Raw genomic sequence first — 142,177 nt, 5'->3', positions numbered from 1 at the left:
TCCACCAGCCACAGCCTCAGGTCGGAAGGGCACTGTTCATACAGGTGCTCCAGTACAAACAGGTCAAGCAGGTCCTCTTTAGTTTGGGCCCCCGCTGTCCACTTGCGGGCATATCCCTGCATCCTGTTGACCAGTTGTAGGTAGGTGACCTCAGGCGTTTTACGCTGACTCCGGAACCTTCTCCGGTACATCTCGGGGGTCAGCCCAAACTCACGGAGCAGGGCCTGTTTGAACAGTTCATAGTCCCCTGCCTCTGCCCCTGTCATCCGGCTGTAGACCTCCACGGCTTTGGGGTCCAGTAAGGGGGTGAGGAACTGGAGCCTGTCTGCAGGGTCAACCCTGTGCAGCTCGCAGGCATTCTCAAAGGCCGTCAGGAAGCTATCTATGTCCTCCCGCTCCTTCCGCTGGGCCAGGAAGCACTTATCAAAGCTCCTTGCAGTCTTGGGTCCCCCCTCACTCACCGCAGCCGGGGCCCCACTGCTCCTCAGCCTGGCCAGCTCCAGTTCATGCTGTCTTTGTTTCTCCTTCTCCTGCTGCTCATGTTGACGTTCCCTCTCCTTCTCCTGACGCTCCCTCTCCTTCTCCTCCTGCTCATGTTGACGTTGTTTCTCCTCATGTTGACGTTGTTTTTCATGATCCTCCAGCTCCCTCATTTTCCTCTCCCTCTCCCATTCCAGCCGCATCCGCTCCAGGGATGGGGAGCTCCGCTGGGAGGATCCCCTGCTGGCTGCTGGGGTCAGGGGGCCCTCGGTATTCGCTGGGCTTCCCACAACCCCTCCCCCAGGCATAGGTAGGAAGGGTCTCGGGGTGTCCTGGGCAGCAGTCTGACCCCTCCCAGCCTGGTCAGGCCCCAGGGCCCACGCTGCGTCCGCCGGGCGGCTTCCCTCAGGGACAGGGATCGGGTCATCCAAGCGATCCCTCTCCTCCAGCTGGGCAATCAGCTGTTCCTTGGTGGACCTCCCGACGCGCAGCCCCCTCTGCCTGCACAGCTCCACCAGGTCGCTCTTAAGGCGTTTAGCGTACATCTCCCGGCTGGCCACTTGCAGGCCGGGCAGCTGTCCACGGTTTCCAGGAAAAGCCCCTAGTGTGCCAGTCCTCCTTGAGGTCACCACCTCTTTGCCAGGGTCGAGCTGCAGACTCCTCCGCCCCTGGGACCGCTCGCTGCAATCCCCCGGGGGACCCTGTTACTGCAAAAGTCCTTCTCTCTGGTCACACACTCCCAGGGGTTAACCGCCCCCTGAAACCGTCTCTCTCTGAATCTTCAGCACGCCTGGTCCCCGTCAATCCCCCTTCGTTTTACTGTTCCCCAGTCACTTACTGCAGGAAGCGCCGTTCACGGGGTGCAGTAGATCCCACCGCTGCCACCAGTTGTCACGGAGTGTGGGGGAGTCCAGGCCCTGCACCCCTCTTCCTGGGATTCACTGAGACTCTCAGCCAGCCAGTAAAACTGAAGGTTTATTGGACAACAGGAACACAGTCCAAAACAGAGCTTGTGGGGACACCCAGGACCCCTCAGTGAAGTCCTTCTGGGGGAGCAGGGAGCTTAGACCCCAGCCCTGGGGTTCCCTGTGTTCCTCCACCCAGCCCCAAACTGAAACTAAACCCACCCAGCAGGTTCCCTGCTGCAGCCTCCATCCACATTCCTGGGCAGAGGTGTCACCTCCCCCTCCCCCTCCTGGCTCAGGTGACAGGCTCTCAGGTCTCCGGTCCCCAGGGCACATTCCCAGGTCAACACTCCCCCCTCCCTGCTGCGTCACATCGTCACACCCCCCTCTCCCTGCGCCACGTTTCCCAGGCTGGGGTGGGCCCTGTGTCTCCTCTCTACCTTCCCCCCCTTTCCCGGGATGGGGGGGCCCTGTGTCCCCCTTCCCCCCCTTTCCCAGGCTGGGGGGGGGACCCGGTGTCCCCCCTCTCCCTTCCCCCCCTTTCCCGGGCTGGCGGTGGCCCTGTGTCCCCCTTTCCCTTTCCCCCCTTTCCCGAGCTGGGGGGGGGCCTGTGTCCCCCCTCTCCCTTCGCCGCCTTTCCCAGGCTGGGGCGGGCCCTGTGTCTCCTCTCTACCTTCCCCCCCTTTCCCGGGCTGGGGGAGCCCTCTGTCCCCCATCTCCCTTCCACCCCTTTCCCTGGCTGGGGGGGGCCCTGTGTCCCCCCTCTCCCTTCCCCCCGTTTCCCAGGCTGGGGGGGGGCCCTGTGTCCCCCTTCCACAGCTTTCAAGGCCTGGGGGGGGCCTCTGTCCACCATCTCCCTTCCCCCCGTTTCCCGGGCTGGGGGGGCCCTCTGTCCCCCCTTTCCCTTCCCCACTTTCCTGGCCTCGGGGGGGCCCTCTTTCCCCCCTCTCCCTTCCCCCCATTCCCGGGCTGGGGGGGGCCCTGTGTCTCTTTTCCCCCTCTTTCCCGGGCTGGGGGGCCCTGTGTCCCTCTTCCCCCCCTTTTCGGGCTGGGGGGGCCCTCTGTCCCCCCTTTCCCTTCCCCCCTTTCCTGCTCTGGGGGGGCCCTGTCCATCTTACCCCCTTTCCCAGGCTGGGGGGGCCCTCTGTCCCCCTTCCCCCTCTTTCTCTGGCTGGGGGGGCCCTCTGTCCCCCCTTTCCCTTCCCCCCCTTTCCCGGGCCGCTGGGGGCGCCCTGTGTCCCCCCTCTCCCTTTCCCGGCTTTCCTGGGCTGGGGGGGGGGCCTGTGTCTCAATTCTGCCCCTTTCCCGGGCTGGGGAGGGGCCCTGTGTCCCCCTTCCCCCCCTTTCCCAGGCAGGGGGGGCCCTGTGTCCTCCCCTCTCCCTTCCCCCCTTTATCAGGCTGGGGGGGGCCCTCTGTCCCCCTTCCCTCTTTCCCGGGCTGGGGGGGCCCTCTGTCCCCCCTCTCCCTTCCCCCCTTTCCCGGGCTGGGGGGGCCCTCTGTCCCCCCTCTCCCTTCCCTCCCTTTCCTGGGCTGGGGGGGCCCTCTGTCCCCCCTCTCCCTTCCCCCACTTTCCCCGGCTGGGGGGGGCCCTGTATCCCCCTTCATCCCCTTTCCCGTTCTGGGGGTCCCTGTCCCCCCCCTCTACCTTCCCCCCCTTTCCCGGGCTGGGGGGGCCCTGTGTTTCCCCTCTCCCTTCCCTCCCTTTCCCTTGCTGGGCGGGGCCCTGTGTCCCCTTCCCCTCCTTTCCCGGGCTGGGGCGGGCCCTCTGTCCCCCTTCTCCCCTCCCCTCGGACTGAGGCAGGCGGGGGGCCCCTCCATCCGCCTTCCCCCTCCTCCCCTCGGGCTGGGGAGCCCCTCCGTCCCCTTTCCCCCCCTCCCCTCCCCTCCCCTCCCTCCTCGGGCTGGGGGGCCCCTCCGTCCCCCCTCGTCCCTTCCCCCTTCCCCCCCTCCTCGGGCTGGGGGGGCGCCCCCCCGTCCCCCTCCTCGGGCTGGGCCTGTCTGGTGGCTCCCCCCGCCCGACCCCCGGTCTGCGTGCTAGGGATGGGGCACCTGTGTGGAGCATGGAGCTACCTGGGCCCTTCCCCTCCCATGGCCCCAAGCCAGCTGGGGGGGAGGTCATCAGCACACTGTTGCTCCCTGTACCCCCAACCTTGTACCCCTGGACCCCCAACCGTGGTTTTCCACGGGCATCCTCCCCCTGCCTGCGTTCCCAGTGAACAAGGGGGAAGGAAAGGGCCACTCCCACATTTTCCCCGCCCCTCCCCACCCCCCTGTGGGGGAAGTTTTGGACATGAAGTTTTAATGGTTCTGTCGCCCACTGGGTGGGCACTTGGCCTTAGAAAATTACTGAAGTGTAAATGGAAAAGTTGATTAAAATTGATCATTTCAATTGAGGCGTTGGACTTGGTGATTTAATTGCCTTGATGTTACTCAATCCATCCTGGTTCTCTCCCCCGCCCACCAGCTCCCCGCTCCTGTTAGGATTCTCGACTTGCTCTCGATTGCAGGAGGTATGTGTGGGGAGGGAGGGTTTTTTGCTCCTGTCAACCCCAGCTGGGTGCCTGTCACGCGGGGGTGGTGCGCGGCGGGTGGGGCCTGTGGCAGATCAGGTCTCTGAAGCCCTGGGGGGTGGAGGAGCCGATGGCGTTTAAGGGGGTTCAATCATCCTGGCACCGCCTCTGGCTGGGGGTTGGGCTGCTGGGCAGGGAACGAGAAACCACAAATCGCACCCCCACCCCCCCACAGACCTGTCCTGCTGGGTCCGTCTCGACTTTCAGATCGGCTGGAGAGTCCAGAGCAGGGTGTGCGGGGAGCCAGGGCCAGGACCCCGGCCCCAGCTCTGCTTCGCTGCTGCTGAATCGGACCCAGTGACAGAGAGGAGCCGACCCCAGCCCAGCGTCTCCAGCAGCGTGTGCGGCCCGAGTGTCGCTGAGAGAGACGATGGGGCCAGCAGCTGGACCTGCTGGGAGCGAAGAGCCGCTGTAGGAGTGGCCTGTTGAGGGCCAGGGACACCTGGAGACTGGAGGGGAGCCAGGTAATGGGGTGTCACTGCCTGGGAACAGGCTGGAGAGAGACACTGAGGCTGTCCCACATGGGGCCAGGCTCTCAGTGGCAGCAGCGAGTGCCCAGCAACCCCCCGTCTGTGGGCAGCAGGGACTGGATCACCCCCAGGGGCTCTCAGGGCACTGATCCCTGGCTCACAGCTGCTGTCTGGCGCACACAGCGGTGGCCGTGGGGCTGTGCAGGGCCCTCCTGGGCTGGGTGTGTCAGACCCCCTGTGACAGCCCTAGCCCATCTCTGCCTGGTTCGTTCTCCCCCCTTCTGCTGTGTATGGCCAGTGTGAGACCCCAGTGTGCGGGGACAGGGGCACTCGGCAGTGTGGGCCCAGCCAGCGCTCGGCAGGGGGCAGAATGGGGGTGGCGATGGTGGGGGGACAGTTGGAGCAACTGCCACCAGGACATGCGGGTCCTTATCCCTGTGCCCCTGAGCTCACCAGGCCTCCTGGCAGCCTGGCTGGGAGTGCCCAGGGGAGGGCACTGGGCTGAGGGGAAGGAGGGGCTGTTCTGCCAGCCCCAGCCTGCCTGACCCTCCGGGCTCCTCTCCCAGAGTGTCTGACGGAAGGAGCAATCGGCAGAACGGTGCATGTTCGAGTCCAGTGGTTCTCAGCCTTTCCAGACGACTGTCGCCCTGTCAGGAGGCTGATTTGTCTTGCACTCTGCTAAGTTTCATCTCACTTAAAAACCACTTGCTTCCAAAATCGGACATAAAAATACAAAAGTGTCACAGCCACTATTCCGGAAAAATTGCTGAGTCTCTCTGATTGTTGCGTATTTAATTATGAAATAGATCAATTGGACTATAAACGCTGTACCTTTCCGTGTATAGTCTATCGAGCAGTATAAACAAGCCATTGTCTGTATGAAATTTTAGCTTGTACTGACTTAGTGCTTTTTATGTGGCCTGTCGTAACACGAGGCAAATCTCTAGATGAGTTGATGTGCCCCGTGGAAGACCTCTGCTTACCCCCAGGGGTACACGAACCGGTGGGTGAGAACCACTGTTCTAAGGCAGCTCCAGCCCTGGTGCCGTGGGGGAGACATGTCCTCGCGGCCCTGCCTGACAGGTCTTTCTGTTTCAGATCCTTGTCCTAACAGCAGGAAATGTAACTACAAGAAATGTACAATTGTGCTCACAGTGGCCCTCGCAACCATGTTCTTAGTTCTCATCATTGTCCTGGCAGGTGAGTTCTCACCCGTCCCTTCCCCCTCTCTGCACATCCCATTCCCCCTGGAGCCACCACAGTCAGTCTCTCCTCCTGGCCTGTCTGGCTTCTGCCCCGGGACAGAGGATTCCTGGGGGATGTTCCTCCAAGACCCTCCTCCTGCTCCCTCTCAGACCCCGACCCCCCTCCTGCTCCCTCCCAGACCCCTGTACCTGGGCACTCTGTGTGTCGGGACTGACATTAGCTCCCCCCAGCCCATCTCTGAGCACTCTGGGTCCAAGTCACTGTTGCCGGGCCCCAGGCACGGTCACTGATAGCCGTGCAGAGTGGGGGTGATTGACGGTGCAGGGCAGCAATGAGCTGGGCCCTCTGCCTGCAGTGTGTCGCCCTGAGGTGCCAGCCTGGCCTTCCTGCATCCCCGGGTGGTGCCCAGTGCTGGGCAGGTGCTGGCGTGTCACTGAAATGAGCCGTGGAACGCAGTACCGACACCTCCCTTAACGCAGTGTGAAACCCACCCATTGGTGACCTCGGCAGGGCAGGGTCTCGTCGCGCTGTTGACATCCCCGCCTGCACAGACAGCGTGTGCGAGCGCAGATGGCAGCTGTTTGTGGTGACCGTGAACCTGGCTGGCTGCGCTGGACAGGCCGGGCAGCGGGCGTTCGGTCTCCTGAAGGGAAGGGAGTTTGTTCCCGTCTTCATCTCAACCTGCCTCTCCAGGGAAGCAAAGCGCAGAGCAGGGGGAGGGGGCAGCAGTCCAGGCTAGCAGAACTCCTTGGGGTACTAGACCTGGCAAATCATGTTGAAGTTAATCTCCTATCCATTAATTATTGCCCCCCTGCTGGCCCCCTGGTAACTGTCCCCTCCCTCTGCGGCTCTCTGCCCACCCCGTGTTGTAACCCTGAGCTTGGCCCCAGCTCTCTGTCCTGGGCTTCATGGCATGAGCTGCTTGTCAGCTGCATCCCTGTTCAATGTAAACCCAAGAGAGTGAGAGCAGAGTCAGATAACCCCCCTCTGGGGCTGGATTCCCACCGTCCTCCTGGCTCCCTCATGGCCTTTCAGTACCCACCCTGGTTCGAGGGGTCTCAGAAGCCTGGGGCGCAGGAGCTGATCTCCCCCGTTCTCCTCGTTGGCGGGTGGCGGGTCTCCCTCACACCACGTGTCGCTGTCTCATTCTCAGTGTGGAGACCTAAGCTTCCGTCAGCTGAACCGGGGCCCGTTGCTGGATCGGATACCTAGGGAAATGCTACTATTTCTCTGAGGCCGAAAGGAACTGGACCTACAGCCTGACCCACTGCTCTGCGCTCAGCGCCTCCCTGGCTGAGATCAACAGTGAGCAGGAAATGGTGAGAGATGCTCGAATTGCAACGTTCTGGTCTTGGCTCAGCAGCTGCTGCGGGAGAACCTGGGCTCGAGGAGCAGCTCTGAGTAAATGAGCTTCCAGTTGCTGAATGCCAGGCCTGGCTGGCTGGCCCGGGGCACCTCTAGTGTCCGTGTCTGACTGCGGGGATCACTCGCTCTCAGCCCTCTCAAAAGGAGACCGCCCCTCTCGAGGGCAAGGCTGGCTTGAGTGTCTTCTGGGTGGCATGGGGCCAAAGGGGTACTGAGATCCCAGATTGACTTGAAGAGCCCGTGCTCTTGGGTAGCCAGATGAGGATGGGGGGGCTCCTCTTAGCCCTGGCCCCTTCTGGCTGAGGAGTTGGTGGCTCTTCTCTCATCCCTGGCCCTTCCCAGCATCCCTTATTGAGATCAGCTGGGCTCTTTCCTTCCCCTTCCCCTGTGATGGGGAGGGGAGCTCAGCTGTTCTGTAAGGCGAGGTGAGGTTTGGGATAGGAAAGTTAATACTGAATTACCCAGAGCTGGGCAAGAGGGAGGCGAAAATCCCCAGCCGTTCCCTGAAAACAGAGCCCTTCAGTGTATCCCTGTGATTCTCTGGTGCACAGAGCCTGTGCTCTGAACCCACCTCTCCCTCTGCTGTTTTGAGGCTTTCGTGCTGTGCTATAAAGGCAGATTTAACCACTGGATTGGCCTCCAGAGGGACCCTGGGCAGCTCTGGAAATGGGCCAATGGCACCAAATTCAACAACCTGTAAGTCCTCTGTGAATTCCCAGGGCTTTGGGTCCCTGGTGTCTGAGATACCGAGTTCAGGCCGACGCACCAGTCAGTGCTATGTACTCCGTGTATTAGTGATGGGCGGAAACAAGTGTTGTCTGCTGGGAGACTGGCCAAAGCTTTCAGATCTGTCTGGCTTTAGTGGGGCCATCTGCGTTAAAGATGCCTGATAGTCACAAATGCTGAGTGCCTGGGGCTGCCATGAGAAGTGGGGTACAGTAGAGATGGCCCAGACGACATCCCAAGAGGGATTTCAGTGGGATCTGGGTGGGATCAAATAACCAAACCCCAGTTGAGCCGATAGCAGGGTTTGACCCTGGACCATCAGCACTGAAAGAACGGCAGATTAGGTCACGCTGGCGGGGGAGGGGCACCACGTGTCCAGGAAAGCATAGAGTAAAGAACAGTAAAAATCTTAAACGAACCCAACTGTATCCTGGCATCTCTAAGAACAGGAATTCCACACTTGAAGAATAAGAATCTAGCAGCAGGAATATACTACTGACCAGGATGGTGACTGTGAAATTCACCGAGATTAGAGAGGCTACAAAAGCAGAAAACCCAATAATAATGGGGGTTTTCAACTATCTCCATATGATTAGAGATATGGAACAGCTTCCATATGAGGGGAGACGACTAAGGGGGGGATATAGGAGGTCTATAAAATCATGAATGGGGTCGAGAAAGTGAAGAGGGAAGTGTTATTTATGCCTTCACGTAACGCAAGACCTAGCGGTCACACAATTAAATGAATAGGCAGCAGGTCTGACACAAACAAAAGGAAGTATTTCTTCACACAACACAGTCAACCTGTGGAGCTTGTTGCCAGGGGATGTTGTGAAGGCCAATAGTATAACTCTGTTTAAACAAGAAGTAGACAAGTTCACAGAGGATAGCTCGACCAGTTCCTATCAGCCAGGATGGTCAGGGATGCAACCCCATGCTCTGAGTGTCCATATACATCTGACTGCCAGAAGCTGGGAGTGAATGGGATGGATCACTCGATACTGACCCTGTTCTGTTCATTCCCTCGGAAGCACCTACCGCTGGCCAGTATCGGAGGACAGGACACTGGGCTAGATGGACCATTGGTCTGACCCATGTGGCCAGTCTTATGTACTTACAGCTGAATGGTGTTTTTAAAAAAGCCCTTTGCGATTGATGGGAAGCTCGAAAATGTGCCCAGAGGAGGCTTAGGAAACAAGTCAGTTGGTGACCTGTTGTTTGATCCCAGTCAGATATTTTCACATATTCCAGCAAGGATGCCCTGATGTCGGCAGCAGTCTGTCTTTGTGATTGCATCACGGGCCCATCTGTTAGCAGGCCTGTTTGGGGTCTGTCCACACCGCAGCTGGCACCATGCCATTGCAGAGAAACTAAATGAATTCTTTGCAGCAGTCTTCATGGCTGAGCATGTGAGGGAGATTCCCAAACCTGAGCCGTCCTTTTTAGGTGACAAGTCTGAGGGACTGTCCCAGATGGAGGTGTCATTAGAGTAGGTTTTGGAACAAATTGAGAAACTAAACAGTAACAAGTCACCAGGACCAGGAACTCAAAGGTGAAATTGCAGGACTACTAACTGTAGTCTGTAACCTATCATTGAAATCCGCTTCTGTGCCCGATGACTGGAGGATAGCTAATGTGATGCCAATTTACCGGAACTGGGTAAACAGGCATCTCAGTGGGGTGTTAACCCTGAAATCTGCCACCCTGCGGGTGCCCACCCCAGCAGAAGGCTCTGGGTGCATCATTGCCATCCCATCAGAGCTCTTCTGGGGTGATGCTGGTGGGGGAGCCACCCACAGCCATCTGCTCAGGTGGCTTTGGGCTGGGCTCTCCCTTCTCTGGGACAGGTCTCACCCCGAGCCAGAGGCTGGTGGCCTGAGGGCAGGGAGATCCCGGCCTGCCCAAAGAGTAGTGCTGGGCCTCCTCCCAGCCCAGCACATGACTACTGTGAGTAGCCAGGATGGGACCATGGGGGAGGATTTGCCTGTGAGCCTGGATCCCACCCTGTTCCCAGGTGGGAAGCGCTGGCCTCCAGCTCTCACGGGAAGCTCTGTGTGAGTGGCTGGGGTCACACCATGGCCGCCGGGTTTGTGCTGCTGGCATTTCACTCCAGCCGCCCCCTGCAATGCAGCCTGTCCTGACAGGCCTCTGGCCTGAGAGCTGATGTAAACTGTCCAGGGAGACCTGGACCCAGCTCCTCTTTGCGGCGTTACTGCTGCTCCTCGCCACACTGAGAGTCACCTGGAACCTGTGCCCGGGGCAGTTTGGGTGGGTTGGGCCTGCAGGGGCCCATCCAGACCCAGCTGGGTGTGTGTGGGGCGGAGAGTAGGATCTGGGTTAATACCCACCTGGCATAAATGCTCCATGGAGGTCAGTTGATCTTCGAACCTTTCCTGGCCTTGCTGCCCCAATGCCCCCTTTTTAGCTGGGGCCTGTGGCAGGTGCAGGAAGGGGAATCGTGAGGGGCTGTGAGTGCAGCAGCTCCCTGCACTGTGCGAGAGCATCTCTCCCTGCCTGTGACTGATGGGAAATGTCCAACTCCTGCCTGACACCAGCTCCCTGGCTTCTCTCTTGCAGGTTTCCAATAGGAGAAGGAGGAGACTGCGCGTATCTGACCGGTGTGAGTGCGGTCAGCAGCTTGCAATGCACCAGTGAGAGACACTGGATCTGCACCAAACCCGATGCATTTACACAGGCACAGGAGGCTGCCGTGGAAGGGGGCTGGTAACAAGAGTATTATAGAATCTAGCCCTGGGAAAGCCTGACTGTGATTTCTTGTGACCATCACATCTGAGCAATTCCAGAATATTGGGGAATGCTCTGCGCATCACTGGGTTACTTCCCTGTCTGGCCATCTGTGTATTGTGTGCCTGATGTTGGATGTCTCTTTGCACACTGAGCCAGGTGCAAAATTAGATTGCAAAATCCACAAAAAAGGAAATCTACAGGAAGAAACTTACAGCAGGGGGCTGTGTGTGTGTCCATCTGTGGTGTTTAAGCATAAAGACAAAGGATCGGTCTGATCTCTCTCGGTGTGCAGAGACCTACTGGATCCTTCCCCTCGGAGACAAACTGACCGTATGCATGTCTCATGAAAGAAGGGTCCGAGCCTGCCTGGCTGTAAAGTGCTGCAAGGATTTCGGGTGAGCTGTACTTGGTTAGACAGGAGAATACCTTGTTAGTTCAGTCTAGGCTCTAGAACGCATGTTATGACTTTGTTATATGTAACCATTTGTTTCCAACACTTCCACTCGACTCTTGGCTTTGTTGAACTGAGGCGTGATTTCGCTGTGAGCCTATGGCAGCGCTGTGTGTTAAGTGGAGCAGTGATCTGAGCTGGAGCTGGTAAGCTGGGGCAGAGGATGTTACTGTTCCTTTGGAAATAGTGAATCTGTGAATCCTGCCAGTGCCCAGGGGACTAGGGCCTGGACGCTCCAGACAGATGCTCAGAGGGCTGGAGGGCAGAGTGGACCTATTGCTACCCTGCCGTGACGGCAGGCCCAGCAGTGAGTGCGTGTGGCCAGTGGAGTTGGGGAGCTGACCCCTGGCAGGCACAGACAAGGCTCCCTCAGGCAAAGGGCAGGTGGTGGCGAGGTGCCTCCCAGCCCCGGGTACCCGGGTACATTGCAGGGTATTAACTTACTGCAGGTTTGGGGCAGTTAAAAATTACACCCCAAGGCCCCAGCCCAGTGAGGCGGACCGAGGAGAGGAACTGTGACTGCGAGGGGCACCTGAGTCCCAGCACCGCCCAGAGTTCTGCTCTGCCTAAAGCCCCAGTCCCGCCCCGTGAGTAGGGCTTTACCAAATTCATGACCATGAAAAATGCATCACAGACTGTGAAATCTGGTCTCCCCTGTGAAATCTGGCTCGGCGGGGGGATATGTCACAGAACTGCCACCCTTACGTCTACGCTGCGGGGGGTACTTCACATTACAGCTACACAAATGTGAATCCTCAGTTGCACTGTTTATATCACGGCCGCTTCTTTCTGGCAGATCCATTTGAGCTCCGCGGCACACGTCTCAGACAGAACCTGGCTGCCTTTTATCCACCCGCAGCTGTTCCCATCAGCAGAGCCTGAGAAGCTGCAGAGTGAGAGAGAGTTCGTGTCACTGTGGGTCCCTGTAACAAGGAAAGGCCGAGGGGTGAGTCTTTCCTCCCCCTCCCCCTAATGTGAAGCTGGGCTCTGGTGTTGTCCTTCATCTCTAACTTTCCTGCAGAGCATCAGTCGAGAAGATGTCCCAGGCTGTGAGATGAGTTAGGGCAGTGGCTCTCAACCTTTCCAGACCACTGCTCCCCTTTCAGGAGTCTGATTTGTCTTGAGTACCCCAAGTTTCACCTGACTTAAAAACGACTTGCTTAGAAAATCAGACCTAAAAATACAAATGTTGCCACAGCCACTATTACTGAAAAATGGCTGACTCTCATTTGTACCATACAATTATAAAATAAATCCATTGGAAATAAGTATTGTACTTACATATCCGTGTATAGCGTATAGAACAGTGTAAACAAGTCAGTGTCTGTCTGAAATTTTAGTTTGCACTGACTTCGCTAGTGCTTTTTATGTAGCTCATTGTAAAACTAGACCAATATCTAGATGAGTTGACCTACTCCTCGGAAGACCTCTGCGTACCCCAGGGATACATGTAGCCCTGCTTGAGACCCACAGAGTTAGGGGGTCTGGTGCAAGGACCATACGAGGCTGAATCTCATGGGGTTGGTGACCTGGTACTTGTTCATTGGAAGCGCCACCTTGATCTCCTACATCTCAGCTGATGGGATGAGAGGAAAGTCTGATGGGATGAGAGGAAGTCTGATGGGTGAGAGGAAACCTGCACCGTGCGACCTGGGTAACGGGACAGCTGCAGGGAGCTGAGGACTTGTCCCAATGAACGGTTAGGGCTGGATTCACAAAGAGACTTAAGAGGCTAATGGCCACTTCAGACACCTCCATCCCAGAACCGCATCCCCCTGGGATTCACCAAACCCCAGCTCAGTTGCCACCAAACCCTGGAAGTGACTGAACTTGCTCGGTGCCTCAATTTTCTGAGTCAAAGTTTACGAGGTGTCTGTGTGCACCCTGAGCACCTGTGCTGCTCCCTCCCTCTAGGCTGCTGGCTGCCTAAGCCCCAGTACGATCCAGGAGCCAGTCTCCGCCTGACTTGCCTTGGGGCCCCAAGCCAGTGGGCATGTTCAAAGGACCCGTACCAGCTTGGGCCTCACAGGTGAGCATCCACAGACTGGCAGCGAGGAGCATGCAGCCGATGAATGCATCCGATGAAGTGAGCTGTAGCTCACGAAAGCTTATGCTCAAATAAATTGGTTAGTCTCTAAGGTGCCACAAGTCCTCCTTTTCTTTTTGCGCATACAGACTAACACGGCTGCTACTCTGAAACCAGAGAGGAGCAAGCGCTTCCTGGTAACATTTAGCCCAGGGGTTCTGGCACTCACCTGGAAAGTAGGAGACCCCAACTCAAGTCCCCCTTGTAGCTGGGTAGGAGAAGGGATTTGAACAGGCGTCTCTCACCTCTTAGGAGTAGGCTCACGCCACTGAGCTAGTGGACAGTCTGAGGTGGTGGTGGTGGTGGGGGGGTCCCTTATTCTCTCCTGTTAACCCTGTTCCAGACTCGGGATGAAGAGTGATTGGAGCAGACAGACTAACTGTCACCTCGGGGCATGATGCAGAGAGATGATTTCTAGCCCCCACATTTCACTTCTAAAAGGGGAACCACAAAACCATGTGGATGCTTGTTGGATGGAAATTGCACAGAGCTGTCACCAGGGTCAAATGTCTCCTAGTATCACAGACACGACTTAAAAACAGCATGAGAGGCTCAGACGAGGGGCTTGTCTACACTCACAGCGCTGCAGTGAAGACGCTACCTACGCTGACCAGAGAGCTTCTCCCATCAGCAGAGCCAATCCCCCTCCCCAAGGGCCATAGCTATGGTGACAGGAGAAGCGCTCCCCTCAACGTAGCGCTGTCTACACTGGGGGTGAGGTCAGGATACCTGCATCGCTTGGGGGGTGGATTTTTCACACCCTTGAGCAGCATAGTTATACCGTCATAAGTCTGTAATGTAGACCGGGTCTAAGGGCAGGTCTACACTACCCGCCGGAAATGCAGGTAGCGATCTATCTATTGGGGGTCAATTTATAACGTCTAGTCTAGACGCGATAAATCGAACCCTGAGCGCTCTCCCGTCGACTCCGGCACTCCAGCGCCGCGAGAGGTGCAGGCGGAGTGGAGGGGGGAGTGCCGTGAAGATGCCAAGGTTAGTCGAGCTAGATACGTCCACTTCAGCTATGCTAGTCTCCTAGCTGAAGTTGCATATCTTAGGTCGATCCCCCCGCACACACACACACCCAGTGTAGACCAGGGCTAAGTGTGTACCCCAAATAAAAAAAGACAGGAGGAGGAGCAAAAAAATGCTATCCTGGCTAAACAGCAGAGTAATGGAGGCCATTAGAGGCAAAAAGCATCCTTGAAAAACTGGAAGTCTAAACCTAATGAGGAAACTAGGACGGAGCACAAACTCCAGCAAGTAAATTGTAAAGTATAAGGAGGCAGGCCAAGGAAGAGTTTGAGAAGCAACTTCCTAAAGATGCAAAACCTAAAAAAATTAAGTACATTAGAAGTAGGAAAATATAAGGTCCCTCACCAAAGGCTTTTAAGCAAAGGAAGCTGTCATGGGATAAGGGGGAAGGTCCTCTCATGGATCAGTAACTGGTTAAAAGATAGGAAACAACAGGAATAAATGCTCAGTTTTCACCATGGAAAGAGGAAAATAGCTGGGTCCCCTCAGGATAAGTACAGTTATATCCATATACAACTGCTTCTACCGCTATCGCTTATGCCAGCTCCCCGATCCCCCTAAGCTACACTGCTCTACACACAGAGCTATTGGTAGAACTGCCGTTACACCAGGGCCTTTGCTGGCACCCCTCTGTTAGGGAAATACCCTTAGCCCACGTAGTTACGCTGGGAAGACTTTTCAGTGTAGACCAGGCCTCAGACAGACGCTGGACATTTAACACGAGCAAGTTATACAATGGGAGCTTTCCCCAAACATCTCAAAGAGTAAACGTCAAGCAGCACTCACCGCACTGGATCTAATGGGGAACCGTCCACCCAGGTCCATTTCCCCCCTGGGGGTGTCACTTTAAGGCCAATCCAGATGTGGTTTGCATCTTGTACAACATCTTGTATGAAATCCTGTGATGGGCAAAGCAGAGGGGGTGGGGATGAGTATCCTGTAACATGCTAGAATTCCCTTAGTGATCCCATGAAGTGCCTGCTCTCTCCTTCAGTAGCTCTGCCCATAATGCCAGCAGGAGACCCCACCAGCCCCTGAGTTAGTTCACCCTCTCCCCTGGGTGGGCAGGGTCCCAGTGCAGGTAAACGTGGCTCTCTCTATGCAGACATGGTAACATCAGCACCAGTCCTTGGTGGCACAGGGTGAGCTGGCCCTTTAAGGGAGTCCTGGGTTGAGCCTCACCTGTGACTAGGTGCCCCTGGACTCAGAGGCAAAGGTGATGGAAGCAGGTGACCAGGAGCCAGGCCTGGTGGGGCTACAAGGGCAGCCAGTCTGGGCAGGGAGAGATTTGATGGGGTAGGAGGTTTGTGTGAGTAGCTCTATGCAGAAGGGCTCCGCTGAGCTCTCAGACAGAGGGCCTGGGAGTGAAACGCCTACAGGAGCCAGCTGGGCAGTCTGGGGTGGGAAAGCTGTAGGGTTCTTGTTCTGAACTGTATGTTAATAAGCCAGAGCCCCAGAAGGGGAGAAAACACCCCAGTGTGCAGTTTGATTGGGGTGGGGGTGGGGGGTAGAGTCAGGCTACACTGGGATTGTAACTAGTGACACACGTCTTTCTCCAGCTGGAGTTGGATGAGCCTGTATTTGATGTTACCTTCTCCTCCCGGTTCTGGGTCACGAGCATGCGAGAGCTCTTCCCCGAGCAGTCGTCACGGCTCCCAGTCCAGTCTTTACGCTCCTTAGACAGCCAGTAGCACTTGTCCCCGTGCAGCAGCCAGTCCCTGGAGCAGAGTTTGCACCCGGATCCCTCTGGAGGGAGAGATGAGAACTGAGGTGTCATTAATTCTGAACCTTCAAACTACAGCTGGATGAAAACTCTTGTTCAAAGTTGTTTTTTAATGGAAAATGCCATTTGGACCCAAATGAAAGTTTTTATTCTGATTGCCATTTTTCACTTTTTGATGGGGGAGTGGACTTAAAATGGAAATACTGGTTTTGAGGGTGGGAGGGAGGATTTCATTCATTTTTGGAGGGGAAATAAACATTTACTCTTAACAGTTCCCTCCATTTGAAAAGTGGGGGAGGACTTTCACTTTTCTGCTTCCTTCAAAGGACATCAAAGTGTCATTTCTTTTCACGTTTTTCATGAACTAGGCTTACACTGTATCCGCTCTAGTTCTAGACATTGCTGAAGTGTCCCCTACAGTTGTGTAAAAAGCAGGGCTGTCAATTAATCGCCGTTAACTCACGTGATTAACTCAAAAAATCAACTGTGATTAAAAAAATTAATCGTGATTAATCTCACTGTTAAACAATAGAATACCAATTGAAATTGATTAAATATTTTTGGATGTTTTTCTACATTTGCAAATATATTGATTGCTATTACAACACCGAACACAAAGGGCACAGTGCTCACTTTACATGATTATTTTTGATTCCAAATATTTGCACTGTAAAAATGATAAAAGAAATAGTATTTTTCAATTCACCTCATACAAGTCCTGTCGTGCAATCTCTTTATCATGAAAGTGTAACTTACAGATGTGGATTTTTTTCTTACATAACTGCACTCAAAAACGAAACAATGTAAAACTTTAGAGCCTACAAGTCCAGTCAGTCCTACTTCTTGTTCAGCCAATCGCTAAGACAAACAAGTTTTGTTTACATTGACAGGAGATACTGCTGCCCCCTTCTTATTTACAACGTCACCTGAAAGTGAGAACAGGCATTCGCATGGCACTTTTGTAGCCGGCATTGCAAGGTATTTATGTGCCAGATATGCTAAACATTCATCTCTCCCTTCATGCTTCGGCCACCATTCCAGAGGACATGCTTCCATGCTGATAATGCTCGTTAAAAAAAATAAATGCGTTAATTAAATTTGTGATTGAACTCCTTGGGGGAGAATTGTAGGTCTCCTGTTCTGTTTTACCCACATTCTGCCCTATAGTTCATGCTATAGCAGTCTCGGCTGATGACCCAACACATGTTCATTTAAAGAACACTTTCACAGCAGATTTGACAAAATGCAAAGAAGGTACCAGTGTGAGATTTCTAAAGATAGATTCAGCACTCAAGCCAAGGTTTAAGAATCTGAAGTCCCTTCCAAAATCTGATCGGGACGGGGTGTGGAGCATGCTGTCAGATGTCTTCAAAGAGCAACACTCTGATACGGAAACTACAGAACCCAAACCACCAAAAAAGAAAATCAGCCCTCTGCTGGTGGCATCTGACTCAGATGATGAAAATGAACATGCCTCGGTCTGCTCTGCCATGGATCGTTATTGAGCAGAACCCCTCATCAGCATGGACGCATGGCCTCCGGAATGGTGGTTTAAGCATGGAGGGACATATGAATCTTTAGCGCATCTGGCACATAAATATCTTGTGATGCCGGCTACAACAGTGCCATGCGAACGTCTGTTCCCACTTTCAGGTCATATTGTAAATAAGAAGTGGGCAACATTATCTCCTGCAAATTGTAAGCAAACTTGTTTGTCTGAGCGATTGGCTGAAGTAGGACTGAGTGGACTTGTAGGCTTGAAAGTTTTACATTGTTTTATTTTTGAATGCAGTTATTTTTTGCACATAATGCTACATTTGTAAGTTCAACTTTCATGATAAAGAGATTGCACTCCAGTACTTGTATTAGGTGAATTGAAATATTCTCTTTCTTTTGTTTTTTACAGTGCAAATATTGGTAACCAAAAATATAAAGTGAGCACCGTACACTTTGTATTCCGTTGGAATTGAAATCAATATATTTGAAAATGTAGAAACCATCCAAAAATATTTAAAGAAATGATATTCTCTTATGGTTTAACAGTGCGATTAAGCGCGATTATTTTTTTTAATCGCTTGCCAGCCCTAGTAAAAAGCCTTCAGGCTCAATGTAGTAGTGAGGGCTTTTCTCAGGGTCAGCACTCAAACAGCCGGGCACGCTGTAGGTCAGGAAAGCAAGGTGCTGGGAGGCCAGAGAGGAGAGAATTCACTCCAAGTCTTTACACGGAGTTGCTCTCTTACGAATGATCTGCTCTAACTCAGTCACAAGTTCTGGGCTCGATGTAGGAATTACTGGCTGGGAGATTGGGGGTTGGACTAGATGACCTTCTGGGGTCCCTTCCAACCCTGATATTCTATGATTCTATGATTCTATGAAATCTCTGGCTTGGTGCATTCAAATGTAATTCCTTGAGGTTTGACCGTGTGAGCTTATAAAAGCTGAACAGAGTCAGACCCAGGCTGTTTCCCAATGGGAAACCTCAAGGGAAACTCAGTGTTGTAACAAAGAAGACGGATGACACCCCTGACTAAGGCAGTACTGAACCCAGAGACTCAACCTGGCAGCTGCGGGCGCTGTACCTCTGCTGGTGTCAGGATTCAGCTGGGAGTTAAAAGCAAGGTCCCATTATGGTCATTACAAATCCTATGGCTCTTCTTTAATGGGGGAGATCTGAGTCGATTCAAATGACAGTTCGGGGGACTACAATTTGCCTCCCTCAAATGCCCTGTGAAATTCCAATAGGTGAGTGGATTCTGCTTCAACCATTCCCCTAAGACATCGTCTGCCCGTGTTGTGTGCTGCTGAACAGTTGTGGAGTTTCACTCCAGAGGTGGCTGCATGTCAGTAGTGGGGGGAAAGGATTCCCATGAGTACGACCTGGTTGGTAAAGCACTTTGGGATCCAACCTCTAGAGCAGTTGTATTCTTTATTACACTATTGTTATGATTGTCTGTGCTCCAGCAATGGGAATTCCTCTTCCCACTAGAGGTCACTGCTGCTCCTCTGCACAAACGGCTGAGAATTACTTATTGTGCTTCGCCTGCACGCTCCCTGGGGAAAGGATTGTCTTTCTGTGATGTGTTTTTGATGGCATCTGGCACAATGGGGCCTCCATCCCTGAGGCAGGACTGCAGTGGAAAGAAATAGGGTGGAGCTGAGAGGTTCCTGTCCTGGATCGGGTTAGGGGTTGGTCTAGGGATGCTGCGCACAGATAGTAAGACAATCTCTGCCACAAAGAGCTCCCAGCCTGAACATCTGATGTGAAACGGGTGGAGAGAAAGAGGAGGACGGCAACAAGGCAAGAGAGAGACCAGCTGGGTAATTCCTGTTCCTGGACTAACTTCCACTGGTGGAAGATACAAACTCGGAGCTCCACAGAGCTCGTCTTCAGGGCTGGGGGAGGCCATCAGAGGAAACCCGAAGAAGAGCTCTGTGGAGCTCCAGAGTTTGTACCTTTCACCACCAGAAGTTGGTCCAAGAAAAGCTGTCAGCTCCCCGCCTTGTCTCTCTCACATTCCGGGCCCAGCCCGGCCACAACGCCGCTGCCCCCGAGAAGGGAGAGGAACCCGGCCATCGGGGCACAGACAAAGGCAGCCACAGCCTGGGTCTTGCACCCACCGCCTGGGAGAGACGAAGTGAAAGAAGACAGGGGCGCTGGGGGTGACAGCGCATCACAACGGCACCCAGAGCGTTCAAGCAGATTTAAAGGTGTCTCTCCCCCCGCCCCCCCCCCTCAACTTAAACATCACCCTGGCGGCGGACCATTGTTCTCCTGCTGGAGTTACGAGCAGAGCGAGCCCGCCCGCCCCAGCCAGGCCAATGCAGGGTCAGACACCGTCTGCCCTTCCCCCGGAGAGCTCCCCGGCCACGCGGCCTGTTCGCAGCTCCTGCTCGCAGCCCCCGAGGGGCGAGCGCAGCTGTCGGGTTGCTCAGGGGTGAGCTTCTCTCGCCAAGGCTCCTGCAAAGACCCCGGCTCCCCTGTCCCCCAGGAGCCTGCCCCCCGCCAGCTGCCGTAACACCCCCGCCCCCGGCCAGGAGCATGGGACCCCAGAGGTTGGAGGGAGCGGGGCAGGAGGCCAAGCGATGCGCGCCGCACTCTGGGCCAGGCTCCGCGGGAAGGGAGAAGTGGCGTCTGCACACGGGGTCGGTTTGTCCCCCGAAGGGAGGATTTGCCGGAGAACAGGAGCCCTTTCTGACAGGCAGGACGTCTCGCCGACTTGGGAGCAATTCTGGGTGTTTTACTGGGTTTTCTGGCACGTCGAAAAGCTCCTGTTCATTTCCTGGAACCCCCCCCCCCCCCAGTCTCCCCTTAACCCAACACCTCACTTTGGGGGAAACGAAAATCTTCAAGCTCAGTTTGTGGCCGAAGAATGGACACACAATTCAACAGCGGCTGCAGTACAAATCGTACGTCATTCACAGACACTGCGGGGCCCTGCAGCCTGCCTGTGGGGGCTGTAACAATAATCACAGGGCTGCGATGACACCGGGATCTTCAGAATAACCCCCCGTCTCCACCCCAACCCCAGTCCCCCATTGCAGAGCCGGGGTGGGAGTCAGGTTCCCAGGGCACTGCTCTGGAGGAAGATCACAGCTTACCTCCTCCAGGGACTCCATGGCTGCAGCATCCTTTGCAAGGCAGGTCCCTGCTCCATCTCCCCCTCTCTGCGCATTAGCTGAGCGGGGAGCCCCAACTCCCCCCTTCACACACATCATGTCTTCCCCCATGGCTCGGGCAAGGGAAAGCGCCCGAAAAAGCCAGCTGCGAGGAGAATGAAACTACACAGCGCGGGGGAGATCCTACGCCTTATTAGCATATTGCTTCTGATTGGACAAGGGGCGGGCGCCCCGCAGGGGGAGGAGGGTCCACTTGCTCTGGCCCAGGGCCCCAGGAAACCCTCCTCCGCCTCTGCTCATCTCGCTAATGGCCTAGTTTTACAAGGGGCTGCCTAAAAGCACCGGTGACATCAGTGCAAACCAACATTCCGGACAGTGACGTCTTCACCTTGCTCTATGGAGTGTACACCGACATGTACATTTCCAGCTGATTTATTTTATAATTATATGGTAACGACGAGAGAGTCAGCAATTTTTCCGTAATAGTGGCTGTGTGACACTTTTGTAAGCGAATGTTTTTTAAGTGAGGTGTAACTTGGGGTCTGTAAATCAGAGTCCTGAAAGGGGTACAGTAGTATGGAAAAGTTGAGAGCCACTGCAATCCTTGGGCGAGCAGGGGCAGAGACTGGTGGGACGGGGGAGAAGGGGCAAAGAAGGGCCTCTCTGCCCCGGGCACAGACTGGGGGAGGGTTGGAACTGTGACAGAGTGGGAATTTTCTGTACTATTTTGTATGAATACTATGTGCCTCAGTTTCCCCTATGTGCTGCATGGTTAAGTAGGTGGTGGGAAAAGGTTGTTTATCCTTTGTAGAGACCCAGAGATACAGACGTGGCCGACGCCTAGATGCCTGGGCCCTGGGGCCCCATGCCCATGGAGACCCCCAGAAGACAATGGCCACTCCAATTGCCCAGACATTTGGCACCCAGAAACTAACGACCATGGATGGCCCACCCTCTGCAGGAAACCAGTGGGATGGGACCAGCTGGAGAACAAAGGGCTGAGGAGGAAGGCCAGGGGACAAGGTTTGCCCAGGAACAAAAACAAAGGGCTGAAGAGGAGCCACGTTGGGGGTTGTTCAGTGTGGGGTCGCTGGAATCGGGGACGCTCTCCTGAACTGGGACAACAAAGGGGTCAAAGGGCTCTCAGTTGACGCGGATGGACCATGCCGGAACTCTCTGTTCTAACCAAGGACTCTCTATGCTGGGTTCCAGACAGCTAATAAACCCTCCTGCTTTTACAACAGTGGCTGAGAGCCACATCAGTTTAAGGAAGTTGGGGGTACATTGCTCCCTTTGGGGGTACAAGTCTCCCTGATGTAAGGTGACTGTTGCCACTTACTAAAACTCAGTGGGGGTGTTTGGGTTAGCTAGCTGCCAGTACCAAAAGGAAGGGGAAGGGTCAATGGGAAATCAGGACCCTGAGACTGCCGGTCCCCAGGAAAAATGGGGAGAGGCCAATGCGCCAGGTCAGCCTGATTGACAGGGCGGGCAGGTTAATCAGGGAGTCAGGAGGCCAGGGGGGTCCCATTGTCTGTGTGAGCCAGAATTGCCTGGGTCAGAGAGAGAGGGGCCGAGCTAAGGAGAAAGCAGGGGTCCAAGCTGAGCTGGGGAACAGGGTCATGCCAGCCAGGGGGGCCAGAAAAGCAGCCCAGGGAGCACGTCAGTGCTGGGAACAGAGCCAAGAAGCAGCCAGCCACAAACCCAAGGGAACAAAGTTTCCCTGGAAAATTGTGGAATGTAACTATCACTTGCCATTCATTCTCAACTCTGCCACACGCTTCTCTCCGGAATGGGGCCTCGGAGAGACAGCCCCATAGGGGGCAGGGAGAGACCCAGGGGTGCAGGGAAAATGGGGGTAGGATGGAGGGAGCTGGAGAAAAGTAGAGATACATGGGGGGGATGTTATGTGTTGGGACAGGGACTGACCAACTCTCAGTACATGCTGGGGGGGGGTGCTGGGGTGCCATTTCAGGTGGGGGGGCAACTTTAACAGGTACTACTTAGGCATCTGAAAAATCTAGGGTTTTTTTTGCAGATAACTTGGAAATTAGCTGACAGGAGCACTGTATCTAATTCCTATGTAACTGTAACCCTTCTGCACGTCAGAGTTAGCAGCAACAAGGGCCAGGTTGAGTATCTAGGGGTTTCAATAACGCAATACAAAACCAGCTCGAGCCCCCACCCAGAGACCTGGGACAATTACAAACCACCCCCGGGTGCCTCCAAGAGGCAATACTTCCCCTCTCGCAAGCACAGAGTCTGAGTGTAGCAAAAGCCTTTTAATAAAGGAGGGAAACAATGCGGCATTATGCTGGGGAAACACCACCCACGGGATTCATAACACAACCCATGAGCAAAAGACCCACCCCCAAGTAAATCTGGCAGGGTCCTTTTCCCCTCAGGGTCTTGAGCCGGTGAGAAACGTGCAACCCACGCCGGGCTCGCTGGGGGAGCTCCGGGACACTGGGGGGCAGGGGCTGGAACCCCCCCTCCAGAGCCCCCCCCCGCCGGAACCCCAACTCATGGGCTGGGCATCGCTGTTTGGCGACCGCTCCCCCTAAGGGGTCCCCTCCCCCTCTTCGAGCTGGGGGGGGCCTCTGTCCCCCCTCTCCCCTCCCCTTCCCCCTCTCCGGGCTGGGGGGCGGGGGGGCCCTCTGTCCCTCGCCTCTAATTCCCAGGTTTCTGATGCTTGAGTTTTGCTGATGCCCACGTTCTAAAAGGGAAGGAGCTGTCCCTGCCTGGCAAGCCGGACCTCTGCCTGCATGAAGTCTCTGCTGTTTAACTGATTTCAGATTCCTGCCCCTGGTTGGAGCTGAATTCACACTGCTGCGGGGTGGCGGGGGGGGACAGTCTCTCAGAGCCCCACAAGTCTTGTCCATCCCAGCGGCCTTTCAACCCTCTGGCTCTCTTTCTGGGCATGCTCAGTGTAGTCCAGGGGTCCTCAAACTGGGGGTCGTGAGGTTATTATGTGGGGGTCATGAGCTGTCAGCCTCCACCCCCAAACCCTGCTTCATCCCCAGCCATTATAACAGTGTTAAATATATTAAAGTGGTTTAATAATTTATAACGGGGGGTTGCACTCAGAGGCTTGATGTGTGGAAGGGGTCACCAGGACAAAAGTTTGAGAACCACTGAAATGGTTCAATTATTTTTTTTTTTTTTTTCAGAAAAATTGGGTGTTTGATTCAAGGCAACCTTTTGTGGAAAGTGTCGTCTTTAATAAAAAACATTCACTGTCTTCTTGGAAAATTCAAAAACCAAAAATTGTTCTGTTTTCAATCATTCTGGACTAATTTTTTCTGATTCTGGTAGAAGATTTTGGCGGGGTTGGCCATTTTTGTCAGAAGTTTTTCTTGTTCTAGCCCTCCTGGATGGGGAGAAAAGCTTGAAAAGGTGACCCCTAAAGGCTCCACCACCAGGAGATCAAGAACAGAACCCACAGTTGTTTTCAAAATCTCATCTTGTTTAAGCCAATCTGATGGTTTTGGGGGGCTCTGACTTGTGATTTTTGGTCACTGGGGGTTGGCCACATGGGCTAGAACCAGCTTGGCCAGGATCCAGATGTTAACTCCGGTGTAGAGGGCCCTGGCAGTGGCCCAAACCCAGCAGCTGTGGGGGACAGGAGAGAGCTTTGATGTGTTCCCTGAGGTTCAAATTAGCAAGAGAAGCGGCCGGGGAGACGCATTCTAAACTGGGGGATCAGTGACATTCAGGGTGAGGCAACATTGAAAATACTCAGCAGTGTTACAGTTACTTTGCTCTGACACTCTCAGGCCTGATGGAGCAGAGCCCCCGGCCCTTCCCTGAACACACCCACAGATACCCCTGCAATGGGGGTCCAGAGCTAGGAGCGGGGGAGGGGGACCCCTGGGCACCAACTCCTCACCGCACTCTCCTCTCCCTGTTCTCTCTCTCTCTTTCCAGATCCAGCCAGCCGGAGCGGGGTGGAAGCTCCTCCCGCCCCACAGGGACCCCTTGCTGCAGCTGTCGTGAGTAAGTGTTGGGGAGCGAACCCCAGTCCCAGGCCGGGATCTCGATGTCTGGGGTGGGGGGATTTGCTGGGGGGGTATCTCTGTTCTGCGCTCTCACAGCCCCGCTTTCCTCTCTCTGTTAAATCTCCTGGGGTGGGATCCACCTTCCACCCCTCCGCTGACCTGCCTGTGCCCCTCTGCTCTCTCTGCCAGGCCCCTGCCTTCGCTTGGAGCTCTCGCCGGGGAGGGGCTGCTGCTGCTGACTCTGCTCTGAGCTCTGCCTGAGGATGGGGGAGATGCACTCGGCCCCTGGAGGGGTCAGGAACTGAAGGTAGAGAGCATCTTGCAGGGGTTCCTGTTTCAAACCGATCGCTGCACCCAGGGCCTGCTGCACTGGGAGAGCCATCGAGGGCCTGATTCTGGGAGCTGCCTCCTCTGAGAATCGGCCCAGAGACACCTGGGAACTAGTTCATGGTTTGAGATTGTCTAGCTCGGCATTTGTCCAACTGGGAGTCCTGACCCAAAAGGGGGTTGCAAGGCTATGGCGGGGGGAGGGGGGGGTCAAGAGATCACAAAAATATTCTCAGGGGAGGGGGGCAGGAGGGGAAGAGGGCTACAACAGCTGCCCCTCTCCAGCTGCCCAGCTCTGAGGGCAGTGCCCCGCCCGTAGCAGCCCAGAAGTAAGGGTGGCAATACCATGCGTATGTTTCTATGAGTCCGTACAGTAACTTGCTATGACTGTTTGGGGGTCGGGGGTTGTCATAGCCTGAAATACTTTCAAAGTGGGGCCAGCAAAAACAAAAGTTTGAGAAGCCCGGGTCTAGCTTATTCTGATACCTGTTGCTCCCAGCCTTCCCCCAGCTGGTTTTATACAGCTGGTGAGGCTCTTCCTCCCCATCTAGTATCCGATGATAGTAAAGCAAGAGGGGAAAAAGTGATCCAGGCAACTACAGACCCATTCATCTAAGCAAAAAGAAAAGGAGGACTTGTGGCACCTTAGAGACTAACCAATTTAGTTGAGCATAAGCTTTCGTGAGCTACAGCTCACTTCATCGGATGCATTCAGTGGAAAATACAGTGAGGAGATTTATATACACACAGAACGTGAAAAAATGGGTGTTATCATACACACTCACTTCAGATGAGCTATTACCAGCAGGAGAGTGGGGGGGGGGGGGGAAGAAAACCTTTTGTAGTGATAATCAAGGTGGGCCATTTCACTCTCACAAATCTTGGGAGACAGGCCAGTCCTTGACTACAGACAGCCCCCCAACCTGAAGCAAATACTCACCAGCAACCACACACCACACAACAGAACCACTAACCCAGGAACCTATCCTTGCAACAAAGCCCGTTGCCAACTGTGTCCACATATCTATTCAGCGAACACCATCATAGGGCCTAATCACATCAGCCACACTATCAGAGGCTCGTTCACCTGCACATCTACCAATGTGATCTATGCCATCATGTGCCAGCAATGCCCCCTGCCATGTACATTGGCCAAACTGGACAGTCTCTACGTAAAAGAATAAATGGACACAAATCAGATGACAAGAATTATAATGTTCATAAACCAGTCGGAGAACACTTCAATCTCTCTGGTCACTCGATCTCTGACCTAAAAGTTGCTATATTACAACAAAAAGACTTCAAAAACAGACTCCAAGGAGAGACTGCTGAATTGGAGTTAATTTGCAAACTGGATACAATTAATTTAGGCTTGAATAAAGACTGGGAATGGATGAGTCATTACACAAAGTAAAACTATTTCCCCATGTTTATTCCCCCACCCCCACCCCCCACTGCTCCTCAGACATTCTTGTTAACTGCTGGAAATGGCCCACCTTGATTATCACTACAAAAGGTTTTCTTCCCCCCCCCCCACTGCTGGTAATAGCTCATCTGAAGTGAGTGTGTATGATAACACCCATTTTTTCACGTTCTGTGTGTATATAAATCTCCTCACTGTATTTTCCACTGAATGCATCCGATGAAGTGAAGTGAAGTGAAGTGCATCCAACTATACTCTTAGCCCAGCAGAAGAATCTGTCCTATCTCGGGGCCTCTCCTTCTGCCCCTGCACTTATTCCCTTCACCTGGGGATAGGTTCAGTTGAGCTACTACCCCTTTCATGGCCATCTCCCCCTGGGACAGCCTGAAACTGGAAACCTGTGCTCAAACAGGAACTGTTTGCTAGGAAAGGTGCTGAAGACACAATGGAAGAGGAAATCCTTTGGACTGGATTGAAATTATTCCAAAGGAAAGTGAATGAGAGAAAATGTCCAGCGTTACCCTCCTAGCGAAAGAAAAGAATTAAGGTCAGAAAGGACCATTCTGTCCATCTTCTGTGTAACACAGGCCCTAGAACGTCACCGAGCGCTTCCTCCAGAAAACCTACGACATGGGACTGAGCCAGAGCACGTCTTCTGGAAAGACATCTCCATGCATTAGAGCCAGCTGGTCAGAAACAATCTTTCTTCTGCAGTGACGTGAAGTTAAAAGGACATGGAGACGAAGAAAACCTCGACTCGGGTTGTTGCTGGAGCTGAAGCAGAGAGGCCAGGACAAACACGGCTAGGGCCCAGGACTGACTATCAGCAGATCTGCCGTTTTCTATTTCTGGCTTTTTGACCATGAGCGAATCTCTTTGCTTCTCTGTGCCTCAGTTTCCACGACTATAAAATAAAGCTAATCAAGGTTCTGTTTTTTTCTCTCCTCTTTTTCAAGGCGGGACACTTAGATACATTTGGGGCCTGTCTACGTTACCGGTCTAGAATGTATTTGTAAGCTGATGACCCCCACATGTTGTTCAGAAGCTATGGATGACACAAGCTCCTAAGGTTGTTCTGTGCTTAGTCCCTATGGCACAGCTGGGCTGGGCGGCCTTTTCTCGCTGTGCTGTGTGGAGCAGGTTCTAGGCACTAGGGATATGAAGAGGCTGTCGGGGACTAATTCTTGAAAATAAATATCAATGAACTGCAACCCAAATAAAAAATCACTGCTGCTAACATTGGTGGGTGATAAAATAGTAGTAGAGTGGTAACTAATGACGAGGACAGGGCAGTGACACAGAGAAATCGGATCCCTTGAGAAGCTGGACCCATTCAAAGAAAACAAGTTTGAAAATAACCAAAGGAAGGGTCCTATAGCTAGCGACAAAGCATTCAGGCCACACCTACAGAGTGGGGAAGTGTATCCAGGAAAGCACTGACTGTGAAGAGGATTTCGGGGCCATGCTGGGCAAGCCATTCAACATGAGCACCCAGGGTGATGCTGTGGTGAACGGGGCTAAAGCCATCATTAGATGTTTGAAAAGAGCAGTGAGGCGCAGAGGGAGGTGACACACCATGAGGAAGACTGATCATGGAATACTGCATCCAGTTTTGGCATCCACTTTTGAAAAAAGATTTTGAAATATTGGAGATGGGGCAGCAAAAAGCAACGAAACGTTTTGAGGGCTGGAGAAAAATGCCTGCTCGTGGGCTATTGAAAGAGCTCAGCCTGTTTAGATGATAAAAAAGATCGGGAGGTGATGTCATTGAAGTGTTGAAGTGACTTCATGGAGAGAAAATATCGGGTATTAAAGGGCTCATTAATCTAGCAGAGAAAAGCATAACAAGACCCCAGTGGCTGGAAACTCAAAAGAGACCAATTCATATTCGAAAGAGGGCACACATATTCAACCATGAGGATGAATCACCAAAGGAACAAACTAGAAAGGGAAGTGGTGGGAATTCCACACCTCTTGATGTCTTCTAATGAAGACTAGATGCCTTTCTGGAATGTGTGTAGTCAAAAACTAGCTCCTATGCTCTACAGAAAGCATGTGATATGCAGGGGGTCAGATGACATGCTCTAATTGTCTCTTCTGTCCATAAAGTCTGCTAATTGATGAAAAACTGAGCGTAGCATGGGGAGAAGCCTCTGATGTTTTACTGTGTTCGGCTTGAGCCCACAATGAACGCTCATTGAGAGGGGTGATCCAGGGGAAGCGGCTGAAACATCCAATGTGGCTGGACGGGGCAGGACATAAGCACTGCAGGGGAGGGGTGGGTGTGGCAGTGACATCACAAGGGCCTTTGGCAGGACCTCAGCCTATTGGACAAAGGTGGTGGGGAGGCGGTGACCTCACAGAGAGATCTTGACATCAGCCAGGCAGGACAGGGGTGCAGGACAGGGGCAAGCTCGGAGATCCCTGTGGCTTTGCTTCAGCACGTCTCCTTCTCGAGGTCTCTCCTGGAGGACTGAGAGAGCATTCACTTTCACATTCGTGAGCGCAAGGAGGACCCTCTTCGGAGTTTTCTCCTTTTCTTGTAGTGGTTTTGCTTGAAAACAGACGTCCCTGTATAGAAGGTAAGAGCCTCGGAGAGGTTTGGAACCTGTTCAGTCTGATCCATCAGGTGCCGGCTGATTTTTAGGAATGCAAAACACTAGATTGTGGGGGCAGCATTTTATTTCCGACCTAGGACTTTGTCCCTTAGAATTACTGGGGACATTGGGGTTTCTCCTTTTTGTTTTCCCTTTTCCTGTCTCTCCCTCCTTTCTCGTCTTCTCTTGCATCTTTGTCCTTTTCCCCTGCTTTCCTTTCACCACCAGGACCTGTCTGTGGGTGTGGAGTTGGGGACGGAGCGGGGGCAGGAGGGGTTGCACTCCAACTCTCATTGCGGGAGGCCCTCCCAAAGACATGTGGCTGGAATGGTGCTCTAAGAGTGACTCCCTCCGGTGGTGACCCGGGACATCTGGTGAGAACTCTCAGCTTTCTGCTTCTCAGAATCTCAATGCTGATTGGGGGAGCTTGGGGCTATTGTGAGGAAGGAGGCTCAGGTCCTTGTTACCCTCTTTTAAGACCAAGGAAATAGGCCGTAACCAAATATGTATTTGATTGCTCTTGCCGCTTTTCTCCATTCATTGTCTTTGAGTAATTCACGATTCTCTCTCTAATGGGCTAGTTCTTCTCAAATACTTACTAAATAATTAGGTTTTAATCAAGCCAAATGCAACCCCATACCTCCAGTAACAAAGGAGTCAGGCGGCACCCTAGAGAATTGGGGACAATCCGCTGGAAAGCAGTGACCCTGAAAAGGATTTTGGGGCCATAGTGGACGAGCTGCTCAACATGAGCTGTCAATGTGAAACTGTGTTAAAAAAGGTTAAAGCCATTCTTGGCTGGATAGAGTAGTGAGGATGGAAATGGAAGTGAAAGAGCATTGGTGAGACTGATGTTGGAATGTTGAATCCAGTTCTTGTGTGCACATTTTGAATATTACGTTAAAACAATTGGAGAGGGTGCAGAAAAGATTCATAACTGAGTGATGGGGATGATGCCCTATAATGAGACATTGAAAAACCTCAATCAGTTTAGTATCTACAAGAGAAGAATGAGAAGTGAGTTGCTTGACTTCATGGAGAGAAAATGTTGAGTATAAAAGGGCTCTTTTATGTCGCAGAGAAAGGCATGACAAGACCCCATGGATGGAAGCAGAAATCAGAAAAAGTATAATGACAATAAGACCCAGATTTGTAAGAGGGTGGTTCGTCATTGGCACAAAGAACCAAGAGAAACGATGGCTTCTCCATCTCTTGATCTCTTCGAATAAAGACTAGATGCCTTTCTGGAAAATGTTTGAGTAAAAGAAAAGCCCAGCTCTTCTGACATACAGGAGGCCTCAGGATACGCAGGGGATGAGATTAAATGCTCGAACGGTTCCTTCTGACCATAAAGTCGACTAACTTGTGAAACCTAATTGTGGCCTGGGGAAGAACCTCTGTGTTCTACTGTGTAGTCGGTGTCACCCCACAAGGAAGTGTCATTGAGTGGGGTGATCCAGGGGAAGCAGCTGAAACATCCAATGTAGCTGGACAGGGGCAGGACATCAGCACTGCAGGGGAGGGGTGGGTGTGGCAGTGACATCACAAGGGCCTTTGGCAGGACCTCAGCCTATTGGACAAAGGTGGTGGGGAGGCGATGACCTCACAGAGAGATCTTGACATCAGCCAGGCAGGACAGGGGTGCAGGACAGGGGCAACCTGGGAGATCCCTGTGGCTTTGCTTCAGCACGTCTCCTTCTCGAGGTCTCTCCTGGAGGACTGAGAGAGCATTCACTTTCACATTCGTGAGCGCAAGGAGGACCCTCTTTGGAGTTTTCTCCTTTTCTTTCAGTGGTTTTGCTCGAAAACAGACGTCCCTGTAGAGAAGGTAAGAGCCTCGGAGAGGTTTGGAACCTGTTCAGTCTGATCCATCAGGTGCTGGCTGATTTTTAGGAAAGAAAAACATTAGATTGTGGAGGCAGCATTTTATTTCCGACCTAGGACTTTGTCCCTTAGAATTACTGGGGACACTGGGGTTTCTCCTTTTTGTTTTCCCTTTTCCTCTGTCCCTCCTACCTTTCTCTTCTTGCTTCCTTTGTCCTTTTCCTCTGCTCTCCTCCCACCACCAGGAGCCCTGGATTTGGAGCAGGAGGAAGGGGTGGACATGGCCAAAGATGAAGCTGCTCTCAAGGTCATCCGAGAGCAGCTCCAGTGCAGAGATAAGGTACAAATGTTCCCCACCTGGGCTGGAAGCAAGATTGCCCTGTCCCTTCCCAGCATCCCCACCCCCTGCCGAGGGTCTTGTCCCTCCTGATCCACCACCCCTAATGGGGCCCTTTTACATCCATGATGTGGGACCCCCAAGATGGGGGTGTTTGTCCCACAAAAGCCGAGGTCATCTCCCCCCACAGGCACTGTCCCAGTTCCTGATCCTGCTTGTGTAGGAGTGGTGGGGAATTTGGACAATAGGCGGGTCCCCACAATTCCCCATTGAGGCCTGAGCCCTGGAGCTGGTGTGGGTGGGGCAGGAAGTTCCCTAGCTAACAGGTTCCCTCTCGCTATACCCCACTCCTGGTGGGTCCAGGATGAGGGGCAGCAGCTCCTGTTCCTTCAGGCCATCTACCCCGCATGTCTGGCTGCACGGGAGAGAGGGGAGGACACGCTGGAGCCGCGCTGCTGCAAGGCGGCTGTGGTGAAGAGGATTGTGGTGAGTGAGACACGCCATATGGCAGCTGGAGGGAGGAGAGAGACACGGGATTGGCAGGGGTATGGCCGGGCTAATGGGTGGGGGCTGAGTGGTGTTGGAGGGGGCAGCAGAGGACAAGGGTTGCTGGGGCTCAAGACTTGGGATAAGAGAAGGGAGAAATTGTGAGATTGGTCAGTAGTGGGCAGGGGGGGACTTGTGGGGCTGGAGGGCAGCTGAGAGTGGGGGCCAAGGAATCACATGGTCCCAGCTCGGTCGTCGGGATGGGGCTGAATGGGGGCAGTTTTGAGAGGGAGGAGGAGAGAAGGGGATTGGGAGTGAGCTGGGCAGGAATCCGGGAAGGGGGACAAGTCTGATGGGCAGGAAGGAATGGGAGGAGCGGGAGGTGGTGGGGGATCCTGCTGGCCATGTGGGGCACTGGCTGTGTCATCTCCTCACTGGGAGGTGTGAGTCGGGCCTGAATCTCACATGCTCCTTTGTCTCCTTCGCATCTCACAGGAGCTCATCGAGGAGCTTCCCGATGACTCGTCACCCAGCGCCATCCTCGCCCACTCCCTGGCTGCAGTGGGCAACCTCTGGTACTGAGACAGCCCCACCCCCAACCCCGCCGGCTCCCCTCACCCCAGTGCTGCTCAGGCCCAAGGCTGGGAGTCACCGTCACTGTCGCTCCCAGGTCACCTCTCAAGAGTGGCGCCTCTGGCAGAGATGGTGGGGTGGGAAGGGTCACTCTCTCCTGGCAGGGCTGTTCTTTTCACTCCCATAACATGACAGGGGCCTTGGGGAGGGGCTCACTCCCCGGCTCAGATACAGGAGGGGCAGCAGGCTCCAGGGTACAGGAGCTATTCCTGTCCTGCCACTGTCTGTCTGGGAAGCCTTGGCCTTGTCATTCCCTAGCTAAGTGCCTCAGTTTCCATTCTCGCCAGCCTGTGCCTCTATCCCTGTGGCTTGGTGTCCATGTTGGCGACAGTCCCACGCCCGTACTGCACAGTCTAATACCAGCTCCTCTCTCTTGCCAGCACCATGAAACCTGCGCTGGAGCCAGCCCTAGAGACACACCTCTTGCGAGCTGCCCTTCACTCCGTCTTCACCCTGGGCACGGAGAAGGACACCACCGACATCCAGGTACCTCCTCCTCCTCCGTCCTCTTACTTTTCCAGAGTAGTCCTTGGTCCCTGCTCCCTTGATTCGCTGGAGCTCCAGATTTAGGGGTGGGGTAGCGGAGATGGAACAAGCTGCAGGGTTGGATCCTTCCCTCCACAGGGAAGAGATTACCCCTCCCTGGGGGATTTCTTTCTTTCTTTCTTTCTTTCTTTCTTTCTTTCTTTCTTTCTTTCTTTCTTTCTTTCTTTCTTTCTTTCTTTCTTTCTTTCTTTCATAAGCCGTGTTTTGCCCAGAAGCCCAGCTTCCATGCATGGCAACTTGGCTGTTTCATACTCTTCTGCCTACAAGGCCCACTGCAGAGACCTGCTAAGCTCATGGATCAAAGGTCTAGGGGTCATCAATTCTTGTGAATTGCCTGCAGTGGGATGTGAAGGAGAGAGGCCAGGAGATGTGTTTGGGAGTCTCCCCAGTGCTTCCCAGAGACCCCTCTTCCCATCCTGTGGCAGGTGTAGGCCCAGGTTCCCTAACTCTGACCCATGCTTTGCAGGCTCTGCACAAAGTCATCCCAGAGGTCCTGGATGCCATGCTGGGGAACCTGCTGGCAGAGTCCCCAGACACAGACAGGCTCCACTTCATCTTGGAGGTGAGCCCCATTTGACCGTAACTCTTTGGAGGACTGGTAAGGAGAGACTGGAAGATCCATTTTCTACTCTGTCCTCCTAGCTGGGTCCCCAGTGGGCCGTCCTTGGTTCGGGAGGTCAGTGCAATGCAGTGTGAGGTCCTTCCTTCTTGAGGGACAGAGGAAGGAGCTGGGACTTCAAGCCAGAGCTCTGCCTGGTTCTGCTGAGCACTAAGCACAGGGCTCCTGGCTGTCTTGGGGAGTGAGAGTCTGAAAACCCAGTTCTCAGTCACTCCCTACATCCCCGCAAGGATTTTCGTAGCAGGGAAAGGCCGAGGGTTCAGTCTCCTTTCTGGTGAACTGTTCAGGAATCAGGAGTTCTGGAAGGATGGGACCAGCCCCGACCCCAAACATTGTCCCAATCTAGAGAGACGCTGAGAAGTTGTGACCTGCAGGGTACAAGCTGCGTCCTGGGGGAAAGAATCCCCTTCTAAAGCTCTGCCATCAAGGACTCACATATTCCCCCCTGCACAGATTGTCTCAGGCCCCTGGGGCTGGGGGCGTGGGGCTCATTTGCAAAGCAGGTGCACCTGGCCACTGAGTCTGACCTGCCTCCTTTCCCCACAGCATGTCAACTTGTGGGTCGTGTCCAGGGTGTCGCAGGAGCGAGCCAGGGCTATCAGGAGCAGCACAGCCCTGCTGAGATACACAGTCACCCTCCCTGAGTTTGACGTAAGTGAGCTCCGCGACCAGCTTGCTGGCTCCAGGTGGAGGCGGGCTGGCTCCAGCGGGCTGCAGGATCTGCTGCTGCCGGGGCTGTGGCTTAGGAGGTTACTTCATGGGGAGGCAGAGTGAGAGCAGGGACTGAGCTAAGCTTGAGTCAAGTTCTTCTTGTCCTGGTTCAGTGTTGTCCCTGGGCCTTTAAGGGGCCCATGCTCCAGCCCCTGCTTGGCATCCCAAAGCAGCTCCAGGCTCCCTTGGCAGCAGAGCAAATGAAGGGTCGATCTCAAGCTCCTCTCCCCCAGCATCTCCTGCAGAGGGGCTAAGGGGAAGGAGCCCTCTGGCCCAGGGGAGTTGAGAGGAAAATGCTGATGGAGTCCCCTCTCCTCTCCCTTCCATTAGATCTCAGCTGAGTTCCCTAGGATGGGTCACCATGTGGCCCAGCTGGCTCTATTTGTCAGCGATCCAGACAAGGACATCAGCCGGCAGGCCAGGGAGGGGACTTACCGGCTCTACCAACTGCTGCTCCAACAGAGGGGTAAGGAATCCAGCTGGGACACGGAACCCAATAGGGGACTATGAGTGACCACAGGTGGATAATGGGACCCCAGACCATTTCTTTCAGACTGACCCCAGCTGGAGGACAAGTCTCTCTCTGCCTCTGTTCTTCTCCACTCCACTGTGCAGCCACCAATGGGATTGGAAGGACACAGACACTGCAACCAGAATGAGAAAAGTCTCTCTCTCTCTCTCTCTCTCTCTCTCTCTCTCTTCCAGGCCTGACCATACATGACGCGGAAGATCTCTGGTGCTATGACTGGCACCAGGACAGAAGGCTCTTGGGCTACAAGAATACAGCCAGAGTGGGGGAGGTAAGGGCACTGTGCCAGGGCATGAGACAGCTCAGGGAGTGTGGCTGGCTGGGTTCCCTGCAGCGGATGCCTCCTGGAGACAGGAAAAGAGCCCACTCCTTATTTCCAGCTCAGAGTTCCTCATCCAGCAACCAGTGGGACAGGCTCGTTCTAAAGGTCCCACATTGGAACCTCGCTAGTTGCCGTGATTTGAGTGTCTTACATGGCTGCATTGCTACGTGGCATAAGGAGGATCCCCGGGTGGGTGAGTTAATATAGGATTATGGCTCTGGGTGTCTCTGTACTCCTTGACCTCCTGGCTGATCGCCAAGTGTCTGAGAGGAGACCCCTGAGTCAGTCAGTCACGATTGCTTGATCAGACCCTTGTTTAATTCCCTGCACCCTGTAGAAGCAGAGAAAGGAGGTGGGCTTTGCCCAATTCCATTGCCGGTCAGGAAGCAGAACGCCCCAACCTGGGAACTGGGTAGGGGACACAGTGAGCTCCAGAGCCAGTATGGACTTGGGGAAAGGTCTCAAGCTCTCCCCATCCCACTTCACTGCTGCCAGAATCCCTCCTGCCCCCCGCCACCCTGCTAGAGTCCCCTCCCTTCCCTAGCTGGGTGGGGATGGAGGTAGGGGTGGAGGAGAGAGTTCTACGAACTTGAGCAGTGTCCCCAGGTGGGTTGGAGGTGGAACAGCTGTCAGGGGCATGGACGGGGAGGTGGCAGAAGTTCAGCCGACAAGGAGGGGGGTTGGCACTGGAGGTCACTAGAGAGGACAGCAAGCCTCCATCCTGGGGGTCGGGAGGGTGAATCCACCACTCAGACATGAACAGCTGCTGGGTGGAAATGATGGTGCTGATTCCAGGTGCCCTTCATCCTCCCTGATCCCTGGGGAGTGTCTCCGTCTCTGACATGTTCTCGTTCCCCTGCAGCACGAGGATGTCACAGCCAAGGTCATGTGCCAGCTTCACATCATCAGGCACTTGCACCAGATGCCCGAGGCGCTGCAAGGGCTGTGGCTCATCTGATGCTCTTAAAGGTTCCCCTCCCTGTTCAGCAAGTCCCGCTCCCTGCTGCAGGTACTGCTCTGTCTCACTGTAAATGGGGGGCTAGTGGAAGCGGAAATGGAGGCCCCTGGCACTCACAGAAATTCTCTCCCCTCTCTGTGGAGCCGGGTCCTTCCCTCGGCCCCCCAAATTCCTTCATCTGGGGCAGGAGCTCTTTCCCTCACACCCATATCCCTCCCCTCTTTCCTTGATCTCACCCCCATCCCATTCTCCGTGCTCCCAGGTAGAGATCTTCCTGCCCCATGTGGCGCAGAAGGACCTTTGTGTCAGAGCTACAGACTGTCTGCCCAACTGAAGCTCAGGAAGCTCCACATTTGAGGAGGTGAGGATGGGACAGAGGTTCAGGGCTAGCTTCATCTCCTGCCCTTTATTCTTCCTTTGGCCCTTCTCTGGACTCTGCGAGTCTGAGATGAAGAGGAGCCTCCTCCCCCCGTGTCTTGTAGGCCGTGGGGTGTGTGACAGCCTCCCAGATGGGTGCAGTCAGAAGCTGAACCACCTCAGGGAGCAGTGGGGGCAGGTCCCTGGTCCGAGGAAACCAAGCAGTGGTAGGTCTCAAAGAGGCTGAGAGGGAAGACCCCGCTCCCTCATGGAGGTAAGAGTCATTGACTTCTTTGGGCATATGGGTTTCTTGGGGGAGAAATGGGATCTCTGCTGCATAGCCTGGCTGGGAGCTTCCCCCATCCCTGGGACAGAGACATCTCCATCAATGTGCCACCCTTGTTCTTTTCCTAGCAAGAGACTCCCCAGAGAACTCCTCAAACCTGTTCTCCTGGAAGCGTTTGTGGGAGGAGGCTCCCATCCCTCAGTCTCCAACTCCATCATGCAGTCTCTTTCACCTAACATCTCCGCTCTCCAGCTCCACTTCCCGCAGCAGGACAAACGGACCTTCAGCTCCTAGAGAACAGACTCTGACCTCCTTCTGATCAGCAATGGGGTTTCACCATCCCCTCAGCAAACCTGTCAGCTGGGCTGGACCGGATTTGAAGGAGGAGGGTATCTAAGAGGGTGGCTTGGCCTATGGCTGCCTAGCCTGGGGCTAGGCCAAATTGATGACCAAGTGAGCCCCACCTGAGAGGAAACAAGAGGAAACAGCCGCAAAAGTACAGAAGCAGAGCGAGCTGTTCAGTCAACGGCCTTGGGCCAAACCCTGGAGTCCAGGGTAGGACCGGCTTCTCTCACTGTCCCTAAGGAAGGGGACATAGAAGACCCTAGAAACCCAAGAAGGGCAGGCCGAGCCGAAATCAGGCTGAGACAGAACTCCCCTCGAGGGTGGAAGGCCTTGTTTCTGTTCAAGACATTTTTGGACTTTGTTTGGAAGGAGCACGACCCAGGAAGGAGTGGAGTAAAGGCCAGTCACCTGGTTGGAGGGCTGAGTTCCCAGCCAACAAACTGCAAGAGTGAGTATCAGCGGGGTTGCTAGCCCAGCTAGAAAGCAATGACACGAGGCCTGGCCAGCATCTAGCGGTGAGTGAACTCTGGTACACACCTGCTTCCATTCTGGAAACAGCCTGGTATTGGAGAGTGGGTGGGGAGAGCAGGGAGGTGGGAGGGGTTCCTGAGGCTGGGGTGGGGAGGAAGCTGTGGGGCTGGGAGGGGAAGGACATGGCCCAGCTTGTGGGAGGGATCCTGCTGGCTGTGTCTGGATCCCTGTGTAGCCTCTTCTGTGGGAAGTTCCCATGGGTCAGTGGGGCCTGAATCTCTCCTGCTCCTTTGGTCTCTTTGGGCTTCACAGGAGGTGTCTGGTGAACTGCCCTTGGACTCTGGGCCCAGCACCGCTCAGAAATTATTCGCTACCTTCAGAGAGACAGGGCACAGCTCAGCCTGTTGGGTAGGCTGGAGACTCACACTTCACTCAAACACACAACCCAGAGGTGCTTTGGGAAGCACAGTAACAAAGAAGAGATTGAAGTGAAACTAAGCAAGAGAAAGAGACAAATTTCAAACAGAGAAACAAAACACAACACACTTTGTAGTGACTTAAACTGAATCTTAACAAGTCACAATATTTGCCTTAGCAGTTTCCAGACTAACATCTCACCTTTCCTAACAGACCTTCTTTGATGTCCCTGTAGGGTACAAAACTTCTCTGTCGAATCCGCTGATTTGATTGCTTCGTCTTGTGGTTTCAGACCCTCTGTTCTCCTTCTGGGCTGCCTGGACCCTGACTGTAACATCTCTCTGGCCCAGCCTCTTACACAAATGTGTGCTGCAGCCAGCCCAGCGCAGGGAGCAGTGGGGACAGATGATCTCATCCTGTCAGACCAAGAAACAAGGGTCCCATTGAGGCTTAGATGGAAGATCCCAGGCATCTCCTGGAGGTAAGAACCATCCACTCTTCCGGGCACTTGGGGCTGTTGCAAGAAAGAGGGGACTCCTGTTCCATAGCCTATTTGTCATTGTGACTGTGTTTTTTTATTCTCAGAGGATGCGGCCGGGACCCTGCAGACTGTTTTGTGCAGGAGGTTTGAGCCGGGAGAGATCACTCCCTGTCATGACCCATGGGTCATTAACCCGGGTCTGCAGGGTTCCTGGGAACAGCCACCCTCCAGCACGCCACCTGGAAGCCTACGAAAAACTGCTTACCTAGGACTGACGAAGTCCAGACCCAGTTTGAGGCTCCTATTGGCAGAGTCCCAGAGCAGCTAATCGGTCCCCAGGACCTCCTTAAACCAGCAGCAGGAACAAGAAGCTGTCTGAACACCCGAGCTGCTCCCCGGCTCTGGACCGTGTGTTGGCTGTTCCTGCTCCCACTCCCCAGGCTTGATTTCCTGGCATGCGGACTCGGGGTGACTCATCTGACTTGAGGTGCTGAACACAATTTGGTCTTTTGCTTCTGCTCTTCCAGTGTCCTGACCCAGCTCACTCTCGACTCCTGTCTCGTGCTCCTGTCTCGACTCCTGTCTCCTGCCTCTGACCACTAGGTCTGGCTGCCCATGACCCGGCCGTGACACTAACTTTTCTACATTCCTCCAGTGCCCTTTTCTGCTCTCCAGCTCTGCTCTCCCAGCAAGACACACCGATGCCTTTGCTCCCAGAGTCCTGCTTGCCTGCTAGTCAAGGGCACAGGGGGAGTGCTTTTCTTGCCCCCTCCCCTACCACAGCTGCTTTTCCTCGGGGACTCTCCCTAGCGCAGAAGAGAATCCGTCCTGGCAGCAATTCAGGAAGTCACGGAAGGGATGGTCTGCTCAGCTCCCTCTGCAATGCCACTGCCCGAGACCATTACGAGTGGGTGCCCAGTGACTGCGCCGGCAGCTCCTTGAGAGACTGCTGGGGGCTGGGTAGTCGTGTTTCCCGGTGACCGCGGGAAGCCATGCAAAGAGTGCGGCATTAAGGAGACTCTCCTGCTGTCCCAAAGGGTTTCTGTTCTCCTGCACGGTCAGACCGTGGGGCCGGCTGGCAGAATGGGGAAGAGCTGGTTGGTGATGAGTCGGAGGAATCACCATAGAGGTGGCAGCAGCTGCAGATCCTGGAGTCGCTGTGGTCGGGTTACCATGCGTCCGGATTTTCCCGGCCATGTTAGGCTTTTGGGGATTTAAATCACCCTCCGTGAGGAATTTGTAAAACTCTCCAAAGGGCCGGGATTTCCCTCCCAATGCAGCACTCTGGGGGCTGGGGCGGGGGGAGCCGCGCGCTCTGCGGGGGAGTGCGGCACTGTGTCTGGCTCCGCACCCCAGACACACTGCTCTGAGTATGGGGGCATGGGGTCCCAAGGGGCAGTCAGGGGACAGGGAGCAGGAGGGGTTGGATGGGTCAGGGGTTCTGGGGGGAGCCTGTCAGGAGGTGGGCATATGGAGAGGGGTCGGGGGAGACAAGGGACAGGGAGCAGGGGGGGTTGGATGGGGCAGAGGTTTGGGGGCAATGTCAGGGGCAGGGATCGGGGGGGTTAGATGGGTCGGGGGTTCTGCGAGGGCAGTCAGAGGACAGGGAGTGGTTGGATAGGTGTGGGAGACCCGGGGGTCTGTCAGGGGGCGGGGGTGCGGATAGGGGGCGGGGCAGTCAGGGGACAGGTAGGGGGAAAGTTCGAGGGGGGCAGTTAGGTTGGGGGGGTCAAAGGAGGGGGCAGTTGGAGACAGGGAGAAGGAAGGCTTAGATAGAGAGCAGGGTCCTGGGAGGGGGTGATCAGGGGACAAAGAGCAGCGGGGGTTGTATGGGTTGGCAGTTCTGGGGCGGGGGCAGTCAGGGGGCAGGAAGTGGGAGGGAGTAGATAGGGGGCAGGGCTACAGCTCCCCCCCTCACTCCGGAGTGTCCTCTTTTTTGAAAGTTCAAATATGGTAACCCTACCCTATGGGCCCAGCCTCCATTCCTGAGAGTTCAGGCGAACCTCCCCCTGTTCTCAGGGAGTCTTTGGCTTTCGCGGCTGGGCCTGCCTGCCGAGACAGAGGACTCAGTGTTTCCATCAGGCTGCTCAGTTGCAAATGCAGCCACCCAAAGATGTGAAGAATGGAAGCGAAAGAGCAAAGCTGGACCCTCCTCTGAGCTCCTGCAATCAAGTGAGCCCAGCCTGGGAGAGACGAGGGAAAGCTCCAAGGTGGCTGCAGGGAGCCAGGGGAGGAGAAATAAATAATTAATGATGAATCCTACGGGCTTTGTCTTGTGTGGTGAAGGGTTTAAAATGGGTCTAGTTACGATCACATTCAACTTTACAATCGCTGTGTCTGATTGAAGGGCAGGTCTGGAAAGGTCAGAGGTCACTCTAGGAGCTTCAAGTCTCAGATTCTGTCCCTATTGCCTCCTTTGATAAGCTGATCTCACCCCAACACATCCCTCAGGTGGTCGCAGTGGTGAGCTCTTTCCCTCTTTTTCTGGATTAGCCGCCAGCATGGGGACAGGATACATGTGGCCAAGGAAATGGAGAGGCATGGTGGTCACTTGCAGAGGCATGCAGAGAACTTGCAGAGTTGCCTGTTAATGCAGCTCCTATGGGGGAAGCACAGTAGGGTACCGTGCACTCCGGGGCACCATTTCAAATTTTGGTGGTGACGGGGAGGATAATTTCACCATGATTCAAAGGGCTACTTTGGCACCTGAAAACTCTAGTGTTTTGGCAGATAACTTAGCAAAGAGCTGACAGGACCACTTGCCAGACTGCTTTCCGGGGAAGACAGGTATAAGAATGGATCCAGGGAATGGTTCTGTATCTCTGAGCTGTTTGGACACTTTCAGGGAACATTTCAGATGCAAGACAGAGATCCCCAAAGTTATCCTGGGTAACCCTGAGAGACTTATGGAAAACTAGCAGATCCCACATCTCTGCTGTCACTTTGCACTGACAAACTTGGACTGTCCCAACCTGTTCATGTATTTTACCTGCTTTAACCTCTCAATAACTTTCACATATAAAAGAAAGAAAACTAAATAAATGATGTAGTTACACCGATATAGGGCCGTAATGTAAACCCGACCTCACAGTTGTCCCATTGAAATGGAATTATTCACAGCAGTCATTAAAGTTAAACATGCACGTAAGGGTTTCCAGGGCCAAGATTAAGGCCACAGTTTATGAGAGGTGCAGAAGCAAGAAGAGAAGAGCTGTGCAAAAACTGAAATACCACTTGGAACTTGGCCCAAACAATGCAGCATGACAGATAAACTCATCTTGTTATACAGTAATAGAGCTGGTTCCAAATGGTTTTACACTCACAATGAAACCTTTGAACTAGAAATGCCACTTTGGATTACATTGATCATTTGAAAAAAGTTCCCTTTTTAAAAAAAACATTTTGGATTTCTCTGCCCACTTGAGAGAGAACGTGGAGTTTTTCCCACCAAAACTAAACACAAATTTGATCATTAAAAACATTTGCAAATAAGTTTGAAGAATATGTGGAGGGGGGGAAGTGGTTTCTTCTTCAATTTTCATGACCCTCCCCACCCCCGCTATTTTTGACCAGTTCTAATTATGAATAAATGTCTGTCTGTCCATGAATGATAAATATGTCTGCTACTGAAACATTTACAAACAAGGGCTCTCATCAGGAGCCCTGAGGTCACATGACGCAGAGAAACACCCAGGCCTGCGGGGTTCACATTCTCAGAGACATAAACCGCCCCAGGACGGGAATGTCACACACAGCACAGCGGGACTGGCCCGGGTTGGTGAGGTGCATGTTTTGCTGTTGCTGGCAAATTGTGCTTTTTTGAGGTCGGGGGGGGAGTTATATTTGAAAGGAGTTCTTCCTCCTCTCCCACTCTCAGCCCGGGGTGCCAGAACAGGGGGGACCAGGGCCCACCACTTTTTACTGGCCATAACTGTGAGCGACTGGATGAAGAGGGAGAGAAGGGAGCGGGGAGGGGGGGTTTGGGGCAAGGGGGGACATGAAGTGGGGGCTCAGGGAGAAATGCGGCAAGAGGGGGGGGCCTCAGAAAGGGGCGGTTTGAGGGGGCCAGACGTCAAGGAGAAGGGATGGCACAGGGGCTAGGCCACAGTTTGGGTGCCAGCAGCCCCCCCTCCACTTGTAGGAAGCTTTTGCCCATTCTGCCGTCGTCTCAAATAAATTTGTTACAGTAAGAAAACTTTGAGCAACAAGAAGACTCAGAGACCCACAATATAACCGCTAAAATCCTCACCCGCCCCTGGAGCTGGGAAAAAACAGAATTTTCTGGTCACTGGCAATTCCAAAAAAAAAGATGGAAAAAAACTGGTTTCAGGTTGAACAAAACCTTTTCCAAATTTTTGATGAACCAAAAAGCTTTTTTTAAAAAAAACCAAAAAGACCCAGGAACATTTCAAGGGTTGTAACGTTTTGAATTTTTAAAATAAAACTGAAGGACATTTTTAAACAAAAAATTGTTTCAAAGTGAAAAATCAAAATGGTTTGTTTGGAAAGTGTCTAAACGAAATGCGTCGACTTTTTAAGAACGGGGGGAGGGGCTGGACGTGAACAATTCAGAAGACTGGATATGAATTCGCAAACTGCTGAATCTAAAATAGGTTTAGATGAAAAGTTTCGCCCAGTCTAGTCCCCACCATTGAGGGGCATCGTAAGAGGGATCAGCTCTTCTAGCTGGTTCCCCAGCCCAAGTCTGTCTCCATTTAATGGGTCCCTCCCCCCCACTCCGGTTTAGGGTTGCCAATTTTAATTGGACGTATTCCTGAAGATTTTATCACATGACATAATCTTTAATTAAAAATTAATCTTTAATTCCTGCAGACTCCCGGTCATCCTGGAGGATTGGCAATGCTACTCCAGTTTCCTGGGCCACACCCGTGTCCCCACCTAATGGATCCCTTCCTCTGGGTTCCTGGGTGAAGCGTCTGTCCTCCATGAGCAGGTCTCCTTCACCATGCTCCAGGGCTGGGTCTCGATTCCTGTTTCTAATTCCCCGGGCCTAGTCCCCATCCCTGTCACACACTGCGGGGAGCTCAGATTCCTGTGAATCCTACAGACTTCCAGGCTGCTGGGAGGGATGAGTCAGCAGCTTGCTGAAGACGAGTCGCGGGTAGGCAAACACTTTCCCTCTACCTTTTCAAAACCCACATAGGTATAGTGAGACCAGCACCCCCACCACCCCCACCACTCCACGCACCATGAGATGATTCCAGGACGCTGGCTCTGAAACAAAAGAGAGAGAAAGGCCCCATTACTAAGGGACTCCGTTAAATCATCCCACTGCTGCCATGAGGATCCCAGAAGATGAAGACGTTCCTGGGATACAGTAAGAGCTGAGCTGGGTCGTGTGCACATGGGCAGCACTCAGAGCAGCGGGAATGAGATCTCCAGGCTCATTATCCCCATCGGCCAACCTGACGGAGGGAGAAAGGTGAGCCTGGCAAAGCAGCCCCTGTTCCAAAGTCTGGGAACTGGGATTTTTAAGATGCTCCAGGATGGGGTCCCTCAGGTCTTAAGGTTAGAGGGGAAGGTTATGATCATCTACTCCAGTGTCTCCTGAAGCGTGGGGAAGGGCTAGCCATGGTGGGAAAGGTGGGGTTTGAAGACGAGTACATGAAAATGGGGGGGTGGGGTCGCTAACACATTGCTGACGAGTGAGGGGCACGATTGGTTTCTTTGCCTTGAGGGGGGAGCTCAGCTTTTAAAAGTTTTGGGAAGAATAATTTAGTCTGAGCCCTGGCATAACCCAGGCCAGAGAACGTCGCCTACTGATTCCTGCATCCAGTCCAGTGATTTATGGCACTGACTTGGCATTGAGAGGGATTTTATCACACGCTGAAATCCAGCTGCAGAAGGGAAAGGGCATTAGAAGCTGAAAGACCCCAGAAGTGGCTCTGGTTTTCTACTCGAAATAACCACCGGGGCTGATTTTCCCCAGCCCAGCGCCTTGCAGTCATGCACCCAGCGCCTACTGAGTTCGGTGTGCAGGCAGGCTCCCAAATCCAGACAGTGGCACTTCACATCTGCTTTGCCCTGGCGTCAGGGACTGCCCTGAGCGCCCACCATGCAAACACTTACGCACCTGAGCCCTCCCACTGCCATCCAAGGCTACTCCTACGGATGGAGTTAAACACGTGGCTAAAGCGTTTGCAGCGGTTCCAAAGAGCTGAGGCTCTGTGTAAAAGGAACATTACTTCAGTTATTCCAATCTTGGGTTGATGAGATGCTCCTGCCCGCCCCCTCCCTTCACAGCTGAGTCTCCCACCCAGTGGAATTCTCCAAGGAACTTCCCACTCCAAGAGATAGAGGTGCCTGAAGTGGCCATTAGCCTCTTAAGTCCCTTTGTGAATCCAGCCCTAACCATTCATCGGGACAAGTCCTCAGCTCCCTGCAGCTCTCCCGTTACGCAGGTCAGGTCGCACAGTGCAGGTTTCCTCTCACCCATCAGACTTTGTTTTTAAAGGAAAGCTGAGATGCAGGAGATCAAGGCAGCGCTTCCAATGAACAAGTACCAAGTTGCCCACCCCATGGGATTCAGCCTCGTACGGTCCTTGCTCCAGACCCCCTAACTCTGTGCTTCTCAAGCAGGGCTACACGTATCCCTGGGGTACACAGAGGTCTTCCGAGGAGTAGGTCAACTCATCTAGATATTGGCCTAGTTTTACAACGGGCTACATAAAAAGCACTAGCCAAGTCAGTGCAAACTAAAATTTCAGACAGACACTGACTTGTTTACACTGTTCTATACGCTATACACGGATATGTAAGTACAATACTTATTTCCAGTGGATTTATTTTATAATTGTATGGTACAAATGAGAGTCAGCAATTTTTCAGCAATAGTGGCTGTGGCAACATTTGTATTTTTAGGTCTGATTTTCTAAGCAAGTCGTTTTTAAGTCAGGTGAAACTTGGGGTAAGCAAGTCAAATCAGACTCCTGAAAGGGGTGCAGTGGTCTGGAAAGGTTGAGAGCCACTGCCCTAACTCACCTCACAGCCTGGGACGTCTTCTCGACTGACCCTCTGCAGGAAAGTTAGAGATGAAGGACAATACCAGAGCCCACCTTCCCATTACGGGGAGGGGAAGGAAAGACTCACCCCTGGGCCTTTCCTTGTTACAGGGACCCACAGTGACACGGACTCTCTCTCACTCTGCAGCTTCTCAGGCTCTGCTGGTGGGAACAGCTGCGGGTGGATAAAAGGCAGCCAGGTTCTGTCTGAGATGTGTGCCGCGGAGCTCAAATGGATCTGCCAGAAAGAAGCGGCCGTGATATAAACAGTGCAACTGAGGATCCACATTTGTGTATCTGTAATGTGAAGTACCCCCCTGTTTAGTCTCATGGGTAGGGACCTACCAAATTCACCCATCCAGTTTGGTAAATTTCATGGTCATGAGATTTTTAAAAGTCTTTTAAATTTCACAGTTTTAGCTATTTCAATCTGAAATGTCACCCTGTTGTAACTGTGTGGATCCCATCCCAAGAGAGGGTCAAGGGGGGGGTCTCAAGGCTATTGGGGGAGGGGTGTCATGGTATTGCTCCCCTTACTTCGGCACTGCTCCTGGCAGTGGTGCTACCTTCAGAGCTGGGCTCCCGGCCGGCAGCCACGTAGCTTTCTGCTGCTGGGGGAGGTTCCTGGCGGTGCCTCTGATCTGGCCCTGGGAGCAGCCCATGCAGGGGACGAGGTCCTGTTCCTCCCCAGCCCAGCCAGAACTTGCAGCTAGAGCCTGGCACACGGTAGGAGCCCCTGCCCGGGACGCTCCCAGCCCTGCCCCTCCCCCGTTCCAGGGTCCAGCACTCAGAGGTTACAAAGGCCTGGAGCTGGCGGTTGGCAGGGTTCCCTCCTGACCACCGTGCTCTGGGCAGTTGCTCGCATCACCCACCCATAAGGTTGGCCCTTCCCCCCCCTCCCCCAACCTCCCACCCTCACTTCTGCACTGTTGCTGGCAGCAGTGCTGCCTTCAGAGCTGGGCACCAGACCAGCAGCTGCTGCTCTCTGGCTGCCCAGCTCTGAAGGCAGCGTAGACGTAAGGGTGGCAGTACTGTGCCATATCCCCCCCTCCCCCGCTGAGCCAGATTTCACAGGGGAGACCAGATTTCAGTGTCTGTGATGCATTTTTCATGGTCATGAATTTGGTAAAGCCCTACTCACGGGGCGGGACTGTGGCTTTAGGCAGAGCGGAACTCTGGGCGGTGCTGGGACTCAGGTGCCCCGCGCAGTCACAGTTCCTCTCCTCGGTCCTCCTCACTGGGCTGGGGCCTTGGGGTGTAATTTTTAACTGCCCCAAACCTGCAGTAAGTTAATACCCTGCAATGTACCCGGGGCTGGGAGGCACCTCGCCACCACCTGCCCTTTGCCTGAGGGAGCCTTGTCTGTGCCTGCCAGGGGTCAGCTCCCCAACTCCACTGGCCACACGCACTCGCTGCTGGGCCTGCCCTCACTGCAGGGGAGCAACAGGCCCACTCTGCCCTCAAGCCTTCTGAGCATCAGTCTGGAGCGTCCAGTCCCTGGTCCCCTGGGCACTGGCAGGATTCACAGATTCACTATTTCCAAAGAAACAGTAACATCCTCTGCCCCAGCTTACCAGCTCCAGCTCAGATCACTGCTCCACTTAACACACAGCGCTGCCATAGGCTCACAGAGAAATCACGCCTCAGTTCAACAAAGCCAAGAGTCAAGTGGAAGTGTTGGAAACAAATGGTTACATATAACAAAGTCATAACATGCGTTCTAGAGCCGAGACTGAACTAACAAGATATTCTCCTGTCTAACCAAGTACAGCTCACCCGAAATCCTTGCAGCACTTCACAGCCAGGCAGGCTCGGACCCTTCTTTCATGAGACATGCGTACTGTCAGTTTGTCTCCGAGGGGAAGGATCCAGCATGTCTCTGCACACCGAGAGAGATCAGACCAATCCTTTGTCTTTATGCTTAAATACGACAGATGGACACACACACACAGCCCCCTGCTGTTAATTTCTTCCTGTAGATTTCCCTTTTTTGTGGATTTTGCAATCTAATTTTGCACCTGGCTCAGTGTGCAAAGAGACATCCAACATCAGGCACACAATACACGGATGGCCAGACAGGGAGGTAACCTCAGTTGCCTCCTGTCTGAAAGGAGGATCTGAGGTACATCACCTCCCGTGGCCGGCCTTGACTCCAAGACCTTAAGGGCACCATTGTCAGTCTAGAGACACAGCTCCTTACATAGTATCTGTACAGAGGTCTTGCTCCGATTATGGTGACCATTGGGTTACTGGCCCTTGATACAGACCTCACATGCCCCCTTTGGTGAACTATTATGTAGACCACTGGTTCTCCACCGGGGTACATGTACTCCTGGTGATATGCAGAGGTCTTCCAGGGGATACATCAACTCATCCAGATATTTACCTAGTTTTAAAACAAGCTACATAAAAAGCACTAGCGAAGTCAGTAGAAACTAAAATTTCAGATAGTGACTTTTTTACACTGCTCTATAGCCTATACACTGAAATGGAAGTACAATATTTATATTTCCATTGACTTATTTTATTATATGGTAACAATGAGAACGTCAGCCATTATTTTCAGTAATAGTGGCTGTGACGCTTCTGTATTTTTTGTCTGTTTTTGTAAGCGAGTAGTTTTTAAGTGAGATGAAACTGGAGTTTCACTTTCTAAGTGAGGTGACAAATCAGACTCCTGAAAGAGGTACAGTCATCTGGAAAGGTTTAAAACTACTGATGTAAAGATCAGACCCAGGGGATTCCTGTAAAACCTTCTGTGCTGCCTGCCACTTGGCACCAAGGGGTCCCCGGGTCACATACGTCTTTCCCCCAAACTGCATCTCTGGGCAGGCTCAGCTCCTCTCTCCTGGAAGGAGGGAACTGGAGCCAAGGCCGTGCAGTAGTGCTGTCTGCAGTGTCTTGAGAGAGTGCGCGCCAACCTCAGGGCAGACTGCTGGGAACCAGGGCACAAATCCAGACTGGCTGAGAATTCTAGACATAGATTTCACCAACCAAACATGCAGGGTAACCTCCTCTGGCATCGTAACAGCCTAGCCATGCAGTCCCCTTGGGTACTCCGAGCTGTCTCGCAACCCAGGTGAGCCTGCCTTTGTGAGACAGATGGTCTCTTGCACTCAGAATCACAACAGTATTCAGGTTACTCCCAGTCCCACAGGTCCAGGACCCCCAGGTGAACTGCACCTTAGACATCGCACCAAAGACAGCGCATGTAGCCAGTCTTATTCTAGGATAATTTATTAAAAAAGAAATAAGATTTATTTACAAGGTTAAAGCGGGTGAACATATCTACACAACTCAGCTACAAAGTTTCAAAAAGGTAACAGAAGCATCTATAGCAGTGATGCTCTGAGCTCAGTGGTTCAGGAGCGAAATTAGTGATCAACCTTACCCAAAAGAGCCACAGTAGCGTGAATTCCTTGTTTCATTTACTATAGTACTACTCCTATTTAAACAAGGGAAATATTTAGTTTTTTATATAAATGCTTGCAGCAAATAACTTAGTGGCTAATAACATAGTAAAAGCATCCTGACTGGTTAACAATTAAATCACAGTGTTTTAATATCATGTGCTACAAAGAGCGGCAGGAGACACATTAAAGAGTGACTTGCAGCTCATGAGCCGCAGTCTGTGTATCACTGGTCCATTATAAACTCTGTGTCCTTTAGGGCTAACCCAGGCTAAGCAGCTGGGGATCTCTTGCTTATGCCTAGAAAACCTTGCCCCCCAGCATCAACGAGCTAGATTCAGTTCCTTCTTGTATCCCACCTCCTCCCCTGTGCTCTGAGCTGCTGGAGATCAGCACTTCATACTCCTTAATGCCTTCATTCACTCTCCAGTCTGGTGATTTACACAGTCACAGAGGCTCCCAAAACAAACGCTCCAATATTACCTTACAATGTGGGATACAGAGGTCAGAAGAAATGAGATTAATGCTGCAGCAGCTCACAAGCATTCAATAAAGGCTGAACACAGTCTTATAACGCTAATACCTATCTTAACACACAGGTGAGCCAGCCTGATCCCAGCTGTGTATTTCTCAGGGTCCCCTTGAGACATGGGGACTTTGGCATGACCTGGCACCTGGTCTGTCCGTGTCACACCGATCCCCTCCCTGCCCTTTTCAAGCCCACTGGGCTCCAGGAAGGGAGAGAACAGACATTTCTCCTCTTACTCCTACGTTCCAGGCCCCTCCCTTGGCAGGTGCAGCGCTCTTAAAACTAAAAGTGGAAAATTAAAACCAGATTAAAACGTTCGTGCTTTCATCCAAAAGCAATATCTGGCAACAAAAACCAGGAACGGGTGGTGTAAACTTGCAAACTTCAAAATCAATTGGGTTTTCAAAACACCCCAAAAACTGACCCATAAAAAAATCTTGTTAAAAAGTTGCTGGGGCGGGGGGGGGGGGGATTGAAAACATCCTCCCTCAGCTCTATTCCAGACCATAAAATGGGAATGATGAATATTTTTAAAAGATTCCATAGATAATTTTCTAGAGTAAAAAGCTTCTGTGGGGGAATGTCAGGGCAGTGAAAGCTGAGACTGCTGCCTTGGCTCAGTTAGGCAGAGTTCCTGGTCCAGCTGAGGTAGGCTGGAAAGGCTGGATTTGAGCCGTTCCACTGGCGGAAAAAGAGACGGCGCGGGTGGGGGGACAAGATGTGCAAATAGCATCTCTGGTTTTCACCTGCATCCACAGTGCTCTGCCCAGTGATGCGCAGAGCATTCCCCGATATTCTGGAATTGCTCAGATGTGATCTTGTAAAGAGATCAGTCCCACTTTTCCGGGACTAATTCCACAGTACTCTCCTTATGAGCCCCCTACCACGGCAGCCTCCTGTGCCTGTGTAAATGCATCGCGTTTGGTGCAGATCCAGGGTCTCTCACTGGCACATCGCAAGCTGCTGACCCCATTCGCATCATTCAGATACACGCAGTCTCCTCCTCCTCTTATCACAAACCTGCAAGACAGAAGCCAGGGAGCTGGTGTCAGGTAGGAGTTGGACATTTCCCATCAGTCACAGGCAGGGAGAGACGCTCTCGCACAGTGCAGGGAGCTGCTGCACTCACAGCCCCTCACGATTCCCCTTCCTGCACCTGCCACAGGCCCCAGCTAGAAAGGGGGCAGTGGGGCAGCAAGGCCAGGAAAGGTTCGAAGATCAACTGACCTCCATGGACCATTTATGCCGGGTGGGTATTAATCCAATTCCTACTCTCTCCCCCGCGCCCCCCCCCCCCAGCTGGGTCTGGATGGGCCCCTGCAGGCCCAACCCACCCAAACTGCCCCGGGTGCAGGTTCCAGGTGACTCTCAGCGTGGCGAGGAGCAGCAGTAACGCCGCACAGAGGAGCTGGGTCCCGGGCTCCCTGGACAGTTTACATCAGCACTCAGGCCAGAGGCCTGTCAGGACAGGCTGTATTGCAGGGGGCGGCTGGAGTGAAATGCCAGCAGCACAAACCCGGCGGCCATGGTGTGACCCCAGCCACTCACACAGAGCTTCCCGTGAGAGCTGGAGGCCAGTGCTTCCCACCTGGAAACAGGGTGGAATCCAGGCCCACAGGCAAATCCTCCCCCATGGTCCCATCCTGGCTACTCACAGTAGTCATGTGCTGGGCTGGGAGGAGGCCCAGCACTACTCTTTGGGCAGGCCAGGATCTCCCTGCCCTCAGGCCACCAGCCTCTGGCTCGGGGTGAGATCTGTCCCAGAGAAGGGAGAGCCCAGCCCACAGCCACCTGAGCAGATGGCTGTGGGTGGCTCCCTCACCAACATCACCCCAGAAGAGCTCTGATGGGATGGCAATGATGCACCCAGAGCCTTCTGCTGGGGTGAGCGCCCCCAGGGTGGCAGATTTCAGGGTTAACACCCCACTGAGATGCCTGTTTACCCAGTTCGCGTAAATTGGCGTCACATTAGCTATCCTCCAGTCATCGGGTACAGAAGCGGATTTAAATGATAGGTTACAGACTACAGTTAGTAGTCCTGCAATTTCACATTTGAGTTCCTGGTCCTGGTGACTTGTTACTGTTTAGTTTCTCAATTTGTTCCAAAACCTACTCTAATGACACCTCCATCTGGGACAGTTCCTCAGATTTGTCACCTAAAAAGGACGGCTCAGGTTTGGGAATCTCCCTCACACGCTCAGCCATGAAGACTGCTGCAAAGAATTCATTTAGTTTCTCTGCAATGGCATGGTGCCAGCTGCGGTGTGGACAGACTCCAAACAGGCCTGCTAACAGATGGGCTCATGATGCAATCACAAAGACAGACTGCTGCCGACATCAGGGCATCCTTGCTGGAATATGTGAAAATATCTGACTGGGATCAAACAACAGGTCATCAAGTGACTTGTTTCCTAAGCCTCCTCTGGGCACATTTTCCAGCTTCCCATCAATCGCAAAGGGCTTTTTTAAAAACACCATTCAGCTGTAAGTACACAAGATTGGCCACATGGGTGAGACCAACGGCCCATCTAGCCCAGTGTCCTGTCCTGCGATACTGGCCAGCGGTAGGTGCTTCCGAGGGAATGAACAGAACAGGGTCAGTATCGAGTGATCCATCCCATTCACACCCAGCTTCTGGCAGTCAGATGTTTATGGACACTCAGAGCATGGGGTTGCATCCCTGACCATCCTGGCTAATAGGAACTAGTCGAGCTATCCTCTGTGAACTTGTCTACTTCTTGTTTGAACAGAGTTATACTATTGGCCTTCACAACATCCCCTGGCAACAAGCTCCACAGGTTGACTGTGTGTTGTGTGAAGAAATACTTCCTTTTGTTTGTTTCAAACCTTCTGCCTATTCATTTAATTGTGGCAGGTTTCAGAGTAGCAGCCGTGTTAGTCTGTATTCGCAAAGAGAAAAGGAGGACTTGTGGCATCTTAGAGACTAACCAATTTAGTTGAGCATAAGCTTTCGTGAGCTACAGCTCACTTCATCGGATGCATTCAGTGGAAAATAACAGTGAGTAAATTTATATATACACAGAACATGAAAAAATGGGTGTTTAAAACTATTTCCCCTTGTTTATTTCTCCCCCCGCTCCCCCACTCTTCCTCAGACGCTCATGTTAACTCCTGGAAATGTACTGGAAATGGCTCACCTTGATTATCACTTCAAAAGGTTTTCTCTCTCTCCCCCCACCCCACTCCTCTGCTGGTAATAGCTCATCTTAAGTGATCACACTCCTTACAGTATGCATGTTGAACACCCATTTTTTCATGTTCTGTGTGTATATAAATTTACTCACTGTTATTTTCCACTGAATGCATCCAATGAAGTGAGCTGTAGCTCACGAAAGCTGATTCTCAACTAAATTGGTTAGTCTCTAAGGTGCCACAAGTCCTCCTTTTCTTTTTTCATTTAATTGTGTGACTGCCAGTTCTTGCATTATGTGAAGGAGTAAATAACACTTCCCTCTTCACTTTCTCGACCCCACTCATGATTTTATAGACCTCTTATATCCCCCCCTTAGTCGTCTCCCCTCATATGGAAGCTGTTCCATATCTCTAATCATTTTCGTTGCCTGCCTCTGTACCATTTCCAATTCTCATAGATCCTTTTTGAGATGGGGCAACCAGATCTGCACACAGTGTTCCAGGTGTGGGGGTACCATGGATTTATACAGTGGCATGATGATATTTTATGCCTTTTTCCCTATCCCTTTCCTAACGTTTTTTAAAGGATGCTCGTTTTTTGCCTCTAACCACCTGGCATTTCCCCCCCACACAAGGATGTTAAATTTAATTACATTATGGTCACTATTACCGAGCAGTTCAGCTACATTCCCCACTTGGACCGGCCCCTGTGCTCCGCTTAGGCCTAAATCAAGAATTGCCCCTTCCCTTGTGGGTGCCAGGATTAGCTGCTCCAACAAGCCGTCATTGATGGTGTCTAAAAATCACTTCTCTGCATCCCATCCAGAGGGGACATGTTCCCAGACAATATGGGGATAGTTGAAAACCCCCATTATTATTCGGTTTTCTCCTTTGGTAGCCTCTCAAATCTCTGTAAATTTCACAGTCACCATCCTGGTCAGTAGTATACTCCTGCTGCTAGATTCTTATTCTTCAAGTGTGGAATTCCTGCTGTTAGAGATGCTAGGATACAGTTGGGTTCGTTTAAGATTTTTACTGTACTTTACTCTATGCTTTCCTGGACATATAGTGCCACTCTCCCGCCAGCGTGACCTACTCTGCCGTTCTTTCAGTGCTGATGGTCCAGGGTCAAACCCTGCTATGGGCTCAACCTTAAGACCTGAGGGACCCCATCCTGGAGCATCTTAAAAATCCCACTTCCCAGACTCTGGAACAGGGGCTGCTTTGCTGGGCTCACCTTTCTCCCTCCGTCAGGTTGGCCGATGGGGATAATGAGCCTGGAGATCTCATTCCCGCTGCTCTGAGTGCTGCCCATGTGCACATGACCCAGCTCAGCTCTTACTGTATCCCAGGAACGTCTTCATCTTCTGGGATCCTCATGGCAGCAGTGGGATGATTTAACGGAGTCCCTTAGTAATGGGGCCTTTCTCTCTCTTTTGTTTCAGAGCCAGCGTCCTGGAATTGTCTCATGGTGCGTGGAGTGGTGGGGGTGGTGGGGGTGCTGGTCTCACTATACCTATGTGGGTTTTGAAAAGGTAGAGGGAAAGTGTTTGCCTACCCGCGACTCGTCTTCAGCAAGCTGCTGACTCATCCCTCCCAGCAGCCTGGAAGTCTGTAGGATTCACAGGAATCTGAGCTCCCCGCAGTGTGTGACAGGGATGGGGACTAGGCCCAGGGAATTAGAAACAGGAATCGAGACCCAGCCCTGGAGCATGGTGAAGGAGACCTGCTCATGGAGGACAGACGCTTCACCCAGGAACCCAGAGGAAGGGATCCATTAGGTGGGGACACGGGTGTGGCCCAGGAAACTGGAGTAGCATTGCCAATCCTCCAGGATGACCGGGAGTCTGCAGGAATTAAAGATTAATTTTTAATTAAAGATTATGTCATGTGATAAAATCTTCAGGAATACGTCCAATTAAAATTGGCAACCCTAAACCGGAGTGGGGGGAGGGACCCATTAAATGGAGACAGACTTGGGCTGGGGAACCAGCTAGAAGAGCTGATCCCTCTTACGATGCCCCTCAATGGTGGGGACTAGACTGGGCGAAACTTTTCATCTAAACCTATTTTAGATTCATCAGTTTGCGAATTCATATCCAGTCTGCTGAATTGTTCACGTCCAGCCCCTCCCCCCGTTCTCAAAAAGTCGAAGCATTTCGTTTAGACACTTTCCAAACAAACCATTTTGATTTTTCAGTTTGAAACAATTTTTTGTTTAAAAATGTCCTTCAGTTTTATTTTAAAAATTCAAAATGTTACAACCCTTGAAATGTTCCTGGGTCTTTTTTGTTTTTTTTTAAAAAAGCTTTCTGGTTCATCAAAAATTTGGAAAAATGTTTTGTTCAACCTGAAACCAGTTTTTTTCCATCTTTTTTTTTGGAATGGCCAGTGACCAGAAAATTCTGTTTGCCCAGCTCCAGGGGCGGTTGAGGATTTTAGCGGTTATATTGTGGGTCTGTGAGTCTCCTTGTTGCTCAAAGTTTTCTTACTGTAACAAATTTGTTTGAGACAACGGCAGGATGGGCAAAAGCTTCCTACAAGTGGGGGGGGGGGGCTGCGGGCACCCAAACTGTGGCCTAGCCCCTGTGCCATCCCTTCTCCTTGACATCTGGCCCCCTCAAACCGCCCCTTTCCGAGGCCCCCCCTCTTGCCGCCTTTCTCCCTGAGCCCCCACTTCATGCTCCCCCTTGCACCCAAATCCCCCCCCCACTCCCTTCTCTCCCTCTTCATCCAGTCGCTCACAGTTATGGCCAGTAAAAAGTGGTGGGCCCTGGTCCCCCCTGTTCCGGCACCCCTGGCTGAGAGTGGGAGAGGATGAAGAACTCCTTTCAAATATAACTCCCCCCCCGACCTCAAAAAAGCACAATTTGCCAGCAACAGCAAAACATGCACCTCACCAACCCAGGCCAGTCCCGCTGTGCTGTGTGTGACATTCCCGTCCTGGGGCGGTTTATGTCTCTGAGAATGTGAACCCCGCAGGCCTGGGTGTTTCTCTGCGTCATGTGACCTCAGGGCTCCTGATGAGAGCCCTTGTTTGTATATGTTTCAGTAGCAGACATATTTATCATTCATGGACAGACAGACATTTATTCATAATTAGAACTGGTCAAAAATAGCGGGGGTGGGGAGGGTCATGAAAATTGAAGAAGAAACCACTTCCCCCCCCCATATTCTTCAAACTTATTTGCAAATGTTTTTAATGATCACATTTTTGTTTAGTTTCGGTGGGAAAAACTCCACGTTCTCTCTCAAGTGGGCAGAGAAATCCAAAATGTTTTTTTTAAAAAGGGAACTTTTTTCAAATGATCAATGTAATCCAAAGTGGCATTTTTCGTTCAAAGGTTGCATTGTGAGTGTAAAACCATTTGGAACCAGCTCTATTACTGTATAACAAGATGAGTTTATTTGTCATGCTGCATTGTTTGGGCCAAGTTCCAAGTGGCATTTCAGTTTTTGCACAGCTCTTCTCTTCTTGCGTCTGCACCTCTCATAAGCTGTGGCCTTAATCTCGGCCCTGGAAACCCTTACGTGCATGTTTAACTTTAATGACTGCTGTGAATAATTCCATTTCAATGGGACAACTGTGAGGTCGGGTTTACATTACAGCCCTATATCGGTGTAACTACGTCATTTATTTAGTTTTCTTTCTTTTATATATGAAAGTTATTGAGAGGTTAAAGCAGGTAAAATACATGAACAGGTTCGGACAGTCCAAGTTTGTCAGTGCAAAGTGACAGCAGAGATGTGGGATCTGCTAGTTTTCCAGAAGTCTCTCAGGGTTACCCAGGATAACTTTGGGGATCTCTGTCTTGCATCTGGAATGTTCCCTGAAAGTGTCCAAACAGCTCAGAGATACAGAACCATTCCCTGGATCCATTCTTATAGCTGTCTTCCCCGGAAAGCAGTCTGGCAAGTGTTCCTGTCAGCTCTTTGCTAAGTTATCTGCCAAAACACTAGAGTTTTCAGGTGCCGAAGTAGCCCTTTGAATCATGGTGAAATTATCCTCCCCGTCACCACCAAAATTTGAAATGGTGCCCCTGAGTGCACGGTACCCTACCGTTTTCCCCCATAGGAGCTGCATTAACAGGCAACTCTGCAAGTTCTCTGCATGCCTCTGCAAGTGACCCCCATGCCTCTCCATTTCCTTGGCCACATGTATCCTGTCCCCATGCTGGCGGCTAATCCAGAAAAAGAGGGAAAGAGCTCACCACTGCCACCACCTGAGGGATGTGTTGGGGTGAGATCAGCTGGTCAAAGGAGGCAATAGGGACAGAATCTGAGACTTGAAGCTCCTAGAGTGACCTCTGACCTTTCCAGACCTGCCCTTCAATCAGACACAGCAATTGTAAAGTTGAATGTGATCCTAACTAGACCCATTTTAAACCCTTCACCACATAAGACAAAGCCCGTAGGATTCATCATTAATAATTTATTTCTCCTCCCCTGGCTCCCTGCAGCCACCTTGGAGCTTTCCCTCGTCTCTCCCAGGCTGGGCTCACTTGATTGCAGGAGCTCAGCGGAGGGTCCAGCTTTGCTCTTTCGCTTCCATTCTTCACGTCTTTGGGTGGCTGCATTTGCAACTGAGCAGCCTGATGGAAACACTGAGTCCTCTGTCTCGGCAGGCAGGCCCAGCCGCGAAAGCCAAAGACTCCCTGAGAACAGGGGGAGGTTCGCCTGAATTCTCAGGAATGGAGGCTGGGCCCATAGGGTAGGGTTACCATATTTGAACTTTCAAAAAAGAGGACACTCCGGGGGGGTGGGGGGGGGAGGAGTTGTAACCCTGCCCCCTATCTACTCCTTCCCACTTCCTGCCCCCTGACTGCCCCCCACAGACCTGCCAAACCATACAACCCCCGCTACTCCTTGTCCCCTGATCGCCCCCTCCCAGGACCCTGCTCTCTATCTAAGCCTCCCTTCTCCCTGTCTCCAACTGCCCCCTCCTTTGACCTCCCCAACCTCACTGCCCCCCTCGAACTTCCCCCCTACCTGTTCCCTGACTGCCCCGCCCCCTATCCGCACCCCCGCCCCCTGACAGATCCCCGGGTCTCCCACACCTATCCAACCACTCCCTGTCCTCTGACTGCCCTCGCAGAACCCCCGACCCATCTAACCCCCCCTGATCCCTGCCCCTGACATTGCCCCCAAACCTCTGCCCCATCCAACCCCCCCTGCTCCCTGTCCCTTGTCTCCCCCTACCCCTCTCCATATGCCCACCCCCTGACAGGCTCCCCCCAGAACCCCTCACCCATCCAACCCCTCCTGCTCCCTGTCCCCTGACTGCCCCTTGGGACCCCATGCCCCTTCTCCAGCCCCCCATACCCTGCTGCTCAGAGCAGTGTGTCTGGGGTGCGGAGCCAGACACAGTGCCGCGCTCCCCCGCAGAGCGCGCAGCTCCCCCCCAACCACCCCCAGAGTGCTGCATTGGGAGGGAAATCCCGGTCCTTTGGAGAGTTTTACAAATTCCTCCCGGAGGGCGATTTAAAACCCAAAAAGCCGGACATGGCCGGGAAAATCCGGACGCATGGTAACCCGACCGCAGGGACTCCAGGATCTGCAGCAGCTGCCACCTCTATGGTGAATCCTCCGACTCATCACCAACCAGCTCTTCCCCATTCTGCCAGCCGGCCCCACGGTCTGACCGTGCAGGAGAACAGAAACCCTTTGGGACAGCAGGAGAGTCTCCTCAATGCCGCACTCTTTGCATGGCTTCCCGCGGTCACCGGGAAACACGACTACCCTGCCCCAGCAGTCTCTCAAGGAGCTGCCGGCGCAGTCACTGGGCACCCACTCGTAATGGTCTCGGGCAGTGGCATTGCAGAGGGAGCTGAGCAGACCGTCCCTTCTGTGACTTCCTGAATTCCTGCCAGGATGGATTCTCTTCTGCGCTAGGGAGAGTCCCCGAGGAAAAGCAGCTGTGGTAGGGGAGGGGGCAAGACAAGCACTCCCCCTGTGCCCTTGACTAGCAGGCAAGCAGGACTCTGGGAGCAAAGGCATCGGTGTGTCTTGCTGGGAGAGAAGAGCTGGAGAGCAGAAAAGGGCACTGGAGGAATGTAGAAAAGTCAGTGTCACGGCCGGGTCATGGGCAGCCAGACCTAGTGGTCAGAGGCAGAGTCCACACTCATGAGACAGGAGTCGAGAGTGAGCTGGGTCAGGACACTGGAAGAGCAGGGGCAAAAGACCAAATTGTGTCCAGCACCTCAAGTCAGATGAGTCACCCCGAGTCCGCATGCCAGGAAATCAAGCCTGGGGAGTGGGAGCAGGAACAGCAACACACGGTCCAGAGCCGGGGAGCAGCTCGGGTGTTCATACAGCTTCTTCTTCCTGCTGCTGGTTTAAGGAGGTCCCGGGGGCCGATTAGCTGCTCTGGGACTCTGCCAATAGGAGCCTCAAACTGGGTCTGCACTTCGTCAGTCCTAGATAAGCAGTTTTTCGTAGGCTTCCAGGTGGCATGCTGGAGGGTGGCTGCTCCCAGGAACCCTGCAGACCCGGGTTAATGACCCATGGGTCATGACAGTGAGTGATCTCTCCCCGCTTAAACCTCCTGCACGAAACAGTCTCCAGGGTCCCGGCCGCATCCTCTGAGAATAAAAAAACACAGTCACGATGACAAATAGGCTATGGAACAGGAGTCCCCTCTTTCTTGCAACAGCCCCAAGTGCCCGGAAGAGTGGATGGTTCTTACCTCCAGGAGATGCCTGGGATCTTCCATCTAAGCCTCAATGGGACCCTTGTTTCTTGGTCTGACAGGATGAGATCATCTGTCCCCACTGCTCCCTGCGCTGGGCTGGCTGCAGCACACATTTGTGTAAGAGGCTGGGCCAGAGAGATGTTACAGTCAGGGTCCAGGCAGCCCAGAAGGAGAACAGAGGGTCTGAAACCAGAAGACGAAGCAATCAAATCAGCGGATTCGACAGAGAAGTTTTGTACCCTACAGGGACATCAAAGAAGGTCTGTTAGAAAAGCTGAGATGTTAGTCTGGAAACTTCTAAGGCAAAGATTGTGACTTGTTAAGATTCAGTTTAAGTCACTACAAAGTGTGTTGTGTTTTGTTTCTGTTTGAAATTTGTCTCTTTCTCTTGCTTAGTTTCACTTAAATCTCTTCTTTGTTACTGTGCTTCCCAAAGCACCTCAGCGTTTTGTGTTCGAGTGAAGTGTGAGTCTCCAGCCTACCCAACAGGCTGAGCTGTGCCCTGTCTCTCTGAAGGTAGCGAATAATTTCTGAGCGGTGCTGGGCCCAGAGTCCAAGGGCAGTTCACCAGACATCTCCTGTGAAGCCCAAAGAGACCAAAGGAGCAGGAGAGATTCAGGCCCCACTGACCCATGGGAACTTCCCACAGAAGAGGCTACACAGGGCTCCAGACACAGCCAGCAGGATCCCTCCCACAAGCTGGGCCATGTCCTTCCCCTCCCAGCCCCACAGCTTCCTCTCCACCCCAGCCTCAGGAACCCCTCCCACCTCCCTGCTCTCCCCACCCACTCTCCAATACCAGGCTGTTTCCAGAATGGAAGCAGGTGTGTACCAGAGTTCACTCACCGCTAGATGCTGGCCAGGCCTCGTGTCACCGCTTTCTAGCTGGGCTAGCAACCCCGCTGATACTCACTCTTGCAGTTTGTTGGCTGGGAACTCAGCCCTCCAACCAGGTGACTGGCCTTTACTCCACTCCTTCCTGGGTCGTGCTCCTTCCAAACAAAGTCCAAAAATGTCTTGAACAGAAACAAGGCCTTCCACCCTCGTGGGGAGTTCTCTCTCAGCCTGATTTCAGCTCGGCCTGCCCTTCTTGGGTTTCTAGGGTCTTCTATGTCCCCTTCCTTAGGGACGGTGAGAGAAGCCGGTCCTACCCTGGACTCCAGGGTTTGGCCCAAGGCCGTCGACTGAACAGCTCGCTCTGCTTCTGTACTTTTGCTGCTGTTTCCTCTTGTTTCTTCTCAGGTGGGGCTCACTTGATCATCAATTTGGCCTAGCCCCAGGCTAGGCAGCCATAGGCCAAGCCACCCTCTTAGATACCCTCCTCCTTCAAATCCGGTCCAGCCCAGCTGACAGGTTTGCTGTGGGGATGATGAAACCCCATTGCTGATCAGAAGGAGGTCAGAGTCTGTTCTCTAGGAGCTGAAGGTCCGTTTGTCCTGCTGCGGGAAGTGGAGCTGGAGAGCGGAGATGTTAGGTGAAAGAGACTGCATGATGGAGTTGGAGACTGAGGGATGGGAGCCTCCTCCCACAAACGCTCCCAGGAGAACAGGTTTGAGGAGTTCTCTGGGGAGTCTCTTGCTAGGAAAAGAACAAGGGTGGCACATTGATGGAGATGTCTCTGTCCCAGGGATGGGGGAAGCTCCCAGCCAGCCTATGCAGCAGAGATCCCATTCCCCCAAGAAACCCATATGCCCAAAGAAGTCAATGACTCTTATCTCCATGAGGGAGCGGGGTCTTCCCTCTCAGCCTCTTTGAGACCTACCACTGCTTGGTTTCCTCGGACCAGGGACCTGCCCCCACTGCTCCCTGAGGTGGTTCAGCGTCTGACTGCACCCATCTGGGAGGCTGTCACACACCCCAGGGCCTAGAAGACACGGGGGGAGGAGGCTCCTCTTCATCTCAGACTCGCAGAGTCCAGAGAAGGGCCAAAGGAAGAATAAAGGGCAGGAGATGAAGCTAGCCCTGAACCTCTGTCCCATCCTCACCTCCTCAAATGTGGAGCTTCCTGAGCTTCAGTTGGGCAGACAGTCTGTAGCCCTGACCCAAAGGTCCTTCTGCGCCACATGGGGCAGGAAGATCTCTACCTGGGAGCACGGAGAATGGGATGGGGGTGAGATCAAGGAAAGAGGGGAGGGATATGGGTGTGAGGGAAAGAGCTCCTGCCCCAGATGAAGGAATTTGGGGGGCCGAGGGAAGAACCCGGCTCCACAGAGAGGGGAGAGAATTTCTGTGAGTGCCAGGGGCCTCCATTTCCTCTTCCACTAGCCCCCCATTTACAGTGAGACAGAGCAGTACCTGCAGCAGGGAGTGGGACTTGCTGAACAGGGAGGGGAACCTTTGAGAGCATCAGATGAGCCACAGCCCTTGCAGCACCTCGGGCATCTGGTGCAAGTGCCTGATGATGTGAAGCTGGCACATGACCTTGGCTGTGACATCCTCGTGCTGCAGGGGAACGAGAACATGTCAGAGACGGAGACACTCCCCAGGAATCAGGGAGGATGAAGGGCACCTGGAATCAGCACCATCATTTCCACCCAGCAGCTGTTCATGTCTGAGTGGTGGATTCACCCTCCTGACCCCCAGGATGGAGGCTTGCTGTCCTCTCTAGTGACCTCCAGTGCCAACGCCCCTCCTTGTCGGCTGAACTTCTGCCACCTCCCCATCCGTGACCCTGACAGCTGTTCCACCTCCAACCCACCTGGGGACACCGCTCAAGTTCCTAGAACCCTCTCCTCCACCCCTACCTCCATCCCCACCCAGGTAGGGAAGGGAGGGGGCTCTAGCAGGGTGGCGGGGGGCAGGAGGGATTCTGGCAGCAGTGAAGTGGGATGGGGAGAGGTTGAGACCTTTCCCCAAGTCACCCCAGTGACAAAAGCTGAAGCCACAGGATGGCAGGCCTGGGGAACGGGGCAGGTCAGCAGCCCCGGCTGACTGAATCCTCCCAATCACTCTAGAGCGGGTCCAGCCCTGCCAGCAGCAAGACCCAGCTTCCCACGCCCATGTGCCTCAGCCCTTCCTGCTCAGTCGCCATCACCTGTCAGTCCTTGGCCTCCCAGGCTGCCAGGGAAGGGAGCAACTCTCGATGGTGGCTCAGGTGACATGGACACTAGGCTATGGGGAAATGGGTGCAGCTCTGTGGGGCAGGAAAGGTTCCCAGAGGGCACTTAGGGGACTCTCCTGTCCTTCCCAGGAGTGATAGCAGAGCACCACATCCTAAGAAGAGAAGTCCATGAAGTCCAGAAGTCCCCACTAGGCTCCTTGCCACCAGGCCAGCGAATGGCGATAGGATGGGAATGAGGCCCCGGCCCCCACCTCAAGCTCTTGAGTCGATTGCAGCTGCTTACCGTGACCCCCATCAGTTGCTGGGCTTCCCCCAGGAGGGAGTAGACGAGCACCAGCCCAGCCTGGCTGACACGCAGCAGGGGGTCGTGAATGGCCAGCACTGCAGTCTGCAGGAAGGATCTTTTCTGCCCGATGGAGAAGAATTTTCCAAAGACCTAAAACCAAGAGGACACGAGGCTTGAGCAGATTGCCCACAGCCAGCCTCCAAGTCCCGGCGGTACAATGGCCTCTAGTGCCCCAAAGGGCGGGGAAGAGAGCTGCTGTGGCCAAGGCACTTCATTCCCCAGGAGGCTTTCAGGCTCCCAGGGCTCAGGGAAGCCCCTTTATTAAAAGGTCGCAGATGCTGAGGGACCAAAGCCTCCAGTGGCTCTTTCAGGAGGGCAATTTATGGCAGGGGCCAGGATGGGCTGGAAATGGATCTCTAATGTGTGTGAGCAGGCCCACTCTGCTGTGCAAGGCACAGAGACCACAGGGGACCCTGTGTTGCTTCCAGCAGAGAGATCTCCTGCACCTCAGCGGCTAGAGGAGTGTGTGTGTGTTGTGGGGGGCAAGGGGGTTGGAGCTGACAGACCAAAGGTCTCTTCCCCGCAGCTTAGTGATTTCTCTCGTCACTGGGAATGGCCTCTGCAGCTCCTTGGTTTCTTCACAGGGAATCCAACCTGCAGCCTGACAAGGACATGGAGACTCATGGCCCAGTCCCCATCCCAGACACTCCTCGGGGACTTTTCTTCTGCTGCATCAATTCAGCTTGTGGGAGGCGAGACATGCTCACACAGTCTCTCTCACGGGGCGTCTGTGGAGCAGCGTTCTGTCGATGCCCTTGTCGATCCAGGAGCCACTCCAAGGCCTCCTCTATGATGTTGTGGAAATCACCCATTTCACCTTTGACTCCAGTCTGGGGGCACTGTGTTACGGTGTGTTCGAAGGTTTGGATATTCTCACCACAGTTGTGAGACGGGGGCGGGGGGGTGTCTTTGATTTTCTACTTGTGCAGCAAGTAGCCGCAACTTGGGTCAGTGACAATGTGCTTCTTTGGAACAGTGGCTGAGGTCCAGATACTCTGCCATTCCCTGGCCGGGTCTGGAGACATGAGGGGGGCGCATGTGGTCCATACTGGCTCTGGAGCTCACTGTGTCCCCTACCCAGTTCCCAGGTTGGGGCGTTCTGCTTCCTGACCGGCAATGGAATTGGGCAAAGCCCACCTCCTTTCTCTGCTTCTACAGGGTGCAGGGAATTAAACAAGGGTCTGATCAAGCAATCGTGACTGACTGACTCAGGGCTCTCCTCTCAGACACTTGGCGATCAGCCAGGAGGTCAAGGAGTACAGAGACACCCAGAGCCATAATCCTATATTAACTCACCCACCCGGGGATCCTCCTTATGCCACGTAGCAATGCAGCCATGTAAGACACTCAAATCACGGCAACTAGCGAGGTTCCAATGTGGGACCTTTCGCACCAGCCTGTCCCACTGGTTGCTGGATGAGGAACTCTGAGCTGGAAATAAGGAGTGGGCTCTTTTCCTGTCTCCAGGAGGCATCCGCTGCAGGGAACCCAGCCAGCCACACTCCCTGAGCTGTCTCATGCCCTGGCACAGTGCCCTTACCTCCCCCACTCTGGCTGTATTCTTGTAGCCCAAGAGCCTTCTGTCCTGGTGCCAGTCATAGGACCAGAGATCTTCCGCGTCATGTATGGTCAGGCCTGGAAGAGAGAGAGAGAGAGAGAGAGAGACTTTTCTCATTCTGGTTGCAGTTTCTGTGTCCTTCCAATCCCATTGGTGGCTGCACAGTGGAGTGGAGAAGAACAGAGGCAGAGAGAGACTTGTCCTCCAGCTGGGGTCAGTCTGAGAGAAATGGTCTGGGGTCCCATTATCCACCTGTGGTCACTCATAGTCCCCTATTGGGTTCCGTCTCCCAGCTGGATTCCTTACCCCTCTGTTGGAGCAGCAGTTGGTAGAGCCGGTAAGTCCCCTCCCTGGCCTGCCGGCTGATGTCCTTGTCTGGATCGCTGACAAATAGAGCCAGCTGGGCCACATGGTGACCCATCCTAGGGAACTCAGCTGAGATCTAATGGAAGGGAGAGGAGAGGGGACTCCATCAGCACTTTCCTCTCAGCTCCCCTGGGCCAGAGGGATCCTTCCCCTTAACCCCTCTGCAGGAGATGCTGGGGGAGAGGAGCTTGAGATCGACCCTTCATTTGCTCTGCTGCCAAGGGAGCCCGGAGCTGCTTTGGGATGCCAAGCAGGGGCTGGAGCATGGTCCCCTTAAAGGCCCAGGGACAACACTGAACCAGGACAAGAAGAACTTGACTCAAGCCTAGCTCAGTCCCTGCTCTCACTCTGCCTCCCCATGAAGTAACCTCCTAAGCCACAGCCCCGGCAGCAGCAGATCCTGCAGCCCGCTGGAGCCAGCCCGCCTCCGCCTGGAGCCAGCAAGCTGGGCTTGGAGCTCACTTACGTCAAACTCAGCGAGGGTGACTGTGTATCTCAGCAGGGCTGTGCTGCTCCTGATAGCCCTGGCTCGCTCCTGCGACACCCTGGACACGACCCACAAGTTGACATGCTGTGGGGAAAGGAGGCAGGTCAGACTCAGTGGCCAGGTGCACCTGCTTTGCAAATGAGCCCCACGCCCCCAGCCCCAGGGGCCTGAGACATTCTGTGCAGGGGGGAATAGCTGAGTCATTGATGGCAGAGCTTTAGAAGGGGATTCTTTCCCCCAGGACGCAGCTTGTACCCTGCAGGTCACAACTTCTCAGCGTCTCTCTAGATTGGGACAATGTTTGGGGTCGGGGCTGGTCCCATCCTTCCAGAACTCCTGATTCCTGAACAGTTCACCAGAAAGGAGACTGAACCCTCGGCCCTTCCCTGCTACGAAAATCCTTGCGGGGATGTAGGGAGTGACTGAGAACACAATCCCCCCAGGAATTTCAGAGCAGATAAGAGGGAAGGGCTGATTCCCTGGGAACCTCCTGTTTCTGTAGGAAGGAGCCTGTGCCTCTTCTCTGAGAACCGTCTCCCAGATCTCATGGGGTGTGTGTGTTGGAGGGGTGGGGGAAGGGTGGGTTTTCAGACTGTCACTCCCCAAGAAAGCCAGGAGCCCTGTGCTTAGTGCTCAGCAGAACCAGGCAGAGCTCTGGCTTGAAGTCCCAGCTCCTTCCTCTGTCCCTCAAGAAGGAAGGACCTGACACTGCATTGCACTGAGCTCCCCAACCAAGGACAGCCCACTGGGGACCCAGCTAGGAGGACAGAGTAGAAAATGGATCTTCCAGTCTCTCCTTACCAGTCTTCCAAAGAGTTACGGTCAAATGGGGCTCACCTCCAAGATGAAGTGGAGCCTGTCTGTGTCTGGGGACTCTGCCAGCAGGTTCCCCAGCATGGCATCCAGAACCTCTGGGATGACTTTGTGCAGAGCCTGCAAAGCATGGGTCAGAGTTAGCGAACCTGGGCCTACACCTGCCACAGGATGGGAAGAGGGGTCTCTGGGAAGCACTGGGGAGACTCCCAAACACATCTCCTGGCCTCTCTCCTTCACATCCCACTGCATACAATTCCCAAGAATTGATGACCCCTGGACCTTTGATCCATGAGCTTAGCAGGTCTCTGCAGAGGACCTTGTAGGCAGAAGAGTATGAAACAGCCAAGTTGCCATGCATGGAAGCTGGGCTTCTGGGCAAAACACGGCTTATGAAAGAAAGAAAGAAAGAAAGAAAGAAAGAAAGAAAGAAAGAAAGAAAGAAAGAAAGAAAGAAAGAAAGAAATCCCCCAGGGAGGGGTAATCTCTTCCCTGCTGGAGGGAAGGATCCAACCCTGCAGCTTGTTCCATCTCCGCCACCCCACCCCTAAATCTGGAGCTCCAGCGAATCAAGGGAGCAGGGACCAAGGACTACTCTGGAAAAGTAAGAGGATGGAGGAGGAGGAGGTACCTGGATGTCGGTGGTGTCCTTCTCCGTGCCCAGGGTGAAGACGGAGTGAAGGGCAGCTCGCAAGAGGTGGGTCTCTAGGGCTGGCTCCAGGGCAGGTTTCATGGTGCTGGCAAGAGAGAGGAGCTGGTATTAGACTGTGCAGTACGGGCGTGGGACTGTCGCCAACACGGACACCAAGCCACAGGGATAGAGGCACAGGCTGGCGAGAATGGAAACTGAGGCACTTAGCTAGGGAATGACAAGGCCAAGGCGTCCCAGACAGACAGTGGCAGGACAGGAATAGCTCCTGTTCCCTGGAGCCTGCTGCCCCTCCTGTATCTGAGCCGGGGAGTGAGCCCCTCCCCAAGGCCCCTGTCATATTATGGGAGTGAAAAGAACAGCCCTGCCAGGAGAGAGTGACCCTTCCCACCCCACCATGTCTGCCAGAGGCGCCACTCTTGGGAGGTGACCTGGGAGGGACAGTGACGGTGACTCCCAGCCTTGGGCCTGAGCAGCACTGGGGTGAGGGGAGCCGGCCGGGTTGGGGGTGGGGCTGTCTCAGTACCAGAGGTTACCCACTGCAGCCAGGGAGTGGGCGAGGATGGCGCTGGGTGACGAGTCATCGGGAAGCTCCTCGATGAGCTCCTGTGAGATGCGAAGGAGACAACGGAGCATGTGAGATTCAGGCCCGACTCACACCTCCCAGTGAGGAGATGACACAGCCAGTGCCCCACATGGCCAGCAGGATCCCCCACCACCTCCCGCTCCTCCCATTCCTTCCTGCCCATCAGACTTGTCCCCCTTCCCGGATTCCTGCAAAGCTCACTCCCAATCCCCTTCTCTCCTCCTCCCTCTCAAAACTGCCCCCATTCAGCCCCATCCCGATGACTGAGCTGGGACCATGTGATTCCTTGGCCCCCACTCTCAGCTGCCCTTCAGCCCCACAATTCCCCCCCTGCCCACTACTGACCAATCTCACAATTTCTCCCTTCTCTTATCCCAAGTCTTGAACCCCAGCAATCCTTGTCCTCTGCTGCCCCCTCCAACACCACCCAGCCCCCACCCATTAGCCCGGCCATACCCCTGCCAATCCCGTGTCTCTCTCCTCCCTCCAGCTGCCATATGGCGTGTCTCACTCACCACGATCCTCTTCACCACAGCCGCCTTGCAGCAGCGCGGCTCCAGCGTGTCCTCCCCTCTCTCCCGTGCAGCCAGACATGCGGGGTAGATGGCCTGAAGGAACAGGAGCTGCTGCCCCTCATCCTGGACCCACCAGGAGTGGGGTATAGCGAGAGAAAACCTGTTAGCTAGGGAACTTCCTGCCCCACCCACACCAGCTCCAGGGCTCAGGCCTCAATGGGGGATTGTGGGGACCCGCCTATTGTCCAAATTCCCCACCACTCCTACACAAGCAGGATCAGGAACTGGGACAGTGCCTGTGGGGGGAGATGACCTCGGCTTTTGTGGGACAAACACCCCCATCTTGGGGGTCCCACATCATGGATGTAAAAGGGCCCCATTAGGGGTGGTGGATCAGGAGGGACAAGACCCTCGGCAGGGGGTGGGGATGCTGGGAAGGGACAGGGCAATCTTGCTTCCAGCCCAGGTGGGGAACATTTGTACCTTATCTCTGCACTGGAGCTGCTCTCGGATGACCTTGAGAGCAGCTTCATCTTTGGCCATGTCCACCCCTTCCTCCTGCTCCGAATCCAGGGGGGTCCCTGCACCAGGGAGGGAAGGACAGGGGTGTGGTGGGCAGAGCAGGATTCAAGATCCCCCTTCCCACCTCAGGCACCCAGGGCAGATCGGGCCCCACACCTCCCTCTCAGGGATGCCTTCAGCCCCCAACAGCTGCAGAAGCCCAGAGCAGAGCCCCCCTCCCCTGCCCAGGACTCCAGGGGAGGTGCCTGTTCCCCCCGCCCGGAGCAGCAAGGACCAACATGGCAGCAGGTCCCCGTGTGGAAGGGGCAGCTGTGTGACGGCTGCTGCTGTCCGTGGGGTTCGCGGGGCTCAGGCCAGACACCTGGGCTGGGGACCCCCCCCCCGTATCCCTGGAGAGCGTCTGGGCCCAGGGTGTTCACATCCCATCCTCAGCCCTCCCTCAACCCAGCCTGGCTCCTCACCTGGAACAAAGCAGTGGCGCCCGTCAGCCTGGCTGCTGCCAGAGGCCCAGGTGCTGCCGCTGTCCCATGCTGAGCTGCCGGTGCTGGGACAGGGACCTTCCCCCTCCTGGCCGGCGGGGGCTGGAAGGGCCTCAGAGACCGGGCAGGGCGATGCCTCCTGATGGGAAGGAGGGCTGGGCTCCTGGGGCCGCTGCTGCCCACACAACAAGCCCCAGAGCCACCCTGCCCGGCGCCCCTCCTGGGCTGGGTCCTGTCTGCGAAACCGCAGCCTGGGCCAGCTCCACTGGGGCCTGGTCGGGGCCTCTCCCAGCTCGGTGCCTGCGCCAGGAGCTGGGTTCCTTTTCCAGAAGGCCGGGCACTTCCGCCGTCTGGCCTGGACGGGAGCTGCTTCCCCGCCAGCGGGGACGCAGGGCTTGCTCTGCCCCTTGGGAAGGTGGCAGCTGCTTCCCTCAGGCTCTGGGGCCACCTGCAGAGCCTTCCTCCGGAACATCCGCAGGAGCCTGGCCATCCTGGAACCGAGCGGGGAGCAGGGGTGAGTCTGGGCTCAAGGCAGCCTTTCACTCCTGGGCCTTTTCCGTCCCTCCTCCTCCCTGCTCCAACCACACCAGCCCCCTCTGCCCCCACAGGAGTGCAGGGAGTGCCATCTACACACACGGGCAGGAGTTCATTGCATGATCTGCTCCCAACATTCCCCCTCGTAATCCCTGCTGCTGCAATAGCCAGGAAGTCTCATCCTTTTCCAGCAAGGGGGTCAGTCCCAAAGACCATCCGTTACTCTGGACAAGCAGCCCCCTCCTGTCGTCCCAGGCCACTCTCCCGCCCAGGCTAGAGAAGGAACAGAACCCAGGAGCCCGGACTTCTCCCGCAAAACCATTCTCCACGTCAAAGTCACAAAGACCCTAAGCACAGGAAGACCAGGGCCCTCCTCTTTCCCCATTGATTTCCAGACTCAGCAGCTCACAGGGTCTGCCCCAGCTCAGAGACTCTCAGCCTGGGGAACAGTGTCCCACAAGGGAAGGGCTGGGAGCCCCATTGCTGGAACCTTTCCAAACACACCGGAGACGGCTCTGGAGAAGCCCCTGCCCGGTCTAAGAGTGAGGGGCTCTTGGGGGCTGTTTGCAACTGAAATCCCCCTTTGGAGATAGTCTCTCCCCCTGTTTCTCCTCTCCCCAGACAGACAGGGGAAGACACGGAGGAACCCGAATGCCACTCACTTGCTCTCAGTGATGGGATGATGGATGGCGGATGTTCAGGGTCAGCAGATGTCCCTCGCCCTCCTCCTCACTCTCCAAGCCCAAGGCAGGCTGGAGAGGGTGGTGACCTCAGGAGTTACCCTGCCCAGCCAGCAGGCAGGGTGATGACACGAGGGCGATCGACTGGCTGTGAAAACAAGAGTCTGTCTTATTGCCAAGGGATGGAGAAACTCAGCCAGCAGCAGGGGGGTGCAGAACACTGCCCTAGGGCGGAGGTGACAGCGCCTCCAGGATCCTGACATCCCAGCACTTTACACACCTTCCTGGAGCCTCCCAACCCCGCTGGGCTGTAGCGATGGGACCCCAACCCTACTGATAGCAAACGGGCCTCAGCTACCAGCTCAGGGTCACACTGAGTGTCAGAGCCATGGATGGACCCCTTCACTAACCACTGCCGCACACTCCCTCCCACAGCTGGCAATTGCAACCAGGCCCTAATGTCTGGTCCCCCTGCCTTTGAGAGGGAGGGTCACTCCTGCTTCCATTGCTGCTTCTTGATCTGTGGGACTTTGGGCAAGTTGCTCCCCCTCTCTATGGCTCTCTGGGACTCACATCCCTGAATGGCCTTTAAAAAAGACAATGGTTAAAGTTTGGCCCCAACTAGTTCTTGTTTCTCGAGACTAGCCATTTTAGCAAAGTTTAGAGTTCTTGACATTCAGCACCTGGAAACATCCCTTTCTCCTTCGCAGATGGCCTTAACATCCCTTATCTCACCCAGGCTCACTGCTGCCTGGAGTTAGAGAATTGACCCTGTTCCCATTGGACCTACCCAAGGTGTCACACAGCAAAGCGGTGACGGAGCCAGAAAGAGAAGACAACAGTCCTGACTCCTGTTCTAACAGACAACAACCCCCCCCCCGAAGGCAGGGATAAAGCCCAGGAAATAAGGTGTGAACATTTGCATGGAAACCGTTTTCTGTCAGAAAATCCATTCAGACGAAACCACTTTGTTTCTTGAAATCGTAACAGGTAGGATGAAAATTCTTTGCAAAAATATTTGTTTGCAAAACAAGAGCATCTCCTGTCCGACACAGCGCATTAAACTGTCTCATCGTACACAAAGGGGAGACACTATGCTCTAGAAAATTAGATGAGATGCTTCAGTCTGAGCTAAGTAGTTGCTGCTTTTCACAATTTCAAAACAATAAAATACAAATGAAATCGAATATTAGGTCATAATCTGCTATGGCTCAGCGTGATAGGACACCCTCTAGTCTGCACTGCTCCGAGTGACACTCTTCAGTGGATCCCCAGCATCCACCCATGGCGAGGTAGGTGGGAGAGGATTGTTATTCGTACTTGACAGAAGGAGAAACGAAGGCTGAGAAAGGAGCAGTGACTTGTCTTAGCTGATGCAGCCAGTCAGTAGCAGAGTTGCTCTCAAATGAGCTACAGACCAACAATTGTTCCTAGTAATTATTCAGCAATTATTTCCGAAGAATTGGAATGTTCGAGAGGATCATGAACTGCTCCGAGACAATGAATGGAGAGCAGCGTCAACATTGGTCAAACATCTAACTGGTTGTGACTTATTTGCTTGGTCATAAAAGAGAACAACAAAGACCAGAGTTTCCTCCCTGTCAATAGCCCCCTCCTCAGCCAATCAAGGTTGGGACTTTGAGGGGTGGGAGGCTAAGGGTTCTCATCAAATAGCCCAAAGAATGGCCCTGGTCACCACCAAGGGGATCACTCTCGGAGCACTAGTCCAGTCTCACCTCTCTGTGAGGGCCTCCCACAACCCCCCGCCCCCCGGCCCCCGCTCCACCCACAGAGCTCCTGGTGGTGGGAGGAGAGCAGAGGAAAAGGACAAAGGAAGCAAGAAGAGAAAGGTAGGAGGGACAGAGGAAAAGGGAAAACAAAAAGGAGAAACCCCAGTGTCCCCAGTAATTCTAAGGGACAAAGTCCTAGGTCGGAAATAAAATGCTGCCTCCACAATCTAATGTTTTTCTTTCCTAAAAATCAGCCAGCACCTGATGGATCAGACTGAACAGGTTCCAAACCTCTCCGAGGCTCTTACCTTCTCTACAGGGACGTCTGTTTTCGAGCAAAACCACTGAAAGAAAAGGAGAAAACTCCAAAGAGGGTCCTCCTTGCGCTCACGAATGTGAAAGTGAATGCTCTCTCAGTCCTCCAGGAGAGACCTCGAGAAGGAGACGTGCTGAAGCAAAGCCACAGGGATCTCCCAGGTTGCCCCTGTCCTGCACCCCTGTCCTGCCTGGCTGATGTCAAGATCTCTCTGTGAGGTCATCGCCTCCCCACCACCTTTGTCCAATAGGCTGAGGTCCTGCCAAAGGCCCTTGTGATGTCACTGCCACACCCACCCCTCCCCTGCAGTGCTGATGTCCTGCCCCTGTCCAGCTACATTGGATGTTTCAGCTGCTTCCCCTGGATCACCCCACTCAATGACACTTCCTTGTGGGGTGACACCGACTACACAGTAGAACACAGAGGTTCTTCCCCAGGCCACAATTAGGTTTCACAAGTTAGTCGACTTTATGGTCAGAAGGAACCGTTCGAGCATTTAATCTCATCCCCTGCGTATCCTGAGGCCTCCTGTATGTCAGAAGAGCTGGGCTTTTCTTTTACTCAAACATTTTCCAGAAAGGCATCTAGTCTTTATTCGAAGAGATCAAGAGATGGAGAAGCCATCGTTTCTCTTGGTTCTTTGTGCCAATGACGAACCACCCTCTTACAAATCTGGGTCTTATTGTCATTATACTTTTTCTGATTTCTGCTTCCATCCATGGGGTCTTGTCATGCCTTTCTCTGCGACATAAAAGAGCCCTTTTATACTCAACATTTTCTCTCCATGAAGTCAAGCAACTCACTTCTCATTCTTCTCTTGTAGATACTAAACAGATTGAGGTTTTTCAATGTCTCATTATAGGGCATCATCCCCATCACTCAGTTATGAATCTTTTCTGCACCCTCTCCAATTGTTTTAACGTAATATTCAAAATGTGCACACAAGAACTGGATTCAACATTCCAACATCAGTCTCACCAATGCTCTTTCACTTCCATTTCCATCCTCACTACTCTATCCAGCCAAGAATGGCTTTAACCTTTTTTAACACAGTTTCACATTGACAGCTCATGTTGAGCAGCTCGTCCACTATGGCCCCAAAATCCTTTTCAGGGTCACTGCTTTCCAGCGGATTGTCCCCAATTCTCTAGGGTGCCGCCTGACTCCTTTGTTACTGGAGGTATGGGGTTGCATTTGGCTTGATTAAAACCTAATTATTTAGTAAGTATTTGAGAAGAACTAGCCCATTAGAGAGAGAATCGTGAATTACTCAAAGACAATGAATGGAGAAAAGCGGCAAGAGCAATCAAATACATATTTGGTTACGGCCTATTTCCTTGGTCTTAAAAGAGGGTAACAAGGACCTGAGCCTCCTTCCTCACAATAGCCCCAAGCTCCCCCAATCAGCATTGAGATTCTGAGAAGCAGAAAGCTGAGAGTTCTCACCAGATGTCCCGGGTCACCACCGGAGGGAGTCACTCTTAGAGCACCATTCCAGCCACATGTCTTTGGGAGGGCCTCCCGCAATGAGAGTTGGAGTGCAACCCCTCCTGCCCCCGCTCCGTCCCCAACTCCACACCCACAGACAGGTCCTGGTGGTGAAAGGAAAGCAGGGGAAAAGGACAAAGATGCAAGAGAAGACGAGAAAGGAGGGAGAGACAGGAAAAGGGAAAACAAAAAGGAGAAACCCCAATGTCCCCAGTAATTCTAAGGGACAAAGTCCTAGGTCGGAAATAAAATGCTGCCCCCACAATCTAGTGTTTTGCATTCCTAAAAATCAGCCGGCACCTGATGGATCAGACTGAACAGGTTCCAAACCTCTCCGAGGCTCTTACCTTCTATACAGGGACGTCTGTTTTCAAGCAAAACCACTACAAGAAAAGGAGAAAACTCCGAAGAGGGTCCTCCTTGCGCTCACGAATGTGAAAGTGAATGCTCTCTCAGTCCTCCAGGAGAGACCTCGAGAAGGAGACGTGCTGAAGCAAAGCCACAGGGATCTCCGAGCTTGCCCCTGTCCTGCACCCCTGTCCTGCCTGGCTGATGTCAAGATCTCTCTGTGAGGTCACCGCCTCCCCACCACCTTTGTCCAATAGGCTGAGGTCCTGCCAAAGGCCCTTGTGATGTCACTGCCACACCCACCCCTCCCCTGCAGTGCTTATGTCCTGCCCCGTCCAGCCACATTGGATGTTTCAGCCGCTTCCCCTGGATCACCCCTCTCAATGAGCGTTCATTGTGGGCTCAAGCCGAACACAGTAAAACATCAGAGGCTTCTCCCCATGCTACGCTCAGTTTTTCATCAATTAGCAGACTTTATGGACAGAAGAGACAATTAGAGCATGTCATCTGACCCCCTGCATATCACATGCTTTCTGTAGAGCATAGGAGCTAGTTTTTGACTACACACATTCCAGAAAGGCATCTAGTCTTCATTAGAAGACATCAAGAGGTGTGGAATTCCCACCACTTCCCTTTCTAGTTTGTTCCTTTGGTGATTCATCCTCATGGTTGAATATGTGTGCCCTCTTTCGAATATGAATTGGTCTCTTTTGAGTTTCCAGCCACTGGGGTCTTGTTATGCTTTTCTCTGCTAGATTAATGAGCCCTTTAATACCCGATATTTTCTCTCCATGAAGTCACTTCAACACTTCAATGACATCACCTCCCGATCTTTTTTATCATCTAAACAGGCTGAGCTCTTTCAATAGCCCACGAGCAGGCATTTTTCTCCAGCCCTCAAAACGTTTCGTTGCTTTTTGCTGCCCCATCTCCAATATTTCAAAATCTTTTTTCAAAAGTGGATGCCAAAACTGGATGCAGTATTCCATGATCAGTCTTCCTCATGGTGTGTCACCTCCCTCTGCGCCTCACTGCTCTTTTCAAACATCTAATGATGGCTTTAGCCCCGTTCACCACAGCATCACCCTGGGTGCTCATGTTGAATGGCTTGCCCAGCATGGCCCCGAAATCCTCTTCACAGTCAGTGCTTTCCTGGATACACTTCCCCACTCTGTAGGTGTGGCCTGAATGCTTTGTCGCTAGCTATAGGACCCTTCCTTTGGTTATTTTCAAACTTGTTTTCTTTGAATGGGTCCAGCTTCTCAAGGGATCCGATTTCTCTGTGTCACTGCCCTGTCCTCGTCATTAGTTACCACTCTACTACTATTTTATCACCCACCAATGTTAGCAGCAGTGATTTTTTATTTGGGTTGCAGTTCATTGATATTTATTTTCAAGAATTAGTCCCCGACAGCCTCTTCATATCCCTAGTGCCTAGAACCTGCTCCACACAGCACAGCGAGAAAAGGCCGCCCAGCCCAGCTGTGCCATAGGGACTAAGCACAGAACAACCTTAGGAGCTTGTGTCATCCATAGCTTCTGAACAACATGTGGGGGTCATCAGCTTACAAATACATTCTAGACCGGTAACGTAGACAGGCCCCAAATGTATCTAAGTGTCCCGCCTTGAAAAAGAGGAGAGAAAAAAACAGAACCTTGATTAGCTTTATTTTATAGTCGTGGAAACTGAGGCACAGAGAAGCAAAGAGATTCGCTCATGGTCAAAAAGACAGAAATAGAAAACGGCAGATCTGCTGATAGTCAGTCCTGGGCCCTAGCCGTGTTTGTCCTGGCCTCTCTGCTTCAGCTCCAGCAACAACCCGAGTCGAGGTTTTCTTCGTCTCCATGTCCTTTTAACTTCACGTCACTGCAGAAGAAAGATTGTTTCTGACCAGCTGGCTCTAATGCATGGAGATGTCTTTCCAGAAGACGTGCTCTGGCTCAGTCCCATGTCGTAGGTTTTCTGGAGGAAGCGCTCGGTGACGTTCTAGGGCCTGTGTTACACAGAAGATGGACAGAATGGTCCTTTCTGACCTTAATTCTTTTCTTTCGCTAGGAGGGTAACGCTGGACATTTTCTCTCATTCACTTTCCTTTGGAATAATTTCAATCCAGTCCAAAGGATTTCCTCTTCCATTGTGTCTTCAGCACCTTTCCTAGCAAACAGTTCCTGTTTGAGCACAGGTTTCCAGTTTCAGGCTGTCCCAGGGGGAGATGGCCATGAAAGGGGTAGTAGCTCAACTGAACCTATCCCCAGGTGAAGGGAATAAGTGCAGGGGCAGAAGGAGAGGCCCCGAGATAGGACAGATTCTTCTGCTGGGCTAAGAGTATAGTTGGATGCACTTCACTTCACTTCACTTCATCGGATGCATTCAGTGGAAAATACAGTGAGGAGATTTATATACACACAGAACGTGAAAAAATGGGTGTTATCATACACACTCACTTCAGATGAGCTATTACCAGCAGTGGGGGGGGGGAAGAAAACCTTTTGTAGTGATAATCAAGGTGGGCCATTTCCAGCAGTTAACAAGAATGTCTGAGGAGCAGTGGGGGGTGGGGGTGGGGGAATAAACATGGGGAAATAGTTTTACTTTGTGTAATGACTCATCCATTCCCAGTCTTTATTCAAGCCTAAATTAATTGTATCCAGTTTGCAAATTAACTCCAATTCAGCAGTCTCTCCTTGGAGTCTGTTTTTGAAGTCTTTTTGTTGTAATATAGCAACTTTTAGGTCAGAGATCGAGTGACCAGAGAGATTGAAGTGTTCTCCGACTGGTTTATGAACATTATAATTCTTGTCATCTGATTTGTGTCCATTTATTCTTTTACGTAGAGACTGTCCAGTTTGGCCAATGTACATGGCAGGGGGCATTGCTGGCACATGATGGCATAGATCACATTGGTAGATGTGCAGGTGAACGAGCCTCTGATAGTGTGGCTGATGTGATTAGGCCCTATGATGGTGTTCGCTGAATAGATATGTGGACACAGTTGGCAACGGGCTTTGTTGCAAGGATAGGTTCCTGGGTTAGTGGTTCTGTTGTGTGGTGTGTGGTTGCTGGTGAGTATTTGCTTCAGGTTGGGGGGCTGTCTGTAGTCAAGGACTGGCCTGTCTCCCAAGATTTGTGAGAGTGAAATGGCCCACCTTGATTATCACTACAAAAGGTTTTCTTCCCCCCCCCCCCACTCCCCTGCTGGTAATAGCTCATCTGAAGTGAGTGTGTATGATAACACCCATTTTTTCACGTTCTGTGTGTATATAAATCTCCTCACTGTATTTTCCACTGAATGCATCCGATGAAGTGAGCTGTAGCTCACGAAAGCTTATGCTCAACTAAATTGGTTAGTCTCTAAGGTGCCACAAGTCCTCCTTTTCTTTTTGCTTAGATGAATGGGTCTGTAGTTGCCTGGATCACTTTTTCCCCTCTTGCTTTACTATCATCGGATACTAGATGGGGAGGAAGAGCCTCACCAGCTGTATAAAACCAGCTGGGGGAAGGCTGGGAGCAACAGGTATCAGAATAAGCTAGACCCGGGCTTCTCAAACTTTTGTTTTTGCTGGCCCCACTTTGAAAGTATTTCAGGCTATGACAACCCCCGACCCCCAAACAGTCATAGCAAGTTACTGTACGGACTCATAGAAACATACGCATGGTATTGCCACCCTTACTTCTGGGCTGCTACGGGCGGGGCACTGCCCTCAGAGCTGGGCAGCTGGAGAGGGGCAGCTGTTGTAGCCCTCTTCCCCTCCTGCCCCCCTCCCCTGAGAATATTTTTGTGATCTCTTGACCCCCCCCTCCCCCCGCCATAGCCTTGCAACCCCCTTTTGGGTCAGGACTCCCAGTTGGACAAATGCCGAGCTAGACAATCTCAAACCATGAACTAGTTCCCAGGTGTCTCTGGGCCGATTCTCAGAGGAGGCAGCTCCCAGAATCAGGCCCTCGATGGCTCTCCCAGTGCAGCAGGCCCTGGGTGCAGCGATCGGTTTGAAACAGGAACCCCTGCAAGATGCTCTCTACCTTCAGTTCCTGACCCCTCCAGGGGCCGAGTGCATCTCCCCCATCCTCAGGCAGAGCTCAGAGCAGAGTCAGCAGCAGCAGCCCCTCCCCGGCGAGAGCTCCAAGCGAAGGCAGGGGCCTGGCAGAGAGAGCAGAGGGGCACAGGCAGGTCAGCGGAGGGGTGGAAGGTGGATCCCACCCCAGGAGATTTAACAGAGAGAGGAAAGCGGGGCTGTGAGAGCGCAGAACAGAGATACCCCCCCAGCAAATCCCCCCACCCCAGACATCGAGATCCCGGCCTGGGACTGGGGTTCGCTCCCCAACACTTACTCACGACAGCTGCAGCAAGGGGTCCCTGTGGGGCGGGAGGAGCTTCCACCCCGCTCCGGCTGGCTGGATCTGGAAAGAGAGAGAGAGAACAGGGAGAGGAGAGTGCGGTGAGGAGTTGGTGCCCAGGGGTCCCCCTCCCCCGCTCCTAGCTCTGGACCCCCATTGCAGGGGTATCTGTGGGTGTGTTCAGGGAAGGGCCGGGGGCTCTGCTCCATCAGGCCTGAGAGTGTCAGAGCAAAGTAACTGTAACACTGCTGAGTATTTTCAATGTTGCCTCACCCTGAATGTCACTGATCCCCCAGTTTAGAATGCGTCTCCCCGGCCGCTTCTCTTGCTAATTTGAACCTCAGGGAACACATCAAAGCTCTCTCCTGTCCCCCACAGCTGCTGGGTTTGGGCCACTGCCAGGGCCCTCTACACCGGGGTTAACATCTGGATCCTGGCCAAGCTGGTTCTAGCCCATGTGGCCAACCCCCAGTGACCAAAAATCACAAGTCAGAGCCCCCCAAAACCATCAGATTGGCTTAAACAAGATGAGATTTTGAAAACAACTGCGGGTTCTGTTCTTGATCTCCTGGTGGTGGAGCCTTTAGGGGTCACCTTTTCAAGCTTTTCTCCCCATCCAGGAGGGCTAGAACAAGAAAAACTTCTGACAAAAATGGCCAACCCCGCCAAAATCTTCTACCAGAATCAGAAAAAATTAGTCCAGAATGATTGAAAACAGAACAATTTTTGGTTTTTGAATTTTCCAAGAAGACAGTGAATGTTTTTTATTAAAGACGACACTTTCCACAAAAGGTTGCCTTGAATCAAACACCCAATTTTTCTGAAAAAAAAAAAAAAAATAATTGAACCATTTCAGTGGTTCTCAAACTTTTGTCCTGGTGACCCCTTCCACACATCAAGCCTCTGAGTGCAACCCCCCGTTATAAATTATTAAACCACTTTAATATATTTAACACTGTTATAATGGCTGGGGATGAAGCAGGGTTTGGGGGTGGAGGCTGACAGCTCATGACCCCCACATAATAACCTCACGACCCCCAGTTTGAGGACCCCTGGACTACACTGAGCATGCCCAGAAAGAGAGCCAGAGGGTTGAAAGGCCGCTGGGATGGACAAGACTTGTGGGGCTCTGAGAGACTGTCCCCCCCCGCCACCCCGCAGCAGTGTGAATTCAGCTCCAACCAGGGGCAGGAATCTGAAATCAGTTAAACAGCAGAGACTTCATGCAGGCAGAGGTCCGGCTTGCCAGGCAGGGACAGCTCCTTCCCTTTTAGAACGTGGGCATCAGCAAAACTCAAGCATCAGAAACCTGGGAATTAGAGGCGAGGGACAGAGGGCCCCCCCGCCCCCCAGCCCGGAGAGGGGGAAGGGGAGGGGAGAGGGGGGACAGAGGCCCCCCCAGCTCGAAGAGGGGGAGGGGACCCCTTAGGGGGAGCGGTCGCCAAACGGCGATGCCCAGCCCATGAGTTGGGGTTCCGGCGGGGGGGGGGGCTCTGGAGGGGGGGTTCCAGCCCCTGCCCCCCAGTGTCCCGGAGCTCCCCCAGCGAGCCCGGCGTGGGTTGCACGTTTCTCACCGGCTCAAGACCCTGAGGGGAAAAGGACCCTGCCAGATTTACTTGGGGGTGGGTCTTTTGCTCATGGGTTGTGTTATGAATCCCGTGGGTGGTGTTTCCCCAGCATAATGCCGCATTGTTTCCCTCCTTTATTAAAAGGCTTTTGCTACACTCAGACTCTGTGCTTGCGAGAGGGGAAGTATTGCCTCTTGGAGGCACCCGGGGGTGGTTTGTAATTGTCCCAGGTCTCTGGGTGGGGGCTCGAGCTGGTTTTGTATTGCGTTATTGAAACCCCTAGATACTCAACCTGGCCCTTGTTGCTGCTAACTCTGACGTGCAGAAGGGTTACAGTTACATAGGAATTAGATACAGTGCTCCTGTCAGCTAATTTCCAAGTTATCTGCAAAAAAAACCCTAGATTTTTCAGATGCCTAAGTAGTACCTGTTAAAGTTGCCCCCCCACCTGAAATGGCACCCCAGCACCCCCCCCCCAGCATGTACTGAGAGTTGGTCAGTCCCTGTCCCAACACATAACATCCCCCCCATGTATCTCTACTTTTCTCCAGCTCCCTCCATCCTACCCCCATTTTCCCTGCACCCCTGGGTCTCTCCCTGCCCCCTATGGGGCTGTCTCTCCGAGGCCCCATTCCGGAGAGAAGCGTGTGGCAGAGTTGAGAATGAATGGCAAGTGATAGTTACATTCCACAATTTTCCAGGGAAACTTTGTTCCCTTGGGTTTGTGGCTGGCTGCTTCTTGGCTCTGTTCCCAGCACTGACGTGCTCCCTGGGCTGCTTTTCTGGCCCCCCTGGCTGGCATGACCCTGTTCCCCAGCTCAGCTTGGACCCCTGCTTTCTCCTTAGCTCGGCCCCTCTCTCTCTGACCCAGGCAATTCTGGCTCACACAGACGATGGGACCCCCCTGGCCTCCTGACTCCCTGATTAACCTGCCCGCCCTGTCAATCAGGCTGACCTGGCGCATTGGCCTCTCCCCATTTTTCCTGGGGACCGGCAGTCTCAGGGTCCTGATTTCCCATTGACCCTTCCCCTTCCTTTTGGTACTGGCAGCTAGCTAACCCAAACACCCCCACTGAGTTTTAGTAAGTGGCAACAGTCACCTTGCATCAGGGAGACTTGTACCCCCAAAGGGAGCAATGTACCCCCAACTTCCTTAAACTGATGTGGCTCTCAGCCACTGTTGTAAAAGCAGGAGGGTTTATTAGCTGTCTGGAACCCAGCATAGAGAGTCCTTGGTTAGAACAGAGAGTTCCGGCATGGTCCATCCGCGTCAACTGAGAGCCCTTTGACCCCTTTGTTGTCCCAGTTCAGGAGAGCGTCCCCGATTCCAGCGACCCCACACTGAACAACCCCCAGCGTGGCTCCTCTTCAGCCCTTTGTTTTTGTTCCTGGGCAAACCTTGTCCCCTGGCCTTCCTCCTCAGCCCTTTGTTCTCCAGCTGGTCCCATCCCACTGGTTTCCTGCAGAGGGTGGGCCATCCATGGTCGTTAGTTTCTGGGTGCCAAATGTCTGGGCAATTGGAGTGGCCATTGTCTTCTGGGGGTCTCCATGGGCATGGGGCCCCAGGGCCCAGGCATCTAGGCGTCGGCCACGTCTGTATCTCTGGGTCTCTACAAAGGATAAACAACCTTTTCCCACCACCTACTTAACCATGCAGCACATAGGGGAAACTGAGGCACATAGTATTCATACAAAATAGTACAGAAAATTCCCACTCTGTCACAGTTCCAACCCTCCCCCAGTCTGTGCCCGGGGCAGAGAGGCCCTTCTTTGCCCCTTCTCCCCCGTCCCACCAGTCTCTGCCCCTGCTCGCCCAAGGATTGCAGTGGCTCTCAACTTTTCCATACTACTGTACCCCTTTCAGGACTCTGATTTACAGACCCCAAGTTACACCTCACTTAAAAAACATTCGCTTACAAAAGTGTCACACAGCCACTATTACGGAAAAATTGCTGACTCTCTCGTCGTTACCATATAATTATAAAATAAATCAGCTGGAAATGTACATGTCGGTGTACACTCCATAGAGCAAGGTGAAGACGTCACTGTCCGGAATGTTGGTTTGCACTGATGTCACCGGTGCTTTTAGGCAGCCCCTTGTAAAACTAGGCCATTAGCGAGATGAGCAGAGGCGGAGGAGGGTTTCCTGGGGCCCTGGGCCAGAGCAAGTGGACCCTCCTCCCCCTGCGGGGCGCCCGCCCCTTGTCCAATCAGAAGCAATATGCTAATAAGGCGTAGGATCTCCCCCGCGCTGTGTAGTTTCATTCTCCTCGCAGCTGGCTTTTTCGGGCGCTTTCCCTTGCCCGAGCCATGGGGGAAGACATGATGTGTGTGAAGGGGGGAGTTGGGGCTCCCCGCTCAGCTAATGCGCAGAGAGGGGGAGATGGAGCAGGGACCTGCCTTGCAAAGGATGCTGCAGCCATGGAGTCCCTGGAGGAGGTAAGCTGTGATCTTCCTCCAGAGCAGTGCCCTGGGAACCTGACTCCCACCCCGGCTCTGCAATGGGGGACTGGGGTTGGGGTGGAGACGGGGGGTTATTCTGAAGATCCCGGTGTCATCGCAGCCCTGTGATTATTGTTACAGCCCCCACAGGCAGGCTGCAGGGCCCCGCAGTGTCTGTGAATGACGTACGATTTGTACTGCAGCCGCTGTTGAATTGTGTGTCCATTCTTCGGCCACAAACTGAGCTTGAAGATTTTCGTTTCCCCCAAAGTGAGGTGTTGGGTTAAGGGGAGACTGGGGGGGGGGGTTCCAGGAAATGAACAGGAGCTTTTCGACGTGCCAGAAAACCCAGTAAAACACCCAGAATTGCTCCCAAGTCGGCGAGACGTCCTGCCTGTCAGAAAGGGCTCCTGTTCTCCGGCAAATCCTCCCTTCGGGGGACAAACCGACCCCGTGTGCAGACGCCACTTCTCCCTTCCCGAGGAGCCTGGCCCAGAGTGCGGCGCGCATCGCTTGGCCTCCTGCCCCGCTCCCTCCAACCTCTGGGGTCCCATGCTCCTGGCCGGGGGCGGGGGTGTTACGGCAGCTGGCGGGGGGCAGGCTCCTGGGGGACAGGGGAGCCGGGGTCTTTGCAGGAGCCTTGGCGAGAGAAGCTCACCCCTGAGCAACCCGACAGCTGCGCTCGCCCCTCGGGGGCTGCGAGCAGGAGCTGCGAACAGGCCGCGTGGCCGGGGAGCTCTCCGGGGGAAGGGCAGACGGTGTCTGACCCTGCATTGGCCTGGCTGGGGCGGGCGGGCTCGCTCTGCTCGTAACTCCAGCAGGAGAACAATGGTCCGCCGCCAGGGTGATGTTTAAGTTGAGGGGGGGGGGCGGGGGGAGAGACACCTTTAAATCTGCTTGAACGCTCTGGGTGCCGTTGTGATGCGCTGTCACCCCCAGCGCCCCTGTCTTCTTTCACTTCGTCTCTCCCAGGCGGTGGGTGCAAGACCCAGGCTGTGGCTGCCTTTGTCTGTGCCCCGATGGCCGGGTTCCTCTCCCTTCTCGGGGGCAGCGGCGTTGTGGCCGGGCTGGGCCCGGAATGTGAGAGAGACAAGGCGGGGAGCTGACAGCTTTTCTTGGACCAACTTCTGGCGGTGAAAGGTACAAACTCTGGAGCTCCACAGAGCTCTTCTTCGGGTTTCCTCTGATGGCCTCCCCCAGCCCTGAAGACGAGCTCTGTGGAGCTCCGAGTTTGTATCTTCCACCAGTGGAAGTTAGTCCAGGAACAGGAATTACCCAGCTGGTCTCTCTCTTGCCTTGTTGCCGTCCTCCTCTTTCTCTCCACCCGTTTCACATCAGATGTTCAGGCTGGGAGCTCTTTGTGGCAGAGATTGTCTTACTATCTGTGCGCAGCATCCCTAGACCAACCCCTAACCCGATCCAGGACAGGAACCTCTCAGCTCCACCCTATTTCTTTCCACTGCAGTCCTGCCTCAGGGATGGAGGCCCCATTGTGCCAGATGCCATCAAAAACACATCACAGAAAGACAATCCTTTCCCCAGGGAGCGTGCAGGCGAAGCACAATAAGTAATTCTCAGCCGTTTGTGCAGAGGAGCAGCAGTGACCTCTAGTGGGAAGAGGAATTCCCATTGCTGGAGCACAGACAATCATAACAATAGTGTAATAAAGAATACAACTGCTCTAGAGGTTGGATCCCAAAGTGCTTTACCAACCAGGTCGTACTCATGGGAATCCTTTCCCCCCACTACTGACATGCAGCCACCTCTGGAGTGAAACTCCACAACTGTTCAGCAGCACACAACACGGGCAGACGATGTCTTAGGGGAATGGTTGAAGCAGAATCCACTCACCTATTGGAATTTCACAGGGCATTTGAGGGAGGCAAATTGTAGTCCCCCGAACTGTCATTTGAATCGACTCAGATCTCCCCCATTAAAGAAGAGCCATAGGATTTGTAATGACCATAATGGGACCTTGCTTTTAACTCCCAGCTGAATCCTGACACCAGCAGAGGTACAGCGCCCGCAGCTGCCAGGTTGAGTCTCTGGGTTCAGTACTGCCTTAGTCAGGGGTGTCATCCGTCTTCTTTGTTACAACACTGAGTTTCCCTTGAGGTTTCCCATTGGGAAACAGCCTGGGTCTGACTCTGTTCAGCTTTTATAAGCTCACACGGTCAAACCTCAAGGAATTACATTTGAATGCACCAAGCCAGAGATTTCATAGAATCATAGAATCATAGAATATCAGGGTTGGAAGGGACCCCAGAAGGTCATCTAGTCCAACCCCCAATCTCCCAGCCAGTAATTCCTACATCGAGCCCAGAACTTGTGACTGAGTTAGAGCAGATCATTCGTAAGAGAGCAACTCCGTGTAAAGACTTGGAGTGAATTCTCTCCTCTCTGGCCTCCCAGCACCTTGCTTTCCTGACCTACAGCGTGCCCGGCTGTTTGAGTGCTGACCCTGAGAAAAGCCCTCACTACTACATTGAGCCTGAAGGCTTTTTACTAGGGCTGGCAAGCGATTAAAAAAAATAATCGCGCTTAATCGCACTGTTAAACCATAAGAGAATATCATTTCTTTAAATATTTTTGGATGGTTTCTACATTTTCAAATATATTGATTTCAATTCCAACGGAATACAAAGTGTACGGTGCTCACTTTATATTTTTGGTTACCAATATTTGCACTGTAAAAAACAAAAGAAAGAGAATATTTCAATTCACCTAATACAAGTACTGGAGTGCAATCTCTTTATCATGAAAGTTGAACTTACAAATGTAGCATTATGTGCAAAAAATAACTGCATTCAAAAATAAAACAATGTAAAACTTTCAAGCCTACAAGTCCACTCAGTCCTACTTCAGCCAATCGCTCAGACAAACAAGTTTGCTTACAATTTGCAGGAGATAATGTTGCCCACTTCTTATTTACAATATGACCTGAAAGTGGGAACAGACGTTCGCATGGCACTGTTGTAGCCGGCATCACAAGATATTTATGTGCCAGATGCGTTAAAGATTCATATGTCCCTCCATGCTTAAACCACCATTCCGGAGGCCATGCGTCCATGCTGATGAGGGGTTCTGCTCAATAACGATCCATGGCAGAGCAGACCGAGGCATGTTCATTTTCATCATCTGAGTCAGATGTCACCAGCAGAGGGCTGATTTTCTTTTTTGGTGGTTTGAGTTCTGTAGTTTCCGTATCAGAGTGTTGCTCTTTGAAGACATCTGACAGCATGCTCCACACCCCGTCCCGATCAGATTTTGGAAGGGACTTCAGATTCTTAAACCTTGGGTTGAGTGCTGAATCTATCTTTAGAAATCTCACACTGGTACCTTCTTTGCATTTTGTCAAATCTGCTGTGAAAGTGTTCTTTAAATGAACATGTGTTGGGTCATCAGCCGAGACTGCTATAGCATGAACTATAGGGCAGAATGTGGGTAAAACAGAACAGGAGACCTACAATTCTCCCCCAAGGAGTTCAATCACAAATTTAATTAACGCATTTATTTTTTTTAACGAGCATTATCAGCATGGAAGCATGTCCTCTGGAATGGTGGCCGAAGCATGAAGGGAGAGATGAATGTTTAGCATATCTGGCACATAAATACCTTGCAATGCCGGCTACAAAAGTGCCATGCGAATGCCTGTTCTCACTTTCAGGTGACGTTGTAAATAAGAAGGGGGCAGCAGTATCTCCTGTCAATGTAAACAAAACTTGGTTGTCTTAGCGATTGGCTGAACAAGAAGTAGGACTGACTGGACTTGTAGGCTCTAAAGTTTTACATTGTTTCGTTTTTGAGTGCAGTTATGTAAGAAAAAAATCCACATCTGTAAGTTACACTTTCATGATAAAGAGATTGCACGACAGGACTTGTATGAGGTGAATTGAAAAATACTATTTCTTTTATCATTTTTACAGTGCAAATATTTGGAATCAAAAATAATCATGTAAAGTGAGCACTGTGCCCTTTGTGTTCGGTGTTGTAATAGCAATCAATATATTTGCAAATGTAGAAAAACATCCAAAAATATTTAATCAATTTCAATTGGTATTCTATTGTTTAACAGTGAGATTAATCACGATTAATTTTTTTAATCACAGTTGATTTTTTGAGTTAATCACGTGAGTTAACGGCGATTAATTGACAGCCCTGCTTTTTACACAACTGTAGGGGACACTTCAGCAATGTCTAGAACTAGAGCGGATACAGTGTAAGCCTAGTTCATGAAAAACGTGAAAAGAAATGACACTTTGATGTCCTTTGAAGGAAGCAGAAAAGTGAAAGTCCTCCCCCACTTTTCAAATGGAGGGAACTGTTAAGAGTAAATGTTTATTTCCCCTCCAAAAATGAATGAAATCCTCCCTCCCACCCTCAAAACCAGTATTTCCATTTTAAGTCCACTCCCCCATCAAAAAGTGAAAAATGGCAATCAGAATAAAAACTTTCATTTGGGTCCAAATGGCATTTTCCATTAAAAAACAACTTTGAACAAGAGTTTTCATCCAGCTGTAGTTTGAAGGTTCAGAATTAATGACACCTCAGTTCTCATCTCTCCCTCCAGAGGGATCCGGGTGCAAACTCTGCTCCAGGGACTGGCTGCTGCACGGGGACAAGTGCTACTGGCTGTCTAAGGAGCGTAAAGACTGGACTGGGAGCCGTGACGACTGCTCGGGGAAGAGCTCTCGCATGCTCGTGACCCAGAACCGGGAGGAGAAGGTAACATCAAATACAGGCTCATCCAACTCCAGCTGGAGAAAGACGTGTGTCACTAGTTACAATCCCAGTGTAGCCTGACTCTACCCCCCACCCCCACCCCAATCAAACTGCACACTGGGGTGTTTTCTCCCCTTCTGGGGCTCTGGCTTATTAACATACAGTTCAGAACAAGAACCCTACAGCTTTCCCACCCCAGACTGCCCAGCTGGCTCCTGTAGGCGTTTCACTCCCAGGCCCTCTGTCTGAGAGCTCAGCGGAGCCCTTCTGCATAGAGCTACTCACACAAACCTCCTACCCCATCAAATCTCTCCCTGCCCAGACTGGCTGCCCTTGTAGCCCCACCAGGCCTGGCTCCTGGTCACCTGCTTCCATCACCTTTGCCTCTGAGTCCAGGGGCACCTAGTCACAGGTGAGGCTCAACCCAGGACTCCCTTAAAGGGCCAGCTCACCCTGTGCCACCAAGGACTGGTGCTGATGTTACCATGTCTGCATAGAGAGAGCCACGTTTACCTGCACTGGGACCCTGCCCACCCAGGGGAGAGGGTGAACTAACTCAGGGGCTGGTGGGGTCTCCTGCTGGCATTATGGGCAGAGCTACTGAAGGAGAGAGCAGGCACTTCATGGGATCACTAAGGGAATTCTAGCATGTTACAGGATACTCATCCCCACCCCCTCTGCTTTGCCCATCACAGGATTTCATACAAGATGTTGTACAAGATGCAAACCACATCTGGATTGGCCTTAAAGTGACACCCCCAGGGGGGAAATGGACCTGGGTGGACGGTTCCCCATTAGATCCAGTGCGGTGAGTGCTGCTTGACGTTTACTCTTTGAGATGTTTGGGGAAAGCTCCCATTGTATAACTTGCTCGTGTTAAATGTCCAGCGTCTGTCTGAGGCCTGGTCTACACTGAAAAGTCTTCCCAGCGTAACTACGTGGGCTAAGGGTATTTTCCTAACAGAGGGGTGCCAGCAAAGGCCCTGGTGTAACGGCAGTTCTACCAATAGCTCTGTGTGTAGAGCAGTGTAGCTTAGGGGGATCGGGGAGCTGGCATAAGCGATAGCGGTAGAAGCAGTTGTATATGGATATAACTGTACTTATCCTGAGGGGACCCAGCTATTTTCCTCTTTCCATGGTGAAAACTGAGCATTTATTCCTGTTGTTTCCTATCTTTTAAACAGTTACTGATCCATGAGAGGACCTTCCCCCTTATCCCATGACAGCTTCCTTTGCTTAAAAGCCTTTGGTGAGGGACCTTATATTTTCCTACTTCTAATGTACTTAATTTTTTTAGGTTTTGCATCTTTAGGAAGTTGCTTCTCAAACTCTTCCTTGGCCTGCCTCCTTATACTTTACAATTTACTTGCTGGAGTTTGTGCTCCGTCCTAGTTTCCTCATTAGGTTTAGACTTCCAGTTTTTCAAGGATGCTTTTTGCCTCTAATGGCCTCCATTACTCTGCTGTTTAGCCAGGATAGCATTTTTTTGCTCCTCCTCCTGTCTTTTTTTATTTGGGGTACACACTTAGCCCTGGTCTACACTGGGTGTGTGTGTGTGCGGGGGGATCAACCTAAGATATGCAACTTCAGCTAGGAGACTAGCATAGCTATCTAGCTCGACTAACCTTGGCATCTTCACAGCACTCCCCCCTCCACTTCGCCTGCACCTCTCGCGGCGCTGGAGTGCCGGAGTCGACGGGAGAGCGCTCGGGGTTCGATTTATCGCGTCTAGACTAGACGTTATAAATTGACCCCCAATAGATAGATCGCTACCTGCATTTCCATCGGGTAGCGTAGACCTGCCCATTACAGACTTATGACGGTATAACTATGTTGCTCAAGGGTGTGAAAAATCCACCCCCCAAGCGATGCAGGTATCCTGACCTCACCCCCAGTGTAGACAGCGCTACGTTGAGGGGAGCGCTTCTCCTGTCACCATAGCTATGGCCCTTGGGGAGGGGGATTGGCTCTGCTGATGGGAGAAGCTCTCTGGTCAGCGTAGGTAGCGTCTTCACTGCAGCGCTGTGAGTGTAGACAAGCCCCTCGTCTGAGCCTCTCATGCTGTTTTTAAGTCATGTCTGTGATACTAGGAGACATTTGACCCTGGTGACAGCTCTGTGCAATTTCCATCCAACAAGCATCCACATGGTTTTGTGGTTCCCCTTTTAGAAGTGAAATGTGGGGGCTAGAAATCATCTCTCTGCATCATGCCCCGAGGTGACAGTTAGTCTGTCTGCTCCAATCACTCTTCATCCCGAGTCTGGAACAGGGTTAACAGGAGAGAATAAGGGACCCCCCCCCCCCCCACCACCACCTCAGACTGTCCGCTAGCTCAGTGGCGTGAGCCTACTCCTAAGAGGTGAGAGACACCTGTTCAAATCCCTTCTCCTACCCAGCTACAAGGGGGACTTGAGTTGGGGTCTCCTACTTTCCAGGTGAGTGCCAGAACCCCTGGGCTAAATGTTACCAGGAAGCGCTTGCTCCTCTCTGGTTTCAGAGTAGCAGCCGTGTTAGTCTGTATGCGCAAAAAGAAAAGGAGGACTTGTGGCACCTTAGAGACTAACCAATTTATTTGAGCATAAGCTTTCGTGAGCTACAGCTCACTTCATCGGATGCATTCATCGGCTGCATGCTCCTCGCTGCCAGTCTGTGGACGCTCACCTGTGGGGCCCAAGCTGGTACGGGTCCTTTGAACATGCCCACTGGCTTGGGGCCCCAAGGCAAGTCAGGCGGAGACTGGCTCCTGGATTGTACTGGGGCTTAGGCAGCCAGCAGCCTAGAGGGAGGGAGCAGCACAGGTGCTCGGGGCGCACACAGACGCCTCGTAAACTTTGACTCAGAAAATTGAGGCACCGAGCAAGTTCAGGCGCTTCCAGGGTTTGGTGGCAACTGAGCTGGGGTTTGGTGAATCCCAGGGGGATGCGGTTCTGGGACGGAGGTGTCTGAAGTGGCCATTAGCCTCTTAAGTCTCTTTGTGAATCCAGCCCTAACCGTTCATCGGGACAAGTCCTCAGCTCCCTGCAGCTGTCCCATTACCCAGGTCTCACGGTGCAGGTTTCCTCTCACCCATCAGACTTTGTTTTTAAAGGAAAGCTGAGATGTAGGAGATCAAGGTGGCGCTTCCAATGAACAAGTACCAGGTCACCAACCCCATGGGATTCAGCCTCGTATGGTCCTTGCTCCAGACCCCCTAACTCTGTGGGTCTCAAGCAGGGCTACATGTATCCCTGGGGTACACAGAGGTCTTCCGAGGAGTAGGTCAACTCATCTAGATATTGGTCTAGTTTTACAACGGGCTACATAAAAAGCACTAGCGAAGTCAGTGCAAACTAAAATTTCAGACAGACACTGACTTGTTTACACTGTTCTATACGCTACACCCTGACATGTAAGTACAATACTTATTTCCAATGGATTTATTTTATAATTGTGTGGTACAAATGAGAGTCAGCAATTTTTCAGCAATAGTGGCTGTGGCAACATTTGTATTTTTAGGTCTGATTTTCTAAGCAAGTCGTTTTTAAGTCAGGTGAAACTTGGGGTACGCAAGACAAATCAGACTCCTGAAAGGGGTGCAGTGGTCTGGAAAGGTTGAGAGCCACTGCCCTAACTCACCTCACAGCCTGGGACGTCTTCTCGACTGACGCTCTGCAGGAAAGTTAGAGATGAAGGACAACACCAGAGCCCAGCTTCCCATTAGGGGGAGGGGGAGGAAAGACTCACCCCTGGCCCTTTCCTTGTTTCAGGGACCCACAGTGACACGGACTCTCTCTCACTCTGCAGCTTCTCAGGCTCTGCTGATGGGAACAGCTGCGGGTGGATAAAAGGCAGCCAGGTTCTGTCTGAGACGTGTGCCGCGGAGCTCAAATGGATCTGCCAGAAAGAAGCGGCCGTGATATAAACAGTGCAACTGAGGATCCACATTTGTGTATCTGTAATGTGAAGTACCCCCCTGTTCAGTTTCATGGGTATGGCCCTACCAAATTCACCCATCCAGTTGATAAATTTCATGGTCATGAGATTTTTAAAAGTCTTTTAAATTTCACAGTTTTAGCTATTTCAATCTGAAATGTCACCCTGTTGTAACTGTGTGGATCCCATCCCAGAAGAGGGTCATGGGGGGGGGGGCGGTCTCAAGGCTATTGGGGGAGGGGTGTCACGGTATTGCTCCCCTTACTTCAGCACTGCTCCTGGCAGTGGTGCTACCTTCAGAACTGGGCTCCCGGCCGGCAGCCACGGAGCTTTCTGCTGCTGGGGGAGGTTCCTGGCGGTGGCTCTGATCTGGCCCTGGGAGCAGCCCATGCAGGGGACGAGGTCCTGTTCCTCCCCAGCCCAGCCCGAACTTGCAGCTAGAGCCTGGCACATGGTAGGAGCCCCTGCCCAGGACACTCCCAGCCCTGCCCCTCCCCCGTTCCAGGGTCCAGCACTCAGAGGTTAAAAGGGCCTGGAGCTGGCGGTTGGCGGGGTTTCCTCCTGACCACCGTCCTCTGGGCAGTTGCCCGCATCACCCACCCATAAGGTTGGCCCTTCCCCCCCCCCATGCCACCCTCACTTCTGCACTGTTGCTGGCAGCAGTGCTGCCTTCAGAGCTGGGCACCAGACCAGCAGCTGCTGCTCTCTGGCCACCCAGCTCTGAAGGCAGCGTAGACGTAAGGGTGGCAGTACTGTGACATATTTCCCCCACCCCCACCCCCACCCCCACAGCAAGATTGCACAGGGGAGACCAGATTTCACAGTCTGTGATGCATTTTTCATGGTCATGAATTTGGTAAAGCCCTACTCACAGGGTGGGACTGTGGCTTTAGGCAGAGCAGAACTCTGGGCGGTGCTGGGACTCAGGTGCCCCCCCCACAGTCACAGTTCCTCTCCTCGGTCCTCCTCACTGGACTGGGGCCTTGGGGTGTGTCATAAATATAAAGGGAAGGGTAAACCCCTTTAAAATCCCTCCTGGCCAGAGGAAATCTCCTCTCACCTGTAAAGGGTTAAGAAGCTAAAGGTAACCTCGCTGGCCCCTGACCAAAATGACCAATGAGGAGACAAGATACTTTCAAAAGCTGGGAGGAGGGAGAGAAACAAAGGGTCTGTGTGTCTGTCTATATTCTGTCTTTGCCGGGGATAGACGAGGAATGGAGTCTTAGAACTTTTAGTAAGTAATCTAGCTAGGTACGTGTTAGATTATGATTTCTTTAAATGGCTGAGAAAAGAATTGTGCTGAATAGAATAACTATTTCTGTCTGTGTATCTTTTTTGTAACTTAACTTTGCCTAGAGGGGTTCTCTATGTTTTGAATCTAATTACCCTGTAAGGTATCTACCATCCTGATTTTACAGGGGGGATTTCTTATTTCTAATTACTTCTATTTTTATTAAAAGTCTTCTTGTAAGAAAACTGAATGCTTTTTCATTGTTCTCAGATCCAAGGGTCTGGGTCTGTAGTCACCTAGGCAAATTGGTGAGGCTTTTTATCCAACATTTCCCAGGAAAGGGTGGGTGTAAGTGTCGGGAGGATTGTTCATTGTTCTTAGGATCCAAGGGTCTGGGTCTGTAGTCACCTAGGCAAATTGGTGAGGCTTTTTACCCAACCTTGTCCAGAAAGTGGGGTGCAAGATTTTGGGAAGTATTTTGGGGGGAAAGACGTGTCCAAACAGCTCTTCCCCAGTAACCAGTATTTGTTTGGTGGTGGTAGCGGCCAATCCAAGGACAAAGGGTGGAATATTTTGTACCTTGGGGAAGTTTTGACCTAAGCTGGTAAAGATAAGCTTAGGAGGTTTTTCATGCAGGTCCCCACATCTGTACCCTAGAGTTCAGAGTGGGGGAGGAACCTTGACATGGTGGCATAGTGGTGGGATTAACCTGAAATCATTTTGAAATCCAGTTGAGATTTTTTGAACTAGAAATACAGATTTTAAAAAGGAATTTTTTTTTCCTTTGGAAAGGAAGTCCAAAAAGCAGCTGAAACTGAAAGCAGCTTGTTTTATCTCTGCTTTGTGGCCAAGCAGAGACAAAAGGGGATTATCTTTGTGAATTGCAGGTTTTCTTTGCCTGGAGGCAGGGTACTTAACTCCTGCAGGGAAATTCACAGTCTTCCAAGCCAGAGTTTTATTTTTTTTCCCTAAAAGTAAATAGGGGGGGTGTGTTCTACCCATTTGCTTTTTCTTTGAGCTGGGTAAGCAGGTTTCCAAGTAGTTGGAGGTTTTTTGCTTTGATTTGGGCCCAGAGCAGAGACAAGGGAATTGTCTTTTTCTGTAGGCTGACAATCACTATCAGAGAATAGGTATTCTATTCCAGCACAGCAAAATTTTACAGCCAAGTTTTGTTTGTTTATTTCTAAACCTCGGGTGTAAAGTTAGTTAAAAACAGAGAGGTTAGAATGACAAAATCCGCGGCTCGACTACAGCTGGAATTAGCCAAATTTCAGGCTGAGGAAAAACAAAGGGAACATGAAAGACAGATAGAACTCATGCGGCTGGAGAAGGAGGTACAGGAAGCTGCCCCCAAGAGGGAAATGGAGGCAAGGAAGCATGTGGAGGAGGAGAAGGAAAAAGAGAGGAAGCATGTGGAGGAGGTGGAGAAGATAAAGGCTCAGCAGAATATACCAACAAACCCTAGCAATCCTTCTCCAGGTACCACTTCCCATCCCAGAAAGTTCCCCACCTACAAGGCAGGTGATGATACTGAGGCCTTCTTAGAAAACTTCGAAAGGGCCTGCCTTGGGTACAGCATCTCTACCGACCAATACATGGTAGAGCTGAGGCCACAGCTCAGTGGACCCTTAGCTGAGGTGGCGGCTGAAATGCCTAGAGAACACATGAACGAGTATGAACTGTTTAAATCCAAGGCGAGAGTCAGAATGGGGATAACACCCGAGCATTCTCGTCGGAGGTTCAGAGCCCTAAGGTGGAAACCAGACGTGTCATTTACCCGACATGCCTACCACACTGTGAAACATTGGGATGCCTGGATATCAGGAGCAAGTGTTGAATCTCCAGTAGATGTGCCCTTCCTCATGCAAATGGAACAATTCTTAGAGGGTGTTCCTGAGGAAATAGAAAGATCCATCCTAGATGGGAAGCCCAAAACTGTAATTGAGGCAGGAGAGATTGGAGCCAGGTGGGTGGAGGTGGCAGAGAAGAAGAAAACTGGTCGCAGTTGGAGCGGAGACCAGAAGGGACAACCCCAGACCCCACCCTATTACCGGGGGCCGCCCAAAGCCCCACCTACCTCCCAAAGAACCCTCCAGACCCCTTATCGTCCCACCACCCCGTTCTCCAGCAACCCTCCTCGCCCCAGTGATCCGTCAGCTGGACGATGTTTTAAATGTAACGAGCTGGGGCATGTAAAGGCCAACTGCCCCAAGAACCCCAACAGATTACAGTTCATTGCACCGGAATCACACCAGAGGTCCACAGGCCCAGATACCTCCCAGATACCCTTGGAGCGGAGGGAAACTGTGAGTGTGGGCGGGAAGAAGGTCACCGCGTGGAGGGACACCGGAGCACAAGTGTCAGCTATCCATGCTTCCTTAGTGGACCCCAATTTAATCAATCCAGAGATCCAAGTGACGATTCAACCCTTCAAGTCCAACTCTTTCGATTTGCCTACAGCCAAGTTGCCTGTCCAGTACAAGGGCTGGTCAGGAATGTGGACTTTTGCAGTCTATGATGATTATCCCATCCCCATGCTGTTGGGGGAAGACTTGGCCAATCATGTGAAGCAGGCCAAGAGGGTGGGAACGGTCACCCGCAGCCAGGCTAAACAAGCCGTGAGGCCTAGCTCTGTTCCGGAAACTTCTATCAGGACCCGGTCAGAGGTGATGGACCCGGACCCCAGGCCAATGTCTGCAACAGCAGTAGTGGATCCAGTCCCAGAGACCCAGACGGAACCAGTCCCAGAACCGGAACCAGCCGAACAACCAACACCAGACCCATTGTCAGCACTGAATCCAGTACTTGCAACCTCAACACCAGAGGGCCCCACCGACCCTGAACTGGCAGCAGCCGATAACCCGACACAAGAGGCTCAGCCGGAGCCTGAATCCCAACATAGTGCACCAGCGGAGAGCGGTTCACAGTCAACAGAAACAGCTCCATCCCCTATATCGCTTCCAGAGGGACCAAGCCTAGGTCCACAATCCAATGAGGAACTGATGTCTCCAGCATCAAGGGAACAGTTCCAGACCGAACAGGAAGCAGATGAAAGCCTCCAGAGAGCTTGGACGGCGGCATGGAGCAACCCACCGCCTCTCAGCTCTTCTAATCGATCCAGGTTTGTTGTAGAAAGAGGACTTTTATACAAGGAAACTCTTTCTGGTGGACACCAGGAAGACTGGCATCCTCAGAGACAGTTGGTAGTTCCAACTAAATACCGGGCCAAGCTCTTGAGCTTAGCCCATGATCACCCTAGTGGCCATGCTGGGGTGAACAGGACCAAAGACCGTTTGGGGGGCTCATTCCACTGGGAGGGAATGGGCAAGGATGTTTCTACCTATGTCCAGTCTTGTGAGGTGTGCCAAAGAGTGGGAAAGCCCCAAGACCAGGTCAAAGCCCCTCTCCAGCCACTCCCCATCATTGAAGTTCCATTTCAGCGAGTAGCTGTGGATATTCTGGGTCCTTTTCCGAAAAAGACACCCAGAGGAAAGCAGTACATACTGACCTTCACGGATTTTGCCACGCGATGGCCGGAAGCAGTAGCTCTAAGCAACACCAGGGCTAAAAGTGTGTGCCAGGCACTAGCAGACATTTTTGCCAGGGTAGGTTGGCCCTCCGACATCCTCACAGATGCAGGGACTAAATTCCTGGCAGGAACTATGAAAAACCTTTGGGAAGCTCATGGGGTAAATCACTTGGTTGCCACTCCTTACCACCATCAAACAAATGGCATGGTGGAGAAGTTTAATGGAACTTTGGGGGCCATGATACGTAAATTCGTAAGTGAGCACTCCAATGATTGGGACCTAGTGTTGCAGCAGTTGCTCTTTGCCTACAGAGCTGTACCACACTCCAGTTTAGGGTTTTCCCCATTTGAACTTGTATATGGCCGTGAGGTTAAGGGGCCATTGCAGTTGGTGAAGCAGCAATGGGAGGGATTTACACCTTCTCCAGGAACTAACATTCTGGACTTTGTAACCAACCTACAAAACACCCTCTGAACCTCTTTAGCCCTTGCTAAAGAAAACTTACAGGATGCTCAAAAAGAGCAAAAAGCCTGGTATGATAAACATGCCAGAGAGCGTTCCTTCAAAGTAGGGGACCAGGTCATGGTCTTAAAGGCGCTCCAGGCCCATAAAATGGAAGCATCGTGGGAAGGGCCATTCACGGTCCAGGAGCGCCTGGGAGCTGTTAATTATCTCATACCATTCCCCACCTCCAACCGAAAACCTAAGGTGTACCATATTAATTCTCTAAAGCCCTTTTATTGCAGAGAATTAAGGGTTTGTCAGTTTACAGCCCAGGGAGGAGACGACGCTGAGTGGCCTGAAGGTGTCTACTACGAAGGAAAATGTGCTGGTGGTGTGGAAGAGGTGAACCTCTCCATGACCCTTGGGCGTATGCAGCGACAGCAGTTCCAGGAGCTGTGCACTAGCTACGCGCCAGCGTTCTCAGCCACCCCAGGACTGACTGAACGGGCATACCACTCCATTGACACAGGTAATGCTCACCCAATTAGGGTCCAACCTTACCGAGTGTCTCCTCAAGCTAAAACTGCTATAGAACGGGAGATCCAGGATATGTCACAGATGGGTGTAATCCGCCCCTCTGAAAGTGCATGGGCATCTCCAGTGGTTCTAGTTCCCAAATCAGATGGGGAAATACGTTTTTGCGTGGACTACCGTAAGCTAAATGCTGTAACTCGCCCAGACAACTATCCAATGCCACGCACAGATGAACTATTAGAGAAACTGGGACAGGCCCAGTTCATCTCTGCCTTGGACTTAACCAAGGGGTACTGGCAGGTACCGCTAGATGAATCTGCCAAGGAAAGGTCAGCCTTCACCACACATCTCGGGCTGTATGAATTTAATGTACTCCCTTTCGGGCTGCGAAATGCACCCGCCACCTTCCAAAGACTTGTAGATGGTCTCCTAGCGGGATTAGGAGAATATGCAGTCGCCTACCTTGACGATGTGGCCACATTTTCGGATTCCTGGGCAGACCACCTGGAACATCTACAAAAAGTCCTTGAGCGCATAAGGGAGGCAGGACTAACTGTTAAGGCTAAGAAGTGTCAAATAGGCCTAAACAGAGTGACTTACCTTGGACACCAGGTGGGTCAAGGAACTATCAGCCCCCTACAGGCCAAAGTGGATGCTATCCAAAAGTGGCCTGTCCCAAAGTCAAAGAAACAGGTTCAATCCTTCTTAGGCTTGGCCGGTTATTACAGACGATTTGTACCGCACTATAGCCAAATCGCCGCCCCACTGACAGACCTAACCAAATACAAACAGCCAAATGCTGTTCAGTGGACCGAAAAGTGTCAGAAGGCCTTTAACAAGCTTAAAGCGACACTCATGTCTGACCCTGTACTAAGGGCCCCAGACTTTGACAAACCGTTCCTAGTAACCACAGATGCGTCCGAGCGTGGTGTGGGAGCAGTTTTAATGCAGAAAGGACCTGATCAAGAATTCCACCCTGTAGTGTTTCTCAGCAAAAAACTGTCTGAGAGGGAAAGCAACTGGTCAACCACCGAAAAAGAATGTTACGCCATTGTCTACGCTCTGGAAAAGCTACGCCCATATGTTTGGGGACGGCGTTTCCCCCTGCAAACCGACCATGCTGCACTGAAGTGGCTTCACACCGTCAAAGAAACTAACAAAAAACTTCTTCGGTGGAGTTTAGCTCTCCAAGATTTTGATTTCGACATCCAACACATCTCAGGAGCTTCTAACAAAGTGGCTGATGCACTCTCCCGTGAAAGTTTCCCAGAATCAACTGGTTAAAATCGTCCTTGAGATGTAGAAAATATTGTTAGTCTTTATGTACTTGGTAGTATATTTAGAGATGCATGTGTCTTATTAACTCTGTTTGTCCTAGAGCTCCAGGAAGAAATCCCAGCCAGTGTTTCACCCTAGCTGAGATTTGGGGGGCGTGTCATAAATATAAAGGGAAGGGTAAACCCCTTTAAAATCCCTCCTGGCCAGAGGAAATCTCCGCTCACCTGTAAAGGGTTAAGAAGCTAAAGGTAACCTCACTGGCACCTGACCAAAATGACCAATGAGGAGACAAGATACTTTCAAAAGCTGGGAGGAGGGAGAGAAACAAAGGGTCTGTGTGTCTGTCTATATTCTGTCTTTGCCGGGGATAGACCAGGAATGGAGTCTTAGAACTTTTAGCTAGTAGAGCGGAACTCTGGGCGGTGCTGGGACTCAGGTGCCCCTCGCAGTCACAGTTCTTCTCCTCGGTCCTCCTCACTGGGCTGGGGCCTTGGGGTGTAATTTTTAACTGCCCCAAACCTGCAGTAAGTTAATACCCTGCAATGTACCCGGGTACCCGGGGCTGGGAGGCACCTCGCCACCACCTGCCCTTTGCCTGAGGGAGCCTTGTCTGTGCCTGCCAGGGGTCAGCTCCCCAACTCCACTGGCCACACGCACTCGCTGCTGGGCCTGCCGTCACTGCAGGGTAGCAATAGGCCCACTCTGCCCTCAAGTCCTTTGAGAATCTGTCTGGAGCATCCAGTCCCTGGTCCCCTGGGCACCGGTAGTATTCACAGATTCACTGTTTCCAAAGGAACAGTCACATCCTCGGCCCCAGCTTACCAGCTCCAGCTCAGATCACTGCTCCACGTAACACACAGCGCTGCCATAGGCTCACAGCGAAATCACGCCTCAGTTCAACAAAGCCAAGAGTCGAGTGAAAGTGTTGGAAACAAATGGTTACATATAACAAAGTCATAACATGCGTTCTAGAGCCTAGACTGAACTAACAAGGTATTCTCCTGTCTAACCAAGTACAGCTCACCCGAAATCCTTGCAGCACTTTACAGCCAGGCAGGCTCGGACCCTTCTTTTAGGAGACATGCATACCGTCAGTTTGTCTCCGAGGGGAAGGATCCAGTATGTCTCTGCACACCGAGAGAGATCAGACCGATCCTTTGTCTTTATGCTTAAACACCACAGATGGACACACACACAGCCCCGTGCTGTAAGTTTCTTCCTGTAGATTTCCTTTTCTGTGGATTTTGCAATCTAATTTTGCACCTGGCTCAGTGTGCAAAGAGACATCCAACATCAGGCACACAATACACAGATGGCCAGACAGGGAAGTAACCCAGTGATGCGCAGAGCATTCCCTGATATTCTGGAATTGCTCAGATGTGATGGTCACAAGAAATCACAGTCAGGCTTTTCCAGGGCTAGATTCTATAATACTGTTGTTACCAGCCCCTTCCACGGCAGCCTCCTGTGCCTGTGTAAATGCGTCGGGTTTGGTGCAGATCCAGGGTCTCTCACTGGCGCATCGCAAGCTGCTGACCGCACTCACACCATTCAGATACGCGCGGTCTCCTCCTTCTCCTATTGGAAACCTGCAAGAGAGAAGCCAGGGAGCTGGTGTCAGGTAGGAGTTGGACATTTCCCATCAGTCACAGGCAGGGAGAGACGCTCTCGCACAGTGCAGGGAGCTGCTGCACTCACAGCCCCTCACGATTCCCCTTCCTGCACCTGCCACAGGCCCCAGCTAGAAAGGGGGCAGTGGGGCAGCAAGGCCAGGAAAGGTTTGAAGATCAACTGACCTCCATGGACCATTTATGCTGGGTGGGCATTAACCCAGGTCCTACTCTCCCCCCCACCACACACCCAGCTGGGTCTGGATGGGCCCCTGCAGGCCCAACCCACCCAAACTGCCCCGGGCACAGGTTCCAGGTGACTCTCAGCGTGGCGAGGAGTAGCAGTAACGCCTCACAGAAGAGCTGGGTCCAGGTCTCCCTGGACAGTTTACATCAGCTCTCAGGCCAGAGGCCTGTCAGTACAGGCTGTATTGCAGGGGGTGGCTGGAGTGAAATGCCAGCAGCACAAACCCAGCGGCCATGGGGTGACCCCAGCCACTCACACAGAGCTTCCCGTGAGAGCTGGAGGCCAGCGCTTCCCACCTGGGAACAGGGTGGGATCCAGGCCCACAGGCAAATCCTCCCCCATGGTCCCATCCTGGCCTCTCACAGTAGCCATGTGCTGGGCTGGGAGGAGGCCCAGCACTACTCTTTGGGCAGGCCGGGATCTCCCTGCCCTCAGGCCACCAGCCTCTGGCTCGGGGTGAGATCTGTCCCAGAGAAGGGAGAGCCCAGCCCAAAGCCACCTGAGCAGATGGCTGTGGGTGGCTCCCCCACCAGCATCACCCCAGAAGAGCTCTGATGGGATGGCAATGATGCACCCAGAGCCTTCTGCTGGGGTGGGCACCCGCAGGGTGGCAGATTTCAGGGTTAACACCCCACTGAGATGCCTGTTTACCCAGTTCAGGTAAACTGGCGTCACAGTAGCTATCCTCCAGTCATCGGGTACAGAAGCGGATTTCAATGATAGGTTACAGACTACAGTTAGTAGTCCTGCAATTTCACCTTTGAGTTCCTGGTCCTGGTGACTTGTTACTGTTTAGTTTCTCAATTTGTTCCAAAACCTCCTCTAATGACATCTCAATCTGGGACAGTTCCTCAGATTTGTCACCTAAAAAGGATGGCTCAGGTTTGGGAATCTCCCTCACATGCTCAGCCATGAAGACTGCTGCAAAGAATTCATTTAGTTTCTCTGCAGTGGCATGGTGCCAGCTGTGGTGTGGACAGACCCCAAACAGGCCTGCTAACAGATGGGCTCATGATGCAATCACAAAGACAGACTGCTGCCTACATTAGGGCATCCTTGCTGGAATATGTGAAAATATCTGACTGGGATCAAACAACAGGTCATCAAGTGACTTGTTTCCTAAGCCTCCTCTGGGCACATTTTCCAGCTTCCCATCAATCGCAAAGGGCTTTTTTAAAAACACCATTCAGCTGTAAGTACACAAGACTGGCCACATGGGTGAGACCAATGGTCCATCTAGCCCAGTGTCCTGTCCTGCGATACTGGCCAGCGGTAGGTGCTTCCGAGGGAATGAACAGAACAGGGTCAGTATCGAGTGATCCATCCCATTCACACCCAGCTTCTGGCAGTCAGATGTATATGGACACTCAGAGCATGGGGTTGCATCCCTGACCATCCTGGCTGATAGGAACTGGTCGAGCTATCCTCTGTGAACTTATCTACTTCTTGTTTGAACAGAGTTATACTCTTGGCCTTCACAACATCCCCTGGCAACAAGCTCCACAGGTTGACTGTGTTGTGTGAAGAAATACTTCCTTTTGTTTGTGTCAGACCTGCTGCCTATTCATTTAATTGTGTGACCGCTAGGCCTTGCGGTACGTGAAGGCGTAAATAACACTTCCCTCTTCACTTTCTCGACGCCACTCATGATTTTATCGACCTCCTATATCCCCCCCTTAGTCGTCTCCCCTCCTATGGAAGCTGTTCCATATCTCTAATCATATGGGGATAGTTGAAAACCCCCATTATTATTGGGTTTTCTGCTTTTGTAGCCTCTCTAATCTCGGTGAATTTCACAGTCACCATCCTGGTCAGTAGTATATTCCTGCTGCTAGATTCTTATTCTTCAAGTGTGGAATTCCTGTTCTTAGAGATGCCAGGATACAGTTGGGTTCGTTTAAGATTTTTACTGTTCTTTACTCTATGCTTTCCTGGACATGTAGTGCCCCTCCCCCCAGCGTGACCTACTCTGCCGTTCTTTCAGTGCTGATGGTCCAGGGTCAAACCCTGCTATCGGCTCAACTGGGGGTTGGTTATTTGATCCCTCCCAGATCCCACTGAAATCCCTCTTGGGATGTCGTCTGGGCCATCTCTACTGTACCCCACTTCTCATGGCAGCCCCAGGCACTCAGCATTTGTGACTATCAGGCATCTTTAACGCAGATGGCCCCACTAAAGCCAGACAGATCTGAAAGCTTTGGCCAGTCTCCCAGCAGACAACACTTGCTTCCACCCATCACTAATACACAGAGTACATAGCACTGACTGGTGAGTCGGCTGAACTCACTATCTCAGACGCCAGGGACCCAAAGCCCAGGGAATTCACAGAGGACTTACAGGTTGTTGAATTTGGTGCCATTGGCCCATTTCCAGAGCTGCCCAGGGTCCCTCCGGAGGCCAATCCAGTGGTCAAATTTGCCTTTATAGCGCAGCAGGAAAGCCTAAAAACAGCAGAGGGAGAGGTGGGGTCAGAGCACAGGCTCTGTGCACCAGAGACTCACAGGTATACACTGAAGGGCTCTGTTTTCAGGGAACGGCTGGGGATTTTCACCTCCCTCTTGCCCAGCTCTGGGTAATTCAGTATTAACTTTCCCATCCCAAACCTCGCCTCGCCTTAGAGAACAGCTGAGCTCCCCTCCCCATCACAGGGGAAGGGGAAGGAAAGAGCCCAGCTGATCTCAATAAGGGATGCTGGGAAGGGCCAGGGATGAGAGAAGAGCCACCAAATCCTCAGCCAGAAGGGGCCAGGGCTAAGAGGAGCCCCCCCCATCCTCATCTGGCTACCCAAGAGCACTGGCTCTTCAAGTCAATCTGGGATCTCAGTACCCCTTTGGCCCGATGCCACCCAGAAGACACTCAAGCCTGCCTTGCCCTCGAGAGGGGCGGTCTCCTTTTGAGAGGGCTGACAGCGAGTGATCCCTGCAGTCAGACACGGACACTAGAGGTGCCCCGGGCCAGCCAGCCAGGCCTGACATTCAGCAACTGGAAGCTCATTTACTCAGAGCTGCTCCTCGAGCCCAGGTTCTCCTGCAGCAGCTGCTGAGCCAAGACCAGAACGTTGCAATTCGAGCATCTCTCACCATTTCCTGCTCACTGTTGATCTCAGCCAGGGAGGCGCTGAGCGCAGAGCAGTAGGTCAGGCTGTAGGTCCAGTTCCTTTCGGCCTCAGAGAAATAGTAGCATTTCCCTTGGTATGCGATACAGCAACGGGCCCCGGTTCAGCTGACGGAAGCTTAGGTCTCCACACTGAGAATGAGACAGCGACACGTGGTGTGAGGGAGACCCGCCACCCGCCAACGAGGAGAACAGGGGGAGATCAGCCCCTGCGCCCCAGGCATCTGAGACACCTCGAACCAGGGTGGGTACTGAAAGGCCGTGAGGGAGCCAGGAGGATGCTGGGAATCCAGCCCCAGAGGGGGGTTATCTGACTCTGCTCTCCCTCTCTTGGGTTCACATTCAACAGGGATGCAGCTGACAAGCAGCTTATGCCAGGAAGCCCAGGACAGAGAGCTGGGCCCAAGCTCAGTGTTACAACACGGGGTGGGCAGAGAGCCGCAGAGGGAGGGGACAGTTACCAGGGGGCCAGCAGGGGGGCAATAATTAATGGGTAGGAGATTAACTTCAACATGATTTGCCAGGTCTAGTATCCCAAGGAGTTCTGCTAGCCTGGACTGCTGCCCCCTCCCCCTGCTCTGCGCTTTGCTTCCCTGGACAGGCAGGTTGAGATGAAGATGGGAACAAACTCCCTTCCCTTCAGGAGACCGAACGCCCGCTGCCTGGCCTGTCCAGCGCAGCCAGCCAGGTTCACGGTCACCATAAACAGCTGCCATCTGCGCTCGCACAAGCTGTCTGTGCAGGCGGGGACGTCAACAGCGCGACGAGACCCTGCCTGCCGAGGTCACCAATGGGTGGGTTTCACACTGCGTTAAGGGAGGTGTCGGTACTGCGTTCCACAGCTCATTTCAGTGACACGCCAGCACCTGCCCAGCACTGGGCACCACCCGGGGATGCAGGAAGGCCAGGCTGGCACCTCAGGGCGACACGCTGCAGGCAGAGGGCCCAGCTCATTGCTGCCCTGCACCATCAGTCACCCCCACTCTGCACGGGTATCAGTGACCGTGCCTGGGGCCCGGCAACAGTGACTTGGACCCAAAGTGCTCAGAGATGGGCTGGGGGGAGCTAATTTCAGTCCCAACACAGAGAGTGCCCAGGTGCAGGGGTCTGGGAGGGAGCAGGAGGAGGGTCTTGGAGGAGCATCCCCCAGGAATCCTCTGTCCCAGGGGCAGAAGCCAGACAGGCCAGGAGGAGAGACTGACTGTGGTGGCTCCAGGGGGAATGGGATGTGCAGAGAGGGGGAAGGGAAGGGTAAGAACTCACCTGCCAGGACAATGATGAGAACTAAGAACATGGTTGCGAGGGCGACTGTGAGCACAATTGTACATTTCTTGTAGTTACGATGAGGGTCTGAAACAGAAAGACTCGTCAGGCAGGGCCGCGAGGACACGTCTCCCCGACAGCACCAGGGCTGGAGCTGCCTTAGAACAGTGGTTCTCACCCACCGGTTCGTGTACCCCTGGGGCTAAAAAGAGGTCTTCCACGGGGCACATCAACTCATCGAGACATTTGCCTTGTGTTACGACAGGCTACATAAAAAGCACTAAGTCAATACAAGCTAAAATTTCATACAGACAATGGCTTGTTTATACTGCTCGATAGACTATACACGGAAAGGTACAGCGTTGATAGTCCAATCGATCTATTTCATAATTAAATACGCAACAATCAGAGAGAGTCAGCAATTTTTCCGGAATAGTGGCTGTGACACTTTTGTATTTTTATGTCCGATTTTGGAAGCAAGTCGTTTTTTTAGGTGAGATGAAACTTAGCAGAGGGCAAGACAAATCAGCCTGCTGACAGGGCGACAGTCGTCTGGAAAGGCTGAGAACCACTGGACTCGAACATGCACCGTCCTGTCGATTGCTCCTTCCGTCAGACGCTCTGGGAGAGGAGCCCGGAGGGTCAGGCCGGCTGGGGCTCGCAGAACAGCCCCTCTTTCCCCTCAGCCCAGTGCCCTCCCCTGGGCACTCCCAGTCCAGCTGCCAGGAGGCCTGGTGAGCTCAGGGGCACAGAGATAAGGACCCGCATGTGCTGGTGGCAGTTGCTCCAACTGCCCCCCCACCATCCCCACCCCCATTCTGCCCCCTGCCGAGCGCTGGCTGGGCCCACACTGCCGAGTGCCCCTGTCCCCGCACACTGGGGTCTCACACTGGCCATACACAGCAGAAGGGGGGAGAACGAACCAGGCAGAGATGGGCCAGGGCTGTCACAGGGGGTCTGACACAGGGGGCCTGAACAGCCCCACGGCCACCGCTGTGTGCGCCAGACAGCAGCTGTGAGCCAGGGATCAGTGCCCTGAGAGCCCCTGGGGGTGATCCAGTCCCTGCTGCCCACAGACAGGGTGTTGCTGGGCACTGGCTGCTGCCACTGAGAGCCTGGCCCCATGTGGGGCAGCCTCAGTGTCTCTCTCCAGCCTGTTCCCAGGCAGCGACACCCCATTACCTGGCTCCCCGCCAGTCTCCAGGTGTCCATGGCCCTCAACAGGCCACTCCTGCAGTGGCTCTTCGCCCCCAGCAGGTCCAGCTGCTGGCCCCATCGTCTCTCTCAGTGACACTCGGGCCGCACACGCTGCTGGAGACGCTGGGCTGGGGTCGGCTCCTCTCTGTCACTGGGTCCGATTCAGCAGCAGCGAAGCCGAGCTGGGGCCAGGGTCCTGGCCCTGGCTCCCCGCACACCCTGCTCCGGACTCTCCGGCCGATCTGAAAGTCGAGACGGACCCAGCAGGACAGGTCAGTGTGGCGGGGGGGGGGGGGGGCACGATTTGTGGTTTCTCATTCCCTGCCCAACAGCCCAACCCCCAGCCAGAGGCAGTGCCATGATGATTGAACCCCCTTAAACGCCATCGGCCCCTCCACCCCCCAGGGCTTCAGAGACCTGATCTGCCACAGACCCCACCCACCGCGCACCACCCACATGTTACAGGCACCCAGCTGGGGTTGACAGGAGGAAAAAACCCTCCCTCCCCACACATACCTCCCGCAATCGAGAGCAAGTCGAGAATCCTAACAAGACCGGGGAGTTGGTGGGCGGGGGAGAGAACCAGGATGGATTGAGTAAAATCAAGGCAATTAAATCACCAAGTCCAACGCCTCAATTGAAATGATCAATTTTAATCAACTTTTCCATTTACACTTCAGTAATTTTCTAAGGTCAAGTGCCCACCCAGTGGGCGACAGAACCATTAAAACTTCATGTCCAAAACTTCCCCCATGGGGGGAGGGATTGGGAAATTGTGGGAGTGGCCCTTTCCTTCCCCCTTGTTCACTGGGAACGCAGGCAGGGGGAGGATGCCCGTGGGAAACCACGGTTGGGGATCCAGGGGTACAAGGTTGGGGGTACAGGGAGCAACAGTGCACTGATGACCTCCCCCCAAACTGGCTTGGGGCCATGGGAGGGGAAGGGCCCAGGCAGCTCCATGCTCCACACAGGTGCCCCATCCACAGCGAGCAGACCGGGGGTTGGGGTTGGGGGAGCCACCAGACAGGCCCAGCCCGAGGAGCGGGGGGAGGGGGAAGGGACGAGGGGGGAAGGAGGGGCACCCAGACCGAGAAGAGACGGGAGGGGAGGGGGGGAAAGGGGACGGAGAGGCCCCCCCAGCATGAGGGAAGGAGGGGGAAGGGAGACGGAGGGGCCCCACGCCCGCCCCAGCCCGAGGGGAGGGGAGAATGGGGAAGGGGGACAGAGGTGCCTCCCCCAGCCCGGGAAAAGGGGGGAAGGGAGAGGGGGCACAGAGAGCCCCCCCCAGACCGGGAATGGGGGGAAGGGGGCACAGAGGGCCCCCCAGCCCAGGAAAAGGGGGGGAAGGGGGCACAGAGGGCCCCCCCAGGCCGGGAAAGGGGAGGGAAGGGGGCACAGAGGGCTCCCCCAGGACGGGAAAGGGGTGGAAGGGAGAGGGGGCACAGAGGGCCCCCCACCCCAGGAATTGGGGGGAAGGGGGCACAGAGGGCCCCCCAAGCCTGGGAAAGGGGGGGAAGGGAGAGGGGGCACAGAGGGCCCCCCCACCCAGGGAAATGGGGTTGAAGGGGGCACAGAGGGCCCCCCCAGACCGGGAAAGGAGGGGAAGGGGGCACAGAGGGCCCCCCAGAGCCCGGGAAAGGGGGAGGAAGGGAGGGGGGGCACAGAGGGCCCCCCCATCCCGGGAAATGGGGGGGAAGGGAGAGGGCAGAGGGCCCCCCCGCCCGGGAAAGGGGGGTTAAGGGAGAGGGGGCACAGAGGTCCCCCCCAGCCCGGGAAAGGGGGGGAAGGGGGCACAGAGGGCCCCCTCCGAGCCCGGGAAATGGGGGGAGGTTAGAGGGGGCGCAGAGGGCCCCCCCAGCCCGGGAAGGGGGAGGAAGGGAGAGGGGGCACAGAGGACCCCCTCTCAGCTCGGAAAAGAGGGATGAAGGGAGAGGGAGCACAGAGGACCCCCCCAGTCCAGGAAAGGGGGGGAAGGGAGAGGAGGCACAGAGGGTCCCTCCCCCAGCCCGGGAAAGGGTGGGGAAGGGGGCACAGAGGGCCCCCCGAGCCCGGGAAAGGGGGGGAAGGGAGAGGGGGCACAGAGGGCCCCCCCAGCCTGGGAAAGGGGGGGAAGGGGGCACAGAGAGTGCCCCGCAGCCCGGGAAAGGGGGGGAAAGGGGCACAGAGGGGGCCCCCCCCAGCCTGGGAAAGGCGGGGAAGGGTGCACAGAGGGCCCCCTCCCAGCTCGGAAAAGAGAGAGGAAGGGAGAGGGGGCACAGAGGGCCCCCTCCCAGCCCGGAAAAGGGGGGGGGAAGGGAGAGGGAGCACAGAGGGCCCCCCCCACCTGGGAAAGGGGGGGAAGGGAGAGGGGGCACAGGGGGCCCCACCCAGCCCAGGAAAGGGGGGAAGGGAGAGGGGACACAGAATGCCCCCCCAGCCTGGGAAAGGGGGGGAAGGGGGCACAGAGGGCCCCCCCAGCCCGGGAGAGGGGGTGAAGGGGTAACAAAGGGCCCCCCCAACCTGGTAAAGGGGGGGAAGGGAGAGGGGTCACAGAGGGCCAACCCCAGCCCAGGAATGGGGGGGGGGAAGGGGGCACAGAGGGCCCCCCCAGCCCAGGAAAGGGGGGGGAAGGGGGCACAGAGAGCGCCCCCCAGACCGGGAAAGGGGGATAATGGGGACACAGGGCCCCCCCCAGGCCCGGGGAAGGGGGGAAGGGGAGACACGGCCCCCCCCAGCCCGAGAAAGGGGGGGGAAGGGGGACACAGGGCCCTTCCCCAGCCCGGGTAAGGGGGGAAGGGGGACACAGGGCCCTCCCCAGCCCGGGAAAGGTGGGGAAGGGTGACACAGGGTCCCCCACAGAACGGGAACGGGGGGGGAAAGGGGAAGGGGGACAGAGGGCCCCCCCCACCCAGCAAAGGGGGGAAGAGGGACACAGGGCCCCCCCCCCAGCCTGGGAAAGGGTGGAAAGGGGACACAGCCCCCCCCCCGGCCGGGAAAGGGGGGAAGGGGGACACAGGACCCCCCCCCCAGCCTGGGAAAGGTGGGGTGTGACGATGTGACGCAGCAGGGAGGGGGGAGTGTTGACCTGGGAATGTGCCCTGGGGGTGGGAGACCTGAGAGCCTGTCACCTGAGCCAGGAGGGGGAGGGGGAGGTGACACCTCTGCCCAGGAATGTGAAGACAGGCTGCGGAAGGGAGCCTGCTGGGGGGGTTTAGTTTCAGTTTGGGGCTGGGTGGAGGAACGCAGGGACCCCAGGACTCTGCTCCCCCAGAAGGACTTGACTGAGGGGTCCTGGGTGTCCCCACAAGCTCTGTTTTGGACTGTGTTCCTGTTGTCCAATAAACCTTCTGTTTTACTGGCTGGCTGAGAGTCTCAGTGAATCCCATGAAGAGGGGTGCAGGGCCTGGACTCCCCCACACTCCATGACACCCCCCTTTCCCTTTCCCCCCTTTCCCGGGCTGGGGGGGCCTGTGTCCCCCCTCTCCCTTCCCCCCCTTTCCTGGGCTGGGGGGGCCCTTTGTCCCCCTTCCCCCCCTTTCCCCAGCTGGGGGGCCCTGTGTCCCCCCTCTCCCTTCCCCCAATTTCCCAGGCTGGGGGGGCCCTGTATTCCCCCTTCCCCCCCTTTCCCAAGCTGGGGGGGGGCGTATATCCCCTTTCCCCCCCTTTCCCGGGCTTTGGGGGGGCCCTGTGTGCCCCCTCTCCCTTCCCCCCCTTCCCGGGCTGGGGGGGGCCCTGTGTCCCACCTTTCCCGGGCTAGGGGGGGCCCTGTGTCCCCCTTCCCCCCCTTTCCCGGGCTGGGGGGGCCCTCTGTGTCCCTCTTCTCCCCTTTCCCGGGCTGGGGGGGCCCTCTGTTCCCCTTTTCCCTTCCCCCCTTTCCCGGGCTGGGGGGGGCCCTCTGTCCATCTTCCCCCCTTTCCCAGGCTGGGTGGGGGGCCCTCTGTCCCCCCTTTCTCTTCCCCCCCTTTCCCGGGCTGGGGGGCCCTCTGTACCCCATTTCCCTTCCCCCCCTTTCCTGGGCTGGGGGGGCCCTGTGTCCCCCCTTTCCCTTCCCCCCTTTCCTGAGCTGGGGGGGCCCTCTGTCCCCCCTTTCCCTTTCCCCCTTTCCCGAGCTGGGTGGGCCCTCTGTCCCCCCTTTCCCTTCCCTCCCTTTCCAGGGCTGGGGGGGGCCCTGTGTCCCCCCTCTTCCTTCCCCCCCATTTCCCGGGCTGGGGGGGGCCCTGAGTGTCCCCTCTACCTTCCCCCCCTTCCCGGGCTGGGGAGGGCACCCCCCCGTCCCCCTTCCTCGGGCTGGGCCTGTCTGGTGGCTCCCCCCACCCCAACCCCTGGTCTGCTCGCTGTGGATGGGGCACCTGTGTGGAGCATGGAGCTACCTGGGCCCTTCCCCTCCCATGGCCCCAAGCCAGTTGCGGGGGAGGTCATCAGCGCACTGTTGCTCCCTGTACCCCCAACCTTGTACCCCTGGGCCCCCAACCGTGGTTTCCCACGGGCATCCTCCCCCTGCCTGCGTTCCCAATGAAAAACGGGGAAGGAAAGGGCCACTCCCACAATTTCCCCACCCCTCCCCCCATGGGGGAAGTTTTGGACATGAAGTTTTAATGGTTCTGTCACCCACTGGGTGGACACTTGACCTTAGAAAATTACTGAAGTGTAAATGGAAAAGTTGATTAAAATTGATCATTTCAATTGAGGCATTGGACTTGGTGATTTAATTGCCTTGATTTTACTCAGTCCATCCTGGTTCTCTCCCCCGCCCACCAACTCCCCGGTCTTGTTAGGATTCTCGACTTGCTCTCGATTGCGGGAGGTATGTGTGGGGAGGGAGGGTTTTTTCCTCCTGTCAACCCCAGCTGGGTGCCTGTAACATGTGGGTGGTGCGCGGTGGGTGGGGTCTGTGGCAGATCAGGTCTCTGAAGCCCTGGGGGGTGGAGGGGCCGATGGCGTTTAAGGGGGTTCAATCATCATGGCACCGCCTCTGGCTGGGGGTTGGGCTGCTGGACAGGGAACGAGAAACCACAAATCGTGCCCCACCCCCCACTGACCTGTCCTGCTGGGTCCGTCTCGACTTTCAGATCGGCCGGAGAGTCCGGAGCAGGGTGTGCGGGGAGCCAGGGCCAGGACCCTGGCCCCAGCTCGGCTTCGCTGCTGCTGAATCGGACCCAGTGACAGAGAGGAGCCGACCCCAGCCCAGCGTCTCCAGCAGCGTGTGCGGCCCGAGTGTCACTGAGAGAGACGATGGGGCCAGCAGCTGGACCTGCTGGGGGCGAAGAGCCACTGCAGGAGTGGCCTGTTGAGGGCCATGGACACCTGGAGACTGGCGGGGAGCCAGGTAATGGGGTGTCGCTGCCTGGGAACAGGCTGGAGAGAGACACTGAGGCTGCCCCACATGGGGCCAGGCTCTCAGTGGCAGCAGCCAGTGCCCAGCAACACCCTGTCTGTGGGCAGCAGGGACTGGATCACCCCCAGGGGCTCTCAGGGCACTGATCCCTGGCTCACAGCTGCTGTCTGGCGCACACAGCGGTGGCCGTGGGGCTGTTCAGGCCCCCTGTGTCAGACCCCCTGTGACAGCCCTGGCCCATCTCTGCCTGGTTCGTTCTCCCCCCTTCTGCTGTGTATGGCCAGTGTGAGACCCCAGTGTGCGGGGACAGGGGCACTCGGCAGTGTGGGCCCAGCCAGCGCTCGGCAGGGGGCAGAATGGGGGTGGGGATGGTGGGGGGGCAGTTGGAGCAACTGCCACCAGCACATGCGGGTCCTTATCTCTGTGCCCCTGAGCTCACCAGGCCTCCTGGCAGCTGGACTGGGAGTGCCCAGGGGAGGGCACTGGGCTGAGGGGAAAGAGGGGCTGTTCTGCGAGCCCCAGCCGGCCTGACCCTCCGGGCTCCTCTCCCAGAGCGTCTGACGGAAGGAGCAATCGACAGGACGGTGCATGTTCGAGTCCAGTGGTTCTCAGCCTTTCCAGACGACTGTCGCCCTGTCAGCAGGCTGATTTGTCTTGCCCTCTGCTAAGTTTCATCTCACCTAAAAAAACGACTTGCTTCCAAAATCGGACATAAAAATACAAAAGTGTCACAGCCACTATTCCGGAAAAATTGCTGACTCTCTCTGATTGTTGCGTATTTAATTATGAAATAGATCGATTGGACTATCAACGCTGTACCTTTCCGTGTATAGTCTATCGAGCAGTATAAACAAGCCATTGTCTGTATGAAATTTTAGCTTGTATTGACTTAGTGCTTTTTATGTAGCCTGTCGTAACACAAGGCAAATGTCTCGATGAGTTGATGTGCCCCGTGGAAGACCTCTTTTTAGCCCCAGGGGTACACGAACCGGTGGGTGAGAACCACTGTTCTAAGGCAGCTCCAGCCCTGGTGCTGTCGGGGAGACGTGTCCTCGCGGCCCTGCCTGACGAGTCTTTCTGTTTCAGACCCTCATCGTAACTACAAGAAATGTACAATTGTGCTCACAGTCGCCCTCGCAACCATGTTCTTAGTTCTCATCATTGTCCTGGCAGGTGAGTTCTTACCCTTCCCTTCCCCCTCTCTGCACATCCCATTCCCCCTGGAGCCACCACAGTCAGTCTCTCCTCCTGGCCTGTCTGGCTTCTGCCCCTGGGACAGAGGATTCCTGGGGGATGCTCCTCCAAGACCCTCCTCCTGCTCCCTCCCAGACCCCTGCACCTGGGCACTCTCTGTGTTGGGACTGAAATTAGCTCCCCCCAGCCCATCTCTGAGCACTTTGGGTCCAAGTCACTGTTGCCGGGCCCCAGGCACGGTCACTGATACCCGTGCAGAGTGGGGGTGACTGATGGTGCAGGGCAGCAATGAGCTGGGCCCTCTGCCTGCAGCGTGTCGCCCTGAGGTGCCAGCCTGGCCTTCCTGCATCCCCGGGTGGTGCCCAGTGCTGGGCAGGTGCTGGCGTGTCACTGAAATGAGCTGTGGAACGCAGTACCGACACCTCCCTTAACGCAGTGTGAAACCCACCCATTGGTGACCTCGGCAGGCAGGGTCTCGTCGCGCTGTTGACGTCCCCGCCTGCACAGACAGCTTGTGCGAGCGCAGATGGCAGCTGTTTATGGTGACCGTGAACCTGGCTGGCTGCGCTGGACAGGCCAGGCAGCGGGCGTTCGGTCTCCTGAAGGGAAGGGAGTTTGTTCCCATCTTCATCTCAACCTGCCTGTCCAGGGAAGCAAAGCGCAGAGCAGGGGGAGGGGGCAGCAGTCCAGGCTAGCAGAACTCCTTGGGATACTAGACCTGGCAAATCATGTTGAAGTTAATCTCCTACCCATTAATTATTGCCCCCCTGCTGGCCCCCTGGTAACTGTCCCCTCCCTCTGCGGCTCTCTGCCCACCCCGTGTTGTAACACTGAGCTTGGGCCCAGCTCTCTGTCCTGGGCTTCCTGGCATAAGCTGCTTGTCAGCTGCATCCCTGTTGAATGTGAACCCAAGAGAGGGAGAGCAGAGTCAGATAACCCCCCTCTGGGGCTGGATTCCCAGCATCCTCCTGGCTCCCTCACGGCCTTTCAGTACCCACCCTGGTTCGAGGTGTCTCAGATGCCTGGGGCGCAGGGGCTGATCTCCCCCTGTTCTCCTCGTTGGCGGGTGGCGGGTCTCCCTCACACCACGTGTCGCTGTCTCATTCTCAGTGTGGAGACCTAAGCTTCCGTCAGCTGAACCGGGGCCCGTTGCTGGATCGGATACCGAGGGAAATGCTACTATTTCTCTGAGGCCGAAAGGAACTGGACCTACAGCCTGACCTACTGCTCTGCGCTCAGCGCCTCCCTGGCTGAGATCAACAGTGAGCAGGAAATGGTGAGAGATGCTCGAATTGCAACGTTCTGGTCTTGGCTCAGCAGCTGCTGCAGGAGAACCTGGGCTCGAGGAGCAGCTCTGAGTAAATGAGCTTCCAGTTGCTGAATGTCAGGCCTGGCTGGCTGGCCCGGGGCACCTCTAGTGTCCGTGTCTGACTGCAGGGATCACTCGCTGTCAGCCCTCTCAAAAGGAGACCGCCCCTCTCGAGGGCAAGGCTGGCTTGAGTGTCTTCTGGGTGGCATCGGGCCAAAGGGGTACTGAGATCCCAGATTGACTTGAAGAGCCAGTGCTCTTGGGTAGCCAGATGAGGATGGGGGGGGGCTCCTCTTAGCCCTGGCCCCTTCTGGCTGAGGATTTGGTGGCTCTTCTCTCATCCCTGGCCCTTCCCAGCATCCCTTATTGAGATCAGCTGGGCTCTTTCCTTCCCCTTCCCCTGTGATGGGGAGGGGAGCTCAGCTGTTCTCTAAGGCGAGGCGAGGTTTGGGATGGGAAAGTTAATACTGAATTACCCAGAGCTGGGCAAGAGGGAGGTGAAAATCCCCAGCCGTTCCCTGAAAACAGAGCCCTTCAGTGTATACCTGTGAGTCTCTGGTGCACAGAGCCTGTGCTCTGACCCCACCTCTCCCTCTGCTGTTTTTAGGCTTTCCTGCTGCGCTATAAAGGCAAATTTGACCACTGGATTGGCCTCCGGAGGGACCCTGGGCAGCTCTGGAAATGGGCCAATGGCACCAAATTCAACAACCTGTAAGTCCTCTGTGAATTCCCTGGGCTTTGGGTCCCTGGCGTCTGAGATAGTGAGTTCAGCCGACTCACCAGTCAGTGCTATGTACTCTGTGTATTAGTGATGGGTGGAAGCAAGTGTTGTCTGCTGGGAGACTGGCCAAAGCTTTCAGATCTGTCTGGCTTTAGTGGGGCCATCTGCGTTAAAGATGCACATCTGATAGTCACAAATGCTGAGTGCCTGGGGCTGCCATGAGAAGTGGGGTACAGTAGAGATGGCCCAGACGACATCCCAAGAGGGATTTCAGTGGGATCTGGGAGGGATCAAATAACCAACCCCCAGTTGAGCCGATAGCAGGGTTTGACCCTGGACCATCAGCACTGAAAGAACGGCAGAGTAGGTCACGCTGGGGGGAGGGGCACTACATGTCCAGGAAAGCATAGAGTAAAGAACAGTAAAAATCTTAAACGAACCCAACTGTATCCTGGCATCTCTAAGAACAGGAATTCCACACTTGAAGAATAAGAATCTAGCAGCAGGAATATACTACTGACCAGGATGGTGACTATGAAATTCACCGAGATTAGAGAGGCTACAAAAGCAGAAAACCCAATAATAATGGGGGTTTTCAACTATCCCCATATGATTAGAGATATGGAACAGCTTCCATAGGAGGGGAGACGACTAAGGGGGGGATATAGGAGGTCGATAAAATCATGAGTGGCGTCGAGAAAGTGAAGAGGGAAGTGTTATTTACGCCTTCACGTACCGCAAGGCCTAGCGGTCACACAATTAAATGAATAGGCAGCAGGTCTGACACAAACAAAAGGAAGTATTTCTTCACACAACACAGTCAACCTGTGGAGCTTGTTGCCAGGGGATGTTGTGAAGGCCAAGAGTGTAACTCTGTTCAAACAAGAAGTAGATAAGTTCACAGAGGATAGCTCGACCAGTTCCTATCAGCCAGGATGGTCAGGGATGCAACCCCATGCTCTGAGTGTCCATATACATCTGACTGCCAGAAGCTGGGTGTGAATGGGATGGATCACTCGATACTGACCCTGTTCTGTTCATTCCCTCGGAAGCACCTACCGCTGGCCAGTATCGCAGGACAGGACACTGGGCTAGATGGACCATTGGTCTCACCCATGTGGCCAGTCTTGTGTACTTACAGCTGAATGGTGTTTTTAAAAAAGCCCTTTGCGATTGATGGGAAGCTGGAAAATGTGCCCAGAGGAGGCTTAGGAAACAAGTCACTTGATGACCTGTTGTTTGATCCCAGTCAGATATTTTCACATATTCCAGCAAGGATGCCCTAATGTAGGCAGCAGTCTGTCTTTGTGATTGCATCATGAGCCCATCTGTTAGCAGGCCTGTTTGGGGTCTGTCCACACCGCAGCTGGCACCATGCCACTGCAGAGAAACTAAATGAATTCTTTGCAGCAGTCTTCATGGCTGAGCATGTGAGGGAGATTCCCAAACCTGAGCCATCCTTTTTAGGTGACAAATCTGAGGAACTGTCCCAGATTGAGATGTCATTAGAGGAGGTTTTGGAACAAATTGAGAAACTAAACAGTAACAAGTCACCAGGACCAGGAACTCAAAGGTGAAATTGCAGGACTACTAACTGTAGTCTGTAACCTATCATTGAAATCCGCTTCTGTACCCGATGACTGGAGGATAGCTACTGTGACGCCAGTTTACCTGAACTGGGTAAACAGGCATCTCAGTGGGGTGTTAACCCTGAAATCTGCCACCCTGCGGGCGCCCACCCCAGCAGAAGGCTCTGGGTGCATCATTGCCATCCCATCAGAGCTCTTCTGGGGTGATGCTGGTGGGGGAGCCACCCACAGCCATCTGCTCAGGTGGCTTTGGGCTGGGCTCTCCCTTCTCTGGGACAGATCTCACCCCGAGCCAGAGGCTGGTGGCCTGAGGGCAGGGAGATCCCGGCCTGCCCAAAGAGTAGTGCTGGGCCTCCTCCCAGCCCAGCACATGGCTACTGTGAGAGGCCAGGATGGGACCATGGGGGAGGATTTGCCTGTGGGCCTGGATCCCACCCTGTTCCCAGGTGGGAAGCGCTGGCCTCCAGCTCTCACGGGAAGCTCTGTGTGAGTGGCTGGGGTCACCCCATGGCCGCTGGGTTTGTGCTGCTGGCATTTCACTCCAGCCACCCCCTGCAATACAGCCTGTACTGACAGGCCTCTGGCCTGAGAGCTGATGTAAACTGTCCAGGGAGACCTGGACCCAGCTCTTCTGTGAGGCGTTACTGCTACTCCTCGCCACGCTGAGAGTCACCTGGAACCTGTGCCCGGGGCAGTTTGGGTGGGTTGGGCCTGCAGGGGCCCATCCAGACCCAGCTGGGTGTGTGGTGGGGGGGAGAGTAGGACCTGGGTTAATGCCCACCCAGCATAAATGGTCCATGGAGGTCAGTTGATCTTCAAACCTTTCCTGGCCTTGCTGCCCCACTGCCCCCTTTCTAGCTGGGGCCTGTGGCAGGTGCAGGAAGGGGAATCGTGAGGGGCTGTGAGTGCAGCAGCTCCCTGCACTGTGCGAGAGCGTCTCTCCCTGCCTGTGACTGATGGGAAATGTCCAACTCCTACCTGACACCAGCTCCCTGGCTTCTCTCTTGCAGGTTTCCAATAGGAGAAGGAGGAGACCGCGCGTATCTGAATGGTGTGAGTGCGGTCAGCAGCTTGCGATGCGCCAGTGAGAGACCCTGGATCTGCACCAAACCCGACGCATTTACACAGGCACAGGAGGCTGCCGTGGAAGGGGCTGGTAACAACAGTATTATAGAATCTAGCCCTGGAAAAGCCTGACTGTGATTTCTTGTGACCATCACATCTGAGCAATTCCAGAATATCAGGGAATGCTCTGCGCATCACTGGGTTACTTCCCTGTCTGGCCATCTGTGTATTGTGTGCCTGATGTTGGATGTCTCTTTGCACACTGAGCCAGGTGCAAAATTAGATTGCAAAATCCACAGAAAAGGAAATCTACAGGAAGAAACTTACAGCACGGGGCTGTGTGTGTGTCCATCTGTGGTGTTTAAGCATAAAGACAAAGGATCGGTCTGATCTCTCTCGGTGTGCAGAGACATACTGGATCCTTCCCCTCGGAGACAAACTGACGGTATGCATGTCTCCTAAAAGAAGGGTCCGAGCCTGCCTGGCTGTAAAGTGCTGCAAGGATTTCGGGTGAGCTGTACTTGGTTAGACAGGAGAATACCTTGTTAGTTCAGTCTAGGCTCTAGAACGCATGTTATGACTTTGTTATATGTAACCATTTGTTTCCAACACTTTCACTCGACTCTTGGCTTTGTTGAACTGAGGCGTGATTTCGCTGTGAGCCTATGGCAGCGCTGTGTGTTACGTGGAGCAGTGATCTGAGCTGGAGCTGGTAAGCTGGGGCCGAGGATGTGACTGTTCCTTTGGAAACAGTGAATCTGTGAATACTACCGGTGCCCAGGGGACCAGGGACTGGATGCTCCAGACAGATTCTCAAAGGACTTGAGGGCAGAGTGGGCCTATTGCTACCCTGCAGTGACGGCAGGCCCAGCAGCGAGTGCGTGTGGCCAGTGGAGTTGGGGAGCTGACCCCTGGCAGGCACAGACAAGGCTCCCTCAGGCAAAGGGCAGGTGGTGGCGAGGTGCCTCCCAGCCCCGGGTACCCGGGTACATTGCAGGGTATTAACTTACTGCAGGTTTGGGGCAGTTAAAAATTACACCCCAAGGCCCCAGCCCAGTGAGGAGGACCGAGGAGAAGAACTGTGACTGCGAGGGGCACCTGAGTCCCAGCACCGCCCAGAGTTCCGCTCTACTAGCTAAAAGTTCTAAGACTCCATTCCTGGTCTATCCCCGGCAAAGACAGAATATAGACAGACACACAGACCCTTTGTTTCTCTCCCTCCTCCCAGCTTTTGAAAGTATCTTGTCTCCTCATTGGTCATTTTGGTCAGGTGCCAGTGAGGTTACCTTTAGCTTCTTAACCCTTTACAGGTGAGCGGAGATTTCCTCTGGCCAGGAGGGATTTTAAAGGGGTTTACCCTTCCCTTTATATTTATGACACGCCCCCCAAATCTCAGCTAGGGTGAAACACTGGCTGGGATTTCTTCCTGGAGCTCTAGGACAAACAGAGTTAATAAGACGCATGCATCTCTAAATATACTACCAAGTACATAAAGACTAACAATATTTTCTACATCTCAAGGACGATTTTAACCAGTTGATTCTGGGAAACTTTCACGGGAGAGTGCATCAGCCACTTTGTTAGAAGCTCCTGAGATGTGTTGGATGTCGAAATCAAAATCTTGGAGAGCTAAACTCCACCGAAGAAGTTTTTTGTTAGTTTCTTTGACGGTGTGAAGCCACTTCAGTGCAGCATGGTCGGTTTGCAGGGGGAAACGCCGTCCCCAAACATATGGGCGTAGCTTTTCCAGAGCGTAGACAATGGCGTAACATTCTTTTTCGGTGGTTGACCAGTTGCTTTCCCTCTCAGACAGTTTTTTGCTGAGAAACACTACAGGGTGGAATTCTTGATCAGGTCCTTTCTGCATTAAAACTGCTCCCACACCACGCTCGGACGCATCTGTGGTTACTAGGAACGGTTTGTCAAAGTCTGGGGCCCTTAGTACAGGGTCAGACATGAGTGTCGCTTTAAGCTTGTTAAAGGCCTTCTGACACTTTTCGGTCCACTGAACAGCATTTGGCTGTTTGTTTTTGGTTAGGTCTGTCAGTGGGGCGGCGATTTGGCTATAGTGCGGTACAAATCGTCTGTAATAACCGGCCAAGCCTAAGAAGGATTGAACCTGTTTCTTTGACTTTGGGACAGGCCACTTTTGGATAGCATCCACTTTGGCCTGTAGGGGGCTGATAGTTCCTTGACCCACCTGGTGTCCAAGGTAAGTCACTCTGTTTAGGCCTATTTGACACTTCTTAGCCTTAACAGTTAGTCCTGCCTCCCTTATGCGCTCAAGGACTTTTTGTAGATGTTCTAGGTGGTCTGCCCAGGAATCCGAAAATGTGGCCACATCGTCAAGGTAGGCGACTGCATATTCTCCTAATCCCGCTAGGAGACCATCTACAAGTCTTTGGAAGGTGGCGGGTGCATTTCGCAGCCCGAAAGGGAGTACATTAAATTCATACAGCCCGAGATGTGTGGTGAAGGCTGACCTTTCCTTGGCAGATTCATCTAGCGGTACCTGCCAGTACCCCTTGGTTAAGTCCGAGGCAGAGATGAACTGGGCCTGTCCCAGTTTCTCTAATAGTTCATCTGTGCGTGGCATTGGATAGTTGTCTGGGCGAGTTACAGCATTTAGCTTACGGTAGTCCACGCAAAAACGTATTTCCCCATCTGATTTGGGAACTAGAACCACTGGAGATGCCCATGCACTTTCAGAGGGGCGGATTACACCCATCTGTGACATATCCTGGATCTCCCGTTCTATAGCAGTTTTAGCTTGAGGAGACACTCGGTAAGGTTGGACCCTAATTGGGTGAGCATTACCTGTGTCAATGGAGTGGTATGCCCGTTCAGTCAGTCCTGGGGTGGCTGAGAACGCTGGCGCGTAGCTAGTGCACAGCTCCTGGAACTGCTGTCGCTGCATACGCCCAAGGGTCATGGAGAGGTTCACCTCTTCCACACCACCAGCACATTTTCCTTCGTAGTAGACACCTTCAGGCCACTCAGCGTCGTCTCCTCCCTGGGCTGTAAACTGACAAACCCTTAATTCTCTGCAATAAAAGGGCTTTAGAGAATTAATATGGTACACCTTAGGTTTTCGGTTGGAGGTGGGGAATGGTATGAGATAATTAACAGCTCCCAGGCGCTCCTGGACCGTGAATGGCCCTTCCCACGATGCTTCCATTTTATGGGCCTGGAGCGCCTTTAAGACCATGACCTGGTCCCCTACTTTGAAGGAACGCTCTCTGGCATGTTTATCATACCAGGCTTTTTGCTCTTTTTGAGCATCCTGTAAGTTTTCTTTAGCAAGGGCTAAAGAGGTTCAGAGGGTGTTTTGTAGGTTGGTTACAAAGTCCAGAATGTTAGTTCCTGGAGAAGGTGTAAATCCCTCCCATTGCTGCTTCACCAACTGCAATGGCCCCTTAACCTCACGGCCATATACAAGTTCAAATGGGGAAAACCCTAAACTGGAGTGTGGTACAGCTCTGTAGGCAAAGAGCAACTGCTGCAACACTAGGTCCCAATCATTGGAGTGCTCACTTACGAATTTACGTATCATGGCCCTCAAAGTTCCATTAAACTTCTCCACCATGCCATTTGTTTGATGGTGGTAAGGAGTGGCAACCAAGTGATTTACCCCATGAGCTTCCCAAAGGTTTTTCATAGTTCCTGCCAGGAATTTAGTCCCTGCATCTGTGAGGATGTCGGAGGGCCAACCTACCCTGGCAAAAATGTCTGCTAGTGCCTGGCACACACTTTTAGCCCTGGTGTTGCTTAGAGCTACTGCTTCCGGCCATCGGGTGGCAAAATCCGTGAAGGTCAGTATGTACTGCTTTCCTCTGGGTGTCTTTTTCGGAAAAGGACCCAGAATATCCACAGCTACTCGCTGAAATGGAACTTCAATGATGGGGAGTGGCTGGAGAGGGGCTTTGACCTGGTCTTGGGGCTTTCCCACTCTTTGGCACACCTCACAAGACTGGACATAGGTAGAAACATCCTTGTCCATTCCCTCCCAGTGGAATGACCCCCCCAAACGGTCTTTGGTCCTGTTCACCCCAGCATGGCCACTAGGGTGATCATGGGCTAAGCTCAAGAGCTTGGCCCGGTATTTAGTTGGAACTACCAACTGTCTCCGAGGATGCCAGTCTTCCTGGTGCCCACCAGAAAGAGTTTCCTTGTATAAAAGTCCTCTTTCTACAACAAACCTGGATCGATTAGAAGAGCTGAGAGGCGGTGGGTTGCTCCATGCCGCCGTCCAAGCTCTCTGGAGGCTTTCATCTGCTTCCTGTTCGGTCTGGAACTGTTCCCTTGATGCTGGAGACATCAGTTCCTCATTGGATTGTGGACCTAGGCTTGGTCCCTCTGGAAGCGATATAGGGGATGGAGCTGTTTCTGTTGACTGTGAACCGCTCTCCGCTGGTGCACTATGTTGGGATTCAGGCTCCGGCTGAGCCTCTTGTGTCGGGTTATCGGCTGCTGCCAGTTCAGGGTCGGTGGGGCCCTCTGGTGTTGAGGTTGCAAGTACTGGATTCAGTGCTGACAATGGGTCTGGTGTTGGTTGTTCGGCTGGTTCCGGTTCTGGGACTGGTTCCGTCTGGGTCTCTGGGACTGGATCCACTACTGCTGTTGCAGACATTGGCCTGGGGTCCGGGTCCATCACCTCTGACCGGGTCCTGATAGAAGTTTCCGGAACAGAGCTAGGCCTCACGGCTTGTTTAGCCTGGCTGCGGGTGACCGTTCCCACCCTCTTGGCCTGCTTCACATGATTGGCCAAGTCTTCCCCCAACAGCATGGGGATGGGATAATCATCATAGACTGCAAAAGTCCACATTCCTGACCAGCCCTTGTACTGGACAGGCAACTTGGCTGTAGGCAAATCGAAAGAGTTGGACTTGAAGGGTTGAATCGTCACTTGGATCTCTGGATTGATTAAATTGGGGTCCACTAAGGAAGCATGGATAGCTGACACTTGTGCTCCGGTGTCCCTCCACGCGGTGACCTTCTTCCCGCCCACACTCACAGTTTCCCTCCGCTCCAAGGGTATCTGGGAGGTATCTGGGCCTGTGGACCTCTGGTGTGATTCCGGTGCAATGAACTGTAATCTGTTGGGGTTCTTGGGGCAGTTGGCCTTTACATGCCCCAGCTCGTTACATTTAAAACATCGTCCAGCTGACGGATCACTGGGGCGAGGAGGGTTGCTGGAGAACGGGGTGGTGGGACGATAAGGGGTCTGGAGGGTTCTTTGGGAGGTAGGTGGGGCTTTGGGCGGCCCCCGGTAATAGGGTGGGGTCTGGGGTTGTCCCTTCTGGTCTCCGCTCCAACTGCGACCAGTTTTCTTCTTCTCTGCCACCTCCACCCACCTGGCTCCAATCTCTCCTGCCTCAATTACAGTTTTGGGCTTCCCATCTAGGATGGATCTTTCTATTTCCTCAGGAACACCCTCTAAGAATTGTTCCATTTGCATGAGGAAGGGCACATCTACTGGAGATTCAACACTTGCTCCTGATATCCAGGCATCCCAATGTTTCACAGTGTGGTAGGCATGTCGGGTAAATGACACGTCTGGTTTCCACCTTAGGGCTCTGAACCTCCGACGAGAATGCTCGGGTGTTATCCCCATTCTGACTCTCGCCTTGGATTTAAACAGTTCATACTCGTTCATGTGTTCTCTAGGCATTTCAGCCGCCACCTCAGCTAAGGGTCCACTGAGCTGTGGCCTCAGCTCTACCATGTATTGGTCGGTAGAGATGCTGTACCCAAGGCAGGCCCTTTCGAAGTTTTCTAAGAAGGCCTCAGTATCATCACCTGCCTTGTAGGTGGGGAACTTTCTGGGATGGGAAGTGGTACCTGGAGAAGGATTGCTAGGGTTTGTTGGTATATTCTGCTGAGCCTTTATCTTCTCCACCTCCTCCACATGCTTCCTCTCTTTTTCCTTCTCCTCCTCCACATGCTTCCTTGCCTCCATTTCCCTCTTGGGGGCAGCTTCCTGTACCTCCTTCTCCAGCCGCATGAGTTCTATCTGTCTTTCATGTTCCCTTTGTTTTTCCTCAGCCTGAAATTTGGCTAATTCCAGCTGTAGTCGAGCCGCGGATTTTGTCATTCTAACCTCTCTGTTTTTAACTAACTTTACACCCGAGGTTTAGAAATAAACAAACAAAACTTGGCTGTAAAATTTTGCTGTGCTGGAATAGAATACCTATTCTCTGATAGTGATTGTCAGCCTACAGAAAAAGACAATTCCCTTGTCTCTGCTCTGGGCCCAAATCAAAGCAAAAAACCTCCAACTACTTGGAAACCTGCTTACCCAGCTCAAAGAAAAAGCAAATGGGTAGAACACACCCCCCCTATTTACTTTTAGGGAAAAAAAATAAAACTCTGGCTTGGAAGACTGTGAATTTCCCTGCAGGAGTTAAGTACCCTGCCTCCAGGCAAAGAAAACCTGCAATTCACAAAGATAATCCCCTTTTGTCTCTGCTTGGCCACAAAGCAGAGATAAAACAAGCTGCTTTCAGTTTCAGCTGCTTTTTGGACTTCCTTTCCAAAGGAAAAAAAAATTCCTTTTTAAAATCTGTATTTCTAGTTCAAAAAATCTCAACTGGATTTCAAAATGATTTCAGGTTAATCCCACCACTATGCCACCATGTCAAGGTTCCTCCCCCACTCTGAACTCTAGGGTACAGATGTGGGGACCTGCATGAAAAACCTCCTAAGCTTATCTTTACCAGCTTAGGTCAAAACTTCCCCAAGGTACAAAATATTCCACCCTTTGTCCTTGGATTGGCCGCTACCACCACCAAACAAATACTGGTTACTGGGGAAGAGCTGTTTGGACACGTCTTTCCCCCCAAAATACTTCCCAAAATCTTGCACCCCACTTTCTGGACAAGGTTGGGTAAAAAGCCTCACCAATTTGCCTAGGTGACTACAGACCCAGACCCTTGGATCCTAAGAACAATGAACAATCCTCCCGACACTTACACCCACCCTTTCCTGGGAAATGTTGGATAAAAAGCCTCACCAATTTGCCTAGGTGACTACAGACCCAGACCCTTGGATCTGAGAACAATGAAAAAGCATTCAGTTTTCTTACAAGAAGACTTTTAATAAAAATAGAAGTAATTAGAAATAAGAAATCCCCCCTGTAAAATCAGGATGGTAGATACCTTACAGGGTAATTAGATTCAAAACATAGAGAACCCCTCTAGGCAAAGTTAAGTTACAAAAAAGATACACAGACAGAAATAGTTATTCTATTCAGCACAATTCTTTTCTCAGCCATTTAAAGAAATCATAATCTAACACGTACCTAGCTAGATTACTTACTAAAAGTTCTAAGACTCCATTCCTCGTCTATCCCCGGCAAAGACAGAATATAGACAGACACACAGACCCTTTGTTTCTCTCCCTCCTCCCAGCTTTTGAAAGTATCTTGTCTCCTCATTGGTCATTTTGGTCAGGTGCCAGCGAGGTTACCTTTAGCTTCTTAACCCTTTACAGGTGAGAGGAGATTTCCTCTGGCCAGGAGGGATTTTAAAGGGGTTTACCCTTCCCTTTATATTTATGACACACCCCAAGGCCCCAGTCCAGTGAGGAGGACCGAGGAGAGGAACTGTGACTGTGGGGGGGGCACCTGAGTCCCAGCACCGCCCAGAGTTCTGCTCTGCCTAAAGCCACAGTCCCACCCTGTGAGTAGGGCTTTACCAAATTCATGACCATGAAAAATGCATCACAGACTGTGAAATCTGGTCTCCCCTGTGCAATCTTGCTGTGGGGGTGGGGGTGGGGGAAATATGTCACAGTACTGCCACCCTTACGTCTACGCTGCCTTCAGAGCTGGGTGGCCAGAGAGCAGCAGCTGCTGGTCTGGTGCCCAGCTCTGAAGGCAGCACTGCTGCCAGCAACAGTGCAGAAGTGAGGGTGGCATGGGGGGGGGGAAGGGCCAACCTTATGGGTGGGTGATGCGGGCAACTGCCCAGAGGACGGTGGTCAGGAGGAAACCCCGCCAACCGCCAGCTCCAGGCCCTTTTAACCTCTGAGTGCTGGACCCTGGAACGGGGGAGGGGCAGGGCTGGGAGTGTCCTGGGCAGGGGCTCCTACCATGTGCCAGGCTCTAGCTGCAAGTTCGGGCTGGGCTGGGGAGGAACAGGACCTCGTCCCCTGCATGGGCTGCTCCCAGGGCCAGATCAGAGCCACCGCCAGGAACCTCCCCCAGCAGCAGAAAGCTCCGTGGCTGCCGGCCGGGAGCCCAGTTCTGAAGGTAGCACCACTGCCAGGAGCAGTGCTGAAGTAAGGGGAGCAATACCGTGACACCCCTCCCCCAATAGCCTTGAGACCGCCCCCCCCCCCCATGACCCTCTTCTGGGATGGGATCCACACAGTTACAACAGGGTGACATTTCAGATTGAAATAGCTAAAACTGTGAAATTTAAAAGACTTTTAAAAATCTCATGACCATGAAATTTATCAACTGGATGGGTGAATTTGGTAGGGCCATACCCATGAAACTGAACAGGGGGGTACTTCACATTACAGATACACAAATGTGGATCCTCAGTTGCACTGTTTATATCACGGCCGCTTCTTTCTGGCAGATCCATTTGAGCTCCGCGGCACACGTCTCAGACAGAACCTGGCTGCCTTTTATCCACCCGCAGCTGTTCCCATCAGCAGAGCCTGAGAAGCTGCAGAGTGAGAGAGAGTCCGTGTCACTGTGGGTCCCTGAAACAAGGAAAGGGCCAGGGGTGAGTCTTTCCTCCCCCTCCCCCTAATGGGAAGCTGGGCTCTGGTGTTGTCCTTCATCTCTAACTTTCCTGCAGAGCGTCAGTCGAGAAGACGTCCCAGGCTGTGAGGTGAGTTAGGGCAGTGGCTCTCAACCTTTCCAGACCACTGCACCCCTTTCAGGAGTCTGATTTGTCTTGCGTACCCCAAGTTTCACCTGACTTAAAAACGACTTGCTTAGAAAATCAGACCTAAAAATACAAATGTTGCCACAGCCACTATTGCTGAAAAATTGCTGACTCTCATTTGTACCACACAATTATAAAATAAATCCATTGGAAATAAGTATTGTACTTACATGTCAGGGTGTAGCGTATAGAACAGTGTAAACAAGTCAGTGTCTGTCTGAAATTTTAGTTTGCACTGACTTCGCTAGTGCTTTTTATGTAGCCCGTTGTAAAACTAGACCAATATCTAGATGAGTTGACCTACTCCTCGGAAGACCTCTGTGTACCCCAGGGATACATGTAGCCCTGCTTGAGACCCACAGAGTTAGGGGGTCTGGAGCAAGGACCATACGAGGCTGAATCCCATGGGGTTGGTGACCTAGTACTTGTTCATTGGAAGCGCCACCTTGATCTCCTACATCTCAGCTTTCCTTTAAAAACAAAGTCTGATGGGTGAGAGGAAACCTGCACCGTGAGACCTGGGTAATGGGACAGCTGCAGGGAGCTGAGGACTTGTCCCGATGAACGGTTAGGGCTGGATTCACAAAGAGACTTAAGAGGCTAATGGCCACTTCAGACACCTCCGTCCCAGAACCGCATCCCCCTGGGATTCACCAAACCCCAGCTCAGTTGCCACCAAACCCTGGAAGTGCCTGAACTTGCTCGGTGCCTCAATTTTCTGAGTCAAAGTTTACGAGGCGTCTGTGTGCGCCCCGAGCACCTGTGCTGCTCCCTCCCTCTAGGCTGCTGGCTGCCTAAGCCCCAGTACGATCCAGGAGCCAGTCTCCGCCTGACTTGCCTTGGGGCCCCAAGCCAGTGGGCATGTTCAAAGGACCCGTACCAGCTTGGGCCCCACAGGTGAGCGTCCACAGACTGGCAGCGAGGAGCATGCAGCCGATGAATGCAGCCGATGAAGTGAGCTGTAGCTCACGAAAGCTTATGCTCAAATAAATTGGTTAGTCTCTAAGGTGCCACAAGTCCTCCTTTTCTTTTTGCGCATACAGACTAACACGGCTGCTACTCTGAAACCAGAGAGGAGCAAGCGCTTCCTGGTAACATTTAGCCCAGGGGTTCTGGCACTCACCTGGAAAGTAGGAGACCCCAACTCAAGTCCCCCTTGTAGCTGGGTAGGAGAAGGGATTTGAACAGGCGTCTCTCACCTCTTAGGAGTAGGCTCACGCCACTGAGCTAGCGGACAGTCTGAGGTGGTGGTGGTGGTGGGGGGGTCCCTTATTCTCTCCTGTTAACCCTGTTCCAGACTCGGGATGAAGAGTGATTGGAGCAGACAGACTAACTGTCACCTCGGGGCATGATGCAGAGAGATGATTTCTAGCCCCCACATTTCACTTCTAAAAGGGGAACCACAAAACCATGTGGATGCTTGTTGGATGGAAATTGCACAGAGCTGTCACCAGGGTCAAATGTCTCCTAGTATCACAGACATGACTTAAAAACAGCATGAGAGGCTCAGACGAGGGGCTTGTCTACATTCACAGCGCTGCAGTGAAGACGCTACCTACGCTGACCAGAGAGCTTCTCCCATCAGCAGAGCCAATCCCCCTCCCCAAGGGCCATAGCTATGGTGACAGGAGAAGCGCTCCCCTCAACGTAGCGCTGTCTACACTGGGGGTGAGGTCAGGATACCTGTATCGCTTGGGGGGTGGATTTTTCACACCCTTGAGCAACATAGTTATACCGTCATAAGTCTGTAATGGGCAGGTCTACGCTACCCGACGGAAATGCAGGTAGCGATCTATCTATTGGGGGTCAATTTATCACGTCTAGTCTAGACGCGATAAATCGAACCCTGAGCGCTCTCCCGTCGACTCCGGCACTCCAGCGCCGCGAGAGGTGCAGGCGGAGTGGAGGGGGGAGTGCCGTGAAGATGCCAAGGTTAGTCGAGCTAGATACGTCCACTTCAGCTATGCTAGTCTCCTAGCTGAAGTTGCATATCTTAGGTCGATCCCCCCGCACACACACACACCCAGTGTAGACCAGGGCTAAGTGTGTACCCCAAATAAAAAAAGACAGGAGGAGGAGCAAAAAAATGCTATCCTGGCTAAACAGCAGAGTAATGGAGGCCATTAGAGGCAAAAAGCATCCTTGAAAAACTGGAAGTCTAAACCTAATGAGGAAACTAGGACGGAGCACAAACTCCAGCAAGTAAATTGTAAAGTATAAGGAGGCAGGCCAAGGAAGAGTTTGAGAAGCAACTTCCTAAAGATGCAAAACCTAAAAAAATTAAGTACATTAGAAGTAGGAAAATATAAGGTCCCTCACCAAAGGCTTTTAAGCAAAGGAAGCTGTCATGGGATAAGGGGGAAGGTCCTCTCATGGATCAGTAACTGGTTAAAAGATAGGAAACAACAGGAATAAATGCTCAGTTTTCACCATGGAAAGAGGAAAATAGCTGGGTCCCCTCAGGATAAGTACAGTTATATCCATATACAACTGCTTCTACCGCTATCGCTTATGCCAGCTCCCCGATCCCCCTAAGCTACACTGCTCTACACACAGAGCTATTGGTAGAACTGCCGTTACACCAGGGCCTTTGCTGGCACCCCTCTGTTAGGGAAATACCCTTAGCCCACGTAGTTACGCTGGGAAGACTTTTCAGTGTAGACCAGGCCTCAGACAGACGCTGGACATTTAACACGAGCAAGTTATACAATGGGAGCTTTCCCCAAACATCTCAAAGAGTAAACGTCAAGCAGCACTCACCGCACTGGATCTAATGGGGAACCGTCCACCCAGGTCCACTTCCCCCCTGGGGGTGTCACTTTAAGGCCAATCCAGATGTGGTTTGCATCTTGTACAACATCTTGTATGAAATCCTGTGATGGGCAAAGCAGAGGGGGTGGGGATGAGTATCCTGTAACATGCTAGAATTCCCTTAGTGATCCCATGAAGTGCCTGCTCTCTCCTTCAGTAGCTCTGCCCATAATGCCAGCAGGAGACCCCACCAGCCCCTGAGTTAGTTCACCCTCTCCCCTGGGTGGGCAGGGTCCCAGTGCAGGTAAACGTGGCTCTCTCTATGCAGACATGGTAACATCAGCACCAGTCCTTGGTGGCACAGGGTGAGCTGGCCCTTTAAGGGAGTCCTGGGTTGAGCCTCACCTGTGACTAGGTGCCCCTGGGCTCAGAGGCAAAGGTGATGGAAGCAGGTGACCAGGAGCCAGGCCTGGTGGGGCTACAAGGGCAGCCAGTCTGGGCAGGGAGAGATTTGATGGGGTAGGAGGTTTGTGTGATTAGCTCTATGCAGAAGGGCTCTGCTGAGCTCTCAGACAGAGGGCCTGGGAGTGAAACGCCTGCAAGAGCCAGCTGGGCAGTCTGGGGTGGGAAAGCTGTAGGGTTCTTGTTCTGAACTGTATGTTAATAAGCCAGAGCCCCAGAAGGGGAGAAAACACCCCAGTGTGCAGTTTGATTGGGGTGGGGGTGGGGGGTAGAGTCAGGCTACCCTGGGATTGTAACTAGTGACACACGTCTTTCTCCAGCTGGAGTTGGATGAGCCTGTATTTTATGTTACCATCTCCTCCCGGTTCTGGGTCACGAGCATGCGAGAGCTCTTCCCCGAGCAGTCGTCACGGCTCCCAGTCCAGTCTTTACGCTCCTTAGACAGCCAGTAGCACTTGTCCCCATGCAGCAGCCGGTCCCTGGGGCAGAGTTTGCACCCGGATCCCTCTGGAGGGAGAGATGAGAACTGAGGTGTCATTAATTCTGAACCTTCAAACTACAGCTGGATGAAAACTCTTGTTCAAAGTTGTTTTTTAATGGAAAATGCCATTTTGACCCAAATGAAAGTTTTTATTCTGATTGCCATTTTTCATTTTTTGATGGGGGAGTGGACTTAAAATGGAAATACTGGTTTTGAGGGTGGGAGGGAGGATTTCATTCATTTTTGGAGGGGAAATAAACATTTACTCTTAACAGTTCCCTCCATTTGAAAAGTGGAGGAGGACTTTCACTTTTCTGCTTCCTTCAAAGGACATCAAAGTGTCATTTCTTTTCACGTTTTTCATGAACGAGGCTTACACTGTATCCGCTCTAGTTCTAGACATTGCTGAAGTGTCCCCTACAGTTGTGTAAAAAGCAGGGCTGTCAATTAATCGCCGTTAACTCACGTGATTAACTCAAAAAATCAACTGTGATTAAAAAAATTAATCGTGATTAATCTCACTGTTAAACAATAGAATACCAATTGAAATTGATTAAATATTTTTGGATGTTTTTCTACATTTGCAAATATATTGATTGCTATTACAACACCGAACACAAAGGGCACAGTGCTCACTTTACATGATTATTTTTGATTACAAATATTTGCACTGTAAAAATGATAAAAGAAATAGTATTTTTCAATTCACCTCATACAAGTCCTGTAGTGCAATCTCTTTATCATGAAAGTGTAACTTACAGATGTGGATTTTTTTCTTACATAACTGCACTCAAAAACGAAACACTGTAAAACTTTAGAGCCTACAAGTCCAGTCAGTCCTACTTCTTGTTCAGCCAATCGCTAAGACAAACAAGTTTTGTTTACATTGACAGGAGATACTGCTGCCCCCTTCTTATTTACAATGTCACCTGAAAGTGAGAACAGGCATTCGCATGGCACTTTTGTAGCCGGCATTGCAAGGTATTTATGTGCCAGATATGCTAAACATTCATCTCTCCCTTCATGCTTCGGCCACCATTCCAGAGGACATGCTTCCATGCTGATAATGCTCGTTAAAAAAAATAAATGCGTTAATTAAATTTGTGATTGAACTCCTTGGGGGAGAATTGTAGGTCTCCTGTTCTGTTTTACCCACATTCTGCCCTATAGTTCATGCTATAGCAGTCTCGGCTGATGACCCAACACATGTTCATTTAAAGAACACTTTCACAGCAGATTTGACAAAATGCAAAGAAGGTACCAGTGTGAGATTTCTAAAGATAGATTCAGCACTCAAGCCAAGGTTTAAGAATCTGAAGTCCCTTCCAAAATCTGATCGGGACGGGGTGTGGAGCATGCTGTCAGATGTCTTCAAAGAGCAACACTCTGATACGGAAACTACAGAACCCAAACCACCAAAAAAGAAAATCAACCCTCTGCTGGTGGCATCTGACTCAGATGATGAAAATGAACATGCCTCGGTCTGCTCTGCCATGGATCGTTATTGAGCAGAACCCCTCATCAGCATGGACGCATGGCCTCCGGAATGGTGGTTTAAGCATGGAGGGACATATGAATCTTTAGCGCATCTGGCACATAAATATCTTGTGATGCCGGCTACAACAGTGCCAGGCGAACGTCTGTTCCCACTTTCAGCTCATATTGTAAATAAGAAGTGGGCAACATTATCTCCTGCAAATTGTAAGCAAACTTGTTTGTCTGAGCGATTGGCTGAAGTAGGACTGAGTGGACTTGTAGGCTTGAAAGTTTTACATTGTTTTATTTTTGAATGCAGTTATTTTTTGCACATAATGCTACATTTGTAAGTTCAACTTTCATGATAAAGAGATTGCACTCCAGTACTTGTATTAGGTGAATTGAAATATTCTCTTTCTTTTGTTTTTTACAGTGCAAATATTGGTAACCAAAAATATAAAGTGAGCACCGTACACTTTGTATTCCGTTGGAATTGAAATCAATATATTTGAAAATGTAGAAACCATCCAAAAATATTTAAAGAAATGATATTCTCTTATGGTTTAACAGTGCGATTAAGCGCGATTAATTTTTTTAATCGCTTGCCAGCCCTAGTAAAAAGCCTTCAGGCTCAATGTAGTAGTGAGGGCTTTTCTCAGGGTCAGCACTCAAACAGCCGGGCATGCTGTAGGTCAGGAAAGCAAGGTGCTGGGAGGCCAGAGAGGAGAGAATTCACTCCAAGTCTTTACACGGAGTTGCTCTCTTACGAATCATCTGCTCTAACTCAGTCACAAGTTCTGGGCTCGATGCAGGAATTACCGGCTGGGAGAAATCTCTGGCTTGGTGCATTCAAATGTAATTCCTTGAGGTTTGACCGTGTGAGCTTATAAAAGCTGAACAGAGTCAGACCCAGGCTGTTTCCCAATGGGAAACCTCAAGGGAAACTCAGTGTTGAAACAAATAAGAAGGATGACACCCCCGACTAAGGCAGAACTGAACCTAGAGACTCAACCTGGCAGCTGGGGGCGCTGTACCTCTGCTGGTGTCAGGATTCAGCTGGGAATTAAAAGCAAGGTCCCATTGTGGTCATTACAAATCCTATGGCTCTTCTTTAATGGTGGAGATCTGAGTCGGTTCAAATGACAGTTCGGGGGACTACAATTTGCCTCTCTCAAATGCCCTGTGAAATTCCAATAGGTGAGTGGATTCTGCTTCAACCATTCCCCTAAGACATCGTCTGCCCGTGTTGTGTGCTGCTGAACAGTTGTGGAGTTTCACTCCAGAGGTGGCTGCATGTCAGTAGTGGGGGGAAAGGATTCCCATGAGTATGACAAGCACTTTGGGATCCAACCTCTAGAGCAGTTGTATTCTTTATTACACTATTGTTATGATTGTCTGTGCTCCAGCAATGGGAATTCCTCGTCCCACTAGAGGTCACTGCTGCTCCTCTGCACAAACGGCTGAGAATTACTTATTGTGCTTCGCCTGCACACTCCCTGGGGAAAGGATTGTCTTTCTGTGATGTGTTTTTGATGGCGTCTGGCACAATGGGGCCTCCATCCCTGAGGCAGGACTGCAGTGGAAAGAAATAGGGTAGAGCTGAGAGGTCCTGTCCTGGATCGGGTTAGGGGTTGGTCTAGGGATGCTGCGCACAGATAGTAAGACAATCTCTGCCACAAAGAGCTCCCAGCCTAAACATCTGATGTGAAACGAGTGGAGAGAAAGAGGAGGACGGCAACAAGGCAAGAGAGAGACCAGCTGGGTAATTCCTGTTCCTGGACTAACTTCCACTGGTGGAAGATACAAACTCGGAGCTCCACAGAGCTCGTCTTCAGGGCTGGGGGAGGCCATCAGAGGAAACCCGAAGAAGAGCTCTGTGGAGCTCCAGAGTTTGTACCTTTCACCACCAGAAGTTGGTCCAAGAAAAGCTGTCAGCTCCCCGCCTTGTCTCTCTCACATTCCGGGACCAGCCCGGCCACAACGCCGCTGCCCCCGAGAAGGGAGAGGAACCCAGCCATCGGGGCACAGACAAAGGCAGCCACAGCCTGGGTCTTGCACCCACCGCCTGGGAGAGATGAAGTGAAAGAAGACAGGGGCGCTGGGGGTGACAGCGCATCACAACGGCACCCAGAGCATTCAAGCAGATTTAAAGGTGTCTCTCCCCCCGCCCCCACCCTCAACTTAAACATCACCCTGGCGGCGGACCATTGTTCTCCTGCTGGAGTTACGAGCAGAGCGAGCCCGCCCGCCCCAGCCAGGCCAATGCAGGGTCAGACAACCTCTGCCCTTCACCCGGAGAGCTCCCCGGCCACATGGCCTGTTCGCGGCTCCTGCTCGCAGCCCCCGAGGGGCGAGCGCAGCTGTCGGGTTGCTCAGGGGTGAGCTTCTCTCACGAAGGCTCCTGCAAAGACCCCGGCTACCCTGTCCCCCAGGAGCCTGCCCCCCCCCAGCTGCCGTAACACCCCCCCCCCCCAGCCACGAGCATGGGACCCCAGAGGTTGGAGGGACCGGGGCAGGAGGGCCAAGCGATGCGTGCCGCACTCTGGGCCAGGCTCCTCGGGAAGGGAGAAGTGACGTCTGCACACGGGGTCGATTTGTCCCCCGAAGGGAGGATTTGCCAGAGAACAGGAGCCCTTTCTGAAAGGCAGGACGTCTCGCCGACTTGGGAGCAATTCTGGGTGTTTTACTGGGTTTTCTGGCACGTCTAAAAGCTCCTGTTCATTTCCTGGAAACCCCCCCCCCCCAGTCTCCCCTTAACCCAACACCTCACTTTGGGGGAAACGAAAATCTTCAAGCTCAATTTGTTGCCGAAGAATGGCCACACAATTCAACAGCGGCTGCAGTACAAATCGTACGTTATTCACAGACACTGCGAGGCCCTGCAGCCTGCCTGTGGGGGCTGTAACAATAATCACAGGGCTGCGATGACTCTGGGATCTTCAGAATAACCCCCCGTCTCCACCCTAACCCCAGTCCCCCATTGCAGAGCCAGGGTGGGAGTCAGGTTCCCAGGGCACTGCTCTGGAGGAAGATCACAGCTTACCTCCTCCAGGGACTCCATGCCTGCAGCATCCTTTGCAAGGCAGGTCCCTGCTCCATCTCCCCATCTATGCGCATTAGCTGAGCGGGGAGCCCCAACTCCCCCCTTCACACACATCATGTCTTCCCCCATTGCTCATGCAAGGGAAAGCGCGCGAAAAAGCCAGCCGCGAGGAGAATGAAACTACACAGCGCGGGGGAGATCCTACGCCTTATTAGCATATTGCTTCTGATTGGACAAGGGGCAGGAGCGCCGGAGGGGGAGGAGGGTCCACTTGCTCTGGCCCAGGGCCCCAGGAAACCCTCCTCCGCCTCTGCTCATCTCGCTAGTGGCCTAGTGACATCAGTGCAAACCAACATTCCAGACAGTGACTTCTTCATCTTGCTCTATGGAGTGTACACCGACATGTACATTTCCAGCTGATTTATTTTATAATTATATGGTAACGATGAGAGAGTCAGCAATTTTTCCGTAATAGTGGCTGTGTGACACTTTTGTATTTTTATGTCCGGCTTTGTAAGCGAATGGTTTTTAAGTGAGGTGTAACTTGGGGTCTGTAAATCAGAGTCCTGAAAGGGGTACAGTAGTATGGAAAAGTTGAGAGCCACTGCAATCCTTGGGCGAGCAGGGGCAGAGACTGGTGGGACGGGGGGAGAAGGGGCAAAGAAGGGCCTCTCTGCCCCGGGCACAGACTGGGGGAGGGTTGGAACTGTGACAGAGTGGGAATTTTCTGTACTATTTTGTATGAATACTATGTGCCTCAGTTTCCCCTATGTGCTGCATGGTTAAGTAGGCGGTGGGAAAAGGTTGTTTATCCTTTGTAGAGACCCAGAGATACAGACGTGGCCGACGCCTAGATGCCTGGGCCCTGGGGCCCCATGCCCATGGAGACCCCCAGAAGACAATGGCCACTCCAATTGCCCAGACATTTGGCACCCAGCAACTAACGACCATGGATGGCCCACCCTCTGCAGGAAGCCAGTGGGATGGGACCAGCTGGAAAACAAAGGGCTGAGGAGGAAGGCCAGGGGACAAGGTTTGCTCAGGAACAAAAACAAAGGGCTGAAGAGGAGCCACGTTGGGGGTTGTCCAGTGTGGGGCCGCTGGAATCGGGGACGCTCTCCTGAACTGGGACAACAAAGGGGTCAAAGGGCTCTCGGTTGACGCGGATGGACCATGCCGGAACTCTCTGTTCTAACCAAGGACTCTCTACGCTGTGTTCCAGACAGCTAATAAACCCTCCTGCTTTTACAACAGTGGCTGAGAGCCACATCAGTTTAAGGAAGTTGGGGGTACATTGCTCCCTTTGGGGGTACAAGTCTTCCTGATGTAAGGCGACTGTTGTCCACTTCCTAAAACTCAGTGGGGGTGTTTGGGTTAGCTAGCTCCCAGTACCAAAAGGAAGGGGAAGGGTCAATGGGAAATCAGGACCCTGAGACTGCCAGTCCCCAGGAACAATGGGGAGAGGCCAATGCGCCAGGTCAGCCTGATTGACAGGGCGGGCAGGTTAATCAGGGAGTCAGGAGGCCAGGGGGTCCCATCCTCTGTGTGAGCCAGAATTGCCTGGGTCAGAGAGAGAGGGGCCGAGCTAAGGAGAAAGCAGGGGTCCAAGCTGAGCTGCGGAACAGGGTCATGCCAGCCAGGGGGGCCAGAAAAGCAGCCCAGGGAGCACGTCAGTGCTGGGAACAGAGCCAAGAAGCAGCCAGCCACAAACCCAAGGGAACAAAGTTTCCCTGGAAAATTGTGGAATGTAACTATCACTTGCCATTCATTCTCAACTCTGCCACACGCTTCTCTCCGGAATGGGGCCTCGGAGAGACAGCCCCATAGACATCTGGGGGCAGGGAGAGACCCAGGGGTGCAGGGAAAATGGGGGTAGGATGGAGGGAGCTGGAGAAAAGTAGAGATACATGGGGGGGGTGTTATGTGTTGGGACAGGGACTGACCAACTCTCAGTACATGCTGGGGGGGGTGCTGGGGTGCCATTTCAGATGGGGGGGCAACTTTAACAGTTACTACTTAGGCATCTGAAAAATCTAGGGTTTTTTTTGCAGATAACTTGGAAATTAGCTGACAGGAGCACTGTATCTAATTCCTATGTAACTGTAACCCTTCTGCACGTCAGAGTTAGCAGCAACAAGGGCCAGGTTGAGTATCTAGGGGTTTCAATAACGCAATACAAAACCAGCTCGAGCCCCCACCCAGAGACCTGGGACAATTACAAACCACCCCCGGGTGCCTCCAAGAGGCAATACTTCCCCTCTCGCAAGCACAGAGTCTGAGTGTAGCAAAAGCCTTTTAATAAAGGAGGGAAACAATGCGGCATTATGCTGGGGAAACACCACCCACGGGATTCATAACACAACCCATGAGCAAAAGACCCACCCCCAAGTAAATCTGGCAGGGTCCTTTTCCCCTCAGGGTCTTGAGCCGGTGAGAAACGTGCAACCCACGCCGGGCTCGCTGGGGGAGCTCCGGGACACTGGGGGGCAGGGGCTGGAACCCCCCCCTCCAGAGCCCCCCCCCCCGCCGGAACCCCGACTCATGGGCTGGGCATCGCCGTTTGGCGACCGCTCCCCCTAAGGGGCCCCCTCCCCCTCTTCGAGCTGGGGGGGGCCTCTGTTACCCCTCTCCCCTCCCCTTCCCCCTCTCCGGGCTGGGGGGGTCCCCCGTCCCTTCCCCCTCTCCAGGCTGGGGGGTGGGGGGCCCCTCTGTCCCTCGCCTCTAATTCCCAGGTTTCTGATGCTTGAGTTTTGCTGATGCCCACGTTCTAAGAGGGAAGGAGCTGTCCCTGCCTGGCAAGCCGGACCTCTGCCTGCATGAAGTCTCTGTTGTTTAACTGATTTCAGATTCCTGCCCCTGGTTGGAGCTGAATTCACACTGCTGCGGGGTGGACGGGGGGGACAGTCTCCCCCACAAGTCTTGTCCATCCCAGCGGCCTTTCAACCCTCTGGCTCTCTTTCTGGGCATGCTCAGTGTAGTCCAGGGGTCCTCAAACTGGGGGTCGTGAGCTTATTATGTGGGGGTCATGAGCTGTCAGCCTCCACCCCCAAACCCTGCTTCATCCCCAGCCATTATAACAGTGTTAAATATATTAAAGTGGTTTAATAATTTATAACGGGGGGTTGCACTCAGAGGCTTGATGTGTGGAAGGGGTCACCAGGACAAAAGTTTGAGAACCACTGAAATGGTTCAATTAATTTTTTTTTTTTTTCGGAAAAATTGGGTGTTTGATTCAAGGCAACCTTTTGTGGAAAGTGTCGTCTTAAATAAAAAACATTCACTGTCTTCTTGGAAAATTCAAAAACCAAAAATTGTTCTGTTTTCAATCATTCTGGACTAATTTTTTCTGATTCTGGTAGAAGATTTTGGCGGGGTTGGCCATTTTTGTCAGAAGTTTTTCTTGTTCTAGCCCTCCTGGATGGGGAGAAAAGCTTGAAAAGGTGACCCCTAAAGGCTCCACCACCAGGAGATCAAGAACAGAACCCACAGTTGTTTTCAAAATCTCATCTTGTTTAAGCCAATCTGATGGTTTTGGGGGGCTCTGACTTGTGATTTTTGGTCACTGGGGGTTGGCCACATGGGCTAGAACCAGCTTGGCCAGGATCCAGATGTTAACCCCGGTGTAGAGGGCCCTGGCAGTGGCCCAAACCCAGCAGCTGTGGGGGACAGGAGAGAGATTTGATGTGTTCCCTGAGGTTCAAATTAGCAAGAGAAGCGGCCGGGGAGACGCATTCTAAACTGGGGGATCAGTGACATTCAGGGTGAGGCAACATTGAAAATACTCAACAGTGTTACAGTTACTTTGCTCTGACACTCTCAGCCCTGATGGAGCAGAGCCCCCGGCCCTTCCCTGAACACACCCACAGATACCCCTGCAATGGGGGTCCAGAGCTAGGAGCGGGGGAGGGGGACCCCTGGGCACCAACTCCTCACCGCACTCTCCTCTCCCTGTTCTCTCTCTCTCTTTCCAGATCCAGCCAGCCGGAGCGGGGTGGAAGCTCCTCCCGCCCCACAGCTGTCGTGAGTAAGTGTTGGGGAACGAACCCCTCTCCCAGGCCGGGATCTCGGTGTCTGGGGTGGGGGGATTTGCTGGGGGCTGTCTCTGTTCTGCGCTCTCACAGCCCCGCTTTCCTCTCTCTGTTAAATCTCCTGGGGTGGAATCCACCTTCCACCCCTCCGCTGACCTGCCTGTGCCCCTCTGCTCTCTCTGCCAGGCCCCTGCCTTCGCTTGGAGCTCTCACCGGGGAGGGGCTGCTGCTGCTGACTCTGCTCTGAGCTCTGCCTGAGGATGGGGGAGATGCACTCGGCCCCTGGAGGGGTCAGGAACTGAAGGTAGAGAGCATCTTGCAGGGGTTCCTGTTTCAAACCGATCGCTGCACCCAGGGCCTGCTGCACTGGGAGAGCCATCGAGGGCCTGATTCTGGGAGCTGCCTCCTCTGAGAATCGGCCCAGAGACACCTGGGAACTAGTTCATGGTTTGAGATTGTCTAGCTCGGCATTTGTCCAACTGGGAGTCCTGACCCAAAAGGGGGTTGCAAGGCTATGGCGGGGAGAAGGGGGGGTCAAGAGATCACAAAAATATTCTCAGGGGAGGGGGGCAGGAGGGGAAGAGGGCTACAACAGCTGCCCCTCTCCAGCTGCCCAGCTCTGAGGGCAGTGCCCCGCCCGTAGCAGCCCAGAAGTAAGGGTGGCAATACCATGCGTATGTTTCTATGAGTCCGTACAGTAACTTTCTATGACTGTTTGGGGGTCGGGGGTTGTCATAGCCTGAAATACTTTCAAAGTGGGGCCAGCAAAAACAAAAGTTTGAGAAGCCCGGGTCTAGCTTATTCTGATATCTGTTGTTCCCAGCCTTCCCCCAGCTGGTTTTATAGAGCTGGTGAGGCTCTTCCTCCCCATCTAGTGTCCGATGATAGTAAAGCAAGAGGGAAAAAAGTGATCCAGGCAACTCCAGACCCATTCATCTAAGCAAAAAGAAAAGGAGGACTTGTGGCACCTTAGAGACTAACCAATTTAGTTGAGCATAAGCTTTCGTGAGCTACAGCTCACTTCATCGATGCATTCAGTGGAAAATACAGTGAGGAGATTTATATACACACAGAACGTGAAAAAATGGGTGTTATCATACACACTCACTTCAGATGAGCTATTACCAGCAGGAGAGTGGAGGGGGGGAAAGAAAACCTTTTGTAGTGATAATCAAGGTGGGCCATTTCACTCTCACAAATCTTGGGAGACAGGCCAGTCCTTGACTACAGACAGCCCCCCAACCTGAAGCAAATACTCACCAGCAACCACACACCACACAACAGAACCACTAACCCAGGAACCTATCCTTGCAACAAAGCCCGTTGCCAACTGTGTCCACATATCTATTCAGGGGACACCATCATAGGGCCTAATCACATCAGCCACACTATCAGAGGCTCGTTCACCTGCACATCTACAAATGTGATCTATGCCATCATGTGCCAGCAATGCCCCCTGCCATGTACATTGGCCAAACCGGACAGTCTCTACGTAAAAGAATAAATGGACACAAATCAGATGTCAAGAATTATAACGTTCATAAACTAGTCGGAGAACACTTCAATCTCTCTGGTCACTTGATCTCTGACCTAAAAGTTGCTATATTACAACAAAAAGACTTCAAAAACAGACTCCAAGGAGAGACTGCTGAATTGGAGTTAATTTGCAAACTGGATACAATTAATTTAGGCTTGAATAAAGACTGGGAATGGATGAGTCATTACACAAAGTAAAACTATTTCCCCATGTTTATTCCCCCACCCCCACCCCCCACTGTTCCTCAGATGTTCTTGTTAACTGCTGGAAATGGCCCACCTTGATTATCACTACAAAAGGTTTTCTCCACCCCGCCCCCCCGCCCCGCTGGTAATCGCTCATCTGAAGTGAGTGTGTATGATAACACCCATTTTTTCACGTTCTGTGTGTATATAAATCTCCTCACTGTATTTTCCACTGAATGCATCCGATGAAGTGAAGTGAAGTGCATCCAACTATACTCTTAGCCCAGCAGAAGAATCTGTCCTATCTCGGGGCCTCTCCTTCTGCCCCTGCACTTATTCCCTTCACCTGGGGATAGGTTCAGTTGAGCTACTACCCCTTTCATGGCCATCTCCCCCTGGGACAGCCTGAAACTGGAAACCTGTGCTCGAACAGGAACTGTTTGCTAGGGAAGGTGCTGAAGACACAATGGAAGAGGAAATCCTTTGGACTGGATTGAAATTATTCCAAAGGAAAGTGAATGAGAGAAAATGTCCAGCGTTACCCTCCTAGCGAAAGAAAAGAATTAAGGTCAGAAAGGACCATTCTGTCCATCTTCTGTGTAACACAGGCCCTAGAACATCACCGAGCGCTTCCTCCAGAAAACCTACGACATGGGACTGAGCCAGAGCACGTCTTCTGGAAAGACATCTCCATGCATTAGAGCCAGCTGGTCAGAAACAATCTTTCTTCTGCAGTGACGTGAAGTTAAAGGACATGGAGATGAAGAAAACCTCGCCTCGGGTTATTGCTGGAGCTGAAGCAGAGAGGCCAGGACAAACACGGCTAGGGCCCAGGACTGACTACCAGCAGATCTGCCGTTTTCTATTCCTGGCTTTTTGACCATGAGCGAATCTCTTTGCTTCTCTGTGCCTCAGTTTCCACGACTATAAAATAAAGCTAATCAAGGTTCTGTTTTTTTCTCCTCTTTTTCAAGGCGGGACACTTAGATACATTTGGGGCCTGTCTACGCTACCGGTCTAGAATGTATTTGTAAGCTGATGACCCCCACATGTTGTTCAGAAGCTATGGATGACAGAAGCTCCTAAGGTTGTTCTGTGCTTAGCCCCTAGGGCACAGCTGGGCCGGGCGGCCTTTTCTCACTGTGCTGTGTAGAGCAGGTTCTAGGCACTAGGGATATGAAGAGGCTGTCGGGGACTAATTCTTGAAAATAAATATCAATGAACTGCAACCCAAATAAAAAATCACTGCTGCTAACATTGGTGGGTGATAAAATAGTAGCAGAGTGGTAACTAATGATGAGGACAGGGCAGTGACACAGAGAAATCGGATCCCTTGAGAAGCTGGACCCATTCAAAGAAAACAAGTTTGAAAATAACCAAAGGAAGGGTCCTATAGCTAACAACAAAGCATGCAGGCCACACCTACAGAGTGGGGAAGTGTATCCAGGAAAGCACTGACTGTGAAGAGGATTTCGGGGCCATGCTGGGCAAGCCATTCAACATGAGCACCCAGGGTGATGCTGTGGTGAACAGGGCTAAAGACATCATTAGATGTATGAAAAGAGCAGTGAGGCGCAGAGGGAGGTGACACACCATGAGGAAGACTGATCATGGAATACTGCATCCAGTTTTGGCGTAAACCTTTGAAAAAAGATTTTGAAATATTGGAGATGGAGCAGGAAAAAGCAACGAAACGTTTTGAGGGCTGGAGAAAAATGCCTGGGAATGAGCTATTGAAAGAGCTCAGCCTATTTAGATGATAAAAAAGATCGGGAGGTGACGTCATTGAAGTGTTGAAGTGACTTCATGGAGAGAAAATATCTGGTATTAAAGGGCTCATTAATCTAGCAGAGAAAAGCATAACAAGACCCAGTGGCTGGAAACTCAAAAGAGACCAATTCGTATTCGAAAGAGGGCACACATATTCAACAGTGAGGATGAATCACCAAAGGAACAAACTAGAAAGGGAAGTGGTGGGAATTCCCCACCTCTTGATGTCTTCTAATGAAGACTAGATGCCTTTCTTGAACGTGTGTAGTCAAAAACTAGCTCCTATGCTCTACAGAAAGCATGTGATATGCGGGGGGTCGGATGACATGCTCTAATTGTCTCTTCTGTCCATAAAGTCTGCTAATTTATGAAAAACTGAGCGTAGCATGGGGAGAAGCCTCTGATGTTTTACTGTGTTCGGCTTGAGCCCACAATGAACGCTCATTGAGAGGGGTGATCCAGGGGAAGCGGCTGAAACATCCAATGTGGCTGGACAGGGGCAGGACATAAGCACTGCAGGGGAGGGGTGGGTGTGGCTGTGACATCACAAGGGCCTTTGGCAGGACCTCAGCCTATTGGACAAAGGTGGTGGGGAGGCGGTGACCTCACAGAGAGATCTTGACATCAGCCAGGCAGGACAGGGGTGCAGGACAGGGGCAAGCTCAGAGATCCCTGTGGCTTTGCTTCAGCACGTCTCCTTCTCGAGGATTCTCCTGGAGGACTGAGAGAGCATTCACTTTCACATTTGTGAGCGCAAGGAGGACCCTCTTCGGAGTTTTCTCCTTTTCTTGTAGTGGTTTTGCTTGAAAACAGACGTCCCTGTATAGAAGGTAAGAGCCTCGGAGAGGTTTGGAACCTGTTCAGTCTGATCCATCAGGTGCCGGCTGATTTTTAGGAATGCAAAACACTAGATTGTGGGGGCAGCATTTTATTTCCGACCTAGGACTTTGTCCCTTAGAATTACTGGGGACATTGGGGTTTCTCCTTTTTGTTTTCCCTTTTCCTGTCTCTCCCTCCTTTCTCGTCTTCTCTTGCATCTTTGTCCTTTTCCCCTGCTTTCCTTTCACCACCAGGACCTGTCTGTGGGTGTGGAGTTGGGGACGGAGGGGGGGCGGGAGGGGTTGCACTCCAACTCTCATTGCGGGAGGCCCTCCCAAAGACATGTGGCTGGAATGGTGCTCTAAGAGTGACTCCCTCCGGTGGTGACCCGGGACATCTGGTGAGAACTCTCAGCTTTCTGCTTCTCAGAGTCTCAATGCTGATTGGGGGAGCTTGGGGCTATTGTGAGGGAGGAGGCTCAGGTCCTTGTTACCCTCTTTTAAGACCAAGGAAATAGGCCGTAACCAAATATGTATTTGATTGCTCTTGCCGCTTTTCTCCATTCATTGTCTTTGAGTAATTCACGATTCTCTCTCTAATGGGCTAGTTCTTCTCAAATACTTACTAAATAATTAGGTTTTAATCAAGCCAAATGCAACCCCATACCTCCAGTAACAAAGGAGTCAGGCGGCACCCTAGAGAATTGGGGACAATCCGCTGGAAAGCAGTGACCCTGAAAAGGATTTTGGGGCCATAGTGGACGAGCTGCTCAACA

At 53.0% G+C, this 142,177-nt stretch overlaps 2 protein-coding genes across 2 annotated transcripts; one reads left to right on the top strand and one right to left on the bottom strand.

Moving 5' to 3' along the window:
- Window positions 1-49,721: 49,721 nt before the first annotated feature.
- Window positions 49,722-102,375, bottom strand: LOC141998847 (C-type lectin domain family 2 member D-like; the record flags this gene model as incomplete). Its single annotated transcript, XM_074971822.1, has 3 exons — window positions 49,722-50,028; window positions 101,522-101,625; window positions 102,265-102,375. Coding segments are annotated over 3 exons (366 nt in total), but the record flags the coding sequence as incomplete, so codon positions are not given.
- Window positions 102,376-112,419: 10,044 nt separating this feature from the next.
- Window positions 112,420-116,376, top strand: LOC141998846 (C-type lectin domain family 2 member D-like; the record flags this gene model as incomplete). The annotated part of the gene is made up of 3 exons (XM_074971821.1): window positions 112,420-112,542; window positions 113,183-113,286; window positions 115,896-116,376. Coding segments are annotated over 3 exons (414 nt in total), but the record flags the coding sequence as incomplete, so codon positions are not given.
- Window positions 116,377-142,177: the final 25,801 nt, after the last annotated feature.

Source organism: Natator depressus, chromosome 14 (assembly GCF_965152275.1).
Source record: "Natator depressus isolate rNatDep1 chromosome 14, rNatDep2.hap1, whole genome shotgun sequence".
Lineage (NCBI taxonomy): Eukaryota > Metazoa > Chordata > Testudines > Cheloniidae > Natator > Natator depressus.
This window is presented reverse-complemented; position numbering and strand designations above follow the sequence as displayed.